The sequence below is a fragment of the Medicago truncatula genome, chromosome 7 (genome assembly GCF_003473485.1).
Source record: "Medicago truncatula cultivar Jemalong A17 chromosome 7, MtrunA17r5.0-ANR, whole genome shotgun sequence".
Classification (NCBI taxonomy): Eukaryota; Viridiplantae; Streptophyta; class Magnoliopsida; order Fabales; family Fabaceae; genus Medicago; species Medicago truncatula.
The window spans coordinates 52,591,133-52,735,311 of record NC_053048.1 but is presented as its reverse complement, the minus strand read 5'-3'; the positions used below and the strand labels follow the sequence as shown (position 1 = coordinate 52,735,311).

The window sequence follows — 144,179 nt, the reverse complement described above, 5'->3', positions numbered from 1 at the left end:
CATATATTAAGCCTATTCTTTATCAACATATCTATCCAACTAATTACATATACATACATGGACTATTCTAACTATTAACATGTTCACTAAACTTTATTAATTAACTTCTATTCCATTAGACAATCTATAAACTATGGAAATCCTCCTTGCGCAGCGCAACCGCGCTATAGTACGGGTATCTCGACTAGTAAAATATGAAAAGTACAATTTAATCATATTTTGAGATTTTTTTTTTTGAAAGGATCACATGTTAAATTTGTGTCTAAGCGTGTGTCTCGTTGAGATAATTGATCTTGGTTAAAAGTAATTATGATTAGAAGTAATTTTTGTTTGGATACATTTATACAGAGTGAGTTGAATTATAAATTTGTGCTTAGAACCTCTTGTGTTCCTCTCAATGTTTCATGTTCGATTGCAGCAATTTCGATGAATCAGCTTAATTTCTTAATAAAAAAAAAGTAAAATCAATTCAACTCAATAAATATGTCAACATTAATTATATATCTCGAGGATCAATTATAGTCCTCTAGAAGTGAAACAAAACATACACATAAATATTTAATGAATATCTTAAAGTCAAGGATATACAAACAAGATTACCGAGATGGACTACTACTATAGTTCAAATCTACAACCATTTCTAGAGTTCACAAGCTTCACACTTTCATTTCTTTCATTTCCACGCAGGACTAAAAAAGAAAAGAAAAAGGAATATTGACACCGAAAGATAAAAACAAAAAAGAATCAACTATTGTCCTTGACTGAACAATTTTACATGAAACCAATATCTGAATTGAAATACTAGAATGACGCCCCTGACAAACTATTCATGATCCACCTGTGAACAAAAACATTGAATATGTTCACTGTTAGTAGAAGGAGAGTTAACAAAACTTAAGGTTCAATTAATTTCTTGTTAATGAAGAAATTGTGACAAAATAATAAGCAAGGTAAAGGCTTCACAGAAAGAAAGCGTCCCAAGAATGAAACTTACTGAAAACTATATACCCTGTTTCAATAACATGAGATTTGTTGTTTCCCCTTTTTTTAACATAACTAGTTTTCCGTTAAGATTGTGAATTTCACTATTTTGCCGTGTTTGGGAAGGTAACAACTAACAACTGATCAAATGCTCAATAGAAATTCACTTAGTGAGTATTTGACAAAATTACACTGATACCATAATTTTGTTGAATTTCTAAAGGGTAGCTTTTGCGAAATTTATTGTGACTCTCCCTGATGACTTTACGAAACAGAAAGCCTCTTTCAAAATCTATTTTTACACGTAACTTTGCACAAAAACTTAGTAGCCCTTAGTCCTTATATTGAATAAACTCCATATACTTGATCTAAGATGCATTAGCTATAAGTTAACAATTAAAATAGCAGTATGAAAATACAAAGAAACATGACATGGACCTAATTTAGTTTAATTTAGGCTTAATAGCAATTTTTGCCTCCTAACTTTCACGAAGTTGCGAATTTGGTCAATTAAGAAAAAAAACTACAAAATCGCCCCCTAAGTTTTGCAACTATACCCCAAGGCCAATTTTTGGTAAAAAAAAAATGTTGCACCTCACGTCAACGTAGACCGAGTCAAAATTGATCTTAGGGGTCAAAACTGACACAGATGCAAAACTTAGAGATGATTTTGTAGTTTTTTTCTTAAGGAGCCAAAATCACAACTTTGGAAAAATTAGGAGGCTAAAACTGCTATCAATCCTTTAATTTATAAGCACGGCAGTCAAATTTCAGGATAATTAAAAAAAAAATCCGAACCTTATATTGGAAGATGATGGATCACTTAGTGATAGCATAGATAGCATAGATAATTCCAGGAAGATAACCCAAAATGGTGAGAATCAAACATATCCAAAACTCGACCTGTATTTATAACACAAGAATTAATTAGCATAAAAAACATACATGAAAAGCAAGAAACAAGAGAGAAATAAATGAAAAGGAAGAAAGAAGGTTTTATATATTACGTTGCAGCCAAACTTGAGGAAGACACCAAGAGGTGGAAGGATGATGGCAAGAATAATATCGATGCATGTAGCTGTGCCCATTTTCAATATTTTGAGTTGAAATTTGAAAGAAAGAAAGTATTACAAAAGAACAATTTAGTTTACAACACAAGACACAGTTGTTGGTTGATAAAGACGAGGGAGGAGTGGTTCCATTTATAGGACGTGGAGTGAATGGACAATCCAACTAACGTTTCCATTTACAATCACTTTTTTTTGGGACCACGTGGCTTCTATACGTTACAAACATATCCAACTACTATTATCGAATCCAATTCTTATAAATAAATTAGGATATATCATTATCGCGGTAAACTGACCGACTGATTTGGGTAAAAATAAAAATTGTATGTTTTTGTCCTTCGTAGATATTTTTTTTTGGTCAACAGTGGCAAGTTTATATTTATTATATTTATATGTCAATGTTATGACTATATTGTGTTTAAAATATGTTGAAATTATCTCCATTTATTATGTGCAACATATGTATGACTATGTTATGTCCAAGAAAATGTTAAAATGTGTTCAATAATAAGGACCAAAAATAAAATTAAAAACATCATGTTTTTATTTTTATGGACGTAATTTAGAATCTCTATATTTTAGGAATGAAAAAGAAAACATATTTAACCCATTATTTTTTATCTATTATTTAAAGTATTTTAATTAAAAATAATAATTTTTTAATACATTTATTCTTTAATTTTTCCAAACCTTCAAAAACATGTATCCTTTAATTTTTTTTTATTGTTTTACAAATGTTTCCTTTACATTTTTTTTTATCATATTATTTATTTTTATCATATTATGTTATGTTATATTATCCTCTCTTACGACTCTAATAACAAAGGTATTCATCTGGTTGGTTGGAACAAAATTGCTTGTTCTAAGCACCTAGGAGGACTTGGTACCAGACCAGCTAGGGAAGCTAACATTAGTCTTCTTGGAAAGCTTTGGGTTAATCTTCTATTTGACAAATATTTTGCCGGTCCGCGCATCCTCCATGCTACTACCCACAACAGCGCCTCAGCCACCTGGTCCTCTATCATCAAAGCTAAAGATATCATTAAAGATGGTTTCTCTTGGCGCGTATGATCCGGTAGTTCTTCCTTTTGGTCTTGCCCTTGGAGCTCCTTTGGTTACTTAGGGCCTCTTGCACCCTATATTGACATTCATGACATTTAGTTAACGGTTAAAGACGTCATCTCCTCCACTAGCCCCTCACACTCAGATTCTCTACACTCAACTTCCTCCCATAGTGTTTGAAACCATCAATAACACCCACTTCAAATTCAATGCTTCCCTTTAAGATGCTTTCATTTGTACAAACTACAAAAGTGGTACCTACACTACTAAAAGTGGGTACCTTTGGCTGCTATCCCGAATGCAACCGGTAACTCTTCCTAATTCTTCCCTCTCTTGGGTTTGGATTTGGAAATTAAAGCTCCCAGAAAAAATCAAATTTTTAGTTTGGTTGGCTTGCCACAATTCTGTGCCCACCATCTCCTTGCTTAATCATAGAAACATTGCTCCGACTGCTACTTGTTCAAGGTGTAATCTTCATGTTGAGACTTTTCTTCATTGTGTGCATGATTGTCATAACTCAAAAAACATTTGGCAGCATTCTAGATTTAACGATCCATAATTCTTCTCTAACTTGATTGATCATGATTGGCTTAAAGATGGTTTGATGGGTCCTCAGTGTTTTTTGTTTGCGGCTTGTCTTTGGTGGGCTTGGCGCCACCGAAATAACATGTGTCTTAGTAATGAAACTTGGTCCACTCATCATCTCTCTTTCAACATTCAGAGCATGGTTGAGAACTTCAAAGTTTGCTTTAAACCTACATCTAATGATACTTTGGACATCAGATTCATTAAGTGGAACAATAATAACTTCTCTAGTGTCATCCTTAATGTTGATGGTAGCTGCCTTGGTTCCCCTATTTGAGCTGGGTTTGGTGGTGTCTTAAAGAATTATGCTGGTTTTTACCTTTCAGGATTTTCAGGTTATATTCACAATTCCTCTTATATTCTCCAAGCTGAGTTACTTGACATTTACCAGGACCTCATGCTAGCAAAATCGATGAACATTGATGAGCTTGTTTGCTACTTTGATTCCTTACATGGTATAAATCTCATAAAAGGTCCTCCTATGAAATATCATGTTCATGATGTATTGATTCAAGACATAAAAGACTTAGTAGAGGAAAACAATATCATTGTTCGTCACACTCTTCAGAAAGGAAACCAATTTGCAGATTTTATGGCCAAGTTTGGAGCTTTATCGAATGTGGACTTCCTCATCCATCCTTCTCCTCCGATTGATATTATGAGTCTTCTCAAGAACGACGCAACTGGAACTTTTTTACCTAGGAATTAGTTCTTTGTTTTTTTCTTTTGGCTTTCCTCCTTTTCTTTTTGTTGTTTTGTTTAACTTTGTAACAAAAAAAAAAATATATTATCCTCTCTTAACCTGGCTACCAAACAAGGTCATAATTTTTTTTATTCAATATTTAAAGTTTTTAATTATATGTTGTTTATTTTTTTTATTTTTTTACAGATATATCATTTATTTATTTATTTTATTGCAAATATAACATTATAATGAAATGAATGAGGAGTTTTTTTTTTCTTTCCGAATCTTCTATAAAGAATGATGCATGTCTTTTGATGAGAATGTACAACTAAACATGCAAATAAAAAACACTTAGAAGAGTGTATTAAATAAGAAACCCAAAAAACAAAGAAACCATATGGTCTACGATCCATTTTCACATGTGGGTGACATTCGCTTGATCAGTTGGCAATGGCCATATGTAGTTCCATGTAATGCAAACACATATATGGAAGGAAAACAAAAAAAAAAAAAAAACGAGAAAGGGAATGTTGAGGAGCTGGCACACGTGATGGACCCATTTTCTAACGTGGCGGGGACGGTTAGTTTAACCACCACAAAGCATCTTCTAGCTTGGATGAATAACATAAATGGAATTGAAGGTATACGCCTGTCTCTATCGCTGCCCTATGTTGCTTCCCGTCTCTGTAGCAGCATCCTACAGACTTCAGTCCATTCCACAACTAGCTTGGTATATAGCAACCACAATTTTATGTCAAACAATTTCAGTAACACCGTTTGTATTTGATGCATTAACTACGTCACATATGTAAAATACCAGACAATCTCACTGTTTATGCAAAATCCACTCTCAAAATAATGGACCTAGATGAATTTTATTCAATAAAAATATATATTAAAACGTAATTTTAAAATAAGGGTCGTTAGTCATAATCTTTTTGTAAAATCACATTCAATTAACATGCTTAATAAACGCGGGACGAGATTCCCACATATCACTTACATGTGAAAATCTATATCATTAAATGTATTCTCTCTTGTTTTTAATATTAAATAATTTGTATCATTTATTTTGAAGGGTTGAGGATTTGTTAGATTTCTCTTTAATGTAGAGAATCTATTTCCCTAATTCTAAACGCATCTCACATATCCGGTATTCAAAGCATTACTTCTCTCGAAAAGTATTTGGGTTTTCCTATGCTTCATGGTAGATCAAAGAGAAGCGATTTCAACCTCATCATTGAAAAAATGCAAGCTCGATTGGCATCTTGGAATAATAAACTCTTAAATAGAACAGGTAGAGTAACTCTTGCAACATCTGTTTTATCCTCCATTCCTACTTACTACATGCAGATAAATTGGCTTCCTCAGAATATCTGTGATAGTATTGATCACACAACTAGGAATTTCGTTTGGAAAGGCACGGACAACAAAGGAATTCACTTGGTCAACTGGCAAAAAGTCACGAAACCAAAGCATATGGGAGGCTTGGGTATCCAATCGGCAAGAGATGCTAACACATGTCTGCTAGGAAAACTTGTCTAGGACATGATTCAATCAACAAACAAGCTGTGGGTAAACATTCTATCCAGCAAATACGCTTCTGGCCGAACACTCTCCATGCTACCTACAATAGTAGCAGCTCCCCATCTTGGTCCTCTATTATCAAAGCTAAAGATATCCTTCGTAATGGATATGTTTGGCGTGCTGGCTCAGGCTGCTCTTCCTTTTTGTTCAACAATTGGAGCTCCCATGGCCTTCTTGGTTCTCTGGTGCCCATCATCGATATCCATCTTACTGTGCGAGATGTTTTCCACTTCAATGGCCATTACACTCAAGCGCTCTACACCATCCTCCCACAGCCAATTGCAGAATTCATCAACAACAACAACTTCAGATTTAACGAGAAGATTGATGACAATTTCATTTGGAAACATAACATTGATGGTGTTTATACAGGCAAAAGCGGATACTTGTGGCTTCTTGGCTAATCGGAATCTAGTATCAACCCTCTAGATATGGTTTCTTGGTCTTGGTTATGGAGCTTGAAAATCCCTGAAAAATTCAAGCTGCTGGTTTGACTTGCTGGTCATAACGCGTCCATACTCTTTCTCTCCCGCATCACTGAAACATTGCAGCTTCTGCTACCTGCTCCAGATGTGGAGAAGACGAAGAATCTATATTGCACTGCCTGTGTGACTGCACTTTCTCTAAAAACATTTGGCTTAATCTCGACTTTGCGACTCAGGATTTCTTCCTTGATGGATCTGCCATAAGCTAGATTAAGGTTAATGCTACTGGTGCGCGCAATCAAATGTGCTTGAGTCATGAAACCTGGCCCGTTACTCGAATTAATCTCCATATTCAAAATACGATAAATGTGATTCAATCAACCTTCCATACCACTTCTGTCCCGCAGCCGGACCGTTTGGTGCGTTGGAATAACAACAACTTCGACTGTGTTGTGCTTAATGTGGATGGTAGTTGTTTGGGATCTCCAATTCGAGCTGGTTATGGTGGCATCTTTAGGAACTCTGCTGATCTCTTTTTATCAGGTTTCTCTGGGTATCTTGCTTCAACGTCAGACATTTTAATGACAGAACTTACTGCAATACACCATGGCATGCTGCTAGCAATGGATTTAGGCATTGATGATATGGTGTGTCACTCAGATTCTTTGCTCTCAATCCAGCTTCTCACAGAGCATGTTTCCCCTTATCACACCTATGCAGTATTAATTCAGGACATCAAAAACCTTCCTCAATCTTGAAATTTATCTCTTCACCATTGCCTTAAAGAAGGGAACCAATGCGCTGATTACTTTGCTAAGCTTGGTGCCACCTCTAATGAAGATTTTGTCCATCATGTTACTCCTGCAAGTGATCTCCTTCCTTTAATCAGGATCGACTAAATGGGAACCTTCTTCCCTAGAGCTTAGGCCTCTTTCTTTTTCTTTGTTTTATGTTTGTCTTTTTCTTTTATTAGCCTTGTAATAATAATTAAAAAAAAACGCATCTCACATTTTAGTGTCGTTTGAATTGTTTTTGAGCGGAGACTTTTTATATGCTAATTGAGATTATACTTAAAGCATATTTTAGACACTAAAAAAATCATATTTAATTTCTGTTACAAAAAATTAAAGAAATTCTTATAATATTTTAAACATAATTATAAAATTTAATTTAAAAATATGAAAAGTACGTATAAGTTGATTTAAATATAAAGATTAGAAGTAATGATTGAAAATATTTGGGGAAATAAAAGTCAATTGAAATTTTTTAGAAAATTAGAAAATTGCTATTCACACATGTTATAGGGCTGAAAAACACCAGTAAAACACCAAAATACTCCCTATGCATCATAAAAAAAAACCCAGAATTATCATATTCTTCCATCGTTTGTTAGAATTTTTTTAATGAATCATTAAAGAAAAAAAAAACTAAAGATCCACCATTTCATTGCTACAATCATCACCATGGTTAATTCCTCAAACCTTTAAATGCTTTTGCAATTATGCAGATCTAAAACTCTCTTAGATCACCAATTTTTTTACAACTCTATTCATTTTCAATCCCTTATTTTTGAGTCAACAACAACAGTGAGGAGGTTGGGGGTTTCATGATTGTAATGTATGGGGTGGTTTCGGTGCATAGTCGCCACCGTGTCCACCATCGTCGGCGTTTTTGACCTGTTTCGTTCTCGCCGTGGTCGTCGGTGTTTCCGACTTTGGTTGTTCCAAGAAAATGCTTTTCGTTTCGTTTTTTAAGAATTCCTTATCAGATTCATTTAGCTGATTCTTTTGGGTGTCTTCATGTTCCTTGTTCTTGACATAAATGAATGGAGAGAAGCTATGTTCATATTCCTGGTGTACGAAAACTAATTCTCGTAAAGCAAATGTGATGCACCTTTTTAAAAATTCACCTTAAAATTGTTAAATAAAAGGAGATTTTCCAACAAACAAATAATAAATGTCTGCGGAGTTGTATGGGTCACGTTGGAGGGAGGAAGAGCGACAGAGAGAATTACTTAAACAGACATTTTCATTCATCGACCGTTAGCTGCAGAGAGATATTTTAATATTTTAATTGTGTTTTTCAGCTCTATAACATGTGTAAACAACATTTTTCAAAAAAAAAATAAAACAAAAAATTAGTAAAACAACAAATGAATATGTGTTCAGACGGTAACTTATGTTGACTTTTATCTATTTAAAACCCTTAAAAAATATAATATCACTGCTCTCTTGTATCGTGTGTATGTCGCGTTTCAATTTTTCGCCCTCTGTTGCCATTGTTTTGTGCACGTGGGGAGGTGGGTCGCAGCCGACATGAACATCACATCAACTGTATACAATGTGGAGTATTTAATAATCTTTTCATTATTCAATTAATTCAAAAAATTACCCCAAACAAAAGGAAACACCTGGCCCATTCTTCCAACACGTTACGGTTCGTTGTGCGAATATACCGATAACTCTTGGTTTTATATATATATAAAAAAAACTCTTGGTGACATTGTCGTGGGTGATATATGTGATATTGATCAATCAGAGTGTTACAAATGAATTTCTTTTTTCTCTAACAACAATGTTGTATCTTTTATACATTTGCGACATGGTGGTAGACTAATATCCTAATGTTATCAATCATAATACCTAAATGTTACCCGAGAATACACGTAGACCAAAAGTCCAAAACTATTTACGCAATGGCTAATTGTTTAAATTGACCATGTGATATATGTATAGTTTGAAAAATGATCTTATAAAAATAAAAACATGTATTTTAATTTTGTAATTTGAAATTTTTCATATTTTTGACCTTCTAATATAAACAAAGTCCAAAAATGTGACTTAGAAATTGAATTTTTTTCATGATTTTTTGCAAACATGTTTAGAATGTTAAAATACGATTTTTTTACAAAAAAAAAAAGAAATTTGACGAGAGACCGATTTATTATGAATTTTTAAATCTAAAATAAAACGAAAATTTTGAGTTGATTTATTGTAGAGATATCTATAAAAATACATAGAAAGAATCTGCAAAATTTTACAACATTTCAAATAAGCCTCAATTTATTTTGATTTTTTTTTTTTTTATAATTAAAACTTACAAAATTGTAATTTTGTTCCGAGTACACATATAATCCACGTGTCAAAATTTTTTCCCTAATTATTAAGACATAGTTAGAACATTATAAGAATCTTCACCATGAAATTTTAGAGTTTTTGAACGAGGGAAGAATTAATTATAAATTGTTTAAGTAATTCTTAATAATGAGGAATGAAAATTCATAATTAATCATTTTTTTTGTGGAAAACCTTATTTTAAATTTCTAAACATGACTGAAAAAAAAATCATGAAAAAATCAACTTCTTGATCGCCTTTCTGGACATCATGTATATTACTGGGTCAATATGAACAATTAAACCTAATAATAACAATTCAAGTTTGAAACCCATTTGGGTTGGCCTAGTGGTATTAGCTTGGGATCTGAGAGTGTGCTCCTCCTCGAGGTCTCAGGTTCGATTATCTCCGATACCAATTTAGGTGGGCTAACTTAGCTTCTTTAAAAAAAAAAATTCAAGTTTGAAAGATTATTTCCTAAAAAGAAAAATTCAAGTTTGATAGATAAAGTAATTCAATAATTATATACCTATATTTGTAAAATCAAATTATGTGGTTAAAAATTTAATGCTTTTTGGTTAACTTCCTCAAAAAAAAAAAAATGTTAACATTTAAAAATGTTATTTTCTTTAATAGATTTTGTCTTATGAATTGTTTTTCTTAAATTTTGATTTTTATCAGAGCATGTTTATAAATTATAATCAAGTTTTAAATTCATTAGGATTCACAACTTTTAAAAATGTGAGACCTCGTCCAAATTCTATTTTGAGTAGCTTTAATTACTTTGTAAGTAGGCATGGCAATGAGGTGGGGTGGGGACGGATTTTACCTTTTCCGTCCCCATACTCGATTATGATATATTTACATGTTACCCTATCCATACCCAACTGGGATGAGAAATTGAATCCCATCCCCGTCCTCGACGGGTTCGGGTATCACCGCCCCATCTCCGTCCCCACATTGAATAATGTTAATAGAAATTTTTTTGCATCCCCAAGAGCAACATTGTAATACATTATCCAACAATAAGCTCACTTTCACATTTGTTAGACAAAATGATTTAGTTGATCCTTTAAATATCAATGGTAATTTTTATTAATATGACAATTATCAAACAAAATAATATAACATATCAACATAAAGTATTTTACATTTTGGACGGGTTTAGGTATGAGTTCGGGGTGGGTACCTATATACCCGTTACCCGTCCAATACCCGTGTTTTGAGATCGGAGAAAACCCATACCAAAACCCAGTCAAAACGAGGAAAATCTATCAAATTGGATTTGATTCGGGCGGATAATCACGTATATGAGTTTTGTTGCCATGCCTATTTATAAGAAAAGTGTGAATTCGTTAATTAAATGGGTGTTCATTTTGTTTAGGAGCGAAGTAGTCTCGTTAAATCATTAAAAAAAATCACAAATGCCTACATAATTCACAAATACAAACATAATGAAATTGACTTAATTTGGGTCAATCTGACACTTATCAATACATCATCCACGTATAAGCACAATGCATGTTCCACTCTATACTTGCGATTACCAGCTTGAACAAATAAGGAATCAGTTCTTTAATTTCATACTCTTGGACTTGGTGATTGCTTTAATCCATAAAGTTCCTTATTCAATCTCTATACCATCTTTGTTTTCCTTTTGTTTCAAAATGTAGATTTGACATCAAATTGACACAAGGTCAACCTTTTTCACTATCCAATGCTACCATCATTGATGTAATGATCTCAACACCTCAGAATAATCTACTCCTTATCTTTGCATGAAATTTCTTTCTACTAATCTAGCTTTATATTTAACAATTGGACCATCAAGATTCAACTTCAATTTGCATATTCGTTTGACTACTATTTCCTTCTTATCGTAAGGTAGTTCTATCATATACCATATTTGATTTATTTCAATAGCACTCAACTCACTTTCCATGTTAACTGCTCATAGCCTCTTCTATAATTTATTCAGTTATGATACATGTACATTTATTTGGCAAACATTTATCCTTTAGAATATCTTTTAGGCTCATTTGAATTTTTAAGGCGTTGTAACTACATGTATGATGATGCCATTTTCTTCACAATACTTTTCAAAAAGATTGGTAGTGTACTCTCCATCTCCAGACTCCATCAGTTATCAATTTATTGGTTTCTCAAAAACATTTTGAATTTCTTAAAGATATCAGGTGCCACTCTCTTTTATGTTTGATCAAACATAGCCATATCATGCAACTGAATTCATCGACAAAAGAGATAATATACAAGTTTCCCTGTATGGATTCTACTTCAAACAGAACATAAATGTTTGAGTGCACCACTTCATGTATGTAGTCTTCTTGCTCTTCCTAGTAATATTAATTCAAACTTTTGAAACTTTAATTCCTAAATCTAGCATGCCACAACCTGCACTCATATACTAATTCTACAACCTTTTAGCAATCAATCTCAACAACATTCATATTAACACGAAAGGTTCTAAACTTCTAATTCTACAACCTTAATTCACACTTTACGTAGCTATTCATAGCTATTGAGTGTTAGTACACATGTTTGGCCTTCGATTATGACACCACGAGCATAGTTTTCTGGTTATGCAGTTCGACGGCCACATAGAAGTGCAAATGGGAAGAAAGTTGAGAGAAGATTGCGTGTTAAAATGTTTTGGAAGTTCTCATTTTCAAGTTTAATAAATCTAAACCATTCATTAAGTCTAATAGTACTTGTTTTAGAATTCACCAGTGAGTAACTTGATTATTCCCCACTTTAAAAGACATTGAGGTTTAAATGTTTGAAATTTATAAATTTTCCCATGTGGGAAGTTGTGTGAAAAGACATTTTAAAAAGGAATTATCCAGAAATAAGAATAACTTTGATGAGGTGGGTGAATAATAATAATATATACAATTTTATTTTTTTCTACAATAATAATGTAGCATACATGATATTATACGAAGCCAGGTACCCATTTGGTGATTTTCGTGTGGAATTGAATTGAGAGAGGTAGGGTACCCAACGAATTTTAAAGCTACCAAACTACTAATTGTGAATATATATTTTTGCTCGACTATAGTGTTCACCTTGAATATATAATATTTTTGATAAAATCACCATGAGTATATATATTAAAGTCAAGAGTACATGAACAAGATTCTTGAGCCGGACTAATAGCATTTATAGAATTCACAATGTTCATTTTCACACAGGACAAAAACGGAAGTTAAAAACAGAGGAAAAGAAAAAAAAGACTATTGACACCGAAAAATATAAAAAAATGAATGACATAACAATTTTACACGAAACAAATGTTATCTGAATCGAATGACGACCCCTTCCCTCACAACGATGATTCATGATCCACCTGTCAACAGAAACATAGGATAGAATAGAAGGTAAATAAAAAAGTTAACAAAACAAAACGTAACGTTCAATTGATTCATTGCTGTAGAAGCATCACAACAATTATTTAGCAAGTAGACAGACAGCATATAATGCTTTATTAGCCGAATGAAATCCACGCGTCTTCTTCCTTTTACTTTACGTTACATCGTCTTTATATTTTCTTCCTTGTCCTTAAAATACGGATAATACTTGAATGATATTGTGGTTGTTGACATTTACTAATCACAATGTCATAAATGTATTAAAAAATTTAAAAATTTTATGAAACTTAAAGAAAAAAAGGCACTTATGACATTGTAATCGACCACTTATTTACCTTTAAGATGAATTTTTCTAGAAAAAAAAGGAGCAATATTTTTTTTTTCAATTACGGAAGTAGGGCCTTTACATAACCATGAGATTTTCCCTTATTTAAAATTATGAATTTCATTATTTGGGTGTGGTTGAGCAGGTTAAAAAAAATATAATTCAACTGGTACACCGTACACTACCCCACTTCCAAGTGATCTCTTGGTTAGAGGTTTGTGCCTCATTTTAAGGTCCTTGGTTCAAAGATGGTAAGGGAGAAGTTTTTATTTTATTTTTTTTATTTTATTTTATTTTTATTTTTATACATTTATCCAATAAAATTACTCTATAGTGTCATTTTTAAGCATATTTCTAAAATAACTCTAAAACAGAGCCAAATACCCTTTACCCTCAAATTCAATGAGTGAAAATTTATCTCAAAGAAATAAGGGTTAATTATGTTTTTAGTCCCTGTAAATATTCACAGTTTTATTTTTAATCCTTATAAAATAAAATCACACTTTTTAGTCCCTGTGACATTTTCCTTAAGCATTTTAGGGACGAAAAATGTTGATGAAATTTTTTGACAGGGGCTAAAAATGATGATAGAAAAATTTTATAAAGACTAAAAATGTTCATGAAAAAATTTATAAGACTAAAAAGTGTGTTTTTATTTTGTAGGGACTTAAAATAAAATTCGGACTATTTATAAGGATGATTTACTTTAATTATATAACTCAAAATTATAACCAATGACCTCTCAAAGAAAAATTAGGGTTCAGTTATATAAAAAAGCTAAGCTTAATGATTTAGTTAAATTTATTTTATGTATAAGCACAACATTCAAATTTTAAGACAATTTAAAAAAAAAAAAATAGAACAAGTAGAGACCAAAAGAGTAAAAAATGGTACTTACAAAAGGTAAATTGAGGGGAACATAGAAGATGATGGATCACTTAGTGATAATATAGATAGCATAGATAATTCCAGGAAGATAGCCAAAAAGGGTGAGCACCAAACAGATCCAGAACTCCACCTATATTTATAACAGAAAATCCCAAACAATTAATTAAGCATGAAAAAATTACAAAAATAACCCTTCACAAGGAGGAAATCTCACTCTGAAAAGAAATAAGGAAGAGGGTTTTACTTACTTCCAAACCAAATTTGAGGAAGACACCAAGAGGAGGTAGGAGGATGGAAAGAATGATATCAACGAAGGTAGCTGTGCCCATTTTTTGATATTAATTTTGCGTACAAGTTAGAAGGAGGAAATTAGAAAGAAAGAAGTGATACTTAAGGACACTTTAGTTTACACGCTGTTGTTGTTGTTAGGTGTAAATATGATAAAGCTTAAAGACAATGTATTGTGAGATAAAGACGATGAAGGCGCGGTTCCATTTATAGAACGTGGAGTGGACCATCGAACTAACGTTACTATTTTCAATCACTTTTAGGGACCACGTGGCTTCTATTCGTTAGGAGGGAATCCAACTATTATCGAATCCATTTTTGGCTAATAAAATATAGGCAATTTCTATTGCACCGGTACACCCATATATTAAATTAGTTTAATGAATATTTTTTTCTTAAAAAAATATATTTTCTATTAGTTACAATTATAATAATTATATTTTATTTTTTAAAAGTGTCGGCAAATTAAAATTTAATTTTTTTTTTAATTTTTAATACTTATATTATTGAATATTGATTATTTTTTTTGAATAAAATGTTAAAAAAATTATTATGATTCTTATAAATGATGAAATGGTGTTTTTTTTTATGAAATGATATTTTTTAAAATATAAAAGTCGATAGACATCTCTTTATTACATAAAAATGATTGTTAACTTATTGAATTATGAAATAGGTGTACCGGTACACCTTAATTTAAGGGTGTACCGTAGAAACTCCCTAAAATATAACCAAAATAAAATAAGGGTTGTATAAAAAAAAAAATAAGGAATAGGTGAGAGTAAAGGAAACCACAAAGACAAAAAATTTAGTAGGGAGCAAAGAGTCAAAGTATAATGGTTATGAGAATGCGAGTGCATTAGTGGTAACTAGTTCGAAAACTGAAGTAAGTTGGGTCATGGAGAATAGATGCTCTTATCACATGTATCCAAGGAATGAATAACCGGAGACTTTAGAGCTGAAATAATGTGAAATTTTTCGCATGAGAAATAATAAAACTTGTAAGGTTGAAGGTATCAGTCTACAAGTTCCTATTATACAATGTGAACTATGTTGAAAAACTTAAGCGAAATTCGTTATCCATAAAGATGTTCGTTTGATTAGGCTATTACGCTAGTATTAAGAGCATGACATGGTGAAAATTTCACATGGTGCATTGACAATTTCTAAAAATACCAAAATGTTTGGTTTATACATATTAGATGGTCATCTTGTTATTGGTCATGCATCTCAAGTTAAAACTAAGTTGGGGCATTTTGTCTAGTTGAACTAGCTGAATTGTGTGTTAGGGAATGTTAAATTAGAGGAATTGGAATTTTATGATAATTGCATATTAAAGAAACAACATACATTTAAGTAAGTGACATTCATAATTCTAGTAGACCTTTTGAATATGTTCGTTCAAACTTTGGGGTCTGACAATAGCAACATATCTTGACAATAGTTTCTATTTGCTCATTATGATTGATGATTTCTTAGAAATGACACCTTTAAAAAGTTTAAGGAATGATATATTCTTATAGAGAATCACTCAGAAACTAAATTGAAAGTATTAAGAACTAACAACGACCTCAAGTTTAATTTGTTTTAGGATCTTTTAATGAGTTTTGTGGTAACAAAGGTATTTACCCACTTGATGAATGAAAATTAACATTTTAAAATGTGTGAGATGTATGCATATGAGAGATAGGTAACCAAAGAGTTTCAGGTCTGAAGTTGTGAGTACATCAACGTAATTGATCAATAGAAGTCTGTCAACACAACTTCAAGAGAACTATGAATGTTTGGAGTGGAAAACCAACAAACTGCTATAATTTCAAAGTTTTCATAACTTTGGCGTTCATGCATATCAAGCAAGAAAAGATTGATGGTAGGGTTGTAAAACGTGTCTTCTTTAATTTGGTTATATTGAACGAGCAAGAATTACAAGTTGCTGATAATGGAAAAAGAGAAGGATCAGGATTTATTATAAGCATAAATATTATTTTTGATGAGACCAATATGTGGATGAAGTGCAAGGACCTACTGAATATTCACTCAGAAACAAAGTAGAAGAAAACTTAGTTTGAGTTGGAGCCTTCCACTAGTGAGACAAGAGACAAAGAAGAGGGTGAGACTCCTCCATCAAATATACTAGAGGAAGACAAACAACAACGGATTTTGACCATCAATTGGATAGAGATGAGGAATATAGGGATATTGTTCCACCAATAAGATATGGCTTTGTTGTCCATATTTTTTATGCTCTAAATGCGGATGAAAGGTTGAAAAACTTAGAAACAAAGGCCTTCAAGAAAGCATTTGAGAGCAATGAGAGTCTGAAATAGTTTAAGGCCATGAATGAGGAAATTCATTCATTGGAGATGAACTAACTTGACAGTTTATGGAGCTATGCTAGAAACAAATGATATTTGGATGTAAGTGGATCTTCAAGAACAAGGAAGGTATTTAGAGAATTAAAGAACCAAAGTATAAAACAAGAGTTGTGGCTAAGGGTTTTTCCCGGGTTAAGAGATTTGATTACAATGAGATTTTCGCATCGATGGTAAAATATTATTTTATAAGGGTACTTATGAAGATTGTAAATCAGTACAATCTTGAAATGGAATTAATGAATGTGAAACATGGTTTGAAGAAGAGAGCTGGAAGATGGAAACTACTCCTTGTCCTAACGGGATAGGAAGCATGTATATAACATGGTTTGTAATAGGCTGAATTTATACGATTAACATTGGGAAACTTTTAAGTGTGTTTTAAAATATATAGTATATACATATACATATTTTTTGGTACAAGAGAAAATATATATTTTTTTGACAACAAAGTGTGTTTTAAAATATTTGAACAAGTCACTTAAAAGTGATTTTGAAATACACATTGCTCTTGTCAAATTCTCCATAACATATCATCTTAGAACAAGTGTCTTTCATATCATCTTAAAACACTTTTTAACATGACTCATTTATTTTTAGGAAAATACTTAAGTTTTTCAACAAGATGTTTTTTTTCCAAACATATTCTTCAATATTTTTTTGTTTTGTTTACAGAGTCTCCCCCCTAAAGAATGAAGCGTGTCTTTTGCTTGGATTGTATTGTACTCCATAAATAGTTAATTTGTTCTTTAAATTATCAATATTTTTTTTAACTGAAAGAATAATAATTTAGAGACAATAATAGGATCAAATTAAGTCCTTATTCACTAAAGAAACCATCTGGCACACGATCCAGCATAACATGTGGGTGACATTCGCTTGATTATTAGTCCATGCAATGCAATGCAATTAAAAAACGAGAAAATGAGTGTTCATAGATGGACCCATTTTTTAACATGGAAGGACGGTTGGATGAATTGAGTACGTGAGACGAAATGTGATTAGTAGAGATCTTGTTAACTTAACCCAAAGGCATAAGGTTGACCATGCATGCCATAAATGATATAAAATTAAAACCCATCAGATTAGTGAGTCTTACATGATCGAAAAACTAAATATTTGGTTTAGTGAGAGAATACAAAAGACTAGTTGAAATTGAAAGGCCGTCTCCTGTCACTATGGCATCCTACAAGATCATTTGACAGATAGGCAACAACGCAACGAGAATTTCGTATCAAACAAAACCCGTGGTGGGGATGTGGGCAGCTGCCGACCTCAACATCACATCAACCTTTTCATTTTTTTAATTAAATCAAGAAAGAGATAAAACCCCAAACAAAAGTGAACACCCATTCTTCATACACGTTACAGATTGTCTAGTCTAGTCTAGCATTAACATGGGAGTTGACAAATTAAGCATAATACATTCAATATTTTGAGTGTATCGGTACACTAAACATTAAATTAATAATTAAATTGATTGTTTTTTGAAGAAAAAATAATTATTTTCTATCATTGACAATTATAATAATTAAATCTTATTTACCAAAAGCGTCGATGAAATAAAATTTATTTTTTTGAATTTTTATTGCTCATAATGAAGAATATTGATTATTTTTTATAAGAAAATGTTAAAAATTTAATATAATTCATATAAATAATGAAATGATGTTTTTTTTTTCTTCTCATGAGATGATGTTTTCTAAAATATAAATAATGATAAATAACAACTTATTTCAAAAAATGATCATTAATTTATAAATTTATGAAGCAGAGTATCGGTACACCTCAATTTATGAGGTGTACCGTAGAAGCTCCCAATAATAATAATAATAATAAAATTTAATCCCTATAAACATATAGTTTTTCTCATATTAAAAAGGTTTTTAAGAAAACAAATGAATCTGTTAAATTTAGAGTTTGTTAAATTTGAGTAAAATCAATTTACTGTTATTGTATATCCTTTAAATTAGTAAATTTAAATTGAATTTTGAAAGTAAACTTTCAAGTTTCAAATGAAAATGTTCTAACAAGAAACTAATATCAAACACGTTGGGGTTTATTTAGAAAAGGGGTGTTAATAGTAACCCCTTGCTTATTAACCCAACTACCCATTACAATTTTTCTCACGACCCCATATTGCTATTGGCACATCTTACTCATAAGAAACCATAAATAAAAGAGTCTTAGTAATCTAAAAATAAGTATAGCCGGACATTAACAATTTAGTATTCTTTTCGAACAGAAAGAATGCACATTTACCCTCAAAATCTCATTTCTAAGTGCCACTTTTACTACGAGAAAGTTAGAAATTGGAGCATAAAGCATTTAGTTTGTGACATGCATAATGTTGTTGTTATTGATTACAAAATTATGAAATATCAGTTTACCACTAATAAAGCAAACAAACTATGGAAACCCAGTTCAAAAATTCTAATAATTCTCCTCAACAACGTTTTTACTTGCACCACACTCATCACCCAACTCTCTTCTCTCAACAAACCCTTCCAAGCCTTAACTCATTTCAACAGCATGCAAAACACCACCGGCATTTACCCAAACCAATTCACTTTATCATCCATTTGACCCTCTTGTGCCAAAATCCTTGATTTTTAAAGACGGGTTTCTGACCGATACATTTGTATCTACCGCGTTACTTGACTCGTAAGCTAAGTCTTGGTGTATGTTTTTTTTTGGAGAAGGTGTTCGATGAAATGTCACATTTTTAGGGAGGTTGTTTGTCATGATTCTCTTGATCCTGATCAAGTAACTTTTTCGAGCGTGTGGAGTGTTTGATTTTTTTGGTTTATGTGAACAACTCTTTGGTCGACATGTATTGCAATTGTGGGTTGTTTGTTTTTTACTCAAATGCGGGACTCTCAACATTATGAGTTCTTTAATATACTTGATTTCTTTTTTGAATTCTTCTGAGCAATTATGAAGAAATATATATAATACAATTTTCCAAAGTGCTCATACTCTCGACAATCTTAGGTCTTATATTTATATGGTAGTTAGATGCATAACAAATGTATCAATTCTAATTCTAAATATGGTGGTACTTCTCTATCTGCCCACGCTATATATATTAATTATCTGAAGTATTGTGTTTATTATTGTTCTTAGGCACCATAGATTATAGTAATAATGATAAAAAGATGTTGATTGACTGCTTCCAACAACCTCCTATGTGTTTCTGCTCTGATAAAAAGAGACGATATATTAAAATTCTTCTCATGCTTGATGGATCCTGCAACAAGTTCAAATTGTTGAGTAGAAGTCTAGTAGACACTAATGTCTGCCGAAATGAGGCTATGAGGCCGGAAACAAAATACCATTATTAACATTACCTTTTGTTTTTGTTCAAGTTCTGTCAAGACTCAAGATAACCTTTTGCTAGGTCTAAACAATTTCTGAAAGTAAATTCTTGCTAGCATTTGCTCAAACTAAGATAACTGAAATACTCATAACCTGTGAAACAAAAACAAAAATTCTCTTGGTATATTATTAATTTTGAGTAAGAGTTTCACGTTAAATGAAATAGTTGATGTTGAACACTTTATAAGGGAGTCTAGTGAGTGAATCCATAAACCTAAATGTTTTTCCATATCATAATTTGCGACATGCATGCAGGTGGATATATTCATATAAGGTGTACTCATGAGTTGTTGAATTAGTCATTTCCACGTCTGAGCGAATTTTTTATGGACACCACAATTTATTAGTTTTAGTGGAGGTATGTTATTTGAACAACTATTTACAAAACAATTGATACGGCAACAAAAAATATAAAGAGAAAGTAAAAACACAATATGAGTATGACAACTTTATTGATTCATCAAAGACAAAGAACCTTAAGACGGGTCATGAACATGAAATAAATACATTTTAATCAATAATAACTTTGTTTTTTTTAATCCAAACACCCCTCACAAGCTCCATGTTGGAGAATGTGTGAAAAACACATCGAGCTTGGAAATAAACTATTGAAGTTCACAAGTGATACTAATGTAAGGCACACTATTACCACGTTAAGGTGACTCATAAACAATAGTTTATTCCTTGTATTTGTTACTCACCAAACAGTAACCAAATGGTGGTAACCTAACATTTTTTTACCCTTCTTCCCAACAAAAAATCTATGCCGTTAAAACTGAATGACAACTCCTTCAAAATCTAACTGAACAAATTAAAGACGACATATTATTATTATAAGAAAACATTCCTGGTTCATTTATGTTTTTTTGGTAAAATGTGCCTAATCCAAATCCAATTTCCACCTATATGTTTACGAGGACTTTTTAATTCTAAAACCTCTTGATTTTATTTTTTTTAAACAATATAGAAATATATAGATAATTAAACCTTCAATTTTTTTTTTTACGGTATTAAATTCTAAAACCTTTAATTGTATTCAAGTAAATCGAAAGGCTAAATGAAGTCGGAACAGGACCAGAAAACAATGTGACACATTTAATTTTGGACAGGAATAATGAGTCACATCTTAGCAAACAAAGAAAGGTAAAGTCAAGATAGAATGAGTCACGTGAATTTCCCCCGTCCACGTGAAATTCACGCCGGCAACCCACGTACAAGACAGAGATTCAAATTCTTCATGGCGTGATCATAATCACTTTTTTGTTGGTCAAATTAAGACCCTCCAAATTTCTCTGCACTTGGTCACTCACATTTGTGGTACATACATGAATGCTCCCAAAGAAGATGGATGCCCTCTGGACTTGTGGGTCACTGCTCACTGAATGCGACTAAAATCCCATTCTTGGGTGTGCATAACAATTAGCATACCGTTACCCAAAACCCAAATTTATTTCTTTTTATAATTTGTATAATGACTTTTTTTACCATTCACCGTCCAATTCTTAGAGAAAAGAGACATGAGTCATGAGGGGAGCTAAGGAAACATATAAATGACACTTGCACACAACACTCCTCCTCAAGTGTGAGTTTATCTATTCATCATGCTCCCCTTCAAGCGGAAGCTCTTACTTACTGTACCGTCGTTGCTGCTTTCTCCGAAACGGAACCAACACAAGGAGCCACTTGCTTCTTGTACCGCCGTTGCTGCTTTCTGCGCAACGAAAATTGAGTTTGATAGAATTAAATTTGAGAAAGTTGATTTGATAAAAAGTGAGTTGAATTTAAATTGATTATGTTTGGATGGATCGAAGTAAAATTGATTATTATCAATTCATATTGTTTGGTTATATTCATGTTTGGATAGATTGAAGTAAAACTGCTACAGTTGCAAAATTTATGGGGCAATTTTGTAGTTTTTTTCTTCTTCTTAGGGGGCCAAAATCGCAACTTCGAGAAAGTTAGGGGACGAAAACTGTTATTAAGCCTATTAATTACTATATATTAGTTAAAAAATATAATCAAACTAAATGATGTGAATAGTGCAGAGATGTAACATATATTTTAAATCGAAGGGTTACTATTTCTTAACATAATAACATATTCAACTTAGTCCAGAAATAAGTCTAATCTATTTCATTTATACTTAACGAGGAAAAGGAGTAAATTTATCCGGGGAATATCAGATTCGATTCTCAGGGGAACAACACTTGATCAGTGCGCATGCCTCTACGCATGAGTTGGGTTAGTCGTCCACCTTTGGTGGGTCGGAAACCAGTACGAAAGCAAAAAAAAAAAAAAAAAGGAGTCAATTTATTGTAGAATAGAGCAAAAATTAGTCAAAATTAATAGGCAAAATTATGTAATTTTTTAAGTTTGGCCATTTTTTGGTCGGTCTTTAATTTTTTTTTTACTTTTTATGAATTCTTATTTTAATTTATGTTACATTTTGTTTGCATTGCTAGTCATTCATATCATCTTTAATGATGGCCTATAAAATTGAAAACATATGGTCATTAAGGTCTTCTGGTCACTAGTGGAATCCTTCCCACAACAACCCCAAAAGAAGCATCGATCAAATTTGATGATTTATATATACACATAAAAAATTACTCATAAATGAAAGATAAACGAGAAAAAACCGTGTCGTTAAGTTTTTTTGGATTGTAAAACTGTAAAATCAATCTAGAACTAGAACCTATATCATTAAGATTGAAGAACTAATTTTCAACCAAGTAACGAAAACGACATCTTATCTCGACATGATATTTGGACGATTGCATATGTACATGTGACGTGCTAACCAACAAATAGTAAGCAATATGCTCATGTTACAAGAAGATTGTATTTGTGACTGTGGGACTTCAATTGAATAAGACCGTTTTTTTGGTAGTGAAATTTAGAAAACTTTAGTCCGGGGCCCATATAGTTAGTTTATGAATTATGATTAACCTGAATCTATTCTCTCTTTCTACAAGTTAAGTATTTGTTCTGTTTGCATTAATCTTCTTTAACAATTATATATTACTATATATATTTCGCTACCTTATAATGCATTCATTCCTCCTATCCAAGGTTAATTTCGTAAGGAGTTAACATAACTAAATTATTGAGTTACGTTACGCAAGAAACTTAGACTAGAAAATTTGTCGGTGACGAAATTTTGTTTCTTTTTCTATACACCGTTGAACAGAAGCTTCAACTGTGATTGATCTGAACCGAGAATCACTATTATTGTATGTGGTCCATAGAAACAAATAGAACTCGTGTATATTTTCTACTTTAAGCAAAACAGAATCTTTATTTTATCTTCAAGTTTTTGCTTTACTTAGCAATATTTGTGCATGATATGATGATGTATAGTACTAGCTTAATTTAATTTTGAAGTAAAGTACTTTGCTAACAAGTAACAAGGAATTTGGTCACGAAAAAATATTGATTTTATCTACTTTTGTCGTCAATTATTAGTGTTATTAAATAGGGACCGGTTTGTCACATAGTGACAGTACTATAGTAGTGGGGCTTGTTTCAGGTTTCTGTGTCTACAAACTTTGTTTGTATTGTTCGCGGTCAATGTAGCGTATTTATGTTGGTAGCGTAAGTTTCTGTGTTTTATAACTTTGTTTTTCATTATTGTTTATGATGCCCCTGCATGAGTTATACCACATGTCTAAAGAAAAAGTTGATCATAAAGAGATGAACAATTCTTGTGCCCCAGATCAATCTTCTGTGTAAGTTCAATTGCTCTCATTAGTGTTAGAAATTTTGCGTATGCATAATGTATTTGATTGGTTTATTTATTTTGTTTAATTTCTATTAACACTGTCCTTGTGTGATTCAATGCAGACCCAGAAACGATTTGTTTGAGCTGGTTTGGCAAAATGACCAGATTTTAGTGCATGGTCAATCTAGTAATTCCAATAGAGCTAAAATGACTCCAACTTTACCATCTCATACTCTTAAGGGGCATGATAAATATTCAGGACAACATGCTAATGAAACAAATACAAGGATAGGAAAGTTTGAGGATTTAGATAATGGTTTGAATGAAATTATTACAAGGTCTGTTTCTTCAAGTCAAGATGAAGATTTGATGACGATGATGCCTTGGTTGAATTGTGCAATGGATGATGAACACTCTTTACATTATAGTTCTTGTTTCGTACATGAACCTGGTGCCAGAACAAATGACTTTGCTGCCACAAATAAATTTTCTTTGCTTGATAGAAAAAGTAATTGTATTCAAGTATTTAGTGACTCTCATAAACAAGGGATCCTTTCCAAGGGTTCTTCACTTGCAGTTGAAGATTTTGATACCTCTGAACTAAAAACTAGCACCAATCAGTTAAATATGTCATCGTTGTTGCAACAATGTCAACCCTCATTCGAATCAATTAGATTTAGAGAATCAGGTTTAAGTGAGAATAATACAAAAGGTAATGCAAACCAGCATGCACCTTGTGAAGAAATCTCTCATGTTCCATCTTCCTCAACCGTAATGAATTTCACCCATTTTGCAAAACCTGCGGCTATTGTGAAAGCTAATCTTCAAAACATTGGTTTCTCTTCATCAAGATCAGAACGTGTGGGAGCAAAGAACAAAGATGCAGCTGCAATAGGAAGGAATCCTTGCGAATCATCAAAAGTTGATTTAAGTGTAGAATGTCCAAAGAGTTCAGCCATACATTGTCATCAGTCAGTGGAGCCATCCAGGGTTGGTTTGAAACCTTTGGAGCCGAAATCTCTTGAGAAAAACACTACTGTTTCTACTTCTGCTTGCAAAGAAGATGTATCCAAAGTTGATCAAACTTCCAATCAAGTTCTTAGTGAGAGTAGCAGAAAAGGTCAAGAAGTTTTTAAAAAATGTACGGAGCTAACAGTAGCCTCTTCCTCTGTTTGCTCTGACAATGGCGTGCATAGAAGTTCAGATGATGCTAATCAAAATTTGAAGCGAAAAAATCTGGACTCTGAGGATTCTGAGTGGCACAGTGAAGTAAATATCTTATAATTAAGTTGTCCTATTTCTTGAATTATCTTATGAGTATGGCTTATTTTATTGTGTTCTACTATAATCAATTTTTTTTTGTTAATTTATAGGATTTTGAGGATGAATCAATCGGTGTTAAAAGAACTGATCATGGACGAGGTGTTACGGGCTCGAAGAAAAATCGTTCAACCGAAGTGCACAATCTATCTGAAAGGGTGAGTAAGAGTAAGATCATCTTCCATTTGTGCCTTTTAAGAAAAGTAGAAATAACAAACTTTCCATCTTAAGTGTATGTTTAGCAATATTGCTTCTGATTTATCCGATTCACTCGTGCAGAGACGAAGAGACAGGATCAATGAGAGGATGCGTGCATTGCAAGAACTCATACCGAATTGCAACAAGGTTGACCTTTTTTTTCTTCAGGTTCTCTAAGTACATCTGAGAAACCTTATATATCAATATAGAATGTTGATTTTCACTTGGTATTTAAGATTCAAACGGTTATATTTTAGTTTGTTTTGGTAAAATTTGGAATTTTTGTATCAAATGATATTGGAATATGTGAATACTGAAGCTCAAGTTTTGTTTGGATGGTTTCAATCCTCAATTTGAGTATGAAATATATGTCCCATTCCCACAACAAAAATAGCAGAAGTTCAATTCAAATTTCTTTAACATAAGCTATTAAAATGCTTGATATATATAGATATCAAAGAGTCACATCATCTAACTAAAATATTTTTCACCAAGTTTTAATTTTTTTTGAGAGTTGGCACCATATGGTTAACTGATAATGGAAAGAACTAAAGATCTTACACTAATAGTGGATTAAAGTTAACTCCTGTTTCTATACTAGATTTCTCATATATTTTTGTTTTTGCTGACTTGATATTTCTTAGGCGGATAAAGCTTCAATGCTGGATGAGGCAATTGAGTATCTTAAATCACTTCAACTCCAACTGCAAGTATTCTTTCTCTTCCCTTTTACATTTTCCCTTCAATCCTTTGAATTTTGATATTTCACATTATATTATATCCATTCTAATGCGATATTTTTTCTGATCTTTTTACACAGATCATGTCAATGGGAGGTGGTGGTTTATACATGCCTATGACGTTACCAGCAGGAATGCAGCACATGCATGCGGCTCACATGTTTCCCTTTTCACCCATGAGTGTTGCCATGCAAATGGGATTGGGGGTGCCTCAATTTCAAGGAACTCACCTTCCTGTTGCACATACATCTGGACTTGCTGCTTTACATGGGATGGTAAGACCAAATCCTCAAATGTTTGGGCTTCAAGCTGGTCAGGGACTGCACATGCCAATGCCAAGTGCTTCAATGTTTTCTTATCCCGGAGAGCCTGTTATGAACTCATCAGCTGTAGAATTAAATGCTAGTGGAACAGCAGGACTAATGGAAACCGTGGAATCGGCTTCAGCCTCTAAGTTAAAGGATCAAATGCCTAAGTTAAAGGATCCAATGCCAAATGTGAACTCACAAGTTATGCTAAACAACAAGGGATGTAGCTCAACAAATCAAATGTCGATCCAGGTCAGTTTGTACGAAGATATCTCCTTTTCTGTTTTTGTGCATATTTTTTTTGTTATGTTCCAACCTCAAGTCCACTGAACCGTTTTTTTGAAGTATTGTCCGCTTTGGGCTGGAGTATTTAATAAAACAAATTTAAAGGAACTTCTGATTTGTTAGACTAAAAAATATGTAGGAACTTTAAATATCATTGTGAATAGTGTATGAAGATTGAAACCTGTATTGTTTGTTCTTGACAAAGTGTTATGACAGGGAACTCAATACAATTTTCAGATAAAAGTTGTAGACAAATGCACACATTATTACAATTCGTTTCCACTAAATTGTTCTTTTGTATTTGTCTTTTCATTTAGCCGACTATATCATTAAAACATTTCATTTTCTTGATTTTTGTGGTAAGTCATACACCTGTTGATGTTTTTGTTTTCTTTTGTTATGGTAGTGTGAAGCAACAACCGGTGGGCTTGAACAATCAAATGTGGTACTCGATAGCGCCCATGCTTTGCTGGAAAATGACAAAAGAGACAACATTGAGATTGAGATTGATAAATCTCATGAGTAAGCATCAGTAGATGCATGCATGCATGTGTGCAAATACATGTTGGTTTTGATTTGAAGTTAAGAAGCGTCTTATTGGAACAACTTAGCGTTCAGTTGTACTTGCAGGTTATGACTTATTGCGGCTAAATTAAAAGAATACAGTCTTTCAGAAATGAGTCGAAATTCTCTTGATCTCATCTCTGCAAGTTCAGTCTAGACTCTACAGTACAAGAGGATACTTAAAAGTCATTGAGGTTGGGATTCCAATTGTTGACTTGCCAAATTGCACAGGTTTTGGCATCTTTGGAGTGGATACTTATCTGTACATTCATTCACTTAGTGACTATAATCAAATTAATACCATAAAAAGATATTATATCCATGTTTCCTGCCAACATGTATTCAGATTCTTTGGAAGTGATTCACATCACTGCACAACCCTTTGCATGCAAACAAAATTAACAGAAAATAACACAGTATAGAAACCAGCAAGTATGCTAATGCTATGCATCGCAACGGTGAGAAAGAAAGCATGTTACTAAATCACGGGAACTTGTTAAGTCTATCATATTACTCATTACTTGATTTTAATATCGTCTGTCTTTCGCTTGTGATATAATGTAATTTGTTTGCTTTTGTGTTGCCTTCATTGAGGTTTCCTTAGGAAGGTCCTTTGATTTTTTTGTTGAATCACTTTCCTCTTCATGCTGAGCTGTATCAATTAACTAACTAGTAGTAGCTTGGAATACAAGCAATCTAAGTAACCATGATTTAGTTTGATGTTGAGCTGTATCATTCTCTTCATGCTGTAATAAGAAGGTTTATCATCTCTTACACTCTCAGCCTTCACATCGCCCACTTCATTTGCAGATGTCATTGCCTCAATCTTCTTGATTTCATCATCTGCCTCTCTTGAAGATCCTTTAGCAGGATCAAGTGCTCCTTATCATCATTTGTAGCAACTTTTTCCTCAATACTGATTGGAGCAGAATATTCTGCTTTTTTGAGGTCTGATTTAACTTCCTGATTAATCAAAGCTTGTTCGTAGACCTTTTAAATCTTCAGCTAATTATTTTGATAACCTTATTTTTTTCGCCATCCTTTTCAACAGCCTTTCCGACAGCCTTTTCACTAATTGCAGGATAAGATTCCACCATATTTTGCAGTAGTGGCTGCAAAAGCAACAAGTTGATGTAATCAATCCAAAATCTAATGTGTCCTCTATTAAAAGAGAAAATTAATGCAATAAGGGTAAAAACAAAATTAACAGCAAAGTGTAAATTAATTTATGAAACCCTCGGAAACAAGCCCCATACACCAAAGAAACAAAGCAAAATAGAAAGGAAGATAAAAAAAAAAAAGGAAAAAAAGAAGGAGAAATCACATATATTTGACCAAATTTAAAGAGAAAAAGTAGATGTTGCAAGAGCAACAAATCACTATAATCAATTATAAAATCTCAAATATTCTCCACTAGCATACATATACATAATCAATACAATTATGGGTGAAAAAACCACCAAAAACATACAAATTTGATTTCATGAAAACCTCTCGAACAAGCTACATGCACTAAAGAAACAAATTAGGATAAATCACATATTTGAAAAAATTATAAGACAAAAATAATTATGAGCTTTTCCACTCATATAGAAGATTGAGTAGGCCGTCCATTTCCAAATTTATGAGGATGGAAAGATAACAATCATAAACATATAAAAAAAAAAAGCTAACATCTCATGAAAAATATTCTGCAAAGTAAATATATTTTTCAGTTTTAAAACATAAAACTTAAAACCCTGCATTGTAAATAAAGTTAACATTCTGCAAAAGTTAAATTGAATTTTTTGGAATAATTTATTTTGGGAATAAATTTTACTTAAAAAAAAAAGATTAACATTCATTTTTGTTTCTTAGAGAAACATATCATAAAATTAGCTGACTAAATATATACGGAGTAGATTTTTGTTTAAGATATTTTGTGGAGTCTACTCTTATGAATTTAGGCGGGGTGAAACCAAATATGAGGTATAGAAAATATTATTCTTCCTCTAAAAAAAATTATACTTATGCCAATCATTCGTGTATCAAAATCTATGGCCTAAACCAAAAAAAGGGTTTTTCTAAATTACCTTTGAAAAATGGTGGGTAATTTACCCACCAACCAATGAAAATGAGCAATTTGTTGGTGGGGTCAAGATAGTTCATGGATACCACTTAAAAATGTGCTTATGTGGCTAATGTGTATTGGTTGGGGTAAATTATCCACCATTCTTCCATGGGTACCCTAGTTGTCACCCCAAAAAAAACCTAGAAATTTGCCGTTCTCACTTCAAAATTTGCTAAAACAACACATGAAAAATACCATTTTATCCCAACTACCATTGGGAAAAAGGCGAACTGTAGTTAACAACCGTTGAAAGGAGCAAACAGTAGTTAGCTGCATTTGGGGGTTAAATGATATTTTCCATGTGTTTTTTAGCAAAATTTGACGTGGGAGCAACACTTTTCAAACACCTATAGGCAGGAGATCTGTGGGATTTGTGGATCTTCCATAATTGTAAGAAAATTATACCATGTACCCTCTACATTATAACCTTACCCCGACATTTTATGTGAACTATCAATTTTATCATTGTATATATATATATATTAAGGGTCCATTTGTTACAGATTAAAATAAAAGTGATTTTGATATTGAATAATTTGAAAATTTTATAAAAAAATCAGAAATTATTTTGCGTGTGTTCACCGTCATAAAAATCATTCTTTTTTTTTTTTTGAAAAAAAATTAGTTTGTTTGGGTACAACTATATAAAAGTGAATTTTATAACAAAACTAGTTCAATCTTTTGACCCTTATTTTCTATCTCGAATAAAAAAATCAATTTTTTTTAAACTCTCTTAACAACTTTTCATTTAAAGTTGTTTTTAGATTTTTTTTTTTCTAAATCATGATTTTTCTAAAACACACCCCCCTCTCTTAATATAAATATACACCGAAAATCTTCAATTAAATTTTCCAATTTAAGAATAATTTTTGAAAAACTTATTCCACTATTTTCTGGTTCAATATTTGTTTTGAGTAGGGGTGGCAAAAATACCCATGCCCACGATATCTGCAGATAAAATCTGTTATGGATACGGGACGAGTAGCTAAACGGGTTTCCACGAGTATTTGACTATCCGTTATTATATGGATATGGACACGAATTTGATGTATCCATACTCACGGGTACCCATATATACCCGATAATAAACTAAGTAAATTACTAAAGATGATGAAGGATGAATGAAGATGAAGATGAGGAAGAAGATGAAGATGGAGAAGAACATGAAGAAAGTAAATAAATTAAGTGTTGGTGATACACTATGATCTGATAGATCTCCCTTATCCAACGATCTCTATTTTGAGGGGACCATGTTGATTAACGACAAATGAGTTAAGGGATGTGTTTGAGAAAGTTAAGACTTATGTGACCAAATTGAATAAAAGAAATAAGTTAAGGGACCGACAGATCAATTAAGCCATGTTAGTATTATTAAATGTTAAAAGATTTTATTTCCATTATCATTGTCATGTTAATTATTTGGATTTTGATTTAGAGATTTATATGTTTTTATTTCAGGAATTGGGAAGTCAAATGAAGTTATTGAAGTTTGGAATGCATATGAAGTTTAGATGTTTATTTAGATGTTTTTATTTTACTTCAAGAATTTGTATGGATTATGTAAGAATCGTGAATTTTCTATGGATTGTGTATGATTTATGAAATTTTTAATGAATTATGTATGAATGTTAAAAAGTTGAAGTATTTTGGTAATTAAAAAAAAGTTATTCTTTATACCATAAAATAAAAAAATTCAAAGATTCATGTGTACCTATGAATACCCATGGATACCTCAATATCTGCGAGCACCCGCATAGTGGGTATCCACAAGGGTACAGGACGGGCACATATATCATATTTATCCAATGGGACGGGGAAGTATATCATACTATTTGTATCCATGAGTACCATTGACATCCCTGGTTTTGAGAAAACTCATACTCAATTTTTTTTTTTTTTATTATTTCGGAAGACACATAGTGATGTTATATATATATATATATATATATATAGGATACTCCTTCTAAAAAAGAACAATATAAAACAATTTATAATAGGATTTATATTATATTTATTATATTGTTGGTGTAATTGGAAAAAAATAAACATGTTACAATTTGAAATCACAAACATTTATACGTATAAATTTAATTAAAATCTAACTAATTTCGCAAAAAAATAGTGTCAATAATTTACACGCGTTAACACAATAAAAAGAGATGACAGGTGGGGACGAACGTACCCGGCTGTACACGTTAGTTTGTAATGAGGTTTTATTTTAAATTCATTAATGTTTACAAAATTGGCGACCTGCGGTAGATTATTATAAGGGTTAATACATGTTTACCCCTCTAATATTAGCGATTTTCGATTTAACTCCCTGTAGAAAAGTTTGTTTAGATTTCAACCTTATAATTTGAAGATTATTTCGTTTTAGACCTTCATGAATTTTGACCGTACAAAATCGATGATATGACAGGGGATAAACCAAAATTCTCTCAAATTATAGGGGGTGAAAGTACCTTAAATTTTATAATTTGATGCCATGAAGGTCTAAATCAAAGAATCTTCAAATTACAGGGTTGGAATCTAACAATTTTTTTTTACAGAAGGTAAACCGGAAATCGCTAATATTTATGGAGGTAAAAATGTATTAACCCTTGTTACAATTTAGTCCAAACCTAGGTTTCTAATCCAGAGATGGTGAATTTGAACCCACAAGTGTGGAGTTTTGGTTCCAGTTTTCAAATGAAAAGAAAATTTCAAAATTTATCGTTTTTAAGCTCAAAAGTTGCCACTTTTGGGGTCAATATTTACCATTTGTGAGCTAAAAATCTGGCGTGAGACAAAAATTGCAACAATATGTAATATTAAGGACCAAGAATCTAAATTTTGAAATGAAGGACTAAAATCATGTTTTAGAAGGACCGACATTATTTTTAAGTCTAAAATATATATGGCCGTAAAAATGCTAAAAATGCATATATGTTTTTTTTAAGGGCTAAAAAGGTGTGTGTACATATAACACAATACCCATGTAACTGTTATAAATATGAAAGCCGACACTTAGAAAAAACAGGAGTACATACAAGCATATTTTGGACATATATATTAAGGTGTTTTGCAAAGTAACACTAACACCGTTACTAGGTTCAAAGAAGAATTATTTAGCAAGATATTGAGGGTCTATTTGGGAAACTAAAAAAAGAGCTTTTAGCTTTTAGCTTATAGCTTATAAGCTCGTTTGACAAAAAAAGCTCTGTTTGGTAACACTTTTTCACCATGAGCTTATAGCTTATTTCACGAGCTTATAAGCTATTTTTCAGAAGCTATTCCAAGTAGCGTTTGAGCTTATAGCTTATAGCTTCTCACTTTTTCTTCCAATTTTACCCTTATTATTTCATTTAAATTGTATTTATCCATTATAATTTTTATAATAAGCTACGTAATAAAGACTACTATCCCTTTATTCCAATTTTTGTAGATATATCAGCTGACCTTTTTTTTTTTTTTTTTTAAATATATACCTTCGTTTATTTTTTTTTACGAAACAGAATACTATTATTCTATTCTATTAGTGTTACTTTTTATTTTTATTTTTTTGAGGTAAGTGTTATTTTCTTTATTCTCTATTATTAGTATTACTCTATTAGTGCTACCTTTTTTTTTGTTTTTGAGGTAAATGTTATTTTCTTTATAAAGTAGAAACACTTAAATGATAATAAATATAAGATAAAATTTTAGTGAATAAAATTTAATTTAATTTATAATACATAGGATATATTAAATTAATAAATTTAAAGTATTTTTTTAAAGAAAAATTAATTTACAAAATTATAAATACTTAAATTAATGATATAATTTTTATTATGAATTAAGAATACCCTTTATGTCATTTTACATTTATCAGCTAGTTGAACCGCTATTTTTACCAAACACTTCAGTTAGCTTATCAGCTAAAAGCTACCAGCTAGCTTATAAGCTAAAAGCTATCAGCTAGCTTATCAGCTAAAAGCTATCAGCTAGCTTATCAGCTATCCGCTATTTTTACCAAACAGAGCCTGAGTTGTCTGATGCCAAGCACCAGTTTTCTTGAACTATTTCATCAAAGTCTGTTTAGTATATGAAAGGTGGCAATAGGAACAAATTAGATGATGTCTTAGACTCAGCACAAATTCTAAATTCAGATTGATCAATTAGACCAATAAATAAAGATATGAAAAGAAAAAAACATACCTAAGCATAAACAAACTAAGGCCAATTTGAACTTAAAGTCACACCAATAAACTTAGATGTGTGAAGTAAAATGAAGTAGTAATCAAAATCAATGTAGTTTCAAGCATCAACAACAACAACAAATCTAGATCTAGGTGTAACCAAAGCAATCCACAAACATAACCAAAGCAACAAAGATAAGGGGATAGAGAAAACCAACACACCAATATCTGTTTACCTAGTTTAGACAAATTTATCCTACATCTGAGGGAGATAGCCACTCTCTAATCTACCATGAAAATGAATTATACAAGGAAACTACAAGAACTTAGATCTCAAGCTGACAAAGAACAAACCTTAATTTCTATCCATTTTTTAAGTCACTCAAAGTCGCAATGAATCCTAAGAGAAAACAAGAAAGAAAGTTTTTTTATCCTTTCTTTGATGAGATCTGACTATCAAAGGTGTTTGTGAATTGTTTCACAACCCAAGAATCTCACCCCAAAGACACTCAACTTTTAACCTTTAAGTTCCCTAAAAGTTTTCTCATTTGATCTGTCAAGATTCTCTCTCTTAAAACTACTAAAAAATTGAAGATCGAAAGCTTTTATAGTACTCAGACCCAGGCAAAATCGTGCAACGATTTTCCTGGCGCCAATCAGAAACTCAAACACAATATCGTTGGAAATCCTAATCCCCATTCGCACTACGATTCCATCTAATCGAGACACGATTCCTTTTTATCGATTCTTCAATAACTTCATCACCAAATTTTGAACCAAGTTCAACACAAAAGAACAAGATATTTATACGTAAATATCGACAAAGCTATGACTACATGTATCGATTTCACGTTAGTGTTATACACCAAACATGCATTCAACGTGAAGTGTAGATTACTAATGCGTAATGCCTATTAGAATCTCTAAATAGTTCATATCGAGGCGCAAGCTCCCTCCCAAAATTAAAAGTAATCATGTTAATGTAGCAATAAAGTTGACTATCATTTCCCACTACAAAGCTAAAGTGATAAATGTAATTATTTAAGGATGGGGTACAAAGGAACAATTCTACCAGACAATGTTTTTTTTAATATAATTGATCGGCTTTTCTTAAGGGCTTATATGACATTAGAAACACTTTTAATTTAACCTTACTATTGAAGTCAATGTCAATTTCCTCGTTGATTAATTGTTCCTCTCGCTCACACACTAATACTTAAATGCTTGCATGTCATTCACTTGGTAAAATAATAACTAATCCCCTGACTGATGTGGAATGAAATCTAGATTTAACTTAATAATAATGATTATTAGTTGGATCTTAATCTTCTATATGTAGAAAGCAACATCGTGAAAGAGACACACATGTTTCTTTCATCATATCGCTTATTGTTTTGACAAGACAAAAAGATAAACAAGCATTGCTGTTAACTAAAACACAAGAAATTTGCATGTGCTTGTGTTTCCAACCTCTCTTAATTGGCCAATTTAGAAAGATCAATTTCTTAGGGTCTTCTTATATTGAATTAAAATTAAGTGAACATGACTAACTTCATTCAATTATGTAATTGATTTTAACATGTTTGGTACTTTGGATGTTCTAGGGCAAAAATGGTTTTGCTTCAAAAATTTATTTTAATTTGAAGTTAGAATTTGTAGTTTTTAACTTCTACAAATGATTTTAATTTATGAATTTAGTTTTCAATCAACTATTAAATTTATTTCTGTCGTAATTTTGTATTGCATAAATAATTCAGAAACAAAGAAGAATGTATCAATAAAATGTTGTTTCATCTGTATTGATAACTTGAGTAAAGAGTAAACCTTTTTAATTTTAGAATTAGAGGTTTCCAAAATTTTGAAAACGGAAATCCCTTTCTTTATCTTTATATAAACATAAATCACTTTAATTATTTTTAAGTCATTTTTACCGGGTTTGGTCCTAAGACTTAATTGATGTCGGACGAATCAATAAAGTTGCGACCTTTTAATTATCAAATGTCTTTATTTTTATATTTTTTGTTTCAAAAGATTCATTCATAAATAAGATTATCTAAATTTGTAAAAAAAAAAAAAAAATCTCAAAAATGTTTACAATAGAATTAATAAAAACGAGTTAAAAAATATATGTATATACTACTAACCACGAAAGTAAAAATAATAATTTTGCTATCCCTAAAAAATGTTGTCTTGGACAGCCGTCCATCTACTCCATGCTTAAGGCCACCCCTGATTTTTACAAAATCAATCTATCCAACAAGTTAAGGTGGGAATTGGCTGGTCACAAATTCTATTGCATCATAGTTGTATTATTTCTCCTATTCTTACGAATTTCGTAATTAATCAACTAAGGAAGATATGCTTTTTTAAATAGTCAATATTAGTTATTTGTCGTATATATTAATATTTTTTCCTTCGTCTGTGCTTAAACTTAACACCTTCAACCCATTTAATTCTTAGCTAAAACTAATTGACCTACATTTTTAAAAACAACCATAGAAACTATTAAAATCCTACATTTATTCATAAAACTATGAAGGAATGCTAGCTCTGCTTAATTTGCAAGGATATAAGAAAACCTTTATGCCTTCTAGAATAATCTCATGATTTACTTGGGCCTTTTCTCTAGGAAAAAAAATTCACTTTTGGTGGGAACTTTGATAGTGACCAAATTTTGAAAAGTGGAATTAATTTGAAAGTGGTTACAACTGTTTCAACAGTTTCTTGTTGCTTATTTTTAATCAAATTATTTCTCAAATGATAACTATTGCAATTACACTAAGCAAAGATAGATGATCTGATATGATGAAATTATTATGAATTACATCAATGCTCTTTCATGTCAATTAGTTGTTTGATTAATGTAGGATTAGATGTGGAAAAGCAATTGTTTTCAGGATAATGCAGAGGCATCTTAGTTTTTCAAGGGCAAACAGATTATGTCTCCCTCTATTTCAAATGAACATAATTATGATCTTCCAAATATTTCCATTCATGAATTTTACTTCACAAATTTCCCATCATCATAGTTGTAGGCGTTAATGCTTTCAAACCACCTTTTGCTTTATTTGGATACCATTGTTTACAATTGTTAAAATGATTAAAATAGTTTCTACTTAATTAGTACTGCTTGTTAGTTATGAAAGCCTCCCACATGATAAGATAGGCTTTGCAAAATAAATGCAAGATTATAGTAAGTTTTTTTGAAGACTATATGAATATTATTTTTGATGTAATAAAACCAAATTATTAGCGTCATGCAGTCAATAAAGAATACGAAGATCAATGACACATTTTATAACTGAACTGATCCTATTACAATCATGTCATGTCATACATGATGTCATTGAAGCAATCAAATTCCAATTCTAGTGTTATGGTGTTTAACTTGTTATGAATTGTTCTCTGCTGCTTGTATTTAACCAGTTGAGGTGTTCTGAATTTTCACTAATTTTTCAGCTGTTGAACCTTTTAACTCAATTTCTGCCCTAACCCTAAAGTTATTTGAATACGAAAAACGAGATAGGATTAAATATTTTTAGGTCAAAGTACTGACGCAGGATTTTATTGTAGTAATTTATAAATTAAAATACTAAATTGGATCAAAAAATCATTGTAAAGGGAAAAAAAATTCCAAGTTCATATCAATAGGGATCAAATGTATTATTAGACCTTTTTGGCTATTTCAACATTTATATATAATCCACACATTTAAAGAAAATGAAATACATTTTATATTTAGAAAAGAGGGATATATAGTCTTTCTTTAATCTCTTTGTATATTTAATTTATATACTATTATATTAAATTTATAGCACTATGCATTGGACCTGAACAATAAGCTTAATTAAAGGTATGTCCTACAAAAGATTAATATCACATAATCCCATGGACAATAATGCCACACATTTCTTTCCTTATGTAAGTCATCTTGGCTGCAGAATATAAATGGGGGACCAGGGGCCACAATTACTAAAATTTCCACATACACAAAAACACACACACATATATAAACAATCCCAGCTCAGCATTGATAAGACAAATTAATTATAATATACTGTACAGCATATTGTACAAGTGATTTTGGATTAGATTTGTCTCAACTATTGTCTGTCTTGATTTGATTATTAGGACGGTTCAATTTGAGAACTTGACATACCTATTGACTCCTACCTTCAATGACTAAGGTTCAGTTAAATTAAAAAAAAAAAAAAAAAAAAGGAAAGCATATACATCCCATGAATCAGTCCTTCCCATACATGCATGTTTCTTGTACAACATTTTTTCAAACAAGAATTAAGGTGGCACCTTACCCTCTATGGCTGCGAATCTTTATCTCTATATTTATATACAGACTAAACGTTAATCATAAGCAAGCATATTTATTTATTGTCAAAACTTAAAACAATTCTGATAATTCATCTGTCCTGGAAACATAGACATCAATTTTGTTTTCTGGGAAGGAAAAAAAAAATTGCTTCAATTATGTAGCTGATCAAATTCTTTTTTTTTTTTGTCACAAATAATTAAATACTTACCCAATTGAATATTTTTGCGGTGAATATCCATAGGACAACGAAGCCGATATATATTATAGGCATATATATACAGCAAGAGCAATGGAGCATTACATTTTTTGTTCTGTCAATAAAATACAAGTTACATTTTTATTTTAATATTTGGAGTTTGACTTAGCTGAACAACTCATATGGGATTGGGAAGTGTATAAGATAAGATAAGGGTATGTATTATGGAGATTAGAATTTTAGAAGCATCTTTCTAATGAGAATTTAAATATAATTCCAACGTCCAATTGGATGTCTGAATTAGGACATAACTTAAGTCCCCGGAAGCTCATAATGTCAGAACAAACAGGCAATCAAAGAAAATATTTCAATAGTATATAAATTTAATATAATATTTTTAACAAAAAAAAAAGTGTTATATATTGAGACGAGAGAAGATACTTTGAGTTTAGAACATGTTAATGAAAAAACAAAGCACTTGGAGACAAATTACTATTTTGGCAGTTTCTGTGTCATGAATAACTCGCAGGGAATATTGTACAATTTGTGCCATCTCAGAAAGACAAATGAAAAGTTTAATTTAATATGCATCCATCCAGTGTCCCATTAATTACTTCTATTCCAAGATATTAAAAAATATTCCATATTTTCTTTTGAATGGAAAAAATATTCTATATTAAAAATATATCACTTTTTTAAAATATTGGGTAAGAAATAAATTATGACTCCAACGAAACAATAATGATTGTTTTACAATAATTTTCAAGGGAAATTGAAATATGTCCTTTGAAATCATGCAATGTCAAACCAAACTTACCACTAAGCTGAATTAGCTTAGACAATTATTGTTAAATTTTATATTGTTGTTGTTTAAAATTATTGAAGCCAATGTCTATAAATGACCGGTTCTCTGCTTCTGTATAACCCTAAATATAGTTTCTTTAAGATATAGATATTTCAATTGGTTAATAGTTTATATATATGTCTGTTTAATATGTAACTTGGTAGCCATGATATTGATATTGCTCCTGTAATATATATATATACCGGCTAGGTTGAAAGACTAATTTAGAGAGGTTCCGAGTTCCATAATAAAAAAGAGGTTCCTCTTTGATGATACGAATCTCGTTCAATTTTTATTTTTAATAAAATTGACTCAATTTACCGAAAGTCGGAATTGGAGTTATTTTACACTATAAAGGACGTGGTTCATCCATAGAGAGGATTAGCCAAAATCTGTGAATATTTACTCCCCAAACACAAAATCTTTTATCTTTCTCATAGTAATCATTGGGTTATTTTACACTATTGTATTATGCTGACTAGCAATATCTATCTATCTCATAGCTATATTAGATGAATAATGCCTAGTCATTTTTGGTCTCCCATTCGGTAGTATTTCGTAGTGGGACAAACCCGGCCCCTAACGAAATTCTGTTTTGGTTAGAAAGAAAGCTTTTCTATCGACCGAAAATTACCACATGAATTAGTGCATATATAAGATTTTAAGACATAAAGTTATAATTACAACAAACAAAGTTATAATGGGACTGAGAAAGTATTATATTTCTACTCACTACTAAGTGTTTCATTATATTTTAAAAATATAAATTTCTATTTTATGTTTAAAAAATAAAATTTTATAACATAAAAAAAAGTGCAATTTATATAGTATACGATTTGTATGATTGGTAAACATAATAATTTATAAAACGCATTATTTTTCTTTAAGCTTGGAGCCCTGAAAAATAGTCATATGCTAGATTATAGATGAAACTTTAATTTTAAATTATTTGATAGGGAAAACATGTACCTCCTATGGGTGGTGAGCCAAACCTTACAAACGATTTAATTAGACCGTTCTTTGTTTGAGATGACACTTCTCACCCCAAAACCGCTTCATATTTAGACATAAAAAACACAGTTTAATGTTGTCCATAAATACATGTTGATATCAAGTGTGAGTAAAAGTCTACATTGGATGAAAAAATGGATGTTGGATACTTTATAAGTGAGAGGACCTATAAACTTAATACCTTAAAGTTTTGGGTTATAATGTGGTGTCAAATTCATTTATATGATTATTCAAAGCTTAATGTGAAGAAAGTCTTTCTGACCAAGGTGTTTAGGTGACACGTCCCGTTGAGGGCCACCAACGACGGTGCAAGTTGATATGGATGGAAAATTTCCGTTTTGAAGGGGAGCACACTCATAAAGAATGGATGGATTCACAGTTGATCATGGGAATATTGTTGGTATATATCAAGTGTAAGTAAAAGTTTCACATTTGATGAAAAGTAGATGTTGAATACTTGGTGAGAAGACCATAATAAACCCTATATACCTTCAATTTTTTTGTTAAAATATAACATCGAACTCACTTATACGATTGTTCTAAACTCAATGTGATGATCTCCTAGACTCACTCATGTGCGCAATTTTAGAAATATAAGGTAGAGAAAATTGTTCTCTATAGTTAAAATAAAGACTATAAATTTAGGCGAATAAAAATAACTTCAATACGTTCAAATATTAAAAAAAAAATATTAAAATATATATATAATGGTATAGTTCCTTCCACAATAGTTAAGCCTAAACGTTTGATGATATATTTCAAACAAAGAAAAATGTAGTTTGTTTTTCTTTTTAATTTGTACAAGAAATATGCATATGATATTCTAACATTATATGACAATATAAATAACAATAAAAGAAAAATCAGTATTTTGAGCTTTTTAGTGTGGCCAAGTTAAGGCAGGGAAATATAATATTTTTCAGCAAACTGTACATACACGAGCCCAAATATTACGGATCAAAGACAGACTCGAAAGAGTTATGTTCATCTGAATGGGACAAGTACAACAACGTAAATAGGATATATACGTACATATGACGTGTATGTTCTGATCCTTGGAGTATGTTGCAATTGATTGATTAAGTGGTCACAGTGGCTACAAATCTAAACGAGTAATACTTGCTTGAGCATAACAGTACTAAATCATTTGAAACATTTACAGTATATATTGTCAAATGCCAAATATAATGGTGATGATGATATATTTCAAAAATACGAGTTTCACTGGGAAGAGGGACAGTTTTGTCAAAATAGAAAATAAAATGTACAGTTGTCACGTTTGCATGGAGTTTTGTTTCTATTATTAACGATGATGGTATGGTTTTACTTTTTTTAAAGGAACGATGGTTATATTTATTAGCCTGCCTAATTAAAAAAACAATATATTTCTATACAAAAGAAGAGTTTCTATGAAGTCAAAGTATTAGATAGAATTGACACAACGAGTGTGATTCAATTGGTTAAGTAACATCGAGTTGGAACTAAAGAGCTATAAGTTGTAACCTAAGCATTGGAACTAAAGTTAATTTTATAGCCTGTTTTTTTTTTTAAGTTTGTAAAGATACTTGTGAAACTATTGGAGTGTTAAGGGTCCAATTACATTAATTTCCTTTAAATCGAAGAAATCTACATTTAATTGAAAAGATACGTAATTTTCAAACTGTAAATATGGTGAATCATTTGGGAAGTTGATTGAATTCTCTGCAATTTCTATTAAAAGAAATATGACCTTATCTCACTCAGATGTCAAAAGTAATTTTGTATTTGTACCCGAATTATGAAATTTTTCCAAAGGATAATGATTTTGAAAAATCATCCCTAAAAGCCAAAAAGAAGAGAAGGCCAATCTTTTACCAAAGAGTATCTCTGGCAGAAAAAGTTAGACAAGAAAAGGAAAGGTCTATAGAGTTTTCAAAATTTTAAGTGTTATCACCAATGAAAACAAAAGAACCTAGAGAAAGTTCTGTTAATTTTATCGTCAATTTATTGCACTATACTTCGTTTGATTACCTTGCCCATCTCATGGCTTTACTTCACCACCAAAAATTCTCCCTTCTCAAAGCTTGTGGTTTATTTGCACTTAATATATTACTAATCTTGGAGTAGGCTTTGCCAAGGCCAAGTCACTCCTTGAAATTCCATATAAAGTTCTTGTTTTAATTTCCTTACACTATTATGAGATAATAACTATATGGTCTAAGCAGCATGTCACATACATAAATAAAATATAGGTGATAAAAGTTAAATTAATATGTAAGGAAATAGTTATTTTGATTCACGGAAGAAAATAGTGATTTTGATTTATAAATGTATAGGATGTAATCTATAATGCAACTTTTTTGAAGGGGAATTATAATGCGAGTGTATCAAAAATCTAGACACATCTCAAAATGTCTTTTTTTTTTTTTTTTTTTTTAATAGATTTGTAAACCAAATTGTTTAAAAGACACATCTAATATAACAAAAGATCAAAAATATTAACAAATTAAAGACATATTAAAGTTTTTTTTTAGATATATAATTTTAGAACATTTAAAACTAATTGTGTACACATTTTAAGGACCAAAATAACTTACTCTTAAAGCCTTCATAGCTAGCTTAACAATAATACTTAACGAAAATTAACATATATAGCTATCAGTGAGATTTTGCTCACTGTCTTACAACTTACAAGAGGACAAATCTTCATTAAAAATTTGACAACTGTTTAAGATAACAAATATAATATAATCTCCTACACAGTTCTTGCATAATAATAAACACAAGTTTTAATACTCTATATATAATATTTTTTCCAAAGAAAAAGTTGTAAAAATATGAATACAAATTAATTAGAACAAAATGTCTTGCTATGCCAGTGGGACATTCACGTATAAGTCAAACCCATGTGATTATGTTTGATCTTATCTTATCCATCCGATTGATGAGAAGAAATGAATCATGGCCGTCAAAAAAATGATGTGTCACCTTTGGTAGGTAGGACCCAAAGTAGTATTATGTGGAATGTCTCGTGAATTAGAAAGTCAGATATATAAATTCAAAATGACAATGTCCAATCATAACTTTTTCTTCCTCTCCAAAGTTTCCTTCTTCTATTTATTTCACTTTCTATATATCAACTTGCCATTTTATTTCTCAAAACATTTTTAACTTCTAAGTTCTAACCCTTCTTCACTACTATAATAATTCATATAACAAAGTTCCTATGCTAGCTAACTCTTCCTCCAGAATATTTCCACGTTGGTTCTGACACAAAGAGTTTAAAAAAAAACATTTGATAGAGGTTAATTGAAGAAAGTGCACATGGGAAGACATTCTTGTTGCTACAAGCAGAAGCTTCGTAAAGGTCTTTGGTCCCCAGAAGAAGATGAAAAGCTTTTGAATTATATCACCAAACATGGTCATGGATGTTGGAGCTCAGTTCCAAAATTAGCTGGTACAAATTACTTACATACCAATAATTATATCATGTTAATTAATGTCATCATATTATATTGTTACACATAATGAGTGCACAATTAATTAAAATTATCATATATGTCAGGTTTGCAGAGGTGTGGGAAGAGTTGTAGATTGAGATGGATAAATTATCTAAGGCCTGATTTGAAGAGAGGAGCATTCTCAGAGCAAGAAGAGAATTCCATAATTGAACTTCATGCACTCCTAGGCAACAGGTACCAATAATTGTAATAATTAAGGAATTGATAAGTGTTGCATTTAGATTTGGCTTTTAATTAAGTCATCAAGATTATTTTTATTTTTTTCTTTCTACGAATCGAAGCGACAATGACTAATATACTTTGGTGCCTTTTGAATTATCAGGTGGTCGCAGATTGCAGCTCAGTTACCTGGAAGAACAGACAATGAGATAAAAAATCTATGGAATTCAAGTCTGAAAAAGAAGCTAAAGCAAAAAGGAATTGATCCAAACACACACCAACCATTCTCTGAGAACAATGACAATGACACACCAAATATTCAGATTCAAAAAACCTCTGTGGGATCCAATGAAGTGAAGAATCTATTTGATGATACACCAAATCCAAATTCTATTCCAATGGATAATTGTAATTATCCCCTTGAAATTAATTCAAAAATCAACAACTCGGTTAATTGCTTCATACCTTGTGATAATATGGTTGGATTAGGAGGAGGATCATATCTCAATTTTCAACAACTTAACTATGGAATCAATAACATGACTCTATCTCCTCCAAATTCCAACAGCAACACTTCACTTTGCTTCATACCAAGTACTAGTGGTTCCACTTCTACTTGCTCTCAAATGATGTCAGAATTAAATTCTTCCACCATGTTCCATTCTATGTACACAAATCATCCTTCAAATTCTATATCCTCTGGTGAAGTTGATGGGATTCAAAACTGGGAATTTGGTGCAAGCAAAAGCAGCAATGGAAGCAGCATTAATAATTACCTTGATCATCAAGTAGTAGAAGATATTAAATGGTCTGATTATATAAACTCTACTCCATTTTTTCTTGGAAACAACAACACATTTCAGCAAACTACAACATCAACACACTCTTCTATCTATGAGGTTAAACAAGAAATGGGAGGGTTCATTAATACAAATGAATCTATTCAATCAAGTAGCAGTACATGGCATCCTCATTTTGAAGCAGATATATATAGCAACAAAGATCTTCAAAGATTTTCACTGGCTTTTGGACAAACACTTAATTAGAGCTTCATTTTCATTTTACACGTACGTGAAATCAAGTTTCAACCAAAAAGAAAGAAAGAGATGCCGACATTTCCAACGTGAATTATTTGGTCAGAAGAAACTTGTCCTCACTTCTGACCACAGGTGTGTGCTGTAAATTTTATTTTTTTCATTTAAAGTTTTCTTTTTCTTTTTCTATTGATATTGTAAATGTGTCTGATACAATCAAAAAAATTATCAGCATTATGTTACATTATGATTGGCTAAATTAAGCTTCTTTCATTTCATCATTATTTTGTTCATCAAACACATAAGGCTTGTTCCAGATTCTTCCATTAACTCTTACTCTCTTCAGTCATTCAGTTATTGTTTACATAGTGAGTTTATATTTTATTAGTGTAATAAAATTATTGGTTATCATTTGGACTTATCAGAATTACTGCTACCTATCGTGATTTTTCAAGATCTACACTTTATAGCTTCTGCGGACCCATTGCTCCGATACTAAACATACACACTTTGTTTAAAAGTAGAAAGTCATGATACTCTTCCTCATCACAACTTATGATAGAGACTTGATTTTAAGAAAAATAAATATGAATTGAATTTGAGACACATATGTTTTTCTTGTTTTTATTGATCTTAATGAAAACGAAGTAGTAATGTTGGAATTTAAGATGGTTTTTCAAATACATGCATATCACATGATACTTTTGAAATTTGATGTTTTATAATTTGTGTATGTCAAAAGGTCATATGGTACCATATTTCTTAAATGGGTGTCTATCATTGTCTCCTACGATAAAGATTGTTTTCACTTTTTGGACACATTTGAGCTCACTTCCCTTTTACAGTTAATGACCAGAGATAAGAAAAATATTTCATTCACGTCTTTCTAATCTGGTAATGTATTGTATTGTACGCAATCAAAAGCTGTTGAATTCTTTAATTCCCATGAGCTCAATGATGATTGATTAAATTGATTCTATTTATGTAGTAGGACAAAAAAAACTTCAGAAAATATATGCCATGCCACCGACTAATTATGTGCAATAAACCCAACAAAAACTTGTTTAATTTTTGTAGTGTTAATATAAGAACACAAACACCAACGTGACACATAAATAATCTTTTTTTTTTTTAGAGGATAGGCAATAGATACTTAAACTCTTTATTTTGATGGGTATGTTTGACAAAGTCAATAAGGTAGTTTATAGTATATAGCTCATAAGCTCGTAGTAAAAAAAAAATCTGTTTGGTAAAGGTCTATTCAATACAAGATTATAATTTTTTTTGAGGGAATATACAAGATTAAAGTTATTTTATAAGTATATAACTTATTTTTCAAACACTATTTCAAGTTGAATATTTTAACAAAACATGAATTAAATATGATTTTTTATGTTTTTGGTGCTTAAAAATTAATATTGAATTCTTAATTAATATTAAATTCTTGTTTTGTTAAAAAATTCTAAATATTTTGGGGAGATTGTCATAATATTCTACATATTTTTGAAAAATTTCATTGAAAATACGAAGGTTAGACATGAATTAACTAAAAAGTAGAGACATAAATAGTGATGAAAATTTTTGAGGACCAAAAGTTAAACAAAATATTTAGAGGAACTTAAGCAAAAAGTTAAAAACGTATTTAACCTTAAAATGAAAAAACTATCAATATTTGTTTTGGTGGACCAAATATATTTGTCTCATTCATAGATATAGATATTTCAGAAACGTGCAAAGAAGTTTTACACAAATTGAGTTCCAATCTTAATGGACTATAGAATGGAAGAAAGTACTAACTCATTGTCCATGTGCATATACGTAGTTTTTGTTTGGTAAAAATAGCGGATATCTGATAAGCTAGCTGATAGCTTATAATTGATAACTGATGATTGATAGCTTATAACGAATAACTGATGACTTATAGTTTATAAGCTAATTGAAGTGTTTGGTAAAATTAGCGGTAGAACTAACTTATAAATGTAAAATGACATAAAAAAAACATTATTAATTTATTGTAAAATTTATATTTAAGTGTTTATAATTTAATGATTTAATATTATTAATTTAATATATTTTTTATGTATTATTATTAAAATATAAAGAACAACAGATATAACGTAATTTATGCGTTGTCATTGCAATGAAGAATTATATTCAAAATTGTCATTTTTATGAAAAAATCATAATGTAATTTATGAAGAAAAAAATATTTAATCGGAAGACAGTGAACATTTATGAAGAAAAAGAACTATATTGCATTGAAGAAACAATTGAAGGAAATAGATATAACAACGAAAGGTTATTTATTGCACTTCTTAAAAAAAACGGAAGGTTATTGCACTGAAAAAAAATAATTATTAGAAGTTCCGGTTAAAAAAAAACAATGGAATAAATTATGTTTTTAAAAAATAATTATTATAAGAACTTTCATTAAAAAAAACTTCAAATATGCCTATTTAAAACACATGTATTTTATTTTATAATACAATAAATGATAAAGGGTGAAAATGGAATTTAGTTAGACCAATATGGGTAAAAATGGAATAAAAGATGATAAACTATAAGCTCAAACGCTACTTGAAATAACGTCTGAAAAATAGCTTATAAGTTCGTAAAATAAATTATAAGTTCGTTGTAAAAAATTGTTACGAAACTGAATTTTTTTGTCAAACAAGCTTATAAGATATCCACTATAAGCTCGTTTTTTGGCCTTGCCAAACAGAGCCATATTCAATAGCGCTTCTGACCGGACTCAAATCGCCGCTTCAGGCAATTTCACTGATCTCAACTGTAAAAATGTGATTCAATGGTTCAATTTTTTTCTCACCCGCCATTTACATATGTTTAGAGCTTATCAACTTTGGGTATGCAGCCAGTTATGAATATTGTATGTTCATAATCTCTAAGCATGTGAAAAAAATTATTCGTTCCATTTGCTGGGGTCCTGCAAGCATAAGTGTACAAAAGAATAACAAATTAATTTAAGTACTAACAACAAATTAAAACTCTCCGGTAGGGATTAGGGCTTGGTGGCGAAGCAGTCTCCAATAATTTAGTACTAATATCTTAATCAAACACAAGCCTCAGAAAGTTGCTTGTTTTGAATTCTTTACATTTATTTAATGTCCTGATCATTATTACAAATAACTCAAATATAGAAATAACTTATTGAAATATGTGTATTGCATTTATTATTTAACTTTTTAATTAATTAATTCACAAAATTTTAAAAAACATTTCTTCTTATTAAGTTTCTTAACATGTATCCTAAGGGCGCAAGTTACATTATGCTTATTATATATGTACTTGTATATATCTATCTTTAAAATATAAACCTAACTAATAAAATACTTTTAAATTGCTTTGTAAAAAAAGACTAAAACTAAACAATTTTAATGATGATTGAACTGATGATAATTCCAAAGTTGATGAAGTAATATAAAATAGGTTAAAATATGGTTTTAGTCATTGCAAATATGTCTCGTTTTAGTTTTAGTCCCTAAAAAAAAAAAATTGTTTTTGAAAATAGTCCCTCCAGAAACTATTTTCAAAAACAACAAATTTTGCAGGGACCTTTTTAAAAAATAAAATATTTTACAAGGACAAAAAACTACAAAATGAGTTCAGTCATCATGTGTCACGTATGCAAATCATCACAAAAATGAGGTCAGGGATTATTTTAAAAAACAAAAATTTGTACAGGGATCAAAAACAAATTTTGTTTACAGGAACTAAAACTAAAACGAGACATATTTGCATGGACTAAAACCATATTTTAACCTATAAAATAAACTTTTAGGGTGATTTTTTCTGTGTGATGAATAATTTATGCACAGTTTAAAGAAAGTGGATGCAGATAGTCTTATTTAAGAACACAAGTTTAAAACCCTTCACTCTTACATTTCGGGTAAATTGTTTACTTTACCTTCATATATAAATTAGGTTATGCTAATTTGTGCTCTTAAACTCTTGAGCATAAGTTAAGAAGTTTAAAATAAAAAAAAAAGTTAGTTTTGTATTAAAAATATTTTATATGTCTTAAAATAATTGTCTCTTTATAAATTCTTTTAAAAATCATGCACAAACTTTAATCGACTGTTATTTTGAGATAGAAGGAGTATAACTTTTGAAATTTTTTTAGACATTGAATGCACAATTAAAAAAAAAACTTCAACATACATTTAATTTCTTAACTTATGCCCCAACGACACATATTAGCATTTCTCAGAGTTAAAAAGTATAATAAAAAAAAAATAATTACTTTGGTTACTCTCTGTTTGGCTAGTATGGAACGAGCGTAATAGTAGGTTTTTTGATAGTTCTCACACTCCCAATGTGGAGCTTATTGAAAAGGTCAAATTTCATTCATACCGGTGGTTAAAGGCAAATAATGCAACTTTTGTTTTCGGTTGTCAGCAGTGGCGGTCGAACCCGTTAGTTTGTTTGGGTATCGGCTGACCGTTTGTCTTTGTATTTGTTTTGACTGGATCTCTGTTTCTTGAGCGTCTTCTTTGATACGCCTTGTGCTAGAAAGGCGTCTCTGTTAGTGTGAATATATATATATATATATATATATATATATATATATATATACCATTTTTGTTTTTTTTTAAATAACATTAATATTTTATTAGTTTCGTAAAACTACTTAAAATTGGAGACAATTTTTATTTTTTTTTCCTTCTAAAACGGCATCCATGGAGTAATATTTACTTTAGTAGTTTGGTGCTATCTCACTTGATTGATTACAATTATAAGATTGTATTGCCTTTAACAGCAGTAAGCGTCAGTTTTCACAAATTAAACAATCTCACTTTAGATAGATTCAGGTAAATTGCAAACCATATTTGAAACTTGAAAGTAATTTGTTTCAATTTAATAAAAATACAATTCAAATCGCTTAAAAATGTGCTTTATAATACTATAAATAGGGAGAAACACTTGCTTAGTCACAAGCATAAAAGTGACTCATTTAAACACACACATAATGAGAAAAAATATGAAAGAGAAAAGAATTAAATAATATTTTTTTTTTAAATAATTAAATGATAGATATTTTAATGAGTGTGTGCCTAAATAATTTTGATTTGGTGTTGTCTCTATATAAGTATTTCTCATAAATAGGTTCCTTAAAAAAAAATTATAATCCTCGTGAGTTTAGCTCAATTGATAGAGATATTTGCATATTATATGCAACAGCCGAGGTTCGAACCCCGGACACTCCATTTCTCCACAATTAAATTGTGTGAGCTCTATCTACTAGGCTACTTGACAAAAAAATATATAAATTGGTCTGAACAAAAAAAATTTGCCCCCCTTTTTCATTATTATTTGTTACTTTGGATAGACATCTTTAGAGCATCGTAGCATCTACGATGCTAGAACAATATTTGTGTTCTTGAAGCATTTTGGTGGAATCCAAAGATGCCACATATATATTAAGAACATTTTTCCATTTTTACTATATTCTTAACTTACATTATTGGGTCCTACAATTGACTCCACATATTTTTATTTATTTCAATATTTTTAATCTAAATACTTATTTATAATCAAGCTAAAATGGAAATGCTATAAATAGCAACAATCTAACATTAGATTTTAGATCAATCCCACGGCTGAATACTTATGCTGTTAAGGAACAAAGAGGACTTGCCTCAGCATTCCCAAATAGTTAAAGACACTTTCAATTTCACCAATGACTATCAAAGCAAGTTAATTTTGACAGATCAAATTTGCATTTTGTGTAACATAATATTAATTGAATAGCATAATCCTCCATTGATGATGATGATGTATGAACTTTGGCTCAACTGAAAACCAAATGGTGACATGTATTATCACAAGGGTAAGGACAATCAATGACCTTAACACCTTCTCGATCAAAATACCAGTCTCCAACAGCTAAAGCAATTACCTACATTTAGTCAATGTATGTACATATTATTAGTTTAATTGTAGAGTATTGTAAGAAATTCTAGTTTAATTATTGTGTACATTTTGTTTTATTTAACTATTACTTAAAACAACGTAAGTGAAACTGCAATGTTCACCTTGTTCCTAATAACCGGCGAATTGTCTGAAAACCATGTATCTTGCCTCTCAGTTTGGCAGTGAGCGAAACATGAATTGATAAACAATCCATTCTTGTTTGATCTTGAGAAGTCTTTAATAGAATTCAACATGTGAGTCCTGAACCCTGTATTCAAGAGACAGTGAAATGTGTTAATCAACTGAATGATAGTAATAATAATTTATTGAATATTTTTCTTCACTTGCAATGGATGGTACTATTTCTCATACATCACCTTGCAGAAATTTGATTTGTGGCCTTGTGCATTTAGCATGGTTTAATCTGCATTCATGCCAATAGCCATGGGGATCTGCTGATGGAGGAGCTAAACTTGACTGGATCTGATAACAAGTAGGAAAATATGTTGTTTAAAACAAATAATAATTTAATGATAACTACTATGTAGCATTGACACAACACTGACACATACTGATACATTTAATCATTTCATTATCGGTGTCTATGTGTTAGTATTATGTCCAATTTTGTGTTACTTCCACATCTCATATACTATTATTTATTTATCACAAGCAAAAACTAAGGACTACCAATTGACAAACTTAGGATATTTACCTGCCATGAATCATAAGCAGTATTGAGAAGAAAAAGTGGTGTTCTAACACTGGCAATCAAATTCTGAGGGAAGAAACACTGAAAAAGGAGTAATAAAACCAGTCACTGAAAGTTCAAGTTATAAGCAAGCATTAGCAGAGAGATCTATTTTCTGTTCTTTTGAATGAAACTAAGACTCCCTAACTAGTTGACAAAATTGAAATCAATTATCAATGATTATGATTACCGATGTAGGATCAAGGTGATTAGTACAAATCTGCGGTAGATTCTTCTGTGCTTCCTACAATGATCAAACAAATAATTCTCAGCATGCCTTACAAATGTTGCAACCTTGTTAAATAACATAGCCATGAAAGAATATAAACTATTTGTAATAAATTGGTTTCCTTGTGGTTAGTGTGCGGTACCTGCATCCCTACAACACCATTGTACATATTCCGGAGGGTGCGCTCACCAGATATATCAATCCTATAATTTCAATGCAAACAGAAATTAATAAGTAACTAAAGATTAATTTTTTTTGTAGTGATTGTAGAAATGGCACTGAAAGCATGAAATAATGTAGTTTGTTTGTTTGTTTGTTGCTTACGAATCAAGAAACAACCCTGCATCGCTTAGACACTTCACTTTAGTAGTCCTTGGAAAGAGACCTCGAAATTCATCGCAGTGTATAATAGTTGCTAGGCCACCAGCGGAACATCCGGAAAGAAGAGCTTGATTAGCAAAATGCATTCCCTTTGATATCAAATCTTCCATTGCAGCTGCCCAAATACGCTGTCCTCTAAATTGCAGTTCTGCATCCTATCTTACCAGACAACATATGCAAATAAAGTAGTAAATACTCATTTCATCACATGAATGAATGTCAAGTAAGTTCAAGTCGTGTATCTCAACAACGGTGTTATTTTTTCTCTTTTATACCTTACTCTGACAAGTTTCTGCTATAAAATTTTGAGTTTCAAAAGCTAACTTTTAATTATGCAAAAAACGATACAGGTCTACTGTATAAACAAGTAACATTTGAAGAACCCAAAATATCAAATTTTACATATTAAATGTAAAAGTTAGTTACACCAGTTTGTTAGTCAGTTACACTAGTGTAATTAGTTTTTACATCTAATAGTACCTGATCTTCACCATCACCAGCAAATGAGCCACCATCACAATAACGAAGCTTTGCTCTATTCCAGTTGAAAAAATCTGCGAACACGAGCAACAATAACATGATCAGAGAGACTAATGCCTACAACAAATTAAAAAAGCAGAAAATGAAATATAAATAGATAAATGGAATGAAAACCTGGATTTTCTTCAGGTTTATTACTAAGTATTCCTGTGAATGGTATCTCCTTTTCCATGTATAATGATGATCCACGCCGTGTTTTCTTGCGATAAACACATGATCTGACATTGTTACACCATCCACCTCCCTGACAGAGTATTTTCTCTTTAGTATCACTATAACTTTTTTACAGCAAAAAAGGGAAAGTAGCTTGACCAACACATGATGACAGTTAGAAATCCTAAAACTTTAATTATTTCTAAATATTTTCAGTTAATTATATATGCCATGGCATATATGCATGTTACAAAAATGGGAATCAGCCAAAAAATTCACAAAAAAATGCTATTAAAGTACGACGAAAAGAAAAGAAAGACTCGTCAACCTTAATACTATTATTTGGTGTAGAAATACCTCTAAATTAACAAGCCAACTGTCTGCTCCTGATCCATATCCACGGTGCAAATGGTAACCAGGTAATGTTCCATCCAAGCACACTGCAAGAAACAAAAAAATATTTAATGTTGAGAGGAAAGGAGGAGAAAGGTGCTGTATTGTTTGTAGGTAGTACTAGTACTAGTATAGTACCTGCTCCTTTAGCAGCTGCATTGTGAACAAGGGTGAGTCCTACGAGAAGAGGATTTCCATTACCCTCCTCAAGAAAGGATGCTGCATGTTCATGAGCCTCTAACAGAAAGAGTTCTTCAGTTTCATTGAAGAAGTGATGTTGTTGACCATAAACCAAGTTGATGATAACAAGTCCTATTGCAATGAAAAGCCAGAAAAGTTTAGCCATTGGCGATGACAATTAATGTTTCTTCTCTCTATATTAATGTGAACAAAGGAAATTTAGGAGGTGATTAAGGAAGAGGTACAAAGTAAAGATATATAAGGCAAAGAAAAAAAGTGGCACCGGGCGGGCTTCTTTCAAGTTTTATTATTATTATCACGGCACGTTTGGAATCTTCCAAACTTTTCAATATTGTTTTTTTCTTTTCTTTATCTATCTATTTCTATCAAATCACCACCATATCATATTTAAAGAGTATAACTTCTAATTTTTATAAGTTGGTTCATTTGTTAATTTTATCACACAATACAAATTCAATTGATTAATTTGTCTGATATTTATACACTATTTCTTTCAAACATAGACATAATCTTCACACGACAATTAACCGGTAACAAAACTAATTATAAACAGTAGAATGATTTTTTGACATCGAAACACTCCCTTTACACGAACTAATATGATATGTTCTTTTTTAATGGTATATGTTAGTATGTTAATTGAAATGTTACTTATTTTGTTGTGACGACCAGAGTCATAGATCTCCAACTCTTTCTTTAATTTTTAGCTTAAATCAGTTGAGTAAATTTACACCTGCACATTGGTGATTTCAATCAAAGTCAAACCTATATTTTGTAGTTTCGTTGAAACGTGATCGGGGTGGTGTGTATTTCTTGAATTTCTTGTATTTTTTTTCCGTAAAGAAACAAATAGAGAAAAGACGTGATATGTCAAGAGTGATAGAAAAAAAAGATGTTGAATGGAAGATAGGAAGTCAGGAGTATGTTCACAAATTAACATATACATGGGATTGAGGTCAACCATCCTTTCTGTGGACCAAACGAGATGAGCAGCTATATGATGTTATTATTGAAGAGTGTTTGGTTTCTGTGCATTTTTTTTTTTGTTTCGTAACCAACAAAAAAAAACAACCAAATCTGAAAGTGATCTTTCTTATTTACGTACTGAATACACACGAGACAAGGCCGTGATCAGTCTTTGTATTATTTGTTTTGTTTTTTACAGTAAGATATTTGTTTTGTTATCAACCTCTTTTCATCGTTCTAAATTGTCCATAAATTGATCTTCCTTTTTTACACCTCATTTCGTGTTTGCTTTTATTTTTAATTTATATATGCATGGTTGATATATATACCATTTATTCTATTTTATTTTTTCAGTGTTCTTTGCACAATATAGCCAATAGATACCAAACTTCAACGTCAGGGGATCAAATATGCTTTTCTTTTCAATACACATTTCCCTTACTAAGGTTATTGAGTGTTTACCTTATTGTATATATATATATATATATATATATATATATATTCAATAGTCTAATGGCTAGATTACACACTTTAAAGTGTATAGAAGTGGGGACACTACTAGAAAAAGCAAAATTAGTGACAGAAAAAATGAAATTCCTCACAAATTCCTTGATCGCAAAATTTAGTGACGGAATTAGAGAGGGATTTTACGTTTTCCCTCACTATATTTCCCTCACTAAATTTAGTTTTTTTAGTAGTGGAAATCCGAAGTTCGAACCCCAACCCCTACAAACATTATCTCTAGTAGCTACCAACTGAGCTACACTTACGGGATTATCTTATTATATATTATTACACTTGCACATTATAAAACAGTAACAACAATGGCTTCTTGAGACTTGAGGTATATTGCAAGTTGAAAAGAGTAATATCGTTACGTTTACGCAACTTATACGTATCTACGCCATCACTTTCAGTTCTCAACCATTTCCATTGCAATTGTGCCTATTAGTTTGTGTTGTGCAGCTTGTGCTCAGTGCGCTACATTTCTTTAAAAATTATGAAAAATGTTATACTCTATCACGATTCTTAGAGAACCCAATATAGTAAATATATCTTTGAAGCTTGTGTAATCAACCCTTTTAAAAATGTAAAAAAAAAATTATTTTCAATACTTTTTTTAACAATGTCTTATAAACACTGGTTAGCATGTCTTAGAATTACTAACCCAATTAGGTATACCCAAATATTTATTTATTCATTTTTTATTTAAATTGAAATTTCTCATCAAAATGTAGTAAATGTAAGACGTGATTTCAACTCCTACCGCATGAGGATCTTTTTTATGTGTGATCAAATACATCTGTCAACGTTGGTTTAACCTTAATTTTTATCATGATTAAGTGAAGCTCAACTGATTTGAACATTTGTTAATGCTGGTTGATCACGTGGAATAGACACAAAGATTGATGTGAACCTCAAATAAAATTGACGGTCCCAACCGAATCATGAAATTAGTAATAATTATAACAGTACGTACTTGTGATAACGGTAGTGCATGTGATAGCATCGACTGAATCGAATCACATGCGTGATGCATAATTCTTTTTAGAGGGGTAGTTGGTTGAGAGCACACACACAGCACAATTAAGAGAAGATGAGAAAAGGCAGCGAAATAGAAGGGCAAAATGTTGGTCGTTAATATGGCCAGCTACGTCTACCAATACTTAATTTATTCCAAGTGGCTTACAGATACAGTCATGCATACCCACATACCAACAAATCAAAATTGATCGGAGTGGATCTGAAGATGACGGTCGGAATTGGTTTAACATGGTAGAGGACGAAGTTGAAGGTTTAATCATAGTTGAGATTGAGAATGTATTTTTGATTAAGGTTCATCATCTTTTATAAATAATGTGTACGGAACACTAAATCCATGTATTGTTGTATTACCATCATTATCGACTTTCCAACATGATTCACAAATTTTGACACCAATTGTCACCAAACTCATATTTAATCTTCTCAAAAATAATATGTTAGTAGTTTTTTATTTCATTTAAGAGACTTTCTTTTTTAAGTTCAATTTATTCTTCTGTAAAAAAAAAAAAGTTCAATTTATTAAAAAACAAAAAAAAAAGGTCACATATTATATAGTAGTAGTTTTTCTAAAACCTAAACAAAAACTTGAAGATTGCTCTTTAGACTTCAAAGATTGCTATCACACACTTGAAAATGACCTTCAACGGCAGTTAACTGTAGCTCTCTTTAATTTTTCTTTTGGAGAAAACGGCAATTAACTATTGTTTGGGTTATTTCGATCATTTTCAGGTGTGATGGCAAATCTTCAGTGTAAACAGCAAACTTCCAAAAACTTTTACTAGCCTGAAAATGTTCGGCCGGCCCATCCTAAACAGTCATAAACAGTGTTTTCTATCCATTGATTGATTTATTTGAATTGTGTACGTTTTCTGGTATTACTCTATTAGCCCCCCATTTTTGCTGGAAAAGCCCCCTATAATCTGAAGACAATTGACGGAGAAAACCCATTGAAAAGAAGATTTTAATGCGTTTTACTGACTAAAATTTCTTGGATTATACGACCCAATAGTTCTTTTATCCAACTTGAAACAGTAATCATCAAGTTTTTTTTATGAGCAAAAGATCCCCTGCCAACTGAATTGCATACTCTTATTTATTTAGTTTTTTTGGATCTAGTAGTATAATAGTTAGACTAACTCATTATAATTTTTGGGTATGAACTACATCTCCTATATATAATATTTGTGGAGCCACCAACCGAGTTGCACTTACAATACATTTTTATACTCTTATTATTCACATTGAAAAATGAGTTATTGTATTGGCTTTCAAATTAAATTTCTTACCTCAAGACCATCATGGTATTGAGATTCTCTTAAACTACCGTGGTATTGACATTGACTTCATTCTAACCTCTTATGCTTTTCTTACAGGAAACCACCGTAATTAAAAATGATGGATGAATTATTATTCCAAAGCACCGTAATACAGTGGTGGACCTTCTTATCTCTTTTGAACGTGAGACATGAGTTTCCCCAAATAAATCAATATTCCAAATCAACAAATAATATGATAAAAATATGGGTCTTGTTAACAAGTGTCTTAAGAGTATTGTTTAAGGAATCCCATAAAAAGAAATTATGTTTGAAAATATAAGTCATACATGTTAAAGTCATAACCGTGCAATTTCCAATATAAAAATTATTACTTTTAGATGCTTAAACAATACCCTTAAGACACTCGTTAACATTTTTCTAAAAATATTTTGTGAACAAGATAAATAAAATGAGATGAGAAAGTATGAGCCAAGTAATTGCTCTTAAACACCAGTGTGTGTCGTTACTTGTTACATCCTTTTGCTAGAGCAAAATTGTATTTATATGAAGTAGTGCTTACTATTGAAAATTACTAAACAGCCAATTACAAATCAAGGTGAATCAACTTAATTACCTTATAACTATAAGAACAAGTCAAAAAAGAAGGCCTTTAAAATCTGAACACAAGATCAAGCCAGAGCCAACAATAGCAAACCAATCATACAAGCACACATGTACTATAAAACACACATCAACCATTATCAAAAGCTTAGTACATAGTAGCAATCTCATGGTTATTCTATTCAGTATAATCAGTCCAAAACATCCACTGATCCATTCCATTCTTGTCTCCACTCTATGCTTCCAAAATCTTCAATCTTGTGTGTGTCCACCAATGCTACCTTCCCAATTTTGTTTTGTCCCACCAATCATTTTGAGAGGCATTTCATGCAAACTCTTCAAACCTATTGGGCTTGAATTTTGGTCTTCAGATTTGTACTTATAGCGTGAGGCCCAATAAAGGTAGTTGAAAAAATTAAGACAACTAAGTATAGCTAGGAACCAATAGAACAGGTTCAAATTACTTTGATTCAAATCAAACCCATGTAACCAACCTTGTTTACTAGGAGTAATCCTTTTGGTAACAACATTAATCAAATTGACAAAAACAGTGCTCAGGAAGTAACCAATAGACATTGATAACCATGTGAAAGATGTTGACAATGATTTCATACTTGAAGGTGATTCCCTATAAAAAAATTCCAAGAGTCCCACAAGTGTGAACATATCAGCAATACCAAAAATACCATATTGGAATGAAAGCCAAAATAGGCTTATTGGGTTAGATGGGTTTTTTCTACTTTGGTCTCTTCTTTTCACTTCTACTATCCCAGCCACTGTCATTGATATAACTGAAAGTACTAATCCAACACCTACCCTTTGGAGTTGTGTGATTCCTGAAGGGTGGTTAGTGATTTTTCTTGCAAATGGAACAAAGAAAAGTTCATAAATTGGAACCAAAATGCTTATGAAAATAAGAGGGATGACAGGAATTGATGATGCTGGAACAGTAAATGAACCAAGTTTAAGGTTCATTACATTCCCTTGCTGTACTGAGAATGTTTGAAGCTGTGCTAAACAAGTGTTCATTATGATTGTGCTAGCTACTATTGGTAACATTCTTGTTAGGATTTTCACTTCTTCAACTTGTGTCACTGTGCACACTTTCCATGGTTGAGGTTTAATGTATTCTTGGGGAATTGCTGCTTTATCTAGAAACCTGATTCAATAAACCATAACCTTTTAATATGCATGTTTGGCCAGTTTGATTGAAGATTAGTTTTGAATGAAATAATTTTTTATAACCAAATTTGATTAAATTTATATATATTTTTATTTAGATATATCAAGCTGCATAAGTGAATTGGTGTGGAAAATCATTTCAACTAAAAAAACATGTATATAGAAACACTTGAAAATCAATTTGAGATATGTAAAATGATTTCCTGAAAAATGAAAGTGAAAGATATTTTATACTAATCGATTCAAACAAAAAACGAAGCTACAAAGGTGGTGCTATGCTATTCCCTAAAGTTGCATATTTTTGAGGGATATAAAAACAAAAAACACAACATTGATTACACCAAGTACTGTTGTTTATCATCACCTCTTGGTTATGTCAGAAAACTTTTATTACTTTTATCTTGTGTTTAGCAATTTATACACGGCATAGATATTTACTCCGTATTTTTCATCTTTCATTTCATCCATTTTCTTCTATGTAGATTTGTAGTAGTGGGTCCAATGTCCTTGGCCTTACCTACTACTATGTACTACATGAAAAAGAATCCTAACATGCCTATTTGCTGGACCATTATTATTTTTTTTAATTGTCTTTTCAATTTGCAGGACAAATACAATTATTATTAGTTTTGGTTTGGTTTGTGTATGCAACTTGATTTGAGTATGAATGAAGGAAGATTGGAAGGTCACCTCATTTGTTTTGTGTGAACAATTTTCTCCACTGTTCCATCTTTGTCACTTATTTCATATAGTTCTTCGTGTGACTCTGGCAGTGACAGCTTTCGGTTTTTAAATGCCACAACAATAACCTGTGTACTCAATAAAATATATGCTATTATTATTTTAACATAAAAAATCTATGTATGTGGTGGACTAAACATATTTAATTCATAATTATTAATCAAATAGAGATTGAGAATTAGACCTGAGCAATTCTGATTGTGGGGCTATCTCCTGGAGTTTTGATTCTATAGAAAGGCTTACCAAGAGCAAGTGTGACAAAGCCAATTGAAGAAGCTATAGTTATTATGAAAAATCCCCAATGCCAAGCTCTTTGTGTACTAACCCAAACAACACCAGTAACACCTGTAATTGCTCCAAGTGTTGAACTAAGCAAAAGCCAATTGAAAAAACTTGCAAGTGCTTTTGCCTCATTTGAATCCTTTTCTTCAAATTGGTCAGCACCAAATGCAGTCATAGATCCTCTTACCCCTCCTATTCCCAATGCCAACAAACTCAGTGATGTGTAAAACATGAATTCTATTCCACCTTTCACACAACTTGATTTCCCACATGCATTTGGATGTAAATGATCTGAAGCAGCTTGAAAAGTAACCAATGCCAAAGCCTACAAAATAAGATATCAAGATATTATTATATATATTGTTTAGAATCTCATTCATGTGTCTATTGTTTAGGACTTACCAGAACTTCTAGAGATCCAAAAAGCAAGCAAGTGGTGAATCTATTTAAGTAAGTATCTGAGATGAAGCCACCAACTAGAGAAAGCAAGAAAGTTGAACCCATGAAGTTTGTGAGAGTATTTGCAGAACTTGGTATATCAAAGTGCATCACTCCATAAAAATATAGAACTAAGCTAACCATGTTTGCCACAAAACCCATGTTGTCCAATGCTGACAATACTACATCAAAAAACAAGAACATAGTTTGCATCAAAATTCAAATCAGCAAAAAACAGAACCAACAAAGAGTTTTTGTTTATACTTCAGCTTACCAAAAATAAACATAGAAGCCCTAAATCCACCTTTCTTTCTCTTCCATTCAGTGAGAAGCTTGAGTTCTTCAGTTTCCTCTTGATCTGCCTGTATTACAAAGATTTGAAACTCATCAACTATATGTATATAGAAACAAGCTAAGGTTAGAAAAATGAGTGAGATGAATGAGTAGAACCTTACCATTGTCTCGATAATGAGAGTTAAGTTTTAGACAAGAATAGTAAAGTTCAAATGAAATGGTGTTTGTGAAGAAATAGCTCAAAATTGTTTGCCTCTGTCTGTGGTTCACTACTTGTCCTCTCCATCCTACTTATCACACACTATGTCTCTACTTTTTCAAGTTCTCTTACCTCACCTTTTTCGTATTTTCAAATCCAAAACAGTAAAAAATATAAATTGTATTATTGGATGCAAATTAATGATGCATGCTTAATCAATCAATTAGTATCATAATCAAACCAAACATATAGGTACCCCACTTTATTTGATATATATGCTTGTCATTACTGAACAATCCATCATTCCATTGTAGGATTAGTATCAATTTCCTAAAACCATGAAGCTTTCAGTGAAGGTAATGAGTCAAATTGAAAGAAAGGAAAAGACTGGTTATAGAATTTGGGTAAACTTTTCCTTGCTTGATGATACGTAGCATCAATATCAATATGATTAATTGGTCACATCAATTTCATCAACTATTCATTAACTTTAAAAGCTGTATCATACTCTCATACATACATCACGATCACGTGGTTACCTAATTATTTTGATCTTAATTAGTACACATAAGAACAAGTTAAATAGTACTACTAATCAAGAAGTTGAGTGTGTGAAATTTTTTATGTTGAATAAAGCTGACAGCAACATTGTCTTGTGTTGTGTCAAAGCTTAGAACATTAATTATCATCATGAATCATTCATGATACATAAGATTGTAGGACTAAGGTTGAAACTTGTTTATTTGGTTAGACAGCATTGTCAGACTGAAAAAAGATCTTATAGTAGTTTTCTTGCTAAGGAAAAATAAAACATTTTTAGCACAAGAATTTCCATGCGTATGAATGTACCACATAAAGTCACCCATTTCTATGAAGCTGACTTTCCATCCTCCAAGGCTGTAAAACATGTACCCATCCATCCTTATTTATAAAATCTGTTGACATTTTTTACCCATATTAAACTCATCACCAAATAAAAAAAAATCATTTTGTACATATATAATGTATACAAAAAAATTGATGTAGTAACTATTCTCTCATGAATTCAACATAAACATACAGGGTGTGTTTGGTTTGGAAGAGAAGTTGTGAAGAGAGAAATAGGTGAGAAAGAGGGAGAGTAAGAAGTGAGAAATATAGTAGATTTGATGTGTTGTTTGTTATAAGAGAGATGAGAGAAATAGAAGAGAGAGAAGTGTTGATTATTTATAAAAGTACTACAATAAAGTGAATAGATTGAGAATATAATTTGCTCAAAAAAAAATTTGAGAATATAATATTTTAATGCAAGGGCAATAATGGAACAACAAAGTGAATAGTCTTCTCTCTCCCATTTCTTCTATATTGCAAGGAGAAACCAAAAATGATGGGTCCCACTACTTTTTAATCTCTCTTCCCTATTTCTCTTCATTCCAAACAAGAGAAAGTTGTTCTCTCTTCCCTCTTTCTCTCTTTCTCTCTTCCTTATTTCTCTTCAACCAAACAGACCATTAAAGTTAATTAGGAAAAAAAATTGCATGTAACTTTTTTATTTTGTATGTAGTTTTCTTGTTATTTAAATAGTTTTCTTTGCTATATTCTTTTATTTTCTTCAATAAAAAATGAGGATTTAAATTAGAACGTTTTTAATAAGATGAGGAGTAGATAGTTTTTCAATATATTTTAATTAATAAATTAAAGTGAAATTTTTTACTCTAAAATAGATAACATTTATTAACATGTTTTTAAGAAGAACATTTACTATCATGTGTTATTTGAAACTTTATCACATAAAATTATAAGTCATAAAATAAAATTGTATATGATGTTACCCAAAATAAAAATATGACGGTGGCAGAGATTTTGTAAATTTAGTGGTTGGGATAAACTACTTAATTCATCCCTGGTTTTATATGGCACTCTCAAACGGGATCATAAGAATATGACTATTTCGAAAAGTTTTTTTTATTTATTCAAATTATACTCTTAAATGGATCACTGAAAGAATATGAATATTTCGGAAAGATCTTTCTGAAATATATGGACCAAAGATCGAACCATTTCAATTGTTAAATTGAGTAAGGGATCTTTATAAAATATTCATGATCTTAAAAGATCTATTTGAGAGTGTTATGTTAAATGTTATAGACTAACACGAGCGTTTAGATAAGATGTTGCGGGTCTCTTTTAACTTTAACTAAGGTCATGGTTTGAATCCAGCATTGAGCATGCAGTAATATTAAAACTCTTATGGAGAATTTGTCGTCCATTTGGATCTCACAAATCTCGAGATATTAGTCTCTATAATTGCATGTGTACATGGTTTACGCTAAAAAAAATGTTATAAACTACTTTGATGGTTTATTTTGGTGGTTCTTTTTGACTTTGCATGAGAGTGTGTTTCTTGTAATGTAAATTTCACTATATAAGAAGAAAAAAAGTATTTTAAACGAGACCAATTATATGATACATGAGTGAGACAATTTTTACATCATTTACAAGTTTGTTTCTACAATTGAATTAACCCTATGTGAATTATTGAATTAATGTTATAAAACAAATTTGTGAATGGTGCATGCTTATTTACTTACTTGTGTGCACGTTAGACTAAATCTTCAAACTATGTGGGTCACCTGGTACACAGGTCATATGGCCTCATCCATGTTCATTAGCACTATCTTTTCTTAATAAAAGTCCATGAATGTCACTTTCCTCCTTCTATTATGCATATCACAGATGTTTTGCTTTTTTGCTTTTTCCATGTAATCTAAATCTATTGATAAAATCCATTTTAACTTTGAACCATCTCTTTCAAAATAGCAGTCTAACTTCTAGTATCTCAATCATTCAGAATCTTTTTGTTTGAAATTCACTATCTATTGAAAACACACTTTTTTTTTTAAGTGTTACATCTTGTTTGATTGGTGGATGAAGCAAAGATGTGTTTGGTATTGGTGCTCTGCATTCATCCATTCTTTAAGGGACTTTAACCTTTGGAGTGAATTCCTTTGAAAACATGGGGCCATGAGCAACAAAAATCTATCCTTAAATCTATCCTTATACTATGTATTAATGTTACCATACATGGTAGTTTTCTTTGCCTAGCTACAAATAGAGAAACAAAAGTATTAAATAAAGAGCCTGTTAACACATGTTTCAAGTTGCTGTATGTCAAAAAGAAAATCGACCATTTTATGGATTTTGATTGCATGTTGTCAAAACTTTGTGCATTCATGTAGTAGAGAAATAGATAATCGTTAATCCAGATTAGACAGTATAGAAAAATGCATATTTTATTCATTTTTAATCTAAAATACTAAATTGTATGATCTTAATCCAATAAGTATCAATATCTACACTAAATGAATGGACGAGATTTTGACTACATCCAATACAAATTCTAATTTTACAAGTTTCAACATATCTGAAAAAGAATACACATGATTTTAAAAATACGCATTTGTATAAAAAAAAAAAAAAAAAAAACTCTTGATTTATACACATTCCAACAACACAAACTGTTTTATTTTTTGGGATATACACCCATCCATCCATTCCAAGTGATTTGGAGGTGAGAAAAGTTTCTTCCAAAGAAAAATCACATAGTCACATGATAATAATATTGCTCAGGATCGACTAGCCCAAATTACAAGTCAGTAATAACCATTGATGTGAGATAGTGATAATGTGCCCCTTAAAAAATTTTGTAGCAATCAGTCTATATCGTGCATATCTTTGTCGTGGAGGTCGAATCCCATTAATTAATGAATAGATTTTCATAGAGGTAGTCGATGTTTCTCAATCTGAAAGACAAAGTGTTATGGTCCTTATAATAATTTATAAATAAAGTTTAAGTTAATAACCCTACCCTCCATACCATATGCTATTGTTATCACTTTTCCCATAAATTCGTTTATGCTTTTCCAAAGTGCTTGAGTGATTGATTTATCTCAATACCTCCCATGGGCTTCTTGTTGTCCCTCTATTTAATTTAACTTTAACACACGTTCTTATCTTTAACAATCCCTTTCCCCACAAGACACACACCGGGTGCACCAAGTGAGGGTCAAACATTAATCAATATGAATGATTTTTGGGACATGGACGAGTTGCTACTTAGTACACGGTTGGGTTTTTGATATCACAGTTCAACTTTAATTCATACAAAATTAATTAAAATCTCCCTTAACTTTATGTTTTGGATTCCTCCTTTTTTTTTCTTCCCTTACGGCCTTACATTGATCCATCAATGCACAGTAGCCTTTTTAGTCTTTTGAAGCACTATCGGTATCAAGTGTATCCCTTAGATATTTGAACATCATATTATTCTCTATATTGTTAATATGGTATCAGAGTTAAGGATAGCAACGTGAAAATTGTATTCAGAGCCATGCTAGCCATGAGGGTCGGTATTAAATTTTTTTTTAATTTGTTTAGAGTCCTACATTACTTAGGTTCTCAAACTATTAAGTGTGTAAATGTGTTAGGACACTCTTAATGTCCTTTGATCTTTAGCTTTTGGGATGATATTCAACTCATTTAGCATATAGTATCAAAACTAACTTCTCTTTATTGGTTATTATGTTTGATTTTTTTTTTCTTTCTATTTTTCATTGATTCTTCTTTGAGCTCTCTTTGTTGGAATGTTTGATTCCTCTTTTTGATTGCCTTATTCTCTTTGTTACTCCCTCTTTGATTGTTTCTCTGTGTTGATTTTCATGTATGATTTCGTTGGTGTCCCTTCTTTGATTGCCTTATTTTGTCTATATTTTGAACAAAATACATAAATTTTTGTTGATCTGTTTGTCTCTTGTAAAAAGGACAAGAGAGCAGACAGATCTTGTGTATGGCATGGTGTGGCTAAAGCCACACATGCATTTTCACCATAAAAAATCATGGTAACGGTGTGATTAATAAGGTGAGAATTAAGTGAAGGTAAAAGAAATGAGAACCCCGAACGCCGTGATTAATAAGAGAGAAACACAACTTCATTCTAAAAGAATAAGAGAGAACCCCGAACGTCAAAGAAATGAGAAGAGAAAAAAACATAAAAAAGAGTAGAAGAAAGAGAAGTGGCGGCTGGTAACAAGGTATGAATCATATAACTTTATTAGTGGTTTTTTACTTTTCTTTTTAGGTAAAAAAGAAAATGTATAGTAAAAATTTAGGGTTATTTTTAGTGGACATTGATCCATATAAATAATAAAATCAAATAATATAAATAAAATTTAATCACACCTAAACACAAATCCTAGATCCGCCCTTGCCAGAGAGAGTAGTTGGCTGTATACCACACTTATAACTTTAAGTGAATTGAAAATCTTGGGGACTTATTTTCTTAAAATCTATGAAAGACAAATTCAAAAGACTAAAACCAAAATGATACCATATTACATGAGTTTTTTTTTTTCTTGATGAAACCAAATTACATGAGCATTTTTGCGTCATTTAAAAGCATTTTTTTTTTTTTTTCAATTTGAACAACTTACCAGAAAACTTCATTTATTTTTTTTTTGAGGGAAGAAAACTTCATTTATGTTCTCTGGTTTAGAAAAACGTAATTTTTAAGTTAACTTATTAACCCGGTAAGTTTTCCTCAACAGGTTACCGGAAAACTTTTATTAAACTTTTCGGTTTGTTTTGTTTTTGTAAAAAAAAAAATTAACTTTTGGTTTTAGTTGTATGTTGGAGCTATTAGTATTTTGTCCATTTCATTATGTTATACCGATAAGGATGTATTGTTTTTCATATTTCATTTGACAGAGGTAAATTTTTGCATTTTTTTCGGCATATTTCTATGAAAATTTTGCAAAAGAGACGTTTGAGTGGTTTTTTTAAATAAAAATACTACACCTGAACTATTGTTATGAGTTATCCAACAATGACAACAAACTCGAAAATTATTGGATAAATGTTCTGGTAAAAATAAGCGAACCGGAACACACTTTGTATGAGAGTTTTCTGGTAGAAAATTATGAATAGAATAACTTAGAAGATGTTTCCAAAATTCTTTGTGTACCGGAAAAGATAGAACCAAAAATCTGGGTTGTAAAAATAGAACTTACTTTCTCTTCTTATCTCGTGTCTACTAGAACTTGTTTTTGAAAATGTGTTAGAAAAAGTAAAAAATTGAGCATTTTAATTTGTATATATGAGGGCAAAATGGACAGTTTAGTCAAAATATATGGGGTGAGGGTGTATAATTGTAGGTGGTACAAGAAAATATTTTCACAAGAATGTATTGCTTTAGAGGCCCACTTCAGATATATTGCAATGGGGGAGGAGAGTGTTGAAGTAAATTGGTTGTTATGGTTTGTTGTCAACTACTACTAGGGTGTCTGTGTTTAGAGACAGTTTATATTCTGATAAGGATATGGTCATTTGTTTAGAGACTATGAATCATTGAAATGCATGCATGATTATGCCTCTGATGGTAAAATTATGGTGTTAAATATTGTTGTGGCCGGTAGTAGTGTAAAATTGTGGTCTTCAATACTTGTATCATATGTCTTTAACAATGTTGAAAGCTTCTTTCTCTTGAATTCAAATATGCTCAAACCTTTTAAGTTTGCTTTGCCTTTTATTTGTGTAAATGGCAGTCATTAGTACTCCAAAATTCTATAAGATTGGGACTATGAAGTGTATCTAGTAAGATCAGTCTAACAACTTAGGATTAGAACAAAACCTATTTAATCTTTCATTAATATATATGATGATTGTCAGCTTGATCGCGAATGTGCAAACCAAGTCAATATGCCTAGTAATTGTTTCCCAAAGAGATCCATTATTATAAATGAGAGCTACTGATATTCTCAATATTTTCTTAAAATGATACCCTTTGAACGGGGAAGATCACACCACAAAATTTAACATAATTTTACCTTGTGTTCAGACTGATCTACAACCCCGTCTCTTGCGGCCCACTTTTATAAATGGACCGACTTCATAACCAATCCACTTGATAACGTCTCTATGGATTGAGTTTATCTTCCAACAGCCACCACACTAAGCCATTGAAGGGCAATTCTCAACAATTATTATTTTACTCTCTGCAAGGGCTTCTTCCTAAAAGTATAAATACCATGCAATGCAATGCAAGGTACACAAATTTTTTGGCCTAAAACCTCTCATTCATTGACTATTGTTCTCTTATTGACTTGAAAACTGTCTGCAGGTAGCGTACACACTTTCAACATCAACAAAACGCTGCTCCAATTCGGCCAACTATCTATCTCGATCTATTAAAGATCGCCTTGTAAACTTTTTTTTAATGCAAAATAAACTTATAAAAGATAATGAAGTGAATTTCCCACGCCAATTTGTCCACTAGTTAGAGATACATTTCAAACAACACACAACATATAAAATTGCTTCTTCTATTGTAAGTTGATCATTAAATAAATATATAAAAAGAATTGTGTATTGTGACTCATCAATTCTCGATTTGTTCATTATAGTTTTACTTTGTTGTTATGGGTTCGGTAAGGTTTATGATACATAAAATATAATTAATTTTATTTTAATGATTCTTATATAATTGTATTAGTTTGAAAGTAACAATTTGTCCTTCTAATATATTTTCAAATAGAGATTGTTGTTCTTATATAAGAGATTTGAAGATAATAGATCGATCAAGGGAGTTGTTTAATTATTTGCTTAAACTATTTAATGTCCCTAAATAAATGTTGAATGATGCCTTAATCATTAGCAGCGTTGCATAAATGGTTAAGCAAACCAACGAGGAAAAAGCCAAGGAAAGAAAAAAGTAGTGATTGAAACTTGAAAGAAAGAAAGAAAGGAAATGATATCTAATCCCTACTATATTCAAGGAGTAGGTTTGAATATATTGAGCATGGCCCGTGTTTATCTTCCTTTAGCAAAGATTCTAAGCATTCCCACGTACTCACATACCTAACGTGTACCATTCTTCTTCTTATAAGCATACTGTTGTTCACAGGCGGCTTCTTAATTATTTCATTCTATATTCAAAATCTATAAACAAAAGTAGTTAACATGTCACTGCGGTATAATTAATGGATAAGCTTTTGAATGATTGAAGAGCAAGTTTTGTTTATGAGTTCATATACTAAAGAAATTAAAAGGCATCTAAGCGTTTAATTTGCAAGAATATATAGGTCATTGGCGTCAGAACAAACAACATAGTTGCTAGAAGTAAAGCTAAATTTATCAACATGGTGTGATTGAGAGAGAGAATACTATCTTATTTTGCAATGAATCTCACTTAAAAAATAGTATGAAAATTAATAAGGAAAAACCTCAAGAATATCTTATTAGTATATATAGATGGAGAAATATAGTATTTGTATAACCATTTTATGATAATTATCTCTCTTATGTTCATATTGTAATTGTTTTATAAATTGATTTACTTAAAACAGCGAATCTATAACTTACTCCGTAGAAGATATAAAAACTTTGTAAAAAAATGAAAAAATATTCTGTGGAAGAAATTGACGAGAATTAAAACAAGAAATAGTCATAATAAGCAGGTAATATATAACAAGCATATAATTTAAATTAAAAACGTGATCAGACCTATGATTTGGATGCAAGTTGGGACTTCTATAGATACATTAATCAAAGTATATCCATATTCACAACGGCGTGGGTCAGGCAAGATGTGCATTGCTGGAGATGCAAGTCAAAACATTCGTTTTTTATTTTTGGATAAAAATGAAAGTCAAATCTCAAATTTCAAGAACAAGGCACAAACCAAACCAGTGCCCTTCTGTTTGGGTTCCTTCCGGATCATCCCAACGACTTTTCTTCTTCTTTTAATAACTTCAACAAACCTTAAAATAGGAAAATAAGCATGTTACTTGCATTTATTCATCGATTTGACCCGATTGCCAATTGTATTTTAAGAGATATAACTATTGTGCAGTAGTTAAAAAAAATAAAAAAATAAAAAACACAATCGGCTAAGTTAAAGAATTTAACTCAAATGCTATAAGGATCAAGTTTGAATCGCACTAACGATAAAATATTTCATTTTTTAGTACAATAACGCTCCAGACTCTACTCTGAGTTTCAAGTATTTTTTTTTTTTTTTTTTAAGAAACTAAGAAAATTATATAAAAGAAACAACCGGCTCCTCAAGCACAAGGTATGCCTAAGAAAGCTGGAAAAAGTTAATTACAAAGCAGCAGGCGTTAGACAGCCAAAGAAACAGAAACAGAAACAAACATTACATCATAGCCTGAAGACAAAGTAAAGGATTGTTCCTCCAAAATGGGTAATCAAAATCGAACAAAATGTAATTCGCTTTCAGCCACCAAAACATTTGAAGTTTAATCCTTTCAAGAAGAGCTCCAAGATGATCAGAGTGATTCTGAAAAATTCTCCAGTTTCTATCTTTTCAAATGACGAATAAAACAGAAATCCAAATAACTGTAAATCCTGTCCTAGACTTTTTTGAGAAACCTCCAAGAGCACAAAATTGAGTAGCATGAGAGTATAAATTACCATTCAGAGTTGTAACTATACCAAGCCACTGAGAAATTAAAAGCCAAAGACGCCCATAATGATCACAATTAAAAAACAAGTGATCCCTTTCCTCTTCCTTACCACACAAAGTCACGCAAGCCATAAGAGTGGGATCTATTACATTTCTTTGACGCAAATTATCTTTTGTTGCAAGTCTATTCAGAAATAAGTCTATTCTTTGATCTTGATGAGACCTATAATTCAATTTTTCTAAGCTTTTTCTTATAAATAAAAAGAGACAAATAAAAATTATTAATTATCAACCTTGATAAATTGAAATTATAAGGTCAATTTTGAAAAACTAATATATAAAAAAAGGTCGAATTTGGGCCAGCCATGGAAATTATGTTAGAGGGCATGTGTTTAATAACAATTAAAAAAGGTAGAAAGGGTATTTTTTTGTCCAAATCAATTAGGTGTAGGATGCTACTACACACCTTCTAAAATTGAAGTGGGTGTGTATTAGCATTCCCCTATAAAAAAAAAGGTCGAATTTGTTAAAAGTGCCGATTAGTTCTTCAAAATCGATAGGTATATCAATACGGTGGTTTTTTATTGGACAACGTTGACTTGAAATCATCCCTCCAATTTTGTCTTCCTTACTCGTTAAGTTAAATAAGTGATATTCACATATTTTCAATATTCTTTCGCTTGTTTTGTGATTCCGTCAACTTAACACGACTTTTATTTTTAATTCTCATAGTTATGCGGTGTGTTTTTTATTTTATATCTTATAGTTCAGTGTTTATTGGATTCAGGTTGAATGATTTACTCTAATCAAGTGCAGAATCAATCAATAGTTTTGACGTCGTCAACGTTGCAGATATGGAAATATAAATATTTTGGAGATTTGAATATAGTATCTATGAAGCCCGAATACTCCAAAATGGAGACGTACCCGTATCGGATACTGAAACTCCACGGATACTCGCGGATACGTACCCACGAAGTATCGGAATTAATTATTTTAATTTTTAATAAATATTTTATCGGGTACTTATGTGATACTCCACAGATACATAAGGATACTTCTAAGATACTTCACAGATACGTATCCTAGAAAAAGATGAGGAGTAAAAAAGTGAGACAATGTTGTAAAAATTCATTATAGATGTATATGATTCAATTTTAGATATGCATCAATAGAATTGTTTCTCGGTGAACCACTTAAAATTATACTTCTTGTGGATGAACATAGCGAGGGACGTGATTCAGTTAATCAACATTAGATAAAATTTGTCTTGAGTTCTTTTAATGATGTTTCTCTTGATATCCCAACATATAAAAATGTAATATGATTTATAAGAAAATTTTCAAAAAAAATTGATCGCATGTATTATTTTTAAAAAATTATAACTTTTTTAATAATACAATAATGAACAGTAATCAGTTTTAATTTTCTTCAAGTATTTTACATATAGATAAGTTTTATTATAAATTTTTGTTCATGTATCCTAACTGTACCGTATCCTAAATTTAAAAAAAAAATCACGTATCCGCGTACCAGTATCGTATCATGCCTGCACCTGTATCCATATCGGGGTTTCATAGATTTGTATTGTATCAATGTACTTTGTCAATTTGAATGAACGAATCGTTTATTTTAACAAAACAAAAAATTCTTTGTATGGGTTTCCCTAATTTAACAAGCAAAAAAATAGTGTGTTAGAAAATGTGTTGTTATTGTTTCTTATTAAAAATAAAAAAAAGTAACTTAATTTTTAATAATTTTTTTACTATTTCTTAATAAAAAAATACAATACCGTAAGTTAATTTAATTTTTGACAAGATATAATACCGTAATTTATATCTTATAATTTCCCCTTTATTTTAAGTGAGAAAATTCCTAATACTACTATTTTAATTATTCTGTCTCTCTTCCTTCCAAGTCTTCTCTTGGTATAAATAATCAATGCCCACCACCACTTCATTCCAACTCATCATTCAAATTGTTCCTTTTTTTGTCTTGCCCGTAACATATAATTGGTTTTCAAAAGTCTCCGGTTAATTTGTTTGTCACCGATCTTAACAAATGATGAAGATCATCGCAGTGTTGCTGCTTCTGGTGTTAACCACCACTGTCACTGCTGATCCCGATAATCTTCAAGACCTCTGTGTTGCAGACCTTGCTTCTGGTACGTACCATTACATTAATAATAATAATCTCATGAAATATTACTTTTTTTTTCATATAGAGCATATAACTTTCATGCTAATTATTACTTATATAAGCAAGATTAATTATAAGGATCGATAAGCTGGAAATAATTAGTTCCCTTTTCATTTTCACTTTTCCCCTTAATCATTATATGCAATCCTTTTTATAAAATTTATTTTTTTTCAATCATGTAATTTGGCCTACCAACACCTTTGATATGGCTTTTTATTGACTTTAATATATGTTTAATCATTCAGAACAATAATCCCTTAACTTTGATTGAAATTGATTTAAGTACTTTTTGCAAATACAAGAAATCATTGCATATTATTGATAGCATGATTGGCAACATGTATTTCTTATTGGTTGAGTTTTTTTCTTGTCTTGCAACTCTTATTGTTGAAATATTGCGATGATGATGGTAATTAAATTTAACAGCGATTCTAGTGAATGGATTCACATGCAAACCAGCTTCGAATGTAACCGCAGCTGATTTCTCCACCAACGTACTAGCCAAACCAGGAGCCACAAACAACACATTTGGTTCCTTAGTAACCTTAGCCAATGTTCAGAAAATCCCAGGACTCAACACACTTGGTGTGTCATTGGCACGTATTGACTATGCTGTAGGTGGACTGAACCCACCTCACACTCACCCACGTGCAACTGAGATTGTTTATGTTCTTGAAGGTCAATTAGATGTTGGGTTCATAACAACAGCTAATGTTTTGATATCAAAGACTATTGTTAAGGGTGAAACATTTGTGTTTCCTAAAGGATTGGTTCATTTCCAAAAGAACAGTGGTTATGTACCTGCTGCAGTGATTGCAGGATTCAATAGTCAATTGCAAGGAACAGTGAATATTCCTCTTACTTTGTTTGCTTCTACACCACCTGTTCCAGATAATATTTTGACTCAAGCATTCCAAATTGGTACCAAGGAAGTTCAGAAAATCAAGTCTAGGCTTGCACCCAAGTAGTGAGATCATGATCATGTGTTTCTTATTTTGTTTGTGGTTTTAATTTTATTTAACTTTGTTGATTTACAATTCATGTTTGGAACTCATAAAACAATTGGGGCATGTTCAATATTCATTTTCCTTTGGATGATTGAAATTTGTAAGATCCCTAATGCGTGCTTCTTATTTTGGTAATCAAATTCAAATGTGCTTGTTATTTTTGCAATTATGTGGAGCAAGCAATCACATTGTAGATCTTGTTTGGATAAACAGTTTAAATAAACGTGTATGGCATAATTTTTTTTATATATTTTATGCATAAATTATCTTCATAACAAAAATATGGTCAAATTGTTTTGGGAGGCTTTCAAAAATAAACTAAAAATATAACTTACCAACAAATAATTATTATGCTGGAAGATGATCATTTTCTATGTCAATGTAAAGTTAAATCCATAGTTTAATATTCCGTTTTGGTTTTTATTATTATTATTTTTGTGAACGAGATATCATTTGTGCGTAACTGCATAAACTAATCTTTTAAATCAGATGAAACTGCAATGACAAACTCCTATGATTATTCATCAACTCCATTAAAAAAAATCACTTTACATTGTTTTTGTAAAAAAATATTCATCTTTATTCTAGAGGGCAACCAACAAAGCTGACAACCAAGTATGGACCAATAATTAACTACTACTTTAATTAATTATATAGCCATAAACTGGCCTTAATAAATGGATTTTTCTAACATGTGCAAATTTGCACATGTTAAGGATACTAAAGTAGTAAGTTTATATTGGAACTTGTGTATTTTACATTAAATATATATTCTTTTTTATAACAAGTGTGATTTTCAATAAAAAGTTGCTTCTTTTAGTATCCTTAACATGTGCAAACTAGCAAGTACGAGATTACCAACTACAATTAATATTTCTAGTTTAATTGAGAGCATTAAGCTATTGATCTCAAAGACACTAGGGTGTCCCGTTAACTTAGCTCAGTTGATAAGAACAATACATAATATATGTAAGGTCTAAAGTTCAAACCTCAAACGCAACAAAAAAAAAATGAGGGCGGCTTTTATTTTATTTTATGTACTTTCTTCAACCCTTAATATAAACACCTACTATTGCTTTTTCACTTTATTAAAAAAAAAAAATTGATAGTGCAGTTAATGTCTATTTTATATATAAATATACCAAAAATGTCCTTTGTAAATATGTGTAGTTAATTTTGACATTTTCTTTTCGAAAACACTTAGTGGAACTTAGTAAATAAAAAAAATTCCTATCAAAAATTTAAATTATGTATAGAAAATTATGCCAATTTATTTCTTAGAAGTTGAAATTATTAATTTTTTTTTCAATAAATACTTGTTATTAATGAAATTCTTAACATACTATGTCTTTAGGGCATATTATGATAGCATGACCCAAAAAAGAAACTGAACAAAATCAACTAACAACTTACTCCCTCCGTTTCTAATTATAAGCAAAATTGACATTTTACGTTCATTCAATTGATGATGTACGTGGTTGGAAAAATGTTAGAATTGTCCTTTGAGTTTTGTCAAAACAAAAAAAAAAAAAAAAAATTGTCCTTTGAGCATTTGTTAAGAAATCAATTATAAGTAGTTAAAAAAAAGGTTGCTAACCGGTGGGCCGGGCATTGGTCAAGGAAATAAAAAAGAAAATTTTAAATTAAAAATGACATTTTTTTTACTTTTGAAAAATTGACTACACAATTTTCAATACAATACATATTATATATCCCTGTAAAAAATATAAATTATGTATAGAAAATTATGTCAATTTATTTCTTAAAAGTTGAAAATTAATTTATTGTTTGTTCAATAAATACTACTTATTATTAATGGAATTTTTAACATACTATGTTAGCATGACCCCCAAAAAACAAACCAAATAAAATCAACTAACAACTTATTAAGAAAAAAAAAGTTTTTTTTTAAGAAAAATGTTAAAATTGTCTTTTGAGTTTTGTCAACAAAAACAAAAAACAATTTTCCTTTAAACATTTGTTAAGAAATCAAATATAAATAGTAAAATTATCTTAAAATTTATGTATTCGCCTCTTAAAATAGCACACAAACATAAGTCAGATTCTTAGTGGAACTTGAATTAGATTCTTTAAGCAAGGTTTTGGATTTGAACTTTGTGGGTGAAAAAAATGTGGTGAGGACTCTTAGAAGGAAAAACTCCTCTAAAGGTGGCAATCCTGGCGAACTTTAAGGGCCCCCTCATAAATTTAAAAGGCAACCACGATATTAGAAACTTTCTAGTTTTGAGCTTCTTTGAGCTTCAATAAGGTTTTAAAATAGGAACCTATGTTTTGATTGATGCTCTTAGGGATAAATTATTAATGACCACATAAATGGCAATGAGAAAAATCGGTAGCACAACACTCACAGATATCATACCCATTAATTCAATATTCATGCTCAACTAACTATTTAGAAAATTACATGGTCATAACTAAATATACTTACCCTGCAGTGCCATGTCCAACATCCTATTGACTCTATCCGTTGAAAAATCCTCCTAAAGTTCCAATGACGATAGGAAGAAAAAAGAACGTTGACAAGTAACAACACACCTTTTATGTTCTGCAGTTATCTGCTGTTGCATACAATTATCCTTTCCTAAAGGAGTACATAGTATACATCTTAAACGTAGTGGATAGTTTCTCATAAATAGAAAACATGTGGCTTTTTCAGTAGAAAATTATTTGGTTTAAATCTTAATGTTTTTACACTATAGGTTTGTAGAAGAATCTCTCAAGTGGAAGTTTCGTATTATCAACATAGTGCATCTTATATTGGAAGTTAGTTTATTCATCGATAGCGTAATGTAGGTTGTTGTCGTAAACTTGTACTCGCAACAAGTAACAAACTTTTAAATTAGAAAGGTTTCTAATTAAAGTAACAAGCATCCTCTGAAGGATAAAAACAAGTGATTTAGTATTGAGATTTTGTCCACAAAAAATGTGTTTGGGTAGAGATATATGATATGAGTTCGTTCGGGTTTGTTCTATTTATTTATCTACATTTCATTATGAAAAACATAGACATAACTAATACTCTAGATTAATAAATCTCATTAGTGGGGTTGAGGATTCCACTAATCTACCATTTGTACATATCTATCTCATAAATGAACAATAAATAAAAGGTAGATGAATGTAGCAAACCTTTCGTCGCACACATGATGGAGGAAGCATCACACTTGATCCCAATTATATTGCTCCCATAATTCTAGATTATTTTTGACAAAAGCTCTTGCATATCTTATCTTATATGTTGACTTTTAATCATCTACTTAAGTATCAGAGCACAAGATTCCAGCTTGGGAATCATCTAATCTAATGGAATAAAAAGCTTTTGCCTTTGGATTGCCCAATTCCGAATCAAAAGTACTATAAGCTTTGTGGATAAAAGAATCGAATAGGCATAAATTCTCTTTAGATGGGATAGGGATATTTGTATCTGTTGGTCAAAGTTGCAAAGCTTTGCCAGAGAATAAGAACTGAGCTATCGTATATTGATAACTATAAATGCTAAGGTGAATCACCCCAAGAGAAGAACAAATATAGACTATTATTGGGCAGGGATAGTAATTAGTAACCTATGAATTAATGATGAATACTTAAAAAAATTGATGAATATAATACTAGAAACAAAGATTACAAATAGAAATAAAAAAACTTTTGGTGACCATTCTTTGAATACTACATTTAGCTTCAAAAACATGGAAACAAACCCATCTTTTTCTTCGTCTATTTCCACCATCTCCCCGTGGTTTTCTTGTTTTCTAGCTCATCTAGAATGTACTTCATCGTACAAGAGAAGGAATAACAGTGCATATATAATCCTCGTAACCATGTAAACAAAGGGATGGCATCAAAAGAAATCTGGCCAAATACTGCATCAGCATTAACAGAAGAGGGTCCAACATTTTTCGATAATTATAATACAAACAACAGCAGAGAACAATAGAATACTGATTGCATAGTTATTATCATTGGAACCCTTTAATGTCATCAGTCTAACCAAAAACATGATAAAACAAACATACAAAGTGTGTTAAAAACAAAAGCAACTAACATAAGCCATACCAATCTATGAGCCAAGTATACAATCCAGAATGCAAATTTTGTTTCTAAGTTCTCTACAGCTTTCCAAATATATGAAGATTAAAATATGTGAGGCATTAACATATATCCTCAAAAACATATACATAAGAATCAGAGCATGCCACTCAATCCAACTGAACGACAGTAACAAAGACTTGTGTTTCAGTTGCTAATTTTATAAATAACAATGACTCAAAACATGAATGAAAAAGATGAGTACATGAGGAAACCAATCAAAAATTTCAAACAGCTAACAAAGAGATTATGAATATAGCAGGGAATTCAGTTTTTATATACACAATACACCACTTCTCGGACGATCAAAAGAGGTAGGACAAGTAGAGGTTCCTGAATGTCAAGGATTCCAATTTTCATCCACCTCTTTCAAACCAACAGCTGATCAAGCAGTTCTCACCCTTTCATATTTTAACCACAACTTAATGGACCACATTGCTCTAAATGAAAATGACAACAGATATTCTCACTATGAGTTTCTCTACATGTTCTGATGCTATTCTTGCCTTGCCCCTCAACTAAACCATTTTCATTGAACATCCCATAAATTCACCGCAAGTGTTCTCTTCTCAGACATAATGCCACTGAATTTCAAAATGAGACAGGACAGAACAAACACCCAACAATACAGACAAATTCCATCTGAACACAACAAAATAAAATCAATAATGGATATCCAAACATTACTAATCAATCATTCAATCAATGATTCAATATGTGGATTGCATTCTTTGGAACAAAAATCATTCTTCTCTAATAAACTCTTCAACATAGAATGAGTAAATTTAGGATCATTAGGGTCACTACTAGTTGACCCATTAGGGTTTTCCAATACATTTGGACGCGAAAAACAAAACTTGCAACCAAATCCATTTCGAGTAGTAGTACTATTATGACCCTCACCTTGAATAATCACCACCTTACCTCTGCTACTCACATTTACATTCCTATAAAAAGACGCTGTTGTTATTGTTGTTGATGATGACGAGGATGAAAGAAGATGTTTTTTGCTTCTAACTCTACGAATTTGATTCTTGGCTTTTGAAAATTGATTAAGTACCAACCGTTTTCCAAAATCAAATTTTGTACGGTGCTTCTTCTTCTTTCCAGTTGCATCTTCTTCGTCTTGTTCGTCATCACCGTCACTACCTCCTCTTTCGTAACCGTTTCGATTGGAGATCTCTTCATCGTCAGAAGAAGCAGACATCAATTCGAATTCAAACCGCGTTTTTGTGACCTAATGAGAAGGAGATTCATAAATTCATTTGGTTGTATTCGAAGAAATTAGATTTTGGGGAATTTGAATTTGATGGAAACGATAAAGGAAGAAAGGAACGTAGTTGAATTGGGGAAGGTAAGGGTAGAATAGAAGTTACTCTTCAAACGCAATTAAACGCATTTTCTCTCTCTTTCTCCTTCGAGCCTTCTATTCAAATAACACTCCATCCACGTTATTAGCTGCCAACTTCGTCTTTTCATTCCTTCATTCAGTTTTTTGTTTTTTTATCATTATTGTCACATGATATTTTATTCTTTCAAACAAAAAAAGAGTAAATGATCTTTTTTTTTTTTTTAGGGTACTTTGATCACACCTCCAAATAAAATTATTTGGATACACATTTATAAATGAAGAAAAATTAATCATGACAATAAATTAGGTAATAGTAAGTTCCGTAAGTTTAGTTCAGTTGGTAGTTAACATGAATGATTTGTGCAGGAATCTAACCATTAGACTACTTGACAAAAAAAACTAGATAATAGTTTAATAGACATTACAATTATTTCAAAAAATATATTACAATATTAATTCTTGTTGTGAAATGATTCACATCGAGAAATGATAATATCACAATTTGAATATCATTAATTTTAAATTAAAATAGATTTTGAATATTAGATATATCACATCAAATTAAATTGATCTCATTCTCATGAATTAAAAATGATTTTGGATTTCCCCGTGAGCTTAACTTAGTTAGTAGGGATATTGTATATTATATGCAGGAACTGGGGTTCGAACTCCGGACACTCCACTTCTCTATAATTAAATTGTGTGAGCTCTAGTCACTAGGCTACTTGACCAAAATTAAAATTGATTTTGGATTCATGTGTTTCAATCACATACAATACCACCAACTACATGCACTAACCATAGATATATCTTGCAAAAAATGTATATCTCTCTCATTCTTCATGTATTGAATATGACTCTTTGAGTCATGCATTTAATTTGAAAATGGATATTATATATTAGAAATACATAATGATTGTACATATAACTTTTATTACATTTATATATTGTGTATCTATTATCAATCAAATAAATATTTTAATTTTAGGGTTAATGGTGCTTTACCCCCTGTAATATAGGTCATTTTTTGTTTTCCCCCTGTAAAATATTTTTTTTTCATTTACCCCCTTGTAAAAAATATTTTTTTTGGGATACCCCCTAATAGGTCATAAAAAAACGACTTTATTTTTTTTTCCAGAATTTTTTCGTTTTTTTATGACCTATTAGGGGGGTATTCCAAAAAAAAAATATTTTACAGGGGGTAAATAAAAAAAAATATTTTACAGGGGGTGAAGCACCATTAACCCTTAATTTTATAATCGCATAAAATAAAATTAACATGCTATTATTTTATGGGCAAACTATAAATAAAGTTAGTTACCACTTTAAAATTAAACGAAAAATATCAAAAACATTAATTAATTTTGTAATATTGCATTTATCTTCATCATTGCTTTGTATTTTCTTCTTTTCATTTATTTCTTCTTTCTACACACATGCATAAATTGATATTCTTTTATTACTAATCTATACTATTATAAAAAATGTAGTATCTCTTTTTTTTTTTGAAAGAAAAAAATGTTGTATCTCTAAATACTTTTTTCTTCTAAATTCCTCATCTTTAAAAACATATTTATTATTTTTATTTTTATTTTGATTCTTAATATATATATATATATATATATGGCATATCACATGAAAATGATATTTATATGTGAGAATGGTAAGAATAAATTGTGGCCATCAGATTAAAAAGGAAGGTATGAGATTAAATGATGGTTTAAATAGCTTGTTGTACCCAATCTCCAAATTCATTCACGCGTTCTCTTCCTGCTTGTTATCCTCTCTTCCGGTGACTCTTTTTCCCCCACCATCCACCACCAATTTCGTCACCGCTTTCCCCTCCCCCACCAGTTCCACGTCGCCGCTTTCCCCTCTCCCATCAGTCCCGCCGTCGGTTCTTTTCCTCCGCCGTCGTTGCTACTCTTTGTTCTTAATATTTCTTCTTCTTCTTCTTCTCTCGTCACTTAGTCAATTGTCTCTATGTGTTGGGTTGAAATTCATTGCATTTGAATAAAAAAGAACAGATCCATTACAATGATTGTAAGTGGGGATGGCGCAAGATGAGCCCAGAATACAAAATTCAACAATAAATTTTCAGATTTATTAATTTGTTCTTTTCCAAAAAAAAGAAAATAACATAATAATTGATAAAACAAATTTGTATTGTAAATTTGAGTTTTGGGATGGGTTGAATAGAGGCATGATTGAATTTGTGTTGTAATTAGAGGAAGAAGATGAGTTGTTCTAGGGAAGAATTTGAGGGGGAGAAGAGAATGCGTGAATTTAGTTTTGAGATTGGGTACAACAAGCCATTTAAACCATCATTTAATCTCATCCCTTCCTTTTTAATCTGATGGCCACAATTTATTCTTACTATTCTCACATATAAATATCATTCTCATGTGATATGCCCCCTATATATATATATATATATATATATATATATATATATATATATATATATATATATATATATATATATATATAAATTTATCTATACATAATATAACTTTTAAAATATACTTATTAATTAAAATTTTGCACGGGACGACTCTCCATCCTAACTGTGCTCACTACTCAGGTCAACATTGCTAACAATACAATACAATAAATTCTAATGATACTTGGATAATCGAAGAATAATTAATATATTCTATTTCTAATTCTTGTCAAAAAAACATTCTATTTCAAATAGTTTCGGGCAAGTTTATTCAAAAAAAAAAAAAGTTTCAGACAAGTTGCTAATCATCTTAGAATTAAAGACATCTTTTTTTTGGTTACAAGAATTAAAGACATCTTTGAAACAAAGATTAATTATTTTTAGGAAAATGCTAGATATTAAGAATGATTTTATAAGAAAGATTCAAGAATGACATGGCACAATAATCACCTTTAGATTTCAGTCTCATTTATTAATCTTTCATAAAAAAAAATACATAACATCCACCACCCCATGATTTCCGGCCAGACTGAGATTTTATTGGCTAGCATTAATTTCAGGACTATTTCTTGATAAAATCTAAGGGTGATTATTCTGCCATGTCATTCTTGAAATTTTCTTGATAAAATCTTTCTTGATATATAGCATTGCTCTTATTTTTATTTACATGACATTAAGATCTTTTTTATGGTAACATAAAACAAAAATATAATGAAACAATTTATATGCAAGCTACGATACGACTATATAAATCCAATTATGTAAATAATCAAGTATTATTGTTTAATTCCATATGATTCTTAGTCACAACCATGGTTGAAATAGTCCGAAAAGCTTCTTTCATCACAATTTGCTTATATAACATTTTCCACTGCATTTGCAACACTAAGATTAGAAGTGCCATCCATCCATCGGCTTCCTCTCATTGTGATTTCTGGTTCTTGGTCATCTTTTCTTCTACTCCATCTTCTTAAAAATAGAAGAGCTCTATTGTCGATCAATTTGAGAAAAAACATGACATTAATTTTGCAATTAATAAATTTAAGGCAAAATAAATGTTATTTAAAATGCATACTTATTTCAACCTCTCCATTTGATTGTCGCAAATGATATTTTAAACAGCTTAATGTAGACAAAATGTATAGAAGGTATTCTGTTGATTGAAGTCTTGTACATATTATGTATTCTAATATAAAGCCAAATGAATTATGGCATTAATTATGGATGATAATCTTTGAGTCATGATTATATTACTAAATTAATCTTTTAGTCATTTATTTATACCATTCTTTACTTAGATTTATTCGAAATATAGTTGATAAAAAAAATGTGTTGTGAGTGAATGATTTTTTTCTCATCTAACTCTTCCAATAAATGTTTGATGAATAAAGTTGAAGTTGTTATGAACAATGCGATCAACAAGGTTGTTGATCTATCTTTCGATAAATAAATGGTTCAAAGTCCAATCAAAGATGTTATCGGCAACACCATCCAAAATTTGAAAGGGGAAGTAATGATAGCAATTCATACTTTGTTTTTCAGAATGTTAATCAATTGTACATTGATAGAGATTTTTAGTTTTCTTTGCAAAAGATAGGGCATTAATTACATTACATTCAATGAAGCAAAGGTTGAATTGGGGATTAGTGAACTGCTCAAATGATAGAGATAGTTCATCACATCTTTTTGTCCACTAGATAGGGAATAAAAATTTCTAAAGTTGGTTTCTAAAGTGAAAGAGATGTAACAACTGATCTAGTAAAAATTACATGTTGGTAGCTAATAAGCTTTATCACTATCAAATTGAAACTCAAAATTTGAAGAAATTTGTTGAAGAACAAAATGCAGAGAAATCGTAGAGGATCCGCTAAAAAAAGAGTTTTTTCATTTGCAAAACGACCTAACAAAATTCGAAAGAACTAATTCTTCTAAAGTCCTTTTCATGTTGAGAATCTACTTATTTGAAAAGATGATCAAATCATTTGATTTGTTGGTCACAAGTTGGCAAGTGTTAAGGCAAGAGAAAGAGATAAAGGTTTGTTTAAAGGGAAACTTGAGAGAATGGACAGAAAAATAACTCAATTATGTGAAAAATTGTTTGAGTTGAGTCAAAACATAGATAATGATACAATTGATTTTCTTAAAAACATTTGGTAACAATGAACATATTACTGGTAATGTAAAGAATAATATTATTGATTCCGTGCAGTAAAGAAAGGATAATATTCTAATGCACTGATTTGCGTGGCTAGGAATTTGGAGCCTTTAAACAAATTGGTTAGAAGTTTGATTTTTGCCGAAAAAATTTGTTTGTTTATTGAAGATCTAACATGCTACAATTTTAAACATTGAACAAAGTATAACTTAGAACTAAGAACAAGTTATTACCTTCATTTCAAAAAAAAAAAAAAAAAAAGAACAAGTTATTACCTAAAGCTAGCATTTAAACCATAACTAAGGAATAAATTATGTAGAAAATATAAAGTCTCTGTCGTGAAATTTATGTTTTTTGGGGTTTTTTTAATAAAAATTAATTAATGAAATCTTTTGCTAATTTGAATGTTGCATATCAGCGGTTAACGATCACGTAAGCACCCTCTAATAGAGTTGGATAAAAGGGGCAGCAGTGCAAAAAAATTATATCTTGAAAATCGATCTGGTATTAAAAAAACCTAAAAGATTAACTTAATACATACCTTATACAACGCCATTTCCCGTGCGCAGCTTCAATGGGTCTCCTACGGTGCGTTATGCATTATAGCCATTTTTTTTTTTTCACGTTGCTGCTTTAACTTGAAATTGTAGTTAATTTACCAAGATTAGCTGCTCCAGTGGTAATGAGTTTTAATATTCACGTATTGAATGCAGAGGACAATTTAGGTAATTCATATTTAGCACCTATCTTCTTTTTCTTGGCTTATTGAAGATGTTTATTATTTCCAATTATTTATATTTATATGTTAACTATATTCAGTTAAAAAAATTAATTCTTAGTTTAATATATATTACACTCCGTTTTTTTTAAATGCCTTGGAATAGTAACACAAAATTAAAAAAAAATGTATTTTTGCATGTTTTCTTTCTATTATACGTCGTGTTAATCCACCGATAAATTTCTATTTTTTTACACATTTTCTCTGTCCAATAAATTTAATGTGTTATTTTCCTTATAACTAATAATTGTTAGTCACTCTCTTATATTTTTAACACACTTTAACTCTCTCCCATAACAAACAATTATCAATAATTTAAATATTGTTCACATAATTTTTAATAATTGTAAAGCAAAATAAAAATTATCTCAACTTCACATTAATTAAAATTTAAGAAAAATTTAACTTTTCTATAATACTAGATTCACACTACTATGTGACATAGATTTAAACGTTGAATATTTTAGTATTTGAAAGATTCTCATAGAATGATAGAATGTCTTTGGAAGATTCTCGAATAATGGAAGTTAGTCTTTAGAAGATTCACATAGGATAAAAGTTTGTCTTTAGAAGATTTGCTTATAATGATAGTTAGTCTTTAGAAGATTCTCATAAAAGGATAGTTAGTCTTTGTAAGATTCTCGTAGAATAAAAGTTAGTCTTTGAAATTTTCTCATATAACGAAGATTAATCTTTGAAAGATTATCATGGAACAGAAGTCTGTCTTTGAAAGATTCTCATAGAACAATAGTTAGTATTTAGAAGATTCTCAAAGAAGGGAAGTAGGTCTTAGAAAGATTCTTAAAGAATGAAAGTTAGTCTTAGGAAGATTCTCATAGATCGATAGTTAGTACTTGGAAGGTTCTCGTATAACAGAATCTTAGTTCTTAAGAAGCCTATCATAGAATGGAAGTTAGTCGTTGTAAGATTATCATAGAACGTAAGTTACTCTTTGGAAGATTCTCATAAAACTGAAGTCGGTGTTTGAAAGATTCTCCTAGAACAATAGTTGGTATTTATAAGATTCACATAGATCGGAAGTTGGTCTTAGAAAGATTCTCTTAGAAAGAAAGTTCGTCTTAGTAAGATTATCAAAAGATAGGGATTTACATTATACGTTCAACCAAATTTTTTTTATATTATTTGTTTTATTAAAAAAGATAGGGATTTACATTATATTTGCTAAATTATTGTTGTTATTGAAAAATATAAACACGGTTTTTTGGGTTTTTAACGATTTGAAAGTCACAAATATTTGTACTTATAGTTTTATTCAAAATCAAAATTTCATATAAAATACCGTTCATAATTTACACGTGTTAGCGCAATAAAAAGAACAAATAGACAGACACGTAAGCTGGCAAACATAAGGACAATTATTAATAACAATTTTAAAATCCAGATTTCATTATATACGGTGTAAATCCATCTGTTTCAAAGGCTTTCCACAACATCCAAATGCCATAATTCCACTATGTTTTTCAACAGTAGTATTTTTGGTTCATCGACTAAATCACCCTTTTTAAATGGAACTATAAATTCCATAATATTTATCAACAATACAAATTTTAACATGTCAACTTGTGGGACCTTTTAGATCAATCTCTACCATTTGCTTATAAAAGGTAAATCCAATGGTACCTAAACAACTTGCAACAAAACAAAAAATAAAAAGGGTTAATGGTGCTTTATCCCCATGTAATATAGGTCATTTTTGGTTTCCCCCTGTAAAATATTTTTTTTGATTTACCCTCCTGTAAAATTTTTTTTTTTGGAATACCCCCTTAATAGGTCATAAAAAAACGAAAAAATTCTGAAATTTTTTTGTGGTTATACTCTTACTTTCCTCTCTTGGTTGAAGAAACCTACAATTCCTTAATACACAAATTAAAATTGTTTAATACATCCAAGCAAGACAATCAAAGAAGCTTTGGTGAAAGATGGACCTCTCCATATCTTGTTCCCCAAGATTCCGATGATTTTTTTGAAAACATGGTGTTTGAAGTTTTGGTGGAAGATATTTTTTCCATTCCTGCCTATTGAGAAGATAATTATTCACACATAGTATAATTATGATGACTCACCAGTTAAATATTTTGTCTTGCAAGACATAAATATGTTGTTTAACATATCATAAAAAAGTTATGTTCAAAAAAATACATATCAGAAAAATAGTGTGGTATATGACATCGAGAATGATGAAAATAAATATCTCTTGACAAAATCTCGATGGTATTGAAGATTACTGCAAAACTAAAATCTCTATCCTATATGAGGAATGAGACCCAAGAGTTCAACATCGTTCAAAATGATAAATATAATCATCAATCATACAAAATTCAAAGATATCCATTTTGCTTACATAATTCATGCCTTCCACATTGGTCTTAGAGTTGGAGGCAAAACTTATCATTACAGTTATGAAACCGCTATTTGTATGTCTCTTCTTAAAGAATATTTAAGAACTAAGTAAAAAAAAAAATGAAAATAACATTGTTATTTATGAACTTCAATACTCAAAGGCTAAAGTCATAAATTTTTACGGACTAAAAAATAACTTGGTACAAAAAAAACTTAAAAGTAATTTGTTACAAACATCTAACTCGATGGAAATATAAAAATGAACATAACAACCTATTCTGATTCATATGGTGACAGAATCAATAATTAATCAACTAAAAATAAATCTAATCAACTCAATAAAAAAAAACTCAATAATTAAAATGCTTCATATATATAGTAGAACACACTCTTCTCAAAATTGTGTTAGCAGCGTGACAAAAAATGGAGCAACTACTTACCCGTAAAATACAATATCAAAGACATAAATAAAGGCAGTAAATTAAGGAAGGAACAAAGAATGCATTAAGTCTTTCACTCCATAGAAGAAATATTGAGTCAAAAAAGTCATTCATTCCAATCCATGGGCCAGTAGTTACAGATGCAGTCTCAAACTTGGAGCATCCCCCCATAGAAGAAATATGAGTAAGAAGAATAAGGAAATCAGAAGTATAAAAAAGAAAGAATATGAGTAAGAAAAAGAATTAAAGAAACAAAGGGAAAAAGCCCATAATGTCAAACCGGCGACACTTTAACTGCCACGGTCACTCTAGTTATTAAAGAACAAATGAATGAGTAAATTAATGGTTTTGTGATAAAAACATAAGGAAATAAAATGTGAAAAAAAATAGGAAAAATAAAAAAAGGCAGTATGAATAAGAGAAAACATTAGAAAAAATGCACCATATTGAATTGTTACCGGTTATGGATCGTTGTAGCAACTGGAATGAAGTCCTAGTGACAAAATACGTCTCTTCATTTTTCAGCAATAGTACTCACGGTTGTTGTTGATGAAGAATAAAATCAGAAAGAAATGAGTAAAAAATTAAGTTGCAATGGAAAGAAACAAAGAAGAGATATCATAGAAAAGAAATTAGATTTCAAGTCACAACCTTTGATTTAAAAATGCCATAGAATTTACCATTTCATTTCAACTCCTTCCCCTTTAGTTATTTTTTTGGATCTAGCATGCCAAAGTGCATATTGTTTGGTATGATGCACAAATAGCAAAATCACCATTGATTTAATATTAAACAATTCAACGGCCAAGATTGCACACCTGGTAATTGACTAGCAGGTATTTCCTAATATTATTCGAAATTGCAGAAATATCCTATGACATTAATGTAATTAAAATTATAAATTGTAGAAATAAACTTTCAAATTAATGTAATTAAATTTGTAAATTGCAGAAATATACTTTCACATTAAAATTATGAAAGAAGTATAATCATTTGTTCATCAAGCCCAGCATAATCACAAACCCACGCATGGCTAACTCTCTAATCTCCCCACCTTCTTTTGCCTTTATTGCTTCACAGCCAGTTTACGACCACCACGAGTTTGTTCAAGGAAAATGATTAGCAGATCCTTGCTCTCTTTCATGAGATCTCTCTGTTTATCTACTCTCTTTTTCTTTTTGAGTTCTGGACACCTTCGACGGATCTGCCGCTTGTGCTTGCATCGTTGTTGTTCGGTTTCTATTTTATTTTTATTTTTTAGTTTTGAATTTGAGTGAGATTTCTGTGTGAATAATTGTTTTTCAAATTGATATGGCCGTGAAATTACTGTGAAAAACGTTGTTACCGGCATGGTAGACAAAATCGCGATCTGACTCGTAAAAACGTAAGAGTCTACGATCTTGAGTACCACCTGCGTGCTTGATTGGGTATGGAATCGGAAATTGGTGGGTGCGGTCAGGATCGCCGCGAAAACGCGTGGAAACGACTGTCTCGTGCGTTTCGGCCATTTCTGATCGTCTTCTTGAAATTCTGGGTACGCGGGTCGGATCCGCGACCCGACTTCGAAAAACGTTATAAAAGCTTAAACCCAAAAAAATGCGTTTTTTTAGCTGTCAAACGGTTTGTTTCTTAGCCCATTAAACCAATTAATTATTAATTTAATTGAATTGAAAACCTTCCTAAAAAATTAATTATTAATTAATTGTATTGAAAACCTTTCCAAAAAATGCGTTTTTTTTATTGACCTGCCACATGAATGAAACAGATATTTTTTTTCCCTATTATACCAAGAACCTTAAAAAAATTATCTGGGATTTGCTTTTTGATTTGAAAAATAAGTATGTGATTTCTTTTTGACTTTCAATTCCAATCAATACTACGAAAAAATCGTTGAATTTCATTGAGTATCAAAGGAGATCCAGTCGGATCAGATCACAGGTCAAAACAACCCGTTATAGAATCGACAGGCAAAGAAGATGAGTTTAAGAAAGATAAAAAAAAAACCACGACGTGATTCGAACCCACATACACGAATAAGCAAAGACATTTTAACAACTGAAACACGCATACTTCTGTGTCACTTTCGGATTTGAAATGTTTTAAAATCCATTAAATGTTTTTTTTTTTTTTGAAGAAAAATTCCATTAAATGTATTGAATTGTGATCAAATAATTCAATTTTTTTTAATGAATCAATTAATGCATAATTTAATTCATTTCAGCATGGTTTTTTTTTTTGTACAATTTCAGCATGGTTTTATGTACAATATAAGACTTTTTTTTAAAGAATACAGTAAATGAATTGTGTCTTACATAAATACAAGTCTAAATAAAATTTATTTGCACACACATTTATTGATAATAAAACATAAAATAGAAATTATATTAAATTATGAGACTAAATTATTTCTCTTATAAATTTTATCATTTATGTGTCTCCAAATATTTTTTTTATTTTATGTTGTGTCCAAATCTCTACTAACAATATATGAAAGTTAAAATGAGACCAAGGAGTTATCTCCCTCCCCAACAAACCGACACTAGTTTTCTCTCTCTACGTTTTCTCCTAGAGTTTATTCATTGAGGGTGGTTTTGGATCAAAAGTCATGTTATCTTGTACCCTTAGGGCACATATTAGAAAAAGGTATTTTCATATTTACCAAGTTTCCTTCCTTTTTTTTTCTAGACATATTTCATATAGAATCAAAGAAGCATGTTAATACTAGTTTGAGACAAATTTGGGACAAATTCAATATTAGAAACTAAATAAAATCATATTATTTTAGATATATTTCAAATAAGTTTAACATTCCATTTTTATTTGAATTATTTTAAGGCAATTTAAAAAAAGAATAAAATGTTATAAGATCGCATTTCTTTTTTTTAGAAACGGCTAATATTATTCACTCCGAGTGTGTGAGAGAAGCACACTAAAAAACTCGCGAAAAAGCAAACAGAATTACAAAGGGCTCAGAAATAGCAGAAACCCAGCACACAAACGAACAGGAACACCGCAAAGACAGACAAAACAAAAACACAGACAGCAAAAACACCAGCAGCAACCGATTTTGTAGCAAACAAAAACATGAGGCTGCCATATACCCTCCTGCCCAAACCTGCAACAGATCACCGCAAATTTTCAAGGCATACCCAAGCCTCAAACATATGTCTCCGAAAAGAGCCTGTTTCCAGCTCAATTAAATACCCCCCATATTTTCTTGAATGTGATAATAGCAGCACATTCCATTAATTCAATTGGAATGACATATAAAGTACCTGAAAACTCAAAGCTACTGCATTCTAACATAAATTCTAATTTATATTTTTCACTATGCTCATACACAATGCAGTTACTTCTCTATTTCTTACAAAACCTCATATTACAATGTATCAAAAAGCAAACATGTTGAAGGGGAGTTACACTAAATCAAAAACCAGTCAAACTCATTCCCTAATGTAGAGATGGAGATCATACAATACTTCAAGCCATTTCTAGCTGTCACCTGAAGACATAGAAAGTAATCAATTTCTCAAACTTGTTAAAAAGGTTTTTCCAATATTTAGCAAAAATACTCTACAAGACACATATTATGAAATAGCAAAACAGCACCTAATTAAATTTAATATTGAATAAAAAGCAAGCAGCTCACTTCACAATTTGCAAAAATATAGAATTATAGATTATCACAAACAGAAGATGGAAAAAAGTTTTCAAAAATCCAAGGATAGGAGATACAAAAAAGGCAAGTTAGTAGTGTTAGAACACTTGAATATTTTGTGACACTTGAATATTCTAGTTAACATTGTTCCAAATGCAGTTATAGCTTATAACAATTTTATTTTAATTTTGTAGAGAACTTTATTTTATGAGCACAATTAAATGGACATGCCAAAACAAGACAAAAATGAATTACCAATGGATAGAAATGTCATTTATCTTATTGTGAATGGCTTTAGAATGCAATGATGCAATGAAGATCCAATAAAGATGGGTTATACTGAATTTTGGTAAAAGTTTATTGTTGGGACTTGGAGGCAGATGAATCAAACTATTACATAGTGTGGGAAATGACTATAACTGAATTCTTAACAGTATGTTAATAAATCCGTTTAGCTTTAACAGAGTACACCCAAAACATAGTGTGCATAAAAGTTATCAAGCAACACATAATGCTTATAACTAAAAGTGCTTTTAACTTAACTACAAAACAGAATAAGATTTTCAACTATAAACTCTATTAACTACAAATGTGAAGTGTGAACAACTATTATTACTGGAGAATAGAGATTAACACATGTATAATGAGTTACCAAGATGAGTGTAGCAATTGCCTGAACAAGCTGATGAAGCAAAACACCTTTCACAACAGCTTTAAAGGGCACCAAATTCTTCTTTTCTTCATTTTAAGGTACAAACTCAACAACCCCTGATAGCCCCTTGAAATATTTATGAACTATGTATGCAGCATAATAATACCAGCATTCACATATCTCCATTATTTCAATTGTCATGTATCTGAATGTACAACAAAAGCATAATTTCTCAGTACAGACACATTTTTTGTTTCACATTTATACTCAAATTCTCAATTCTTGTCATTGAGGCTTACTCACCAGGTTGTGCTTGAGCTTAATTTTTCTGTCCCCTTTTGAACCTTTGCTAATTGCTTTCTTTGCAAAAGTTGTAGCAACACATAATGAAGGAAGATGGTGCAGACTAACTTGGAACTGAACCGAGCAAATGGCTTGTGTTGGAACTGAAAGCTTTGATATGAGATTGAGCGTTAGGAACATAAAGCTTCAATTGAGATTCACGTTTGAATGGGGGAGAGGAACGAGATGCTTTGGTAGGGGAGAGTGAGATTGTGGATTTCAATTTGGGGGAAAGTGGATTGTGGGTGAGAGTGGTGGAAATTTAGGTGTCAGATTGGGGGAAAATGAAATTGATGAATAAAATTGGATTTTAGGGTTTTGAAACTATGGGAGGGAGAATGAAATTGCAGAAGCGGGAGTATCAAAATATTTGGCCAAATTTTGAATTTGAGTCAAATTTGAAGGGAAAAAGGAAAATAAAATCAGCGAATCTGAGAGAGGGAAATGAAAAGGTATTCTTCCATGGTCACAGGACCAAATCAATAGTGTTTTGACACACACACATAAAAAAAATTGTCCTTAAAATATTTAATCATTTTTTTTATCAATTTCCTTTATATTATTAAAAAAAAATATTTCTTTATGTGTGTGTGACCAAACAGTTTTTATTTGGTCATGTGACCATTTTAGAATTTCTCGAAAATGAAAACTGAAAATTGAAAAAGTTAGCGCTCAAAGAGTCCTCCTTTTCTCCCGTATAAATAAAGAGGGAAATGAAATTTGGTTATTTTGGAAGAAGAGGGAAAATGATTCATGAAATTTGGTTATTTGAAGAGGGAAGATGAAATTGAGTAAAAGTAATTTTGACCATAAAAAAGTGGATTAGTGAATTTGAGTTTTTTTATTTTGTTTTAGTGAAAACTAACAACCGTTTGCTATAGTTTTTTTTTAATAAAAAATCACTTTTAAAAAAATAAAAAAAATATTTTTAGGAGTATTGCATTTGTTCGATACAGTTTTTGGAAAAAATTAGATTTAAAGAAAATTCAAAAAGAGCTTCAAATAAGATACTATTAAGAAAGAACTTGTTACAAATTCAATTAAAATCAATCAGACCGTTGAAAACGACCTTAGTAGACCTAAGAGGATATTGGAACTGGAATTTCTCAGATCGGATTCTCGGAAGTTAGTCAATCCGACGAATTATCGTCTCAGAAACTAGTCAACTTAGCAACTAGTTTACTACGAGGACCTAAACGTGGCTAGAATTTGAACGGTAGCAAGGAAAATCAATCAGACCGTTCAAAATGACTTTCGTAAAACTAAAAGGATAGAGAAATTTGAATTTTTCAGATCGAGTTCCAAGAAGTCGATCGGACCAACTATTCCCTAGAATACTAGTCAACTTAGGAATTGGTTTACTTTGGGGACCTAAACGTGCCTTTAATCTGAACTGCAACAAGTACAGTCAATCCGACCGTTCAAAATGACTTTCTTAGACCTAACGGGATATAGAAACTTGATTTTCTTAGATCGGGTTCCCGGAGGTATGTCGATCGGATGAACTATCCCCTCCAAAACTCGTTAACTTAGGAACTAGTTTACTCTCGGGACCTAAACGTGGCTATCATCTAGATAGCAACAAGTACAATCAATCCAACCGTTCAAAATGACATTCTTAAACCTAAAAGGATATAGAAACTTGAATTTTTCAGATCGGGTTCCCGAAAGTAAGTCGATCGGACGAACTATTCCCTCATAAACCAGTCAACTTAGGAACTAGTTTACTCCGGGAACCTAAACATGTCTATAATCTGAACGACAACAAATACAATCATTCCGACCGTTCAAAATAGCTTCCTTAGACCTAATAGGATATAGAAACTTGATTTTCTCATATTGGGTTCCCGGAGGTAAGTAGATCGGACGACTATCCCCTCAGAAACTAGACAACTTAGGAACTAGTTTACTTGGGGGACCTAAACGTGCCTATCATATGAACGACAATAAGTACAATCAATCCGAACGTTCAAAATGACCTTCTTAGACCTAAAAGAATATAGAAACTTGAATTTCTCATATCGGGTTCCTGGAGGTAAGTCGATCGGACGAACTATCCCCTTAGAAACTAGGCAGCTTAGGAACTAGTTTACTTCAGGACTTAAACGTGCTTATCATCTGAACAACAACAAGTACAATCAATCTGACTGTTCAAAATGATCTTCTTAAACCTAAAAGGATATAGAAACTTGAATTTTTCAGATAGGGTTCCTGAAGGTAAGTTGATCTGACAAATTATGCCCTTTAAAAAAAAAGTTTGATTAATTCATACTTTTAGAGAAATGTTACGTTGAACAAAACATTCGTATGATAAAAAAACAAGTAGAAAATGTTGTTATGAAACTCAAAAAAAGACAATATTAATTTCATTAATTTTTTTAATTGTTTATATAAGGAAATAAATAAATACGGTAAATTGGAATAAATGTGTTTTTTTTTTTTTTTATATTGAGGAGAAGAAAGACAAAAGAAGAAAAGAAATAAATATAATGTGAAATGCAACAAAATAACTCCAATGGGATGCTTAATCTGATGGTTTGAAGAATCTAATAAAACTATCCATGGTGGAACATATTGACCAACTGGTCCATGGAAGAAGGTGTCCTAAATACACTAAGAAAGAAATAGGAACTTACATTTTTCTTATAGACAAATTGATAAGACAAACTATCCCCACAGAAACATAGGCAACTAGGAAGACCATTCATCTGACGACTAAAACGAAAAATTTGATTGCCGAATTTTAAATTGGTATGTCGTTCTTAATCCTCTTTGGAAAACCCAAATAAATAATTCGGAAACACACAACAATGATGATAAATTTTAAAATAATAATAATAATTTAGTCACATCACTTAATATCGTTTTTTTTAAATTTATCATTAGTGTATGTGTGTTCAGATAAATTTTATTCTGACTTGCTTTATATACAAACCCAAAATTAAATTAATTTAATCATTAATTTTTTGCTCACAATTCAAAACCGGCAATAGGAAATAAGTAGAATAAAAATCCAATAAATGAATAATTGAATGTGTGGTGAAGTTGGTGTTATTTATGGGTTATTCTGTCATAGGTCGGCTGTTCGAGACATGTGATGTTAATATTTTTATGTTTTTTTTTTAAACTCATCTTCTTCGCCCGTAGTCTTTTAAATGGGTTTTTTGACCCGCGAAACGACCCGACCGGATCTCCCTTGGTACACAATGAAATTCAACTATTTTTACGCAGTTTTGATCGGAATTGAATGGCATGAAGAAATCACAGACTTATTTTTCAAATCCACAAGCTAATCGCAGATTTTATTTTTTAGGGTTCTTTTAAAAAAAATGATTCATTCTACATCACCGAATTGACTACTTTTCACTGTAACAGTTTCGATTCAGCATCTATGAAACCCATATCAATTTGAGAGCTAATTATTCTCACCAGAAATCTCAAACTGTACAACAAAATATGGGTTATGGGTAAAACTGAAACAATTGAGAGCTCAATTTCTTCAAACTTTGAATATATTTATACGAATTTTGTAACCGTAACATAAGATTTGAGGGAAGAAATGAAGTTTGGACGGCGGAAACTCTACATTAATTTGATTTTTGCCATTTTTTTTTTTATCAATTCGCGTAACATATGGGAATAGGAAGCAAGAGATTCATATCTAGAGTTGTTGCTGAGATTAGCAATTTATTAAATTCCTTGTATGAATTTTGTATTAATGGTAAAGAAATAATCAATTTAATTTGAGATTTTCTCATGCTTTTAATTTCTGGGTTGATAAGATTGTGAATCCCTAAAAAAAAAAGATTGTGAATTGTGAAGATGAATCCCAACACTTTTTTTTCAGGATTACACATAAAATTAATGAGTAAATGTCAATGGTTAAATAAAAATTTGAAATAAAGAAGGTAAATTAATGTTGTTGTTAATGCCCAGAATTAATAAAGAAGGTAAATTAACACTCATGATTATTATTTACTTTGCGTAAAATAAAATTTAGGGAAAAAAATATAAGCTGTTTATTTATTTAAACTTACAAATTGTATAATAGAAAAGTTTATTATGTGGGGCAAATGTGCAATAATCAAAACTATTGTGGTGTGTCTATAATAACATTAAACACAACATTAGGGGTCAATGTCAAAAACTCAATAAAACCTGGAAAACTGGTTATTGTATGTATTTTTATTTATTTTCATTTTTGTGCACCATACCAAACAATATGCACTTTGGTAGGCTAGATGGCACCATTTTTTGGTTATCTCTTTCCATTATAAGATATTTGTATACAATTATAAGAAGAAAGGATTAAAGAATGAATTAATTTAAATAGCCCACCTCATTTCATGTTGAGAATATGAATGGAAAGAAATGGTAGTAATAAAAAAATGGTATCAATGGAAAGAAATGGTAGTAATAAAAAAAAAAGTTAGAAGGTGAAATTGTAATCGAAAGTTGTAATGGAAAAGAGGCAGAAGAAGTTACATTTGTTTTTATCAAAAAAGAAGAAGTTACATTTTTATTTTGAATTTCGGTAACCAACTTCACTTCAAACAGTTTATTTGTCTTTGGAATATTTGCAATTAATTAGGGGTAAAATAGGAAAGAAAATAGGCTACACCAAAAGAAAGTATTGCCTTTATTAATAGGTATAGATTAATAGGTATAGATTAAAAGTTACAACCTCTCTATATTGTGTGTGTCTTCTTAGGGAGGTGAATTTAGTTTAACCTTTATTTAAAGAAGGAAGTGTAGTTTATTTTAACTTTTAAAAAGAAGTACTTAAATCGTGTTCTAAAATTGAAGTACGTACTACATGTATAAATGCAACACAATTTATAGGCCACAACATTTAACAACTTTACATTTTCAAAGATGGTTCAACCCAATCAAGGCATTCAAATTTTAATCATTCATCAAACATGCATTAAAAAAAAAACTTTCATCTTTCCATCTAATTTGCTTTTGAAATAATGGCCAACACCACTGAGTAAGTTTCTTATTGTGTAGTCCTTCATCCAACCATAATCTCATCCACAATGGTGAATTGAAACTAATATATGTTTCAACATTCCACTTTTTTATGCAAATCTTTCCTACCGTATGTCGGAACCTCATTTTCTCAGGTTTTTATCTTCTCTAGGGTTTTCACAGCAAAATGGCGTAGAAATGAATAAAACAATAAAAAGATCACAATCTTTTTTTTTTTTTTTTGTGGGAAAAAAGATCACAAACATTTTAGTTCTAAAATAGCTACGCCTGAAAACGTACCATAAAGTAAAAACACAATCCAAAATTTCTTATGAATAGGACCACATAACTATAAGGGACAATTTTTATTTCATTAATCCTGCCGGAAGAAAAAACAGAAAAACATTAACAATTTTATTCTCCATAATGAATAGCTGCAAAATCCAGTATGAGAATAGACGGGCAATGACGACAGGACCCCTTTGTCAATTTGGCCACTCCATGGTTTATGTGAAATACTTTTCATGGCCACATTTTTTAAACCCCAATTTCGTACCCATGCATCTTAAGAAAATTAAGGATAGAAAAGTGAGCGAAAAGCTAATTAAGAAACCTGTTATGAGCACTAACTGTTTAAGGAACCATTCTTTGTGGATGACAAAAGTCAACAACAACATTTAATTGCTCAAAAGAAACAACATTTCTCTAGGAATTCCAATCATCGGTCACCAAATCCTTTCTGAAGTGTGTCGTACATAAAAACCCGACCTACAAGCACCGAAGTTGGTGTTTGTATTTTACCTGTTGCACATTACCCTAGAAAAAGAATGCGACCCGATGTCCCTGGTTCCCTATCTCACTATCTAGGCCACGCCTCCCCTACAATAATGAAGGCAAAAATTGAAGAACAAATTTTTGTTGAGAACATAATAGGAAAGAAATGAAGGATATAATAGAAACAATGGATAAATATAAATTCGCTAAAGAGTTGTTTATTGCACTGAAACTGAAATCAAAAGAAAAATGCATGCACCATGGAACATTCAGGAAACCGCTATTGGTGGGTTGTTTCTTCATGACATGAGAGCAATATTAAGTATGTGCTTATAAATTACTGTAATTAGCAATATAAGAGATGTCCATTTGAGTTAGCAACAAGATCATAATAAATGATCAAGTATTCCATTGCAAAATTTAAACATGACGTACCAAAAAGTGATGGAGAAGTTAGAAGCAAACAATGTCATTGAGGGGCCTTTCTCTGAATAATTGTTTAATAAATTGTGTAGAACTAAACCATTCAATTGTGAGAAATAGAATGGAAGCAGTTGTTTTTTTATGATTGTTTCTGCAACTGTGAGAAAGAGAAGGTAGCAATTATGTTTTTGTGAGTGTGATTAGTGGTTAAGTCAGATTTTTTTCAAAGAAAAACACGGTAGTTATGTTTTGGTGTGTGATTAGTGGGTAAAACATATATTTTTTTTTAATAATTGCCATCAAGTAAAGGCATTTTGGGATGTACAAAAAAAGGCTACATCAAAAAATAGTACTGCCTTTATTAATAGGTATAGATTAACTGCGTTTTATCTCGATTACCCTGTTACTATTACTACTAGTTAGTCATCTGTGTTGGTTAACACCTCCAACTGGCACCCCCTTAAATTTTCTTCTCCATGATCCACTGGAGAAGCTTCATGCTTATCAAACAACAAGGACTGAATGATATTCATGTGTATTGCAACTTGAGATTAATTTCCTTGTTACTGTGACCGTGTCTTCTAGTGTTGAAAGAGAGATTGGGTTTCCCTCAAAGCAAATCCAAGATTGCAGTGGGAAAAATCATGTGATTTTTGTAAATTGGCAGTTGATGTGGCTATAGAAAACAAAATGGATGGTGGCTGTGCATAAGAACTATGAAAATTGAAGAATGAAATCTAAGAATGATGTTGAAAATTAAGGATTATAGAGCTGCAATTTTACTGATCATCAAACAAAAAAATTGATGGAGAATCTTGTATAAAATCCGATATTGATCTTGAAAATTAAGGATATTTTATTGATTTGACGTTAGTTAACAGAGCTAGAAGAAACCAACCTACTAATTGAAAAACTAACGCAAGTTATGACCTGGATTTTTAATCCACTTGTCCTTTTATTAGTGGGTAACATGATAAACAGTATATAGGTACCGTTTGGCCAGACTTTTTTTCGGTCTAAAAGTTACTCTAAAACAAAGCTCTTTAAGAAAAATGTTAAAGCTGTTTGGTTTCTTTATTTTTTTTTTAATTCTAAAGTTATTTTTAAGTTAAAAGCTGTTTGGCAAAATATTGTACAAAACTTTGAATTTATTATTTTTTGGTGGTGTCTGGGGTTCGAACCCGGGACCTTGCATATATTTATGCATTGTCTATAAATAAAAAAACTTTGAATTCATTATGAATTAACATAATAAATAAAAAAATGTCTAAAATATTTTTTGAAGGGAAAAAATGTTTAAAATATAAAAGATATATTTTTACCAATACTATATTTACTCAATGACGTTTATTTTGTGTAACATGAATACAAATTTGTATCATCATATAAACGACTTGTTAAATATTTGAATATGATAAATAATTTAAGGAGGCTCAAATAATAACATAAATAATATCAAAGTAGTTTGGAAAATTAAAAACAATAATCATTTTTTTTTAAAAGACATAAATCATCACAAACTCAAATATTTCTACTCTCCATCAACACAACTCCTATTTGATTTCTAACTTTATTCATGTAGCCTCCATCTTGCACTCTTCCTGGATTATATGAACTGATTTCTTCATTTATATTGCTTTCTTCGTCACGCTCAATCATATCTATAATATGTATATGTGTGTGTATATAATGAGAATAATTGGTTTTTTCTTTTCCAATTATACTCTATAACAAATTTTGTTATAAGAATACCATATTTTTAGTGTTGGTCAAAAAGATAAGAATTTATATATATAATATTATATTTGTTACATTGCTGGTGTCATTGAAAAAGATATGTTTAGTTTTTTTAATAAGAAAAAGATATGCATAGCTTGTTACAATACAAATGTGTAAATTATATATAAGTATAATTTTTTTAGGCAACTACACTTGTACTCTTAATTAAAATCAAAATTTTATAAAAATAATTATACGCATTACACAACACTAACAAAAATTATACGCATTAGCATAACAAAAAAAAAAAAAAAAACAGAAAGAGGAACATAAAGTATTACTCTAAACACTAATGTGTGTGTGTATTTCCGTGGTTGAAGAAAGGGAATAAAAATATTCGGTGTCATTCATTGACAGCGTGAATACAAATATTTGCGTGGTTGTGATGATCAAAAGATATTGAAATTAATATATAAGTGATAAAAAGATAATAAAATTCCTTAACAAAATAGATAATAAACTTAAATGGAACCTCATTAAAAAATTAAATGGACCGGTTAAAAAAAATAAAAAAAAAAAAAATGGATGAAAAAAGCGTATTGAAAAAATAAAACAAAAGGTTGCCGGCGGGAGTTGAAGAGAGGTGCTTGTGAAATAAATTGGGGAGAAATAGTTTTTTGAAGTAGCATTCAACAACTTTTGGTTAAAGCTCATTCCATTCAATTTTATACATTCTAAAAAAAGTACTCTTTTTCGAAGGTACTTTATTGATATTGTGTTTGGCCTAGCTTCTCCTTAAAAACGTAGAAAAGCTGAAAAAAAGTCGGGCTAAACGGTACCATAGGGTACCGTTTCTAAGTTTTCTCCATAAAAATTTAGATGTATCATTTAATGTGTCTGATTTCTAATAGATTTGACTGAAAGCGAAAAACCAAATCAAATCGAAAAACTATCCGACCTTCTCCGGTTCTGTTCAAATCCAAATTGAATCGAAGCAAATTGAACTAGTTGGGTTCGATTTTTAATTTTTAATTTTAAAATCCAATGAACCAAACTTATACTAACACCACCCTCATATTTTACTACTATCCCTCCTCACACCCTCATATTTAAGCGCAACATTTTGATACTCCAAGTCCATCAAAATATCTCACACTTCCTTAACAGTAGGGATGGGCAAAAGAACCACAAGCTGAACCAAATCGCGAACCAAACTGAATCAAATTGAAATTAACCGAACCATTTAAGTGGTTGAAGAACCTAGCCAACAATTTAATAACAATTATTGGACAATAATCGAACTGTTTTGAACCAAACTGATATGTTTTGAGCCGAACCAAACCATTAGCAAAACACAAACTTCATATTTTAATAATGAAGTTTTATTTTCCCTTTCATCATCGTGCATTATCATTGGAATTTATTGATGTTTTTGTTGATATTCCTAAAATACAACTAGTAAAACCACACATTTGGTCATAGTTTAAATATAATTAGGGTCTTATTAACAAGTGCCCTAAGGGTATTGTTTAAGGAACCCATAAAAGGAAATTATGTCTTGAAAATATAAGTCAAATATTTATTAAAGTCACAACGGTACAATTTTCAATGCAAAAGTTGCTACTTCTATATGCTTAAACATGCCCTTAGGACACTTGTTAATATTTTCCATATAATTAATAGAAAATCTTAATACCATTTTGAGAGGATTAAAATTTTTAACATCTGTGGCACAATTCCAATTTATGAAAAAGAACAAAAAGAAAAAAAACAATTTAGTTTTCAAAAGGATAAGAAAATACATTTTGGTTCAAAATATTATTTTAGGTTGGTCTTTTTTGGTTCATAGACAACAAAATGGTTAACCAAACCATAACTTTGGTTAAGTTCGGTTACTCACAAAGCTCATATAGATCGGTTCAGTTTTTCAAATGGCTGAAACAGTTTAGTTCTATTTGGTTAGTTTTTCTTCCAAAACCGTAACATGTCCACCCCTACTTATGAAATGGTTGGAGTTTTGAAGTAAATCATATGTGTATGTACCATGCAATTATAGCCAAGATGCTTTCCTACTAATTCTATGGTATAATTGGAATAGTCTTTTTTTTTTTTTTTTTTGTGTGAATAACAAATTGCTGTAGTTGATTCCTTTTGCGTGGGATCAGAGAGAAATGCAACATTTCTTGTCTAGCTGTTTTGGAACATAATTTTGTTAATTAAGTTGAACTTACATTTCTTGCATGGTTTGTTGACGGGGTTATTAAAATTAGTGATTGTTTTATAAAATTGATCAATTGCTGTTATATGTACTTGTGCAAAGGGTTTTTGTCTAGCTTATTTTTTAAATTTGTATTTCTTTTCATAACTTCATGGATATAGTTATTTCTTCAATTTCTTAACGGGTTTTATTTAAGAATAAGGAAGGAAAAAGAAGGAAAATGATAACAGAGAAGAATGTTGATATTTTATTTAAGAATGAGGAAGAAAAAAGAAGGAAAGTTTTAATTTCAAATTAACCAATAAACCAAACTAAATTGACCGTTCAGTTTTGTTCAACTCCTCTTTAAAAATCATTGAAAACTGAACCTAACCAAATCGATATAAATGGAGTAAGTCGGTTTCGACACTTTTTTTTTTCTTCCGAAAATCAAACCAAACAAGTTGGTGGTAATTGGATACAAGTATAAATTTTAAGTTGGATACGTGTGGATATATAACTTGTTGGTCCAACTCAATTAAGTGCCAATAACCAACCATTTAAATATGAAAAGTTTTTTATACTCTTAAGTTTTTGTTGGGTATCAATATTTTGTAGGTAAAATTAATTCAAAATTTAAATTAACTACTCTAGATATACAAGTTAATTATTAGATTTCCAAAAAATGAAGTAAATGATTAGATGTTGAGTTTCATACTCAACAAAACACTAGATATTAAAGTGTGCACGTTAAAATATACTAATTTATGAATAAAGTTACAGAAAAAATTGCACATCAAAGAAGCAAAAAACTTAGTAATAAAACGTTTGCTTGCATAGTAATTTTTCCCAAAATGGATGAATGCCAATCCAATTAGACTATAACATGAATGAAAAAGAATAAAAGTCAATAACCACAACATGCATATTCCATAGCAATAGCATAGAAGTTTATTGAGCAGAAATGAATGAATTGAAAAGGACTAATAGAAAGTCACTTTTCTGTTTGGAGGGACCATTACACTCCTTCTGCAAACAACTGAGGGATGAGACAGAACAGGAAGACCCCATTGAGTAGGTAGAACAATAACTGGATAACTGTTTTCCATGTTCATAATTTTGTTCACAATATCATTGTAGATTCTTACAATTCTAGTTGAATAGAGCATTGTAGAGAAAAACTTCCTAGAACGTGATAACCTTAGACCACGTAGTTTTCCATTCAAAGACTTCACCCAAATGCAACGTTTTCCTACTCTCATCATCCTTTTACTTGTTAACTTTTCATAGCCAAATCTCATGCGTTTGGTAGCCAAATACTGCAAACTCATTTGCAACATGGTACTGACAGTGTTAATTAGTGGTTTAATGAACAAGCAAGAGCTGAATTAAACATCTTATATAACACATTGTTGCCACCATGTTCCAATGAGTAGAGACAAAATTACATCATTTTAAACATGAAAACACATGGTTATAAATCAATCACGTTGTATATTCAGAGTCTATAACTTGTTCTGTTATTCTTAGAAATCCAAATTAATTATAGTTGGTGGGTAAAGGAATATTTGATGCATGTGCAATGATTGGTGGTATAATGCTAAAGCCAATCATTTGTTTAGCTATGGAATGTATGTGGCTGTTAATTTGGTAGCAAAGAAATATCTAATTAATTTAATTCAAGTTTGTTTGATAGAAACTGTCACAAAATCAAGTCAATCAACTTTTAGTTTAATTTGTTCTTTTATTTTATTTTTAGCATAAAGTTTTAGTGCCTACTAATTACTCTTAATGTTTAGTCTATGATTTAAGTATCTTATTTTTGACTGATGACTTAACCAACCATTTTCTCTAATGATTTCTTTTCAAAAATTCTATTTCTAAAAGGGCAAGCTGGTATCCTACTTTGAACCTAGCTATATTCTTAGATGGACCCTACTTATGGCTTATAATCTGTGCTATTAGTCCAAATTCCAGAGCGGCATAAATAAAGAGTAGCCACAGGTTCTTTTATATGACCATAAATAATTATGGCATTTGTGAAGACATTGTATATGCATAAAAGAGTTGAACAACCTCCTCCAAATAGGTAATGACACAGGAGAGGACAATTCCACTCACCTCTCAAATTGACTAATTGATGAACTGTCTAATCTTCTTGGGTATCCACTATAATTTACTGTGAAGCCATTTTCTTCTCTTTTTGCTCATAATAAATTTAGGATGAATGGATCATGTTTCTCATTTCAAATGAGAGAAAACCTCTTAGACTCGAAGCACTTTTTTTCTTCTTAAAATATAAACAAATGTAAAGGAGAAAACTCCTGTAAGAGCATAAACAATTACAAATCATAAGTACAACAACTATTCAAGTCAAGTAATAACGGAGACAAAGAAACTCTCCCACAATAAAACAAGAGCGAATACAAAAAATACAACAAAAAAAACCATCTAACCTTCTATCAGAATCAACCCAACCCCGTTCAAAACAGGGAGAGAACTAAGAGAAAACCCCACGGTCAATCAACCCCAAACATCCACCGCATAATACTATTGGTGCTAAAACATAATGAGTTCATGATCTCACTCATAGAAGGAATAGGTGTGACCAAAAGTTTTTCTAAAAATCATTTTCAAGAGGTGAATTTAACCATATCCATCAACTAGAGCACAAACGTCTCTTATCCTAAGAAGATGTGAGCATTTCAAAATCTCCACAAGTACCACATAATAGATTGCCAAATTAATAAAAAAACCTAACCTCTTCTTTTTCCCCCACAAGGACCACATTTAATATTTACATTTACCTCTCCCTCCAAAGATGTATGTGGTCCATATTATGAATCATATACATCATTAATTAGGTGAACTTAAAAAATCATATACATCATTAATTGAGTGAACCTAAAGTAAAATTTGTTTATATTTTGAAACGGAGGGAGTATTAAATATAGGCGCATTAAATTCACACTAATCTCCAGCTGTATATAGTCAACGATCCATATCATTATAGGTGCTGATGTTCAGTTATATGCCTTCCTAAAATTACTCTAGCAATATCATTGTACATTATTTGTTATTATTAGCATTACTAGGCGTCATTAATTTTGACCAATTTGTACTGTAAACTAGCTGTATATATTTGCACCTATCACCTATTATCAATGAAATATTATCGAATTCTATTTCTCTATACTAAAACTATTCAATTTTAGGCCAACTTCTGATAAAAATAAATAGTGACTCCCCGAAATATTATTATCAATTGTATATATCTTTAAAGGAATTATATTATCATTCTTTGTTTATCAAAATTGGTTATTATTTTGTAAATATATATGTCAAAAGGCCTCGCATTTTTGTAGTGTCTTATATGAAATAGTACTAATAATACTTACCATCCGCATGGAACAAGGAATTGATTCTAGCGATGAATTGAATCTTTATTTTGTGTAAATCATGCATTCTATGCGCATAAAAACGAATCCATCAAGTTTTGTAGTATTCAAATAGATGGTAAAAAAATTTAAGAGTTTTAACTTTTAAGCTTGTTGTATGTGTAAGGTTGAATTCGAACCTAAAATATTAGTTAAATTAGAAGAGACTTATATCTTCTTATTTAAGTGTTATTAAATATCGATGAATTGAGTTTAACTAAATATATTAAACTTCCACGAAGGGACCGCCAGGGACGGACTCAGGTTGTTGTTTGTGTGGGCAATAGCATGTAGTTAATATTGAAAAACAAATTATTTTATAACTTAATTTACTTAAGAAATAAAGTTATTATTTATATATATAAACCATTATTTACAGTTGAATAGAAGGCAAGCGGACAACAAGCTGCGCCGCTAGACCTTTTCGGATGGCAAAACCAATCCTCGTAAACACAACATTCATGGACCTAGGAGATTTGACATTGTTATGCATGAACTTTTGAACTCTATGTAGAAGGCTAACAGCCTCTGGTGCTTGGAAACCGAAAGTGTCAAAATCAAATGGTATAAAAACATGTTGATTGTCAGAACACACTTTCCCGTGTTTGGTCACCTTACTTGACGCAACTTTTAGGGTTGTCTGTCCTACGGAAAAAGGCCCGACACCTAATCCTACAAGTGGTGAAACCCCAGTCAAGTCTACACATGCATGTTTTCCTCCTACCCATTCGTACATCATAACATCCGCAGGCCTGAGTGTTGATCTTCTTTCTAGCGGGTCAGTCAGGAAGTTCACAGACGTCTCCTTCTTCACTGATACTCCTGCCCGTCTGAATATATCAAAAAGTACATCCCTAACAAAGTCGTGTCTGTACTGAAAGCCGGGAAGTTCCTTACAATGAACGGCATGCTCCCCAAAAGTATCCATACACGTCTTACAATAAACAGGACACACCTCATCAATAGGAAATAGTGGAATCATAAGACGATATGTTACTATAATGTTAAATGTTATAACAGAAAGAAAGACCTATGTTGTAGATCGTGACTCTACGTGTTTTGATTTTATTTTATAAAATATGTGAGATGGTACTATAATAGTCTTTAAATATATTAAGAAAAGATTACAAAAATAAACTTAAATGTGTCTTTTAATTTTATTTTTTTAACAAGATGTGTCTTTTATAAGTTTTTTTTGGGTTTTTAAGTAAATATGTCTTTAGTTGGTTAATTAAGTCTTCAATTGTAGTTTTGGTTGGTCAAATTTCATCCATATTATTAAAAACAAAAAAAATTAATTTAGAAATGTGTTTGTATTTTTTGATGAATATAGATATTATACTGATTCTCTCAAAAAATGATATTATCCTGACAATAGGTCAAAAAAAATGAGGGCAAAGTCCATAAAATGGAAAATTTTAAAAAGAGGGAATCAAGTTACTTTCAGAATTTTCACAAAGTTATTATGTTTAATAACTCATTAAAAATATTGAATTTATTGGCATGTTAAGTATGAGTTGAAGTTTCCTAAAAAAAAGTATGAGTTAAAGTTATACATTGGATAAAAAAGTTGATAAGTATTGTATTAAGAACATATAAGTTATAGGGTGATATTTGAGGTTTTCATGACCTAACATTGATTGAGAGTGAGCATCTCAAATTCATTAATGACCTCACACTTGAGAGGGAGATTGTTGATATATGTGAGAGTAAGAGTTTCATATAATTGGGACAGTAATGTTGAGCGACATATATACCTATGTTTTAAGATCTTAGGTCATGTGATGATCCTTAGACTTCGCTCGTGACACATCAAGATTCTACTAAATCATAAAGTTGAATATTCTAATAAGATCATAGTAACAAATGTCTTAATAACACGTATAAAATATAGAAATTTAACATTAAATATAAAATAAAAAAATTAAACTTTTCCAATACAATGTTTTCATATTTATTTCATTATTAAGTGCCTAAAGATATTTATTTAGCATTTTTCATTCTCATATTCTTGAAAAATGATCATTCACATTTGCCATTAAAAAAAATGACCAATCACATAAAATTGATAGCTTATATTAGTATTTTTAAATAAATTTGTTATACATTTATTTGAAGTTTTTTTTGTTACTACATATATTTGAAGTTGATCAAGTGTGAAATAATTAATTTGTTTTTTTAATTTTAATTGAATTGTCGAATAATTTTGAAATTGGTAGAATTATTTGCGAAATAAAAACTATTAATTTAACAGTTAAAATGGGCAAAATACAATGTTTATGGAGAGGAATATCTTGATCTCTAATAAAATATTATATGAATTTTAAATGAAAATTTATAATCCCTCCTTTTCTTCAAAATCCCTCCATCCAAACTTTCCAAAAAATTAAATCGCACGGGTTCAAGAGAAATTGTAGACAATAGGAGACATAGGAGGAATTCAAGAGAAATCGCACTGATTTTGAAATTTTAAAATGTAGACAATATTCATCCCTTATATTTCCTCAAATTATTAGTGATCTATTGAGGTGTCAAGACCACAATGTCTTTGGTTTTTTTTTCATATGTAGACACTAACTAACATAAACATGAGGAAAATTGACTTTTCTGAAACTTGTTGTGATATCTTCGGTAATAGAAGCCACATTTGATTTTAAACATTGAAAATTCCAACCTCCTGAATTTCCTAGCAGATCGTATTACAACTTTCCTGAGACGGACAAAAGAGCCTTTGATTCTCTCGGAAAAGCTCTTCTTTCTAATAAATTGATAGCTTCTAAGAAACAATTGCCTCTTCTCCATCAATGTATAATTATGCTGCTCATGAGAATAATAGCCAAATGAATCACTCCTGAACAATGGACTAGTGTTCATGTTGATGCTATTGCTACGCTTCTGGTTTTGAATTAGAGACATATTCATGGTGTGACACCCCCTAAAATGTTAGAAGCAGGAATAATGATTTATGAGTCTAATTATAAAATTGAGTGGTATTAAATAGTGGTAGATAGAAGAAACGGTTACGTGACAAATAAAGTGTTACATGTTACAGAATGGAAGAGAAGAAAGGGGTCTGAATAGTAGAATACAAGTTATGCATATATACACATAATAACATACACGCACCTTGAGATTACTTGTTGTTACGTTGTGTTGTTTTGGTTTGTTTGATACGCGACTAGAAGACCTATGTTGTGCTGTGCGCCGCCGCAATGACTAAGATATTGTCTTTAAACGTTATAGCAACAAAAGATACAATGAAGAAAGTTAACCAAGAGTGTTGTTTCTCTTCATCAAGAGATGTGATTTTTTTATATATATAGATACAATCTAGAGGTCAAAAAATTATAGTTTGTGTCAAATTTCTACCAAAATTATGTCTAAATCACTTTCGCTTGTATCTAACGTATGACACTAAATGAATGACTTTATTTTTTAAAATTGAAGACGAATCAAACCTAAAGTTTAATTTTTCCACACATTTTGAAATTATTTGTGCAATCACTGACATGTTTTCTTCATCAACTTTATATTCAAGTATTTTTAACGATCTCTCGATACATGATCTAACACTATACACATGTGAGATGTCTAACAAACATTTTTCAATTTTAAAATTGAAAGAGATATTACCTCAAAAATGAATAAACTATTAAAGAATTATGTTTGTGATAATTTATCAATCATTTCGTTTCCACCGTCTTAAATAATATCAAATCATTATTAAAATGAAAAATATTAAAGAAAGTGAATCAAATTACTTCTATAATAATTTTAGATCAAGTTATTATGTTTAATAACTTATTAAAAAGGTTGGATTTATTGGTATGTTAAGTATGAGTAAGAGTACAACATTGGATGAAAAAGTTGATATCGAAGAACATATAAATTAGATGACTCATACATCTAATGTTTAAAGTTTTGGGTGGAGATCATGTGGTGTTCGAACCACTTGTTTGGTTGTTCAAAGCCACTTAACATTGGTCCAGGCGACCATCTCAATTCATGAATGGTCTTACACGTTAGAAGAAGATTGTTGGTATATAACGTGTGAGTAAGAGTTTCGCATTGAATGAAAAAGTAGATGGTGAACAACATATAAGTTAGATGACATATATACATGATGTCTTAAGATTTTATGTAATGTGATGATCTTGAGACTCCGAATAATACAACACGATTTTACTAATTCATGAACATTAAGTCGAATATTCTCATATTAAAAATCAATGATTAGTGACAAAATTTATAGCTTAATAATATCAACATATTTTAAATAATTTGTTTTGACGGTATATTTTAATTATTCTTATTATACGTTTGTTTGAAGTTAGTTGATGCAATGTATATCGAGAGGAATATGCTGATCTTTTTTTTTCTTTTTTTGTGATGGAATATCTTGATCTCTAATCAAATATTAATTGAATTTATATGAAAACTTTTTTTTTGAGAGAATTTATATGAAAACTTATTGTCCCTCCTATTTTTTCTTCAAATATCCCACCATCCAAACTTACCAAAACAATAAATGGCACCAGTTCAAGAGATAACTCGTAGAAAAAATTAAGTTACAAATTTAGACTATAAAGAAAATAGAATAAATGGAAGAAGCACACTTGAGGATAACAAAATCAAATTAACATTTAACAATATTTGATTTTTTATATATAAACACTATTTAGTCTAAGGGCTCCAAAAGCAGTGACCGATAAATCATGAAATGAAAAGTTACAAATGAAATAAATTTCTCTCAATTCTCTCACAAGAGATAATTAGTAATGGACCTACTCTAGCACAAGCATGACTGAGTATCTTGCATCTTCGATATATCTAATTACATTCAATCATTTATATTTCCTCAAATTATCATTGATGTTGAGGTGTCTATCAATATTTCATATTTAGACACTAATATAAACACGAGGAAAATTGGCTTTTCCGAAACTTATTGTGATATCTTCGGTAATAGAAGCCACATTTGATTTTAAACACAGAAAATTCCAACCTCCTGAGTTTCCTAGCAGATCGTATTACAACTTTTCTGAGACGGACAAAAGAGCCTTTGATTCTCTCGGAAAAGCTCTTCTTTCTACTAAATTGATAGCTTCTAAGAAACAATTGCCTCTTCTCCATCAATGTATAATTATGGTGCTCATGAGAATAATAGCCAAATGAATCTCTCCTGAACAATGGATTAGTGTTCATATTCATGTTGTTGCTACGCTTCTGGTTCTGAATTAGAGAAATGGTCATGGCGTTACACCCCCTAAAATGTTATAAACAGAAAAATACAGATAAAGATTTATGTGTCTAGAGTAATAAGAAAATTGAGTTGTATTAAATAGTGTAGATAGAAGAAACGGTTTGGTGAAAGATAAAGACAATAAAATGTTACATTAGAATGGATTCATGGAAGAGAAGAAAGGGGGTCTGAACTGTAGAAGTTATACATACACGCACCTTTCTTGTTGTTTGTTTGTTTGATACGCGACCAAACTTCTGTTGTGCGCCGTCGCAATGGCTTAAGACATTGTCCTTTTTTTTCTTCTTTTTTTTTTGCCCTGTTGTGCACGGTATCTATCTCTTAAATATTGTTGTACGAATAAAAAAACATTCTTTAGATGGAATGAAGGTGACGTGCCTTTTGCTTTCTCCATTATTACATGTTTGTTTTCTTTTCTATTTAATGTTTTTTTTAGAAATTCTTTCTTCACCGCAATATTTCATATACTCATTCAACCATAATTTTCTCTATATCTCTCTCTTTCTATCACATCTTTCTCTCTCTTATTTCGTTTTCTCTCATGGTGTATACATATTTGGGGTGTTTAACAAATATTTTCCGTCTTTTTAATATGAGGAATGTTAACATTCAATTTAATCGTTGTCTAAGTAATTAAAATATGTAACTTTTGCATAGAAAATTTTGGTATTTGACTTGTATTTCTAAGATGAAATTCCTTTTTGTATATTTGTTAAACAATGTTCTTAGGGTACTTATAATCATGCTCTTTTGATATTAATCATTCATCATTGTGTTGAGAAAAAAAAATACTTTTTAAAGAAAAACAAAGTAATTATTTTTTATTATTTTATCATAAAATAAAATTGTCTTTCGTCAAGCCATTAATATGCAGGTAAATATTTGTTTGGAGTCTAATATACTATTATATACATAGGTACAAAATCCTCCGAATACAACGGCGTTAGACTAATCCGTCTCAAATTGATTTGGATTGACAAATATTCTTTGAAGAGTTTTAATATTACTGCATTTTCATATTTTAATTCGACCTTTATTACTCAACTTTTTGATCCTATCTATAAAAGATGTTACTTTAATTTGTCTAATATATATAGGGAATATATACAATTTTGAACTATATTATTCAGCCATGTATATTATTATATTTTTCTCTGTGCGTAACCATGGCATCATCCGTGAGTCCTAATTAAGACAATCACATGGTTGCATCATCTTTTTGTTGCCTTCATGATATTCCTGAATTGTTTGGTTTTACCATGTTACTTCAGAATCCGAAGCTTGTCCAATGGGGTACGTAGTAGCTAGTATTACCATTGTCTCTCCCATCCTGTGGGGCCAAATGCTTTGGTAATGTTAGAAACTGTCTAACTTAACCCATTGCGTTTTACAATATAAATACAAGGAACACAATATGTATCCATGATCTTTGCACATAACTGAAATATATGTAACGAAATGGCTAACTAAAAATTAGAAACAATGCCTTTGATAATATTCATGAGCAGTGCATTAAATAATAACAATTGGGTCTGTAAACATGGTACGCAACGTGGGTGGCGTAACAATATAACGGTGTGCTTGTTCAAAAAGTTAGATAATCAAATTTGAGCTTAGTTATCTTAATTTAACCAATTAAAATGGAGGTGTATTTGGATTTGGTACAACCAACTTTCTACATTAACTGCAATTTCAAGCATTCCTACGCGCCTCTCTGCTATGCTCTTTCTTCCAAATATAGAAAACATCTGGTTTGTGATTCTCTGAGGTGTACCATTTCATCAACCTTATTTATTCAACTTACGTCCTTTTTTTAATGATAAACTTAAGTCCTAAACATGTATTTACAGTTTCTAAATCAAATCACCACCAAAAAGAAAGTTTCTAAATCAAACGGAATTAAATTTAAATTTATCTCATTGCTGCATATGATTGTTGAGTTGAGGTGTCAACCTAGTCAGAATCTTTTTATAACGATGTTAATTAAGAGTAGTGATATTTGAACAACTATTTTAGATAACTTTTGGTACAACTTCTTTTTTCTCACTTTTCATTGGTCAAAAACAATGGAGAGAGAAAAAGGAAGAGAGTGAATAAAAACATAATGTGAGTATGAGAGAGAAAGTTGTCAAGAAGTTGTCACAAAGTAGATGTACAAATATCATTTCTCGTTAATTAAATGATGTCTTTTTTCTTATGAATGATATTTGCACAACCAATCTTAGACAACTTTTGTGACAATCATGTGAGTGTGAGAGAGATAGTTGTTCCAAAAGTTGTAAAAAAGTTATTGTATAAATATCAATTCCTTTTTTTTTAGGCATAATCAAATGATGTCTACGTAATTTTGCTTAAAAAATAAGAGAAAAAAATTACGTTTTTTAATGGTAAATTAAATAGAAATATGTTTGTAAAGAAACCATTAATGCGTGTGGAAAAAAATACTTATACTGGAGCAAAGAAAAAGAAAAGAAAAAAAGGTCTCATAACTAGAAATAGAGGGAGTAATTTGGTCCGTAATATTGAGATATTTTCACATTATTTAATCCTTATATTTACTCCTCAGCCCCATAAATGGAAAAACAAAGAAGTTCAATGTAGAATGGGTAAATAGAGCAGTGTTTAAAAGCAATCTTTCAGGAGCATAAAGTTTCTAAAATATGAAGAAAAAACTTGAGAGTTAGAGCACGAGACAGGCCTAACAAACAGAGAAAGCAACGTGGACAAATTTCATTGAATTTTCCATTTGTGAATATACCCTCATCGTCAATAATGCAGTATTACCAACATTAATAGAACGAGATGCCAAAGGGGTAAATAACTATAACATAAGTAAAATAAAAACGACAATGGCTATAAGCATAAAGCCAATATGAACCCAACTCTACACAATGCATGGAAGAAAAGAATCAATAATTAAATTCTAAGTCAAATTTCTTGGGTATCAGTCGTGTTTGAACTCTTGTATGTCAGCAAACAAGTTTTGTATCTACAATTGCACATAGGTGATAGGACACAACCAACGGAGACAATTACAATATGAAGACCAAGACGAATAACATGGACTGTTTTGTTTGCTTGGGACTGTAGGCTGACAACGGGGTTTTTAAGATAGATTGACACAAACGTATGCTCGCACACGACCTGCTTAAATCCTTTCCTGGAATGTAAGAAACCACACTTGGATCATAGTTCTCTCCGAGCCAAAAGAAAAACTGTTAGATGCCCGTATCCTCTCTATAGCAATAACATTCACTCAACCAACATAGCTCTCAATGTTCCTTATCGATCACCTAAGACCAGCTTTATCAGCTGCAGGAACTTCTTCTGGGTAACTGGATACATCTAAGTCAATAAGCGTCAAATCATATGGTATGGACGCAGAAGTGGAGACATCCACAAGCAAGGAAGATTTGATTGCATCAGAGTTTGAAGCATCAGGCAATGAACCAGAATTTGAGGGAGTACTACTATCAGAAGAGAAGCTTGTTAGTTGTATGTCATCTACCTTGTTTCCAGTTATATGCTTATTTTTTCTAACATTATCCATCTCTGGCCCAATCGGAACAAACGTTCGTGACCTGTACTTCCTTGTTCCTTCTTCCCCTTCACTGTGGTTGTAAAGAACATAATCATGATACGTTGGTGCGAACTGCCACAAATTTGAGTGGGTATCAGATTATTAATTGGAAGAAGAAAAAAAACAGAGGCCAGAAATTTCAACACAAGGAACTATAAAATATGGACAGAAGTCACAGAACATATAAAGTGAGACTCACCTGGTGGACTGTATCATGGTAAAAGTCATTCAACTTCAAAGCATGCCCAAGGCTAGCGGTCAAACCACGGGATCCACCTATATTAGCTCCAGCATATTCTTTGTATGGAAATGCATAAAAGTGGCCCACAGCAGCAATAAGCATCTCAACACAAATGATAAAATTTTGAAGTAAAGCAGCTTCGTCAGCATCCTGGATGAATCCTGACTTTGCAGCAAGAAAGAACAGCACCCCCTAAGAAATGAAAAACAAAAAATCATGTTGCTTCAAACCTTTAGTGTAAAAAGCAAATGCAATAAAATAAGAAACAAGCAAAATATAGGCTATAACCATCTTCAAAAAATTAATTTGATCCCACTACATAGCAATTAACAAACCTTTTGCATGCCAATAAATAATACATAATCATATGACCATATGAATGTCAACTTCCTTTTTTTATTACTATGACTATATAAACAAGCTTAAAATTTGATGTAAAATTAAGTAAAAACCTTGAGAAATAGAAAACAGGAGGTAAGTTAAAAATGTAGTTGGCTGATGAATTTCACAAACAAAAGGATCACCAAGGTACATTTTTCTCTGTATGCTAAACTTGGATGACCAAATCAATTATGGAGTAAAGATGGATAATCAAACAACACAAATGGTGGAGGACAAAAGTAGAGATGATAAAATACATATGATTCAAAATGTGTCAACCATCTGTTTAGTACCCCTTGTGGATAAGAAAAAACGCAAGTAAAAAAAAAAGGTCATTGAAAGATTCAGAGTTGGTGAGTTTACTAATCGATACCAAATAGAATGAACTACGAGGAATGACAAGGACATAGTCCAAATTCGAGGGAGAGGAGAAATTCGAGTAATGCTAGTGGCTTTGACTTTAAACTGATTTAAGTGTAACAAAATGAGAAATTTTATTGGCAGATCGGTTCGATAAAAAGGAAGGAAAGCAGCAATATTATCTAGGACACAAGAATAAAAAATCAAAGATCTTGAAGGAAAAAACTGAGAAAAACAAAATGAGGAATGACTATTTTGGGGCACTGAGGAGGAGACACTGCTAGAAGAAGCATCCTTTAACTTGACATACACATTGTCGTATAGGAAGTAAGAACGTATATTCTTGAAAAATATCAAATTTCTTTTCAACATCCTGCGCTTGAACCAGTGACATGTTTGTATGTTTTCCTATAAAACCATGCAAGGATAGCATCAATATTGAACGTGTCTTATTCGTTTGCTAAAAAGGCATTATGGATGATTACCATGACCACCCTTTCCATGTCCACGACATCCTCATCCTCCAGTTAAAAATTATTAAAATAGTATGTAAAACTACTAAGAGTCGGACTTGACAGAGTTTTAATAAATGGAACTCAATATAAACGCTCAAGCAGCTCCTCCACTGGATTAATGTTTGAGTTGGCTGGAACTTGATGTATGACAATTTCAAATTGCAGGTCATGAAAAAGATAAATAGTGTACATTTGATCTAATTTATCCAGCACCTTTCGAGGGTTGTCATCAGTCATGATTATATATTCACTTGATGAATGATAGACCAAGTTTTTTTTTTTTTGATAGGGACCATGTTTTGTTCAATTATGAGATTTAAATCATGATGGTGCATTTGAAGAGTTGCTTAATTATGGACAGCATTGGAGATTGGATGTCATTAGCATAAACATTCTTGTCTTATCTCCAAATCTCATAAGATTAATAGGATCGGTAGTGAACCAAAAGAAATGGATCAATACATTGCCAAAACAGGGATACAAAGTGACAATTAACTAATCGTAACGCATCCTTTAATGAGAGATGGGTTCTCAAATGACCAAAAATTCCCCGTCCAAGAACCAGCCTTCTGTTATATCAGAGCACGGGTCAAAGAAATTCATTTCCATTTAGCTTTTTAGAAGCAATTGAAAGATATGGGACCCTTTCTACTCCTATCAGATCCCCAAATCCCCATGAAAAAAGGGAATGAGACACGAAGTTGCAAATGCTGGGGGAGCAGCATCCAAACACAGGTCCACCACTGAGAATAGAGAGAGATGGGAACATGAGACCCAAAACAGGCTCAAGAGGCAGACAAGTGATGGGACGATAGTACATGACTTTCACACTGATGTGACTTTTGAAAACTTCTACACATGGAGAGGCAATCCTAATGGCAGTCTTTAACAGATAAAAATTCACCCGATGGCAGTAGACATCAGCAAGAAAATAGACTGACAATAGATGTAGTGTGTGCTGGAATGAGGGCACGGTAACACAGCTGAGACTGTACTGTGATAAGTAGCGATTTAGAACAGAGCAAAGCCTTGACGGGATGAACTATACAATGGAAGTGAAAATGAGAAGTGGGATCAAACCCACCCCGATAGCAACTTGAGAATAACATCATGAGATGGGATTTTTGGAATAAGCTTGAATGTTGAAAAGACGGTCAGCTCAGCAGAATGATTTTAACATACAATACAAAAAACAATAACAAATACAAAATACAATTCACAAGAAAAGTAAATAAGCTAACTCCAATTCCTAACAATAACGTGCAATGAATTCTAACACTACTTGGATAATGGAAGAATAATTAATATATTCTATTTCTAGCAGTTCTGAATCCAAACAAGTTACTGATCATCTTAAGATCAAACAAGACATCCATATAAAAATTAGTTTTTTATTTAATATGACATTAAGATCCTTTTTATGGTAACATAAAACAGAAATATAATTGCTATACTTCTCCTGTTCATCTAGCATCACAATACAACCAGCAAAGAGATAGAGCCGAAAATATGAGAAAAGCATAGACCATAAAAATGAAAGATGTATAAAAATTACCTGCCAATAAGTAAGGAATACAACAGACTTTATGATAATAAACTTTGGGACTGGATTGAATGGCTGAAGTAGATCCTTGCATGCCACATAAAACAATGCAAGAGCATAGAGAGCCATTGTATATGAGAATGTATAGATGATTGTGAGATACAAGTATGACTGCTTTGGATTGAAATTCCCATCCTTGTATTTCCCCTTAGCGTAAAGAATAAGTGTGACAACAACTAAAATGGGCTTCAAAATCACAAACTGCAAACACCCTTGCTTGCACTTACGTATGAAACGCCTACAATAGAAGTTTTAGAGGTGAGAAATTAAAAGTGTATTTCCATACAGTGGGCCACATATGTCATCCTAGCCTCTTATAGTTAAAAAAAAAAAAAAACAGGTAATTAGAAACATCTATGTAACAAATTCAAAGGATCAGATCTCAAGGTATATATAACCACTTTCAGGCACAACAACTTTTAATTCAAAAATATGAATCAGATGCAAACTTACCCATCCAAAGGTATAGGAGGAAAGCAACAAGTCATCAGACAGACTGATGGCTTCAGAACCCGACCACTCAAACTTATAACAACTGATCCAGGACCACCAACCCATGCTAGACAAAGTGACAGGAAATTGTAAATGACCCAAGCTTCATAGCTGAAACAGTTGAGAAGAGAAAATGGTCAACAAATTGCACTTAGCTAATCAATATATCTCAATTAATTATAATTTCAAGTCCAGGACAAACAACAATTGGCAGGATGAACTTAGATTACGGAATTAAAGTTAGCTGAAAAGCAAAAGAAGATACCACAACAACCAAGCCTTATCCCACTAAGTGAGTTCAGCTACATGGATCAAATTACACCATAGTGTTCTATCATAAATCATATTTTGATCCAACTCATTAATCTCTAGATCTTTCTTAATGGTTTCTCTTATAGTTTTTCTAGGTCTTCCTCTACCTCTAGCAAAAGAAAATACAAAAGAATAAAATAATGTTAAATAGTAAATGAAGGGGGGAATCGCCTTCCCACTCTTGTGACCGCATGGGTAAGAGCTGCTGCAGCTGTAGCAGCAAATAGCTAGTCCTATCATTGGAAAAATAAACAAAACCCAATGACAATTTTTTAGATATACTTCAAAGAATAACCAATGAACTTGAAGGACTAGATGCAATTTTTATCCTACGAACATGGACTCTATCTACAGCATGCTACCATACTAGAGGCTTCATCATATACACTTGAAGGGTTTTCGCAACAGAACGATACACCTAGGCTAGAACCTTCAATCATTCATGATGTTGTGCTTTTTAAAAAATGACAATAGCAATGTATGATATATCACTGGTAATCATTTAAGCACCTTAATCATAACCAACAAGTTGAACCATGAAACAGGGAGGAAAAAAATATACGGAAGAGGTGTTCAGTCTAAATATCAGCAACAACAAAAGCAAACTGATAAATACAGTAGTAACACAGATAACTTACACTTCACGGATTGAATTAAAGTAGATTGAAAGCCGCGGTAAAACAAGGGACAAGAAAGACATGAGTGCATAAACCTGTCAGAGAAAATTAAAGTTTAGTGCCTGTTTGAACTTTGAATTGCATCATGAAAAGAAGTGTCACATTAAAGAAAATAGTGATAATCTCATTAGATTTTCAAGAGCACTATGGTATAAAAATGAAGAAGAAAAAATATGACCTAATAAGAGAATGTTGGTACAGAACCAAATAGGCAAAACATGGGTAATTCAGTCCACAATTTACAACTTTCTATATTAAGATAATTGACTTGTGATCTAAATTCAAAAGCCCCTTCAACTAAGTGAAAAACAATGAATGTAATTTGACATTTCAACAGTGACACATTTAGGGTTAGGTTAATATTTAATTATCTAAGCTAATAAAAAAAAAAAAAAAAAAAACTAATCAGTCCAATTAACATACACCAATGAAAAAAAACCTAGTAGGAGATAACAAATAAGAAGAGAAGTGACTGACCGGAACCATGAAAACGATGCGAACAATGAAGCGTTGATAAGTAGGTTCAGTATAATTGAGAAGGTGTCTGTAAATATGAAGAATAGCCAAAGCGATTGCACCGACGGTGCAAAAGAAAGCGATAACATAGAAGAAAAGCGGAAGCAGTACCCCCATTCTCTCAACCCTAAACCCTAGCCAGAATCAGATCCGAGAAGATCGAATATAATAAATGATGAAAACGATTGAAGAAGAAACAAACAATAACAACGACGACGACTGTTGTTTGCTTCGGTAACAAGGAAAATGAAGTGCCAACCAACGATGACCCGAAATTGAAAATTACTACTACTTTGCTTTGTTTCTAACAGCTGTGTTGTGTTGTGCTGCCTTCTACTTTTTTTTCAGTTTTCAGAAAACCACCACACGCGATAACTCAAACGTGTGTGTCTGTGTGTGGGGAATTGGATCCACCCCACGCCGTCATAATCATTAATAGTCGTCCGATCTTAATACTTTTTGTTTAGACCATTTGATCTTGATCAAATTATTACTGGTGACCGATTACAAAAATGCATTAAAACATTGACTGTAGAAAAAGGTTGATTAATCATTTTGATATGTTAGATTGTGACACTAATATTTCACAATAACACTTTTTTATTCCATTAAAAGTTTTAGTTTAAATAATTTTATGTATTTAAATATATTTTTATTAGCACGGTTTTAAATTAGATGATAACTTTTAAATATTTTGTTATTGATTTTTTACAAAAATCTTATAGAGATGTTGATAGTGGACCAAACTGAAATTCAATGAGTTGGTCTGATTTGATCCAATTTATATTTATTTTTTTTGTCGAAGATCCAATTTATATATGAATTGACCAAAAAGGTTCGATTGTTTATGAACGTGTTTTTTTATGGTTCAATCCATAAAAAATTATGGCCTAAAAGACCTGCCAATTATACCAACCCATTTTAACATATATAATAGCCCTATCATTAAGTTGGATCAAAGGCATGTGTGTAGCTGATTCTTCTTTACACCCTTTACTAATTTAGAAATAAAGATCTCTTTAACAAAAAAAAATAAACATGTTTTCTTTATATTTTCAAGGGTTGGTTGTTGAAATGGTCATGGTGATATGCACAGTTTAGAAACGGTCGTTGTAAAGAAAAACATAGATTATGCTCATATAATTTGATATCCTTCTTGTCTTGTTTATCCGATCGGTCACACAAGAGACATTGACATGGCATAAAATTTTGTCACGTTGATTTTTTACGATGTGGCAAAAAAATAATTGGTTCATTTTTTTTTGTTCAGATCCTTGTCACATTTTTCTGTAGCTTAATGTGAATACCCCTTCTTTGTCATTTCCATTTTTTCTTTCCTCTTGAATATTGAGTCTTATGACAAAAATGCTCATTTCACATTTATTAAGAAAATGATAGAGTAATAATTACTCCTTCCGTCCTAATTTATAAACAAAAAAAACAGTAATTCGCACTTATTAAGAAAACTAACACTTAGTGATTTGAGGTATAATTTTTTTGTATTTTCCTTGAAATAAGTTTCATGGAAAGATGTAAAAATAATTCTCATTGGTTAAAAATTATGGAGAAAATAAAAAGGAGAACAAATTGAATGCAATTTGCATTTAATTTTACATTGGAAAAGATGATTTGTTTGAAAAAACATAATAATAGCATAAAAATTAGTCTTTTTTGCTTATATTTTGAGACAAAGAACATGAGATTTTTTTGCTTATATTTTAGGACGGAGGGAGTAGTTTGCTAAAATGATGGAATGGTCAAACAATATTAATGGGTTATTTATTATGATTATGTTTGTCATTTACTTAGATTATTTTTTTGGTAACAAACATTTACTTAAAAATTTGTATTTTTTTAGTTATATACATTTTTTTTCGCTGGCCGGCCTAATTGTCAAATCGTTAAAAAATGTAAATGTTTGTGTATTTTTCTCTATAATTTATATTTATTAATCTTTACATAAACATACTTTGATCGGTATTTAAAAAAAATCTACCACAATACTTCATCCTAATATTTCACGCTGTTTCTGGGGTTAGAAACATTGAATTGGAGGTCCTAATATTTACAACGGATTGAATTAAGTCCAATTCTCTTTCTGGCTGTCCGGCATTATATATTTCCCTCATAACACTTGTCACAGACTTCCACTTCAAACACTTCCTCTTCCGCCTCATCTAACTCGCCCGACCCCAGTTCCCGATCCCAAACTGAAATGTCTCAAAAAAGCCATTTACTTAGATTAGTACAACAATTATTATTTAATTTGGTCAAATGTTAATATTCCTATAATAAATAGTTTATTTTTCGAGCCAAAGTAATTGCTTATTATGGTTTTTTCTTTGCTTAAATGATTACAGTGTAAAACGAAGAAGAAGAAGAAAAAGAATAAGTAGGACAATATACTTTATGGAAGAGAAAAAAATGGTTCACAGTGTAGCAAAGTAAGGGGAAAGTCCATGAAAATCACATGAAGATGTTACATGAATCTCATGATGCTGCTTTTACGGAGGTTGCAGAAAGAGCAACCAATTTAGAGAAAAACAAGTTTGATTTTGAGAGGTGTATTCAACAGTTACAGGCTAATCAAACAAAGTGTGCAGCAAAATGTAAACAAGCATCTGAGAGAATGAGCAATGTAGATGAAGAACTTCAGTCTTTAAAATTGTTTCATGCTAAAGTTGAGAAGAATAATCTTAAGATTTCTCCTTTCCTTGTTCTTCGATATGTTCTTCTTCTCCCTCACACAACATTCATCTTATCACAACCATAATCATTTTCTCAAATAAACATCACTAACATCAAACTTGAATTTTAATAATTCAGACAACAATTTCATGGCTTGCAAATATGAGTTTTGAAGAGTAATTAGATTGGGATCTAAGTGCCCATGTGAAGAACAACGTGTTTGATTTGGGTTTGAATCAGATTCACGCATATTATGGAGTGGTAGGTCGCATGAATTAGAAGCGGAAAACGATGGTGGAACCACCTGGAATCCGACAACACACAAACCCAACTCCGCCGTCGTTTTCACTCTATTTTTTCTCATGGATTTTTCGTTTCCATTGGAAAGCCAGTGTCTTGGCCTCTCTTATTCTTTCCAATTCCAATTTTAACAACAACCCCATCAGAACCAAGGAAAGGTTGATGTTGATTTTGTTTCCTTTTGTGTTGTAAGGATTGAAAGGGTCCTCGTAAATCTGAATAAAGTGTTGCTGGTGGTGATTTTGTTTTCTTTTGTGCTGTGAGAAATTGAGATTTGAGTGAAAGAAGAAGAAGAAAGTGGTTTTTGATAATTTCTGTTGTTTGTTGATGAAAGAGAACCAAGAAGACAAGAAGCTCTGGAAGAACATACATTTGAGTTTTTATGTTTTTTTTCATGGATTTAGTTGATGAACATGATGAAGGTTTTGATGAAAATGAGAAAGAGATGATAAATTTTTTTAAAACCAATGACATACCGACACGTGTACAACAGTTAACGTTTTTTTTTATTAACCCTAATGTTTTATGAATTAAACTGACGGAAAGGACCAAAACATGTAATGGAGATAAACTTAAAATACCAAAACGGACTTTTTTTTAGTTATGTTATCAAACCGATACCAAAAAAATTAGTTAAGGGATTAAAATAGCAATTAAGCCTATTTTAATAAATATAACTAGTTTCTTAACGTGTAATATAAGAAAGTTTTGCTTATAAAAGGGAGTACTATTTTGTAACAATTTCTTGGTCAATTAATAGTGCATATCTAATCACATCTTGTTAGATTAGTTTTTACTTTTTGACGGTTACAATCGCTAGATTAGTTCCTCTAAAAAAATATTATATTAGTTAATATACTATAATATTTTTACTTGGATGTTTGACTCGACTTTATAACAAGAATCTTTTACTTGTATGTGTGAATGGTTACTTGTATGTATATGGGAGATGCAACACTTCCCCTATAATCTGAATATGTTTGTGCTACCTTATGATACCATTGATAAACAATTTTAATTTTAACGAGTTATGTAAAAACCAATTTATTGTGATATCGAGTTATGTAATAGTGATATTGGTAATATTTAACCACTCACTAACACAATACCATTTTGTTATAACAGTTTAATTACTCACTAACACATCATCGTTCATAACAAATTCACAAGTGAAAACTAAACAACAACTAAACCAGCGCAAAACAACCATAAATAAGTATGCTAGAATACCCAGTAAGTACAAGTAAAAAGTGTCTAATATCTGCACAATTATTTAGATAACCACCAATAACAAAGTTCAACTGCATCATGGAAACTAGCGAGCAACATTCAAAATGCCACCCCAAAAGTTGTGACGGTCCTTAACAACGAGGCGTCTGGTGACTCTGTTGGGAGCATGTGCACATCAGGGATTGGACCCATATCATTGTAATAATGAATAAAATAGATTAGAAAGCCAGAAATAATCTATTAGTGTAGTACAAATACAAATACATAGGGATGTAACGGTTCGATTTGGATCGATTTTTGGTAAAAAAATGTTCGAACCAATGAAATCTTCATCAGTTCAGTTTGATTCGATTTTTACTATTTTTCAAAAAAGAAACCGAACCAAACTAGTTGGTTTGGTTCGGTTTGGTTGATCGGTTTGGTTGAAAATACAATTAAAAAATTAATATTTTCACAAATTTGTACTTCATGTCTACAACATACTCAAATATTCATAGAACTTTGTTTTCCATGTTCTCTCATTTTCAAACTACTTTGTATAATTAACATGAAAAAACTAATTTGAGATGAACGATCCCATCGAGAGTTAGGAAATCAGGTGAGACTTATGTTTCTTTTTAGTAGAAACAAAATAGAATGTGAGGGATGATGAGATAAGATGATGATAGGAGAAAGTGAATAAATCAAGGAGTATTTTATGTTAATTTTGAGCTTAATCACAAGTGTGTGTGCGAGCGCGTGCGTGTGAAAGAATAATATTACTAAAATGGGGAGTGATGTTAGCATCAGTTCGATTTATCGGATATTTGAATCTCAAAATTAGAATTCGAGAACCAAACCAAACTATGAAAATATTGAATTCATGTACTTATACAACTATTCTATGATTCATATATTTGTTTGGTATATTTGCAATCAAAGTTGCTTTTAAATATTCACAAATAAAGGCTTACTTGAATACACAAGTTAATTGCAAAAACACGTTCAAGAACATTAAAACGATGCTTGCCAATCAAGTTAAATATTTAATAAATCTCAGCTATTTAAAAAACACTTTTGATTTTTCAACGATGGAAAACAACACTAAAAATATAAGTAAATTAGAAAATTATCGTTATTTCTTATTCCTTAGTTCAAAGAACGTACCCCATAAACAAATAAAAATCCATACACCAGAACGATCCATGTATAGTTAGATCCCTTTCAAAAAAAAAAAAATGTATAGTTAGATCCAACCCGAGTAAAAATCTCTTACAAACGTGAGTATTAATTTTCTCTATCTATCACAAAAATTTGATGGAAGGATCCATGTATAGTTAGATCCGACCCGAGTAAAAATATCTAAAGTATGAGTATGAGTTTTTTTGTTGATAGATAGACGAAATGACAAAGTCATTATAAACTCACACACACAAGTGAAGGTACAAATGTTCGAACCCCGATCATGACATCCGACTTAATAATCTCAGCATTTTGCCGGTTGATTAAAAAAAAAAACAAAAAAAAAAAAAAAGAGGAGTATGAGTTTATAATTTAATTAAGTTATTATACTATAATGCGAGTTGGAGGTTTAAAAGACCATACATTCATTCTCCAACAAAATCTTCTTCCATTTCCCCCTTATCCTTTATTATCTGACTCCTTCCCTTCTTTCTTCATTTCTTCATTCTTCTTCTTCTTTCTCTCAGAAGAAGAACGAAGAACCATAAAAATGGCTTCCATAACCTCAATCGGTGCTTCCACCGCATGCAAACTTCCCTCTCTCGAACTCTACAAAAAACACAAACTCACTTCCATTCCCACTTCCTCCGTTAAATTCCACTTTTCCGACGGCAACAAATCCCGCCACATCAACCGTCTCGCCAATTTCAACTCCTCTGATAGGTTTCTTCCTTCCGCCGTTGCTACTCCCAATTCTTCATCTTCTTCACTTCTCAGTGACGAAGCATTTAAAGGATTAGGCTCTAGTTTCGACGGAGAATCTGAAGATGAAGATTTTCCGTCACGAACTACTTCTATTAACGCTGATGAACTTGACATTTCTAAACTCGATTTGCCTTCGCAGCTTGTTGATTCGCTACGTGACCGTGGGATTACTCAACTTTTTCCTATTCAGGTTCGTTAACAAAACCTAGCATGTTAATTTGAATGATTTTGTTCAGTGTGAATAATTATTGATTTTTTTTTTTTTTGTGTGTGTAATTAGAGAGCGGTGTTAGTACCTGCACTAGAAGGCAGAGATATTATTGCTCGTGCGAAGACTGGAACAGGGAAAACATTGGCTTTTGGAATTCCTATTATCAATGGTTTAGATGATGGTCAAGATTCCGGTCCTTACAGTCGCAGGTAATCCATATGCAATAGCAATGTGATAGTATCATTTTAATGTAAGTTTGGATAAATAGCTTAATTAAGTGCTTATGTGTAAGAGTTTATCATATAAATGCTTATGTATAAGCTATTTCTGTAACAAAACATAAAATAAAGTCAAACTGTTTTCATATAAGTTAGGAGCTGTGTTCTGAAGCTATTTTTGGAGCTTCTGAAAATAAAAACATTTTATGAAATGTCATAAGCTTTTTCTATAACATAAGCTCTCTCAAACAGTCTTGAGGCCTGTTTGGATTGGCTTATTTGAGTTTATATTACTGACATAAGCTTTGTGAGACTGTTTGGGAGAACTTATAAAAACATCTGATGACATTTTTCATAAGCTTTTTTCCAGTTTATTTTCGTAAGTTCTCCAAGATAGCTTAGAAAAATAGCTTATAGCATATACAAAAAATATTTAATTTTACCATTTGCTGTAGAAATAGGGTATACATAAGCGGTTATCATGATAAGTGCTTGAAACTGCAAATAAGTTGTTTATCCAAACAGGGCCTTACAAGTGCTTTAGTCAGTAGATAAGCTCAAATAAGCCAATAAAAACACATGCCAATTAATGGTAATTTCATGTCATGTGAAATAATGATACTATTATGTTAGTTTTGATTTTTTGTATGTTTCATATGGATGTGTTTGTTTCTTTGTTGTTAGGCGTCTTCCTAGAGCTTTGGTACTTGCACCTACCAGGGAGTTAGCAAAGCAAGTGGAGAAGGAGATAAAAGAATCTGCACCTTATCTCAAAACTGTTTGTATATATGGAGGTGTTTCTTATGTTACTCAACAGAGTGCACTTTCGCGTGGTGTTGATGTGGTTGTTGGAACGCCTGGTAGGCTGATTGACCTCATCAATGGGAACACACTTAAGTTGAGTGAAGTTGAGTATTTGGTACTCGACGAAGCTGATCAGATGCTTGCTGTTGGGTTTGAAGAGGATGTAGAAGTCATTTTGGAAAAGCTTCCAGCAAAGAGGCAGAGCATGCTTTTTTCTGCAACCATGCCTAGTTGGGTGAAGAAATTGGCCAGGAAATACTTGAACAATCCGTTGACAATTGATTTGGTACGTTGTTCTTACTTCAGGCTTCTATTCTCCGAATATACATAGAATATAGCCAATTGATAACTGTTTGTTTGTACATGATTCTGCCTTTGCTTCTTTTCTTTTTTTCCCCATCAAGTATAGCTTTAAATATTGTTGATTTCAGGACCCTGCCATCAAATGGTTTGTGCCATAATTGTGCATAACATTTATGGCATTTTAGGATAAAAGCTGAATCATAATTATGATGCTTTTTGCTTTTTTATCCAAAAACAATGGATTATAATCACGATGCTTTCCCTTTTTCTCTTAAAAAGGTTGGTGATGAAGAAGAAAAGCTTGCTGAAGGGATAAAACTATATGCTATATCGGCCACTTCCACTTCAAAGCGAACCATTCTTTCTGATCTTATTACCGTAAGTTGCCAGTTGAATTTTTTCTTTAATAGTTCCATGTTCTGTAGCCCCTGTATTCTGTGTGTTCTGTTTAGTCATGACATCGTGTAATAGTATTGCATTATTGTTTTTTACTTTTTGCTAGTTACCCGCTCTTGTAACCAAAAGTTTTGATATATTGTAACAATTTAATGTTATATCAATCAAGATTCAATGTTACACGTAACCATTCCTTCCTACACATAAGTTTATGGCTGTTATTCTTCTACAACTCATGTAGCTGTTGGGAATCTTGAATATATTAAATCAGTCAATTAGTTTAATATTTCTGATGTGCTTCAAAGATATTATTTTCTGTCACGGCATCATTTGTACCATATGCTTTAAGCTAAGGAACTCACTAATTTTATTAAATCTTACCGTGTCTTTTAGGTTTATGCAAAGGGTGGGAAGACTATAGTTTTTACGCAGACAAAAAGAGATGCTGATGAAGTATCATTGGCATTAACAAATAGTATCACTTCTGAAGCACTGCATGGTGATATATCTCAGCACCAGAGAGAAAGAACATTGAATGGTTTCAGACAAGGAAAATTTACAGTGCTTGTTGCAACTGATGTTGCATCTCGTGGACTTGATATTCCCAATGTTGATTTGGTACGTTCATAAGTTGTTCTGCAGTCCAGTCTACCACTCCATTCCTGTTTTTGGTTCTATATGCATATGTCCATAATTTTTTTGTTCATTCAGAATCTAACTACCAGTTTTTCGGAATAGGGTTTAATAGTTTGAATTTTTTTGTTATCTTACCCTCGATTTAGAGTTAGAGTTTTATATTTGAATGAATTGTGAACTGTGCACATAAATATTTGAATTTTAAGGTCGTTGTTTAATTGTTTCATCCCAATCTGTATAGTACTGTTATTTTAATTCTAAATTTGACTCTTGAAGATTCTTATTTATGCCTTGGTCAAGTATTGAAATGCAATTGCAATCTGTACTCAACATATTGAACATTGATGAACTTATTGGTCTTATATGTTTCATTCAGATTATCCATTATGAGCTTCCCAATGATCCCGAGACTTTTGTACATCGCTCTGGCCGTACTGGCCGTGCAGGAAAGCTAGGTACTGCCATTCTGATGTTCACAGGTAGCCAGAGGAGAACAGTTAGATCCCTTGAGCGTGATGTAGGTTGTAAATTTGAATTTGTTAACGCGCCGTCTGTGGAAGATGTTCTGGAGTCATCTGCTGAGCAAGTTGTTGTCACACTTAATGGAGTTCATCCAGAGTCTATTGCATTTTTCACCCCAACTGCACAGAAACTGATTGAAGAAAAAGGAACAACTGCCCTTGCAGCTGCACTGGCACAGATGAGTGGATTCTCCCAACCTCCGTCTTCCCGGTCTCTTATCACCCACGAACAGGTAATTGTAAGCTTGCATTTCTTCTATCCGTTGCATTTGTTTTAACTGAATAAGGGGCTGTCTGTTACAGATTTTTTAGTTATAGAATCATTTTTTTTAAATAGTTATTTTATAAATGTTTCCATTTATTTGTTACAGTTTTTAAAGAAATAGATTCTAATAACCTGATTAAAAAAAAAGTGAAGCTACTGTCACAAAAATAACTTGGGATTGGTAAGAGAGAAAATAAGTTATTCACCAAAAGAAAAAAAGAGAGAAAATAAGTTAAAGAAGGTGGAGTTACCTTCCTGACAAAAAGGACCTGATTGAAGTTCTAATATTCTAACATTTTTCCTGATGGTACCCTATCCTCCCCATTTGTTTATGGCAACTGCACTACACCAACGGCCATTCTCCGTCAACCTCCTCTTTCACAACTCTCTCACTGGCAATATGCGCCTCCTTTCTTTAGTTTCTGTCTCCCTTTTATTATCTACTGCGTATTTTTTCTTTTATGCGTGGGTCCGTTTTTTTCTTCTTTTTTTCGAGCTTTTCTTTCTTTTAGTTAACAGGTGTGTGGGTATCATATACCTAATTAAAACTGTTTTGTATTGCAGGGATGGGTTACATTGCAATTAACTCGAGATTCAGAAAATTCTCAAAGATATTTTTCAGCAAGATCAGTCACTGGGTTTCTTTCTGATGTATATTCCAAAGCTGCTGATGAAGTTGGAAAAGTCCATTTAATTGCGGATGAAAGGGTTTGTATCTGAGTTAAATTCGTTTCTGTGCTTGTCTTTCTTGGAACTTCAATGTTATCGGGAATCCACCTGCATTGTTCAAATTGTTGACACTTTTTTTACATTGCCAATGCCTAATATCAGGTTCAAGGAGCCGTTTTTGATCTTCCAGAGGACATTGCTAAAGAGTTACTTGACAAGGACATACCAGCTGGAAACACTATTTCTAAAGTCACCAAGGTAAATTACAACATTTGCTAATATTTTATTTTGTAAATCTTTGTGGATTGCATGTGGCATTCCTTCCCTCAACCTAAATGTCATAATTTGGCATCCATTCATTGCATTATTACTGATTATATAAAAACATGTTACATGTCCCACTTTGCATTGGCAGTTACCTCCTTTGCAAGATGATGGGCCTCCAAGTGATTTCTATGGGAAGTTTTCCGATAGAGAACGAAATAACCGAAGAGGAGGTTCTAGGGATGGGAGAGGTTTTAGATCCTCACGGGGATGGGATGGAGGCCGAGGCTCTGATGATGATTTTGGTGACTCGTCTAGGAGGGGTGGCAGAAGTTATAAATCTGGCAACAGCTGGTCCAAACCAGAAAGAAGCAGTAGGGATGATTGGCTAATTGGAGGCAGACAATCGAGCAGATCTTCTTCATCACCGAACAGGTTAAAATAATTCTTTTTATTGGTGTCCTTAGTTTTCTTCCTATCCAAGTTACATAATGAGCCTTATGTGCTTGAAATCAAGTCCATGTTTAACTGACATAACATTTGAATGTGCGTGCAGAAGCTTTGCAGGGACCTGTTTTACTTGTGGGGAATCTGGGCATCGAGCGTCGGACTGTCCAAACAAGCGAGGCGACTTTTTTTAAACCCTCCCATCAATTTACTTTTGGGCATTGCTTTGTCCAATGAAGTGAGCTGAGGTCACTGCTGTTGGCCTATTGAGGTCAGGAAAGTTCAAAGATGCATCCCAAAATAATTACAGAACTGATATTTATTTGCATCTCACATGTTGGCGGAATCTCCTTAGGCATCTCCTTTCCCGATCCTCGTGTTTTTAAGTCTTGATATAGAATTTAGTAGTATTCAATAAGAACAATTAAAAGCATGGTTTTGCATTCTTATTTTTGGGGAAGGAAGAAGGGGAGGGAGCAGGGGTAGTTGTATACTAGTATGGTCCTGTATTCTCTACTAATGTTATGTAATTTATTTTCAATCTTAGCAGTTTAGAAGCATATATAGACAGGGATACTTTTAAATTAATGCAGAATTGAATTTTTTATTAGTTTACCATACACAGTGCACGGATTTTATGCTGTTGTTATTTGGGTCTTTCTTAGTTTAGATGTTTCTTGCTTTCGGTTTTGTGTACTATTTCAAACTTTTATGTCATAAATTTTCGGGGGTTTCAATAATTTGAAATTTTCGATTGAGAGAGATAAGTAAATTGCAATGTAACCAATCTCTGCAATACAAAACAGTTTTATCTTATCTTATTTTCGATTGAGTGGAATAATCATCGGTTAAGGTTGTTACTCTTTCCTTTTTTGTTTTTTGGTAGAAGTTGTCACTCGTTCTTTGGTTTATCCCCTACTTATAAAATCTTTTAAAGTATATTTAATGAATCAATTTAGTCTTTAGTCTTTAAATTATAGAGATTTTGTGATAATTTAGGGACGGTTTAAGATTACATAAGAGAAATTGGGTGATAATTTATGAACTAAATTGATGGTTTGTTTTTGTTTATTATTGTGAAATAGGTCGGATCATCAAGTGGATCTCGATTCTCTCCTATTTTTGTTTTCAATTTTTCTCCATTTCAACCTCTAAAATTAAAACATTCCAATCATTTTTTTTCTTTTTTTATAATTTAACTTTCATTTTCTCACCTTTGATGGTTGAGATTTCACTTTAAACTAATGGAGATAATTTTAAATGGTAATCAAATTTAGTCCTTAAATTATTACTACTATTTGATATTATTACTACCTACCAGCGTTTTCGATCACCCAGATACGTTACGTTAACTGGAGTCAAAAGATTGAAAAAATGACCAAAGGCAACGGTGTGTGGATTTAAACGAGTTCACGTTCTTCAAATACAAACCAATAAAAAAAAATATATTTTGATATGAAACATATCTACTACCAGTGTTGTCTTTTGTTAGAAGATGTGGAATTCATGGGCTTTAGCTATTAAAAAAGCTTATTCATCGTCATCACCAAGAAAAGCAATCCAATTATACTCTAAAATGCATCGCAATGGAGTTCCTATAGACACTTTCTGCATTCTCTTCACCTTAAAATCTTCCACCCGTTTACCCATCATTCATCACCTTCACGCCCATATCATCAAACTCGGTTTCACCTCTCATTTTCACATTTCAACTTGTCTTCTCAATTCTTACGTTTTTCTCTCTTTTCTTGATGCATGTATACTGTTTGATGAAATGCCCCAAAGGGATACAGTCACTTGGAACACCATGATTTTGGGGTATTCAAGATTGGAGGATGTTAAGAAAGCACGTCAGTTGTTTGATGAAATGCCGCATAGAGATATTGTTTCGTGGTGTAACATGATTTCTGCTTATTTAAATGTTGGAAGTTATATGCAAAGTTTGTATCTTTTTAGACGAATGTTGTTTGTTGAAGGAATAAAACCGGATCAGGTGATTGCTTGTTTGGTTTTATCAGGATGCGCTCACGTGGAGCGTCATGGATTGTTAGGTGGAAAATCAGTTCATGGTTACATTGTGAAAAATGGGTGGGAGTTGAATGTGGAGATAGGTGCTGCTTTGGTTAACATGTATGCTAAAGGTGGAGTTTTGAGAAATGCTGCAATGGTTTTGGAGTTGATGGATGAAAGAGATGTTACGTCTTGGACGTTGATGATTTGTGGTGCTGTGCGATGTGGTTTTAATAAAGAAGCATTGGTTGTGTTTGAGAAGATGCAAATGGATGGAGTTAAACCTAATGAATTGACTTTCACCGGGGTGCTTAGTGCTTGTGCTCATGGTGGGTTTGTTGAAGACGGAAGAAGGTATTTCAAAATGATTGAGGAATGTGGTTTGAAACCAAGAGTTCAACATTATGCATGCTTGGTTTATTTGATTGGGAAAAGTGGGATGCTAGAGGAAGCTTATGAGATTATCAAAATGATGAAAGTGGAACCAGATGTTGTTGTCTTGGGTTCCTTCTTGTCAGCTTGCAAGGAGCACAAGCAATTTGAGATTGCTGAGGGGGTGATTGAGCAGGTTCTGAGGATGGCAAAGCCAGAAAATTATAGAGGGCTTTATAGCCTTATTGCTGATTTGTATGTCATAGGTGATAAATCAGAAGAGGCTGAAAGGATGAAGAAGTTGATTATTAAGGAACATTTGAGACAGGCCAAGGGGTTAAATTTCGACAGAAACGGATTAAGATAACCTTATCATATTTTTATTCTTTCATTTACAAATCATAGTTCTCTTATTAGTTAATACTGACAACATATTTACAATCTTTTAGATGGAAATAATATTTGAGAGAATTGAGTTTAGACAACCGAACTCCATCAATGCTCAATAAGTTTGATAAAAAATGTATATCATTTGAAGAATGGTCCTAATTTCATATGATTAGTAATCCTTCCAATCCGCCAGTGCAAATGTTAATCATTTGAAAAATGGTCCTAATTACATATGATTAGTAACTTCAAGGACGAAAATTCAAATGACCTATATTTGCAGGGCGAAAGACCTATATATTATTATTATTATTATTTATAGATAACTCCAGCTTAATTAGTTTTTAATTATGTTGATCATACTAAAACATCTAGATAAAATTGGATCAAATGTTATTCAATAGTGGTGGGTGGGGGCGGGGGAGGGTTAGATTTAGACATAAATTAATAATAATTATTACTTTGACGTTTTAAACTTTTGAATTAGATTATGGCTTCCTAAGTTAGTAGGGAGTGTGACCACTTGAAAAGTGTTAGTGGCCAAAACATAACCCTAAGTATTTTGATCAAAGGTATTGAAAATAAGTAATCAATAGTACTGTATTATAGTTTGTAGTTGCCAAAAAATTGAGAGAAGTGAATTAAAAAACTTAATCATTCTCCTTACCTTGATACATTTCCCAAACAAAAGTTAATAATATATTACAGCTGATATGATATATATAGAAACCTTGGGGAGTGTAGGAATGAATACAAAACAAATACAATATTGAAGGCATTTGCCTCCACTAACTTAAAACGGATAAGAGATAAATTATTGAATAAATTGTTTATATAATGAATTTTATTTTATTTTTACATACAGAGGAATGCATGTTTAATATTGTTGAAAGTGAAAATAAAAGGAGGCCCGGTTAGAATTAAACCTAACCTAGGCAACAAGAAATTATGACGACTATAAATAAAGGTTGCATCCAAAAAATAATAATAGTAATCCTAATTTTGGAACTTTTGATCCAAGCCGTCGTCATCGTCTTCATCACAACACAATAAGCATGTCACTTAGAGCCGGTGCCCATTGTTTCTTCTACTGTCTCTCTGATTGATTCTACTTTGAATATGATAAATTTATTCAATTTTGTTTCTTGACCTGTTTAACCATAATTGATTATGTGTCTATCTGTTGTAGCATCATCATAAAATTTAATAAAATCAGGTACAGTTTCTTTTGATTCATTGGTGGGGGATGGGTAATAGTCAATAGCGTAACTGTAGTCACTTGTTGAGTTTAGGAATTAAAAAAGTTTAATTGTTTGTCTAATTCATTGTTTAAAAAGTTTTGATTGATTGATAAGATAATGCTTTTAATTGGAATTTATCTTATTGCTTACTTGCTGGAACAATGAAGAGCTGTGAAAATCTTGAGAATGAGTTGCCTGATCATATTATATCTTATATCTTTTCCAAGTTAGCTTTGAAGGATTTGGTGAAAACAAGTGCATTATCCAAACAATGGATTCATGATTGGGGATTAAGGATGGACCTTAACTTTGATCACCATACCATGTTTGACTATAACACAATTCAAGACTTACCAAAAAGCCTTCCACTCTTTCAATCTGAATTTGCCACAAGATTGGATCAATTTATGCTCCACTGTAAAGGTGCCATGATCGTTCCATCCGAGTAAAATTTCCATTAGGTAATGAACATATTGATTGATCTCCAAAGAAATTGCTAAGTTGTGCAAAGACGTGTGCACGGATTTACCAACGTGTCTATAAAGAAAAATTATGCTCCCTACCTCGGATTGAAAACAGACTCGGGGAGAATCATAGACAACAAATAATGCAATTGATCGAGCATCTCATCTTGTTACTGCTAGTTACCAAATTTAATTCAACACCTCATGTTTTGAGATGCATCAAGCACACGTACCTGTTTGTCAATATCATCCATATCAAGTACTCGAATGGACTTTCATTAGCTTGAATAGTTGTTTAGATATTATATATTAACTTGTACCTTATCATATACTACACTCTTTCAGTATTTTATTTCAGAAAGAGGTTGATGATGTTTAGATAAGCCCTAATGTACCCATCATAGGAGAACCTCTTGATAAGGTTGTTTGTGTCATACGCAAGACACCCATAGATAAAATGTGACAATCCACTCAATGGAAACATAACCTGCAAAGAAGAAAAGAACACACTGTTAAAATAAACAAGGTCTAATTTTCCAATTAATTATTATTTTATTTTTTTTGTCAAGAACTTTTCAAATTATTTTATTTTATCCGACTCAGGATTAAATACAAATAAGCCAATGACTCTGCACTTCCGTTATCACTTTAGTCCCTGACGTTAAAAAAATCTGTTAAGTGATGATGTGGCGCATATGAGGTGTCATAAGGACCAAAGTGAATGTAGAAAATGGTCACTTTGGTCCCTGAACCAAAATCAATATTCCCAAATTGAATATCAAATTCCTAAATCCTTAAATCTCAAATCCCTAAATGTCATCTAATTATCTTTTTTGATCAAAATCAATCTTCCATTAAACATCAACCTACTGTTAGGTCCCTGACTGTGCATACTTACTATCAGTTAAGTCCCAGGCTATTAGGGACCTTTTTGGCTTGAAAGCTGATCTTGAGGTAATGATATGTTAGGCTAAGGTTTGAAGTTTTATAGTAGTGTCATAGTGTTGTGGTTCTGTTACCTCTTTCTCCCTTTAGTATATAATGGCATCATGATTACATATATAGAGAAATGAATTATGATTTGAATATATCTTGAGCTCTTGATTATTGTATGCTCAAACCTGCGGGGTAGAGATATAAATTATCATGTGAATATAACAATAATCAAGAGTAATAGATGCTAATCGATTTGCTAATTCATTGTCAATGACCTAACTGATAGTAAGTATGCATAGTCAGGGACCTAACAGTAAGTTGGTGTTTAATGGAAGATTGATTTTGATCAAAAAAGATAATTAGATGACATTAAAGGATTTAAGATTTAGGGATTTGATATTCAATTTGGGGATATTGATTTTTGGTTCAGGGACCTAAAGTGATAACGGAAGTGCAGAATCAGGAACTTATCTGTATTTAATTCTGAGTCAGGGACCTATGTGATAGCGAACTGCAGAATCAGGGACTAAAGTGACTATTTGCTCTATTTTTTTTGTCAAGAACTTCCCATTTAATTCTTATTAAGCACTTAACATAAGCTTTTCAAGACCTATATATTTACCCGAATGGGGGACAAAGAGGAGAATAACTAACAAAATGATATTGTTAATTAAAAAATGATATTCATCTTGAAACTGGTTTTCAAAAATAAAATAGTACTCCCCTCAAAAAAATAAAAAAATAAAATAGTACTATCTTATCAAAATAAATGTCACTTTAACTAACAAAATTGTTTTAAGATGAATATCATTTTTTATTTTCAATGTAATATTGATAAAATGTTTGGTTTTGTTATGACAATAATTTATTTTGAGTAAATTGATTTCGTAAAATTGTTTCTAGCTAAAATTGAGTTAAAGATAAAATAATTGTGCATGAAAACATTCGTATAAAAATGAGTGAAACTATAAACTTATTTGTAAAAAATAATTCTGAAATCAAAAGCTACAAATTTAAACTTTAAATAAATTTTGGAGACAAAATAAATTCTCCTGAAAATAAATCAAATATACATATCAAAATTAACTATACACCTTTAAAATATTTTGGCCATCTAAACATGGAATCAAACAAACATCCACGATTTTTTTTCTTCCAATTGTACCTTGTTTACACTTATTTTCAAAATATTATTATTTCTCCTTCTATTTAGATTGTATTAAAAATTTTAATATGTGGGTAAAGATGATAAGCAAGGAATAAATAACATTTTGTTTGTTTTGAGTAAAGGATTCTCTCTATTTATCAAAGTAAATGAAGTATACAATTTGGAGAGAGATGAAACACAAAAAAAAAAAAAGAATGCTTTCAATAAATGAGTCACACAATCATTAATTGTATGTTTTGCATTCAAATATCAATTTATGAAAATTCTATTTGATTCAAAATTATTGTTTCTTCACGAAAACAAAATTATAAATACTTGTTATATAAAATCCGCGCTAAAACTAAAAGAATTTTTTTTATTGTCATCAACAATTCTTTTGAAATAAAAACATATATCGAAGACAAACATTCAACCAGATTGATGCTTGCACGAAGTTTATGAAAAAATAGTTCGGAATATATAAATCGACACATATCTTTTGGGTCCACTTTTATGTTCTAGAAACCTAGCTTTTAAAAAGCATGTAATTTTTCAGATTATGAAATTTAAAACGTTCCAATATAAATGTTTGTCTAAATCCTAGTGGAAGTTCACCACCTTTATTATCAAACACTCCATGCGCCTCCAAAAACACAAGATGTGAGTATTAAAAAAAAAAAACACTACAGCAGTTGTTTAATATCAGAAGAAATACCCAACGGATAGTTACTTAATATTGTGATTCATAAATAAAGGAAAATATACCATGTTTGTACGAATGGATTCATTACTAATAATAATAGTAAAAATTCAATATAAATAAATAGATAAAACAACGCACTATAAAATTCTACAAAATTATAAGTTGACATGGTTCATTTACTTCGTCTTTGAGCATCTCCTGAATAACATTTTGCACAAACCAACAACAACCATCATAACCATTAGGCCATTTACCATCAGTTCATTTACCAGCACCTTCATAGAATTTGTCACGAGGACTGAAAGTCATTTTCTTAAGCGAATTTACATTCCTCAATATGTGATTAGCCAACTCAATAACATTAATGGAGCAAACACAACCATGAAATTCCACATATTTCAAATCATTATGACAAAACCCTGCACATTCTCTTTTCTTCCTCTTAAATCCAACCATATGTGACTGTCTCAGATGTAAAATTTTAATCTGAAAATTGAAAAATAATGATCATAATATTATATATATGAAAATTTTAAAAGGTTATTTCATTAATCTTGTATTTCAATGAAATAATCTTGTTAGATTATTTCATTAATCAGGATGTGAGAAATACAAGATGAAATAAAATCAAAGATATGACGGTTAGCATAAAATTTTGACAGTTTTTTGTTAGTGATGGGTAACGAAATCAACTTGTCTTCTAACTAAACTTATCTTAAAGTTTGAAAAGTGTTGAAAACGAGCATTTATTTATCATAGAGCAATTTTGTCAACTCATATTGGTTTGTAAATGTGTCCCCTATGCCATCGATTACTAGCTTGCAATATATTTCAATAGACACCTGACGTCTCCATTTCATCAAGTCAATAGTTTCCTTTAGATCATATGTTTCCGCTTGCATTGGAGAAGGTACACCGTCATACCAAGTTGTCCTTGCTTTTATTAAATGACATCTCAATGTCAACCTCTTGTCCATGTGAATTAGAGGCTTCAACAAATTTTCAAAGTCTCCTACAACCCCATTTGTTGTACGCTCTCTACATAAGAAGTTGTGTAAACTCTTAATACCATGTCTGGTTCTACCAACATCGTCAGTCATATATAGAACAACCAATAGAAAAAGATAAAATAATCATTCAAGCATTTCATCAAAAATCATGTCATGCCATTCCCTTCATTAAAATCTCCCATTTTCGTTGAATCAAAGAGACCCTTAGAGCACAAAAACTTTATTCCCATTCCTAAACAAAATTTGAATACTATATTTCACTGAATACAAACAACTAAATTTCTATATAAATTTCCTTAGAAAAAAAAAATCTCTGTATAAACGATACTTAAACAAATATAATTACCCTAAATGCTAAACAAAATGTATTTGCTCAACATCTAAACAACCCACTTCAACAAACACAAAATCGGAGAAATTGTGAGTTACTTTGTTGGGTTGAAAAAAATGTTATCTTTTTGACGCCGGTTAGATGAAGATCAACTATTAAAGGAAGAATAGTGTTTTTTTTCTTCATATAGTTCAAGTTTATGAAGGTTCAAATCAATAATAACACATGAGGTATTATGGGACATATGGGAATGTATCTACTGATAGGTAACGAGTGGAAGATAACTTCTCATAGCATGAGAATGTAATTTCCAATATAGGGGTCTAAATAGCAAATTGCGTGGTGAAAAGCAAACGCACGAGCCCATACAAACAAAAATAATATGACAATAATCCTGACGACTATAAATAAATAAATCTAAAGCTTAAGAAGAAATCCTAATATTTTTCATCGCAAGCAAGCAGTCGTAAATTACAGCACAATAAGCTTTTCTCCAGAATCTCTCCAAGTGCAGGTACTTATTGTTTCCTTCTGTGTAGATTTCAATTTATACTTTGAATATCATGAATTTATTCAAGTTTTTTCTTTTACCTGTTTAACGATAGTTAATTATGTGTGTATCTGTTGTAGCATATATCATGATATATAATATTTTATATAATTTCGTTTGATTGTTTATGTTGTTGATTCGAATTATCTTATATGCAGCAGTTCTCTTCATTCGTTCGTTATTTACCAATTTCAAATCCCTAACCCTAACCCCCCAAAACCTAATTCTTGTCATTTTATTTTGTGTTATTAACAGTGTGAAGAAAAAAATGGCAGAACTGAGTTTGGGAATTCTAATTGACATCGTTGATGAGGATTGGATGAGAGACACTCTTCCTCAAGATGGTATTTTTTTTCTCTCTCTGTCTTCCTGAATCTTTAATGCATTTTGTTCTTATTTTGTTGAGAAAAAAGATATGTGCCGTCAGTGTATACTAATTTTACACCGACGTCAACTACAAATAGATTATTCGATAGTTATCTTTAAAAAACATGGCAAAATGGTTAGTTCCAATTGGACAACTGCGTAAAAATAAAAATAGTTTATGCTGTCGGTGCATAACCATTATAAACGAAACAAGAAGTTGAATCATGTATTGAGAATCTTAAGCAGTCTTACACATTCTGTTTTATGTAGTCTTGAACAGTTTGTTACACCCATCCCTGCAATATTGTATATTGATAAATTGTCCTGAATTGAATTGATGGTACACATTTGAATAAATGGACAAATGTAACAAAATATTGATGGTTGGTTTACTTGAACCACAAAGTATGAAGAGAATGTATGTGGGAATGTGAATCTGATGTGTTTTGTTTTTACAGATCTTCCACTTCCTCCAACACTGGTTGTTCGGACAGATGATACTGAGGACTCAAGTATGTTCTTAATTCATTAACTAAAGCAGTTACATTTGTGGATACTATCTTTCTTGAGCTTAGTTTATTAAAACATTGTTTTATGAAGCACTCGTTGATTTGGTTGTTGGGAAGATAACTAATTATACGATTGTTGATTAAAATTTAATATTACTCTAGAAGTTGCAATTTAGTGGAATTGCTTCAATGAAAATATGGTTGTTTAAAAGAAAATATGTTCTTGGATATGCAATTGCACTCTTACAATTTATGATGCACAATGCATTACTGACAGTGTGGCATGTAAACAACGGTCATAACTTAAGAAAATTGAAGTGACTGATTGTAACTATATGTGTTCGGATCAGATACAGACACATGTTGGACACCGGACATGTTTTCAAACTTATGTGTCGGGGCTACATAACTTATAATAGTGGATTGATTATTGTTCATGAGATGGGTCTTATGTTGGAGGATTGTTTCTGCTTTTTGCTGTTGACTTTTTAACACCATGTGATTTGTTGTTGATCAGATCAGGAGGCACAACAAGTTAATAAGGATGCTTGGCACGATCTTGCCCTTGGCCAAGAGTAGAAGTTTCAATAAAATAGTGCTAATATGTCATGCTTAGTAGTAAGTAGATGGTATTTATTCCGGATACCGGACTAGGCACCTTCCTTTCTATGTACGTGAAAGACATTAAGAAATTTTGGTTTCATTTCTAGTTGATTACTGTCATAAAAACACTCTTGTATTTTTGCTTTGAACTCTAAAGGCAACCTTGTGCATAATGATAGATTACTGTTGTGAAGCACAAATCTGTAATAAATTTTGTCAACGGTGTTAAGTTTGGGAAATAGAGAGTTTAAATAAAATCATTTGCTTTTTTGGAAATTTGGAGGGAATTATTTCGTCCCATCCAAAATTGAGGAGGAAAATGACTTATAAATTATAATTCACGATTTGTTATTATATTTTTTTAGAGAAAAATGCTATTTGTTACGAATGGTAACAAAACAAAATTTGAAGAATCAATGTGACATATTTTGATTGGTTAGCCTGGTTTGGTACTGTGTTCGAGCTAAATAGCATGACTCATTCTTAAAATTCAAAGGCATCTTTACATATGTCATCTCTGTCAACTCTTGGTGCTAACTGTTAACACCATTTCAAGCTTATTCACTTGGGTCCTGCAAAACTCAATTTTGAACTTCATTATATCATTTAAAATCATATTAATCAGTTTGTTCGGTCTATTTTCTTTCACCTTTTATATAATAGTTGGTACCAATCCAATTTCTTCCAACCATATATGAAAGTCAGTTTTAAGGTTTGCTTGTTTTGTAAAAATGTTTTTTTTTTTTTTTATATGTTTTCGCAAGAATAATTCTATTTTTAGTTAATACAAATATTATATTCTACTTTAGTTTTTCTACCAAAAAATATTCTACTCTGGTTAGCCATGCTAACGTACTACACTTCCTGTAAGATGGTAGATGACTCTACGAGACTCATACAATGGAATAACAGCTAGTTCTGATGTAGACAAAAACATATACATTAATTGTTCAATGTATCTAAAAAGTGAAATTTTACTTATAATAGTGACTAGAGAGAGTATTTGGGAGTCTGGTATTTATAATTTTGTTCTGATTATCAAATTTGCATTATTATCAAGCCTTATTGTGTTTTTGCTGTCCAAAATTGGTCTTGCGTTTTATCCATAGTTATCAATAGATTCAGTGCTAAAAATAGGAGCAACTTTTCACCTTCCATGTTTTTAAAAAAACTTTTGGGAACGCAATTGTCAAAAAGTATACTTCTATACGTCAACAAAATTGCTTTTCATGTATGTGTATATTCAAACTCATGCATAGAGAAAGCAGATGTTCTGTTAAAAAAATGCGTGAAGAGGTCGAAAGTATTTCCCGTCCATGCCTGATAGATTTTTGACTGCATATTCATAGCAATTCTGTTTGTTTAAAAAAAGCGGGTATTCTGTCATAAAAATTGTTGAAAAATAATATATTATTATTTCTATCACGATTATCGTTGTTCTACAACCTATAAGTTTGATGAATGAAGTGGTAGGAAGCAATGCTGAGGTTGAAAACCCAGCGGCTCCAAAAAAAATCATCGACACACCATTCTCCTCTTGGTAAAAGTACGGTGGAGATAGATGTACAACTGAGATATCAAAACAAATTCAGAAGAAAGCCAGTAGCCAAGACGAAAGAAGGGCAACCGAATATCATTTAAATTCTTATTTAAATTCTTAAATAAAGCAACCGGGTCTTATATGCCGCCATGAATGGCCAAAAAGGGTACTAATATACGAATCAAAAACGACAAACGATTGCAGCTGTTATGTTTAGTATATGCAATCTACAAACACATTACAAAGAAGAGACTGGCCGTTAACTGGTACAAATTTAAAACAACTGGAAATTTATATTCGGCAAAAAAATAAAAAATAATAGTAAGTGAAAAAAACAGGACTCATGTGTCCCGATATCTCTCACAATCACAACAATGAGACAACACTTCAGCTTGGAAAATTGAGGGGGGAAAAGGGAAAGACATATGCTAGGTACAATTGTACCACCAAATTATACATTTGTTACAAACTAATACTAGATTTCCTTTATATCTAAAATAATTTCTTTACAAACGTAAACAAATCTTGAATTGTAAATAAATTCATTTACTTCAACAGTGCGGGAGGTATTCCAATCATAGGAAAGGGTCACCACTTGCAGGTATTCCAATCATAGGAAAGGGTCACCACTTGCAGGTACTGTAGTTGGATTTGGAGTATTGGTCTCTAAAACCTCTGCTACCGGTGATGGGGCCTCAGGAGGGGCTGGATCACTTGTAGTCTCTGCCTGAACAGTTTCCCCATTAACATTTGGATTTTCTTCACTTACTGACGCCGGGGTAGGACCTCCATTAGCTACAGCTGTTTCACCCGAATTTGATTCAGGTGTAGTGGCCTCAGGAGTTGGTGTGGAGTCTGATGGAGGTGGATCACTAACTGGTGCAGGTGCAGATTCAAGCTGCTGCGTAGAACTGTCTGGCGCTGCTGTGGTTGTAGGAGGTGCTTCCAGTGCCAATGGCTTAATTGGTTGTGGCTGGGAGTTCTGAGCAGCAGAAGCTGGTTTTTTCGAAATGGAAATGGGGGCATTAAGTGACATCATCCCCGGAGGTAGGATTTCAATAGGTGGTTTCTTGCCTGCATCTGCCAAACTCGTAAGCTTAGGCTCCTCAAGAGAAGCCAGAAATGCAGATGTAGCATCTGTCTTTTGTGATGGAGTAGGCTCAACCTCTCTCTGTAGCACTTGGTTCCAGGCCTGAACCAAATTCTTCAGAGTTGGACGTCCATGTGCCTGAAAAACAATAAGGTCAGACTACAAATACTAAATAAAGTGGTCATCTAGCTGTACATAACAGATCATACATGAGCATGAAGCACAGCCTCTGCCATCATTCCAGTATCCTGCCATGCTTTCTCCATTAGAGCATTGTCGCCCAAAACAGCAGCAGAAAATGCAGCTTCCCGTCCCAAGCCAAGCGTGATTAGGTTGTTTATCAAACCCTGTAGTGCATAATGTAATACTTTGATTATGATTAAAACAAAAACTTCAAAATTGATAAGATAGAGAAGACTAATTGATCTAAAAAGAAACAATCACGAGTCTGTTCCTTTTACTCAAACAATGTGCTTCCATTAAACCAATATCACTAGATAATCATGGACAAAAAGCAGGGGCATAACTAGTCATAGCTAAATGATAGACGCAATCCTGACAAATGCCATTTTGCATACGGGTCGCATTGTCTATTCACTATAAGGAACGAAATACTGTAAAAGCAATTCATTGGGATCCTAGTCAAAGAAAGATTCCAACCTCATTGTTGTACAACAAATAATAGGAATCAAACTATGTTGTAAAGGATACTAAACTTACCCAAAAGTGATACAAAATTATGGTTAAAATGAAGACTATGAATGACATGTATATTGTAGTGGTAGATCTTATCAACAAATTTGATAACAATAGATTCCAAAGAATAAAACCACGTCTAAATCTAATAGGAACAATGGATCTAGATTTAACTTTGCAAAGTAACAAACAATGACAGTGTTAGA

The 144,179-nt window shown here is 31.4% G+C and overlaps 14 protein-coding genes and 1 long non-coding RNA gene across 18 annotated transcripts in view; 6 read left to right on the top strand and 9 right to left on the bottom strand.

The window, feature by feature from the left end:
- Nucleotides 1-474: 474 nt before the first annotated feature.
- LOC11435303 (hydrophobic protein LTI6B) lies at nucleotides 475-2,184 on the bottom strand. The gene is made up of 3 exons (XM_003626084.4): nucleotides 1,989-2,184; nucleotides 1,780-1,884; nucleotides 475-838 (listed from the first exon to the last, which is right to left on the bottom strand). Exons 1-2 carry the CDS (start codon nucleotides 2,067-2,069, stop codon nucleotides 1,801-1,803), a joined length of 165 nt encoding a protein of 54 aa, XP_003626132.1. The 5' UTR covers nucleotides 2,070-2,184; the 3' UTR covers nucleotides 475-838; nucleotides 1,780-1,800.
- Nucleotides 2,185-12,590: 10,406 nt separating this feature from the next.
- Nucleotides 12,591-14,588, bottom strand: LOC11435302 (hydrophobic protein RCI2B). The gene is made up of 3 exons (XM_003626083.3): nucleotides 14,360-14,588; nucleotides 14,122-14,241; nucleotides 12,591-12,876 (listed from the first exon to the last, which is right to left on the bottom strand). Exons 1-2 carry the CDS (start codon nucleotides 14,438-14,440, stop codon nucleotides 14,158-14,160), a joined length of 165 nt encoding a protein of 54 aa, XP_003626131.1. The 5' UTR covers nucleotides 14,441-14,588; the 3' UTR covers nucleotides 12,591-12,876; nucleotides 14,122-14,157.
- Nucleotides 14,589-23,236: 8,648 nt separating this feature from the next.
- On the top strand, nucleotides 23,237-28,094 carry LOC11427226 (transcription factor PIF3). Of its 2 annotated transcripts, none has more exons than XM_039827263.1 (8): nucleotides 23,237-23,877; nucleotides 23,993-25,139; nucleotides 25,244-25,348; nucleotides 25,470-25,535; nucleotides 26,033-26,098; nucleotides 26,209-26,688; nucleotides 27,128-27,271; nucleotides 27,352-28,094. In XM_039827263.1, the coding sequence occupies exons 1-7, from the start codon at nucleotides 23,786-23,788 to the stop codon at nucleotides 27,245-27,247; spliced, it is 2,076 nt and encodes a 691-aa protein (XP_039683197.1). In that variant the 5' UTR covers nucleotides 23,237-23,785; the 3' UTR covers nucleotides 27,248-27,271; nucleotides 27,352-28,094. The 2 variants fall into 2 exon arrangements, with proteins under 2 accessions (XP_039683197.1, XP_039683196.1); XM_039827262.1 differs by having other exon boundaries at nucleotides 23,238-23,877; nucleotides 27,128-27,243.
- Nucleotides 28,095-43,000: 14,906 nt separating this feature from the next.
- On the top strand, nucleotides 43,001-44,956 carry LOC11423423 (transcription factor MYB61). Its single transcript, XM_003626078.4, has 3 exons — nucleotides 43,001-43,369; nucleotides 43,478-43,607; nucleotides 43,756-44,956. The coding sequence occupies exons 1-3, from the start codon at nucleotides 43,237-43,239 to the stop codon at nucleotides 44,636-44,638; spliced, it is 1,146 nt and encodes a 381-aa protein (XP_003626126.1). The 5' UTR covers nucleotides 43,001-43,236; the 3' UTR covers nucleotides 44,639-44,956.
- Nucleotides 44,957-50,191: 5,235 nt separating this feature from the next.
- LOC11432052 (pectin acetylesterase 12) lies at nucleotides 50,192-53,457 on the bottom strand. The gene is made up of 11 exons (XM_003626077.4): nucleotides 53,143-53,457; nucleotides 52,969-53,051; nucleotides 52,573-52,702; nucleotides 52,399-52,472; nucleotides 51,862-52,073; nucleotides 51,680-51,740; nucleotides 51,499-51,552; nucleotides 51,273-51,350; nucleotides 50,935-51,040; nucleotides 50,680-50,825; nucleotides 50,192-50,543 (listed from the first exon to the last, which is right to left on the bottom strand). Exons 1-11 carry the CDS (start codon nucleotides 53,348-53,350, stop codon nucleotides 50,436-50,438), a joined length of 1,260 nt encoding a protein of 419 aa, XP_003626125.1. The 5' UTR covers nucleotides 53,351-53,457; the 3' UTR covers nucleotides 50,192-50,435.
- Nucleotides 53,458-57,531: 4,074 nt separating this feature from the next.
- LOC11432050 (protein NRT1/ PTR FAMILY 4.6) lies at nucleotides 57,532-61,112 on the bottom strand. Its single transcript, XM_003626075.4, has 6 exons — nucleotides 60,692-61,112; nucleotides 60,511-60,598; nucleotides 60,201-60,418; nucleotides 59,701-60,123; nucleotides 59,466-59,584; nucleotides 57,532-58,752 (listed from the first exon to the last, which is right to left on the bottom strand). Exons 1-6 carry the CDS (start codon nucleotides 60,692-60,694, stop codon nucleotides 57,846-57,848), a joined length of 1,758 nt encoding a protein of 585 aa, XP_003626123.1. The 5' UTR covers nucleotides 60,695-61,112; the 3' UTR covers nucleotides 57,532-57,845.
- A 10,993-nt stretch (nucleotides 61,113-72,105) lies between these two features.
- LOC11433103 (rhicadhesin receptor) lies at nucleotides 72,106-73,640 on the top strand. Its single transcript, XM_003626072.3, has 2 exons — nucleotides 72,106-72,350; nucleotides 72,812-73,640. Exons 1-2 carry the CDS (start codon nucleotides 72,248-72,250, stop codon nucleotides 73,351-73,353), a joined length of 645 nt encoding a protein of 214 aa, XP_003626120.1. The 5' UTR covers nucleotides 72,106-72,247; the 3' UTR covers nucleotides 73,354-73,640.
- A 3,792-nt stretch (nucleotides 73,641-77,432) lies between these two features.
- Nucleotides 77,433-78,956, bottom strand: LOC11427224 (uncharacterized). 2 transcript variants are annotated; one of them, XM_039828168.1, is made up of 2 exons: nucleotides 78,424-78,956; nucleotides 77,433-78,141 (listed from the first exon to the last, which is right to left on the bottom strand). In XM_039828168.1, the coding sequence occupies exons 1-2, from the start codon at nucleotides 78,704-78,706 to the stop codon at nucleotides 78,029-78,031; spliced, it is 396 nt and encodes a 131-aa protein (XP_039684102.1). In that variant the 5' UTR covers nucleotides 78,707-78,956; the 3' UTR covers nucleotides 77,433-78,028. The 2 variants fall into 2 exon arrangements, with proteins under 2 accessions (XP_039684102.1, XP_013450424.1); XM_013594970.3 differs by having other exon boundaries at nucleotides 78,403-78,955.
- Nucleotides 78,957-90,208: 11,252 nt separating this feature from the next.
- Nucleotides 90,209-92,046, bottom strand: LOC11432548 (uncharacterized). The gene is made up of 3 exons (XR_003006909.2): nucleotides 91,641-92,046; nucleotides 91,338-91,542; nucleotides 90,209-90,529 (listed from the first exon to the last, which is right to left on the bottom strand). It is a non-coding gene; the product is annotated as an uncharacterized lncRNA (long non-coding RNA).
- Nucleotides 92,047-109,898: 17,852 nt separating this feature from the next.
- On the bottom strand, nucleotides 109,899-110,494 carry LOC11433606 (uncharacterized). Its single transcript, XM_003626065.4, has one exon. It carries the CDS (start codon nucleotides 110,451-110,453, stop codon nucleotides 110,109-110,111), a length of 345 nt encoding a protein of 114 aa, XP_003626113.1. The 5' UTR covers nucleotides 110,454-110,494; the 3' UTR covers nucleotides 109,899-110,108.
- A 2,861-nt stretch (nucleotides 110,495-113,355) lies between these two features.
- Nucleotides 113,356-119,487, bottom strand: LOC11433605 (transmembrane protein 184A). The gene is made up of 6 exons (XM_003626064.4): nucleotides 119,102-119,487; nucleotides 118,586-118,659; nucleotides 117,597-117,746; nucleotides 117,096-117,381; nucleotides 114,243-114,476; nucleotides 113,356-114,115 (listed from the first exon to the last, which is right to left on the bottom strand). Exons 1-6 carry the CDS (start codon nucleotides 119,255-119,257, stop codon nucleotides 113,753-113,755), a joined length of 1,263 nt encoding a protein of 420 aa, XP_003626112.1. The 5' UTR covers nucleotides 119,258-119,487; the 3' UTR covers nucleotides 113,356-113,752.
- A 5,444-nt stretch (nucleotides 119,488-124,931) lies between these two features.
- LOC112416391 (DEAD-box ATP-dependent RNA helicase 3, chloroplastic) lies at nucleotides 124,932-130,638 on the top strand. Its single transcript, XM_024770094.2, has 10 exons — nucleotides 124,932-125,474; nucleotides 125,565-125,704; nucleotides 126,398-126,803; nucleotides 127,100-127,198; nucleotides 127,610-127,834; nucleotides 128,229-128,606; nucleotides 129,203-129,346; nucleotides 129,470-129,565; nucleotides 129,723-130,006; nucleotides 130,128-130,638. Exons 1-10 carry the CDS (start codon nucleotides 125,070-125,072, stop codon nucleotides 130,210-130,212), a joined length of 2,262 nt encoding a protein of 753 aa, XP_024625862.1. The 5' UTR covers nucleotides 124,932-125,069; the 3' UTR covers nucleotides 130,213-130,638.
- Nucleotides 130,639-131,825: 1,187 nt separating this feature from the next.
- Nucleotides 131,826-132,767, top strand: LOC11432546 (pentatricopeptide repeat-containing protein At2g22070). Its single transcript, XM_003626060.3, has one exon. The coding sequence runs from the start codon at nucleotides 131,826-131,828 to the stop codon at nucleotides 132,765-132,767; it is 942 nt and encodes a 313-aa protein (XP_003626108.2).
- A 6,208-nt stretch (nucleotides 132,768-138,975) lies between these two features.
- LOC11442064 (anaphase-promoting complex subunit 13) lies at nucleotides 138,976-140,904 on the top strand. The gene is made up of 4 exons (XM_003626057.4): nucleotides 138,976-139,133; nucleotides 139,425-139,513; nucleotides 139,994-140,047; nucleotides 140,562-140,904. Exons 2-4 carry the CDS (start codon nucleotides 139,438-139,440, stop codon nucleotides 140,621-140,623), a joined length of 192 nt encoding a protein of 63 aa, XP_003626105.1. The 5' UTR covers nucleotides 138,976-139,133; nucleotides 139,425-139,437; the 3' UTR covers nucleotides 140,624-140,904.
- Nucleotides 140,905-142,324: 1,420 nt separating this feature from the next.
- The window catches only part of LOC11442063 (uncharacterized), a 20,688-nt gene continuing 18,833 nt past the window's right edge, over nucleotides 142,325-144,179 (bottom strand). Inside the window, exons 20-22 of one of the 2 annotated variants that reach the window (XM_039827770.1) lie at nucleotides 143,487-143,624; nucleotides 142,815-143,415; nucleotides 142,325-142,779 (exon numbers count right to left, since the gene is read on the bottom strand). In XM_039827770.1, the coding sequence (XP_039683704.1) occupies nucleotides 142,763-142,779; nucleotides 142,815-143,415; nucleotides 143,487-143,624 (756 nt within the window). In that variant the 3' untranslated portion in view covers nucleotides 142,325-142,762. Of the gene's footprint in view, nucleotides 143,416-143,486; nucleotides 143,625-144,179 lie in introns of both variants that reach the window. The other variant, XM_024770654.2, reaches the window with a different exon arrangement.

Coding starts and splice junctions, on each gene's coding strand:
- LOC11427226 (XM_039827262.1), top strand. CDS start 23,786: ATGATGCCCCTGCATGAGTTATACCACATGTCTAAAGAAAAAGTTGAT. Junction 23,878..23,992: donor GCCCCAGATCAATCTTCTGT/GTAAGTTCAATT, acceptor GATTCAATGCAG/ACCCAGAAACGATTTGTTTG. Junction 25,536..26,032: donor TCATACCGAATTGCAACAAG/GTTGACCTTTTT, acceptor GATATTTCTTAG/GCGGATAAAGCTTCAATGCT.
- LOC11435302 (XM_003626083.3), bottom strand. CDS start 14,440: ATGGGCACAGCTACCTTCGTTGATATCATTCTTTCCATCCTCCTACCT. Junction 14,242..14,359: donor TCCTCAAATTTGGTTTGGAA/GTAAGTAAAACC, acceptor TTATAAATATAG/GTGGAGTTCTGGATCTGTTT.
- LOC11435303 (XM_003626084.4), bottom strand. CDS start 2,069: ATGGGCACAGCTACATGCATCGATATTATTCTTGCCATCATCCTTCCA. Junction 1,885..1,988: donor TCCTCAAGTTTGGCTGCAAC/GTAATATATAAA, acceptor TTATAAATACAG/GTCGAGTTTTGGATATGTTT.
- LOC11432052 (XM_003626077.4), bottom strand. CDS start 53,350: ATGGCTAAACTTTTCTGGCTTTTCATTGCAATAGGACTTGTTATCATC. Junction 51,041..51,272: donor CTGCTTATGATTCATGGCAG/GTAAATATCCTA, acceptor ACTTGTTATCAG/ATCCAGTCAAGTTTAGCTCC. Junction 50,826..50,934: donor ACAAATCAAATTTCTGCAAG/GTGATGTATGAG, acceptor TCTTGAATACAG/GGTTCAGGACTCACATGTTG.
- LOC11433606 (XM_003626065.4), bottom strand. CDS start 110,453: ATGACCATTTCTCTAATTCAGAACCAGAAGCGTAGCAACAACATGAAT.
- LOC11433605 (XM_003626064.4), bottom strand. CDS start 119,257: ATGGGGGTACTGCTTCCGCTTTTCTTCTATGTTATCGCTTTCTTTTGC. Junction 117,747..118,585: donor TTTAATTCAATCCGTGAAGT/GTAAGTTATCTG, acceptor CAACTGTTTCAG/CTATGAAGCTTGGGTCATTT. Junction 114,116..114,242: donor ACCATGATACAGTCCACCAG/GTGAGTCTCACT, acceptor AATTTGTGGCAG/TTCGCACCAACGTATCATGA.
- LOC11427224 (XM_013594970.3), bottom strand. CDS start 78,706: ATGTCTGCTTCTTCTGACGATGAAGAGATCTCCAATCGAAACGGTTAC. Junction 78,142..78,402: donor TAAGGTGGTGATTATTCAAG/GTGAGGGTCATA, acceptor TGTTGTGTTCAG/ATGGAATTTGTCTGTATTGT.
- LOC11423423 (XM_003626078.4), top strand. CDS start 43,237: ATGGGAAGACATTCTTGTTGCTACAAGCAGAAGCTTCGTAAAGGTCTT. Junction 43,370..43,477: donor CTCAGTTCCAAAATTAGCTG/GTACAAATTACT, acceptor CATATATGTCAG/GTTTGCAGAGGTGTGGGAAG. Junction 43,608..43,755: donor CATGCACTCCTAGGCAACAG/GTACCAATAATT, acceptor TTGAATTATCAG/GTGGTCGCAGATTGCAGCTC.
- LOC11442064 (XM_003626057.4), top strand. CDS start 139,438: ATGGCAGAACTGAGTTTGGGAATTCTAATTGACATCGTTGATGAGGAT. Junction 139,514..139,993: donor AGACACTCTTCCTCAAGATG/GTATTTTTTTTC, acceptor TTGTTTTTACAG/ATCTTCCACTTCCTCCAACA. Junction 140,048..140,561: donor AGATGATACTGAGGACTCAA/GTATGTTCTTAA, acceptor GTTGTTGATCAG/ATCAGGAGGCACAACAAGTT.
- LOC11432546 (XM_003626060.3), top strand. CDS start 131,826: ATGATTTTGGGGTATTCAAGATTGGAGGATGTTAAGAAAGCACGTCAG.
- LOC11432050 (XM_003626075.4), bottom strand. Junction 60,419..60,510: donor GGCTTCTATGTTTATTTTTG/GTAAGCTGAAGT, acceptor TTTTTGATGTAG/TATTGTCAGCATTGGACAAC. Junction 59,585..59,700: donor CCACAATCAGAATTGCTCAG/GTCTAATTCTCA, acceptor TTGAGTACACAG/GTTATTGTTGTGGCATTTAA.
- LOC112416391 (XM_024770094.2), top strand. CDS start 125,070: ATGGCTTCCATAACCTCAATCGGTGCTTCCACCGCATGCAAACTTCCC. Junction 125,705..126,397: donor TCCGGTCCTTACAGTCGCAG/GTAATCCATATG, acceptor CTTTGTTGTTAG/GCGTCTTCCTAGAGCTTTGG. Junction 126,804..127,099: donor ATCCGTTGACAATTGATTTG/GTACGTTGTTCT, acceptor TCTCTTAAAAAG/GTTGGTGATGAAGAAGAAAA.
- LOC11433103 (XM_003626072.3), top strand. CDS start 72,248: ATGATGAAGATCATCGCAGTGTTGCTGCTTCTGGTGTTAACCACCACT. Junction 72,351..72,811: donor TGTTGCAGACCTTGCTTCTG/GTACGTACCATT, acceptor TAAATTTAACAG/CGATTCTAGTGAATGGATTC.